Raw genomic sequence first — 144179 nt, forward strand, 5'->3', positions numbered from 1 at the left:
AAAACCTACAAAATGGGAGTTATAAAATCATTCTTCCTAGGTTTATCTCATTCAATTCAATGAGATAAGAAGGCCAAATACATCGTTTAGCACACAATTATGCTTAATATAAGCCAGCTAGTTTTTAAATGTGTCCAACAAATGCCTGTTAGGCAACAGATTGAAAGACAGGATTTTGACTATACTACTGATCTATGTTCATAATGTAGATTATAAAATACTATTGCACAGCTCTTACCTGATATACTGTATACGAAAGGTAGGCAACTGTTACATAAATGATACATGGACATCCATTTTTTGGTTCAGTGATCATTTCTTTCAGGAAGGTCCTGATGAAGTCAAATTTCTTTTGGAGTTGTAACCTTCAGCTTTTAAAAACTTAATTCTGATTGTTTTGGTTCTGACACAGGAAATAAAATAACATATGTAAGAATGAAGTTTGGCTCTTGGCACCAGGCCTAAAATAAAGATCTTGGGCAAATGAGGACAACATGAATACACTAAAATCATCAATGAACACTAGTGCAAGGCAATGTCAGAAGAGCAGGGAAAAAAGATGGGCTGAATAATGACTAAGGCCAAAGTTTACCTACTTTGAAATTTTTATAACATAAAGTAGTCTTGGGTTTGAAGAGATCTGACAATCATGTAGTCCAACCTCACACAGGTCATGATGGAGGACACATATTACTTATGTTGAAAAGGAAATTATCCACAGCAAGAATACTTTGTGTGCTTGTCAAAGTCATTCTCCAGCTGTGTGGCGATATGTAGCCTCTGCACATTTGTCCTTGTTTCAGCCTCTGGCATTGGTAGCATGATGTAAGAAAAAGAAAAACCAGAGTCTAATGATTGAGAATATAAGCACATCACTGTCTTTTATGATTCAGTTTCATAGATTTTGCAGAACCAGAGTCATCACTCAAAAGTAAAGTGGTTGGCTACCTCCCGGTTTTGACTGTCCTTAGATAAATATAAAGTCAGCCAGTAAATACTGAGTTTGAACAAGAATAAGTCCCTAGTCTTTATCTCTTCTCAGATACCTCTTCAACATCTAATAGTATCATATCCTTAGGGCCAAGTGTTTTAAGTTTTAGGAGCAACGAACACAGTGTAGGTACTGTGATGGATGATGAGGAAAGCAATGTCATCATGTCTGAATGACACAAGCTTCCATGTAAAGATCATCAGGGATCTGTTAACCACACAAAACTTAGTTTATTAAGTTGACTGAACAAGGAAAAAGAGAACATTTACCAGAGTACCTATATTTCTCATAGAAAATTTAGGGAAAGATACTGCTAGGTTTTTTGGTCAGGGAGAAGGTAGACAAAGTAGTTTTAGAGTAAAGTTAGTAAGCATGGTCTGGGCAGGTGTTGTTCAAACTTGATCAACAGGGAAATTAGTAGAATAGTCAATAGTTTTTTCTTTGAAACACATGAGTTCAGACTGAGGGTATAGCCACTTATCTATGCTTTTATCTTGGAACGTGTGGGTCTGAATAAGATGACGTTAAAACATTTTGGGCTTAAATAATTTGTGTTGTATGTCATGATTTAGTACAGTTTATACATTATGCAAATCATAGCACAGTTTGTTTTGTACATTGTCATTTCTACTTTAACTTCTCAGAATGTATGTTTTTGCCTCACTGCAGTGGTGGCTTTCTAATAAAAGAGACTGAGAAAAAATATTTTTGTATTTGAAGGGAGAAATGCAAACTTTTATGTGAAAAAGCAATGCTGTTACTGCTTCACTCATTCCATCCAAGCAGCTTACTGGGAAAAACATATCAGATACAGACCGATTGAGGGTAGTTTTCATTTCTGGAATATATCAGATATATTTTCTTTTATTTATTTATTATTATTATTATTATTTTTTTGAGACAGAGTTTCACTCTTGTTGCCCAGACTAGAGTGCAATGGCGTGATCTTGGCTCACTACAACCTCTGCCTCCCGGGTTCAAGCGATTCTCCCACCTTAGCCTACCAAGTAAAGAGGATTACAGTCATGTGCCACCACACCGGCTAATTTGTATTTTCAGTAGAGATGAGGTTTCGCCATGTTGGTCTGGGTGGTCTCGAATTCCTGACCTCAAGTGATCCACCTGCCTCAGCCTCCCAAAATGCTGGGATTACAGGTGTGAGACACTGCGCCCAGCCTCTAATACATTGTCATAAGAGATTTATTGCCAGGAACACCTGGCATTGTAAATGAGTCAGCCATAGTTTATCATTCTGTTTCTTAACAATGTCATCAATGGCTGGAAATGCTGGCCATCCTGAATCTAAGTACGGTACCATAAGCATTCCAGAATATGATAGAAGCTATGACATACACATTGAGGAACAATATAAATAGAACATTTTAGTCCTGGTGCACTGGCAGGGAGAACTTGAAATATTTCAGAAAAGAGGTAAGATAGGAAGTGGATATAACAAAGACACTGCAATACCAGGGAATCCCCGAATTCCCTAACAATAACAACAACAAAAAAGCAGGAAACACGGAGATTTAGTTTGTGATTGAATCATCATAAACATCTCTGAGGACGCTTGACTACAAAAACATGTCTATAGCTTTATAATAATAATCATATTAAAGAAAACTAATTGACCAGTCTCCCTACTCAGAAACTGTTGTTTCAGAGAGTAATTAAGTATATTTGGCCATAAGTATTTGAATAAACATACTACTTGCTGGCTTCGAATACCAGTAAAAACAAAGTACAATATTTATACAAAGCCCAACACAGAGGCAATTAGGATCATTTATGATTCCAAATCACAGCGTAAGCAAAAATCTATTACTGTAGTTTATTTCATGAAGAGTATAACTTACCACTATTTCGTGAGAATAATTGTTTTTATTTTTTTCTCTGTGGCCAAATAATGACTCAGATGCTCTTTAGAGCTTACAATGAATTATTTATTTATTTATTTATTTATTTATTTATTTGGAGACAGGGTCTCACTGTGTCACCCAGACTGAAGTACAGTGAGATGATCATAGCTCACTGCACCCTCAAACTCCTGGGCTCAAACGATCCTCTTGCCTCAGCCTTCAGAGTAGCTGGGACTACAGGTATGGACCGTCAGCCTTCCCAGATTCTTATAAATCTGATCTTTACAATAACCCTGTGAGCAGACATAATTACTTCCATTTTAATCAAGAATATTTTAATTTCAACAAACTTAACTCATACTATTTAAGAAAAAAGGGAAAATAATTAGCTTATATAACTAGGAAGTCCGCCAGTGGCAGTTGCTACAGGCATGGACAGATCCAGGGACTTAGATGAAACTCTCTTTCCTTCCCTTTACAGTGTTTTGTTTTGTGTTTTGGCTTCATGTTCGTTCTTCATTGGCCACTGAAGCAGCCATTAGCCTATGTTACAGCTTCCCTCAAAAAGTTAGAAAATCACTTTTCTCTGACCTGCTCATATCAAATCTCATAATAAGTCTCTGAATGGCCTTGCTCAGATTAATTTCTTATTTCTGAAAAGTTTCTATGGCTAAAGGGATGAAGCACCTTGATTGCCCACCCTGAGCCATGTGGTTATACCTGTAGTTGGGGGATGCAGTGGTGATATTTCACAGTTGCACCATCACCACGTGATATAGGGAAAGATTAATTCTTCAAGGAAAGCAATACTGAGCAAAGTAAGTTCAATACATCTTTCATTGTGCAAATGAGAATACTTCAGCCCAGAAAAATTAAGAAAACTAATGATGAAGACTAGATACTTTTAGCATCAAATTTAACCTCCTTTAGTCAGGTAATAATGTTTATCATGATGTAACTCCAGATTATCTCTCTCTAAATTCACCTATTGTACTCTCTTAAATATGCTCCTCAAACAATACATGTATTTTGGCTTTTCAGATCCCTTAATGTCACTTGTCTTCAGATTTTCTACCTCTTTTCCACTTGAGTGTTCATACTTATCTATCAATTTTAACTTCTATATCTCTTTGCCTTTCCTCCCTTATGGGGAGAAAACTAATCTAAAATGAAAGAACAGATACAAGGGACCAAAATAATCATGGCAGTATTTGAATCCCTAAGGTCGGGTGTTTCTAAAGACAGCTACACTCCTATCCTTCCTTTAACTTGGTTGTTTAATGTTTATTTGTATTCCATTAGTCACTAAAGTGATTTTCTTCTTTTGAATAAATCAGTGAGAGCTGGCTTTTTGTCACTTAGAACTCAACTATGACTGATGGTTGCTGAACTCATAGCTTCTAGCAGATAGAGTATGAGAGAGAGTCCTTGAAGATAAGGACTATGTGTTTTTTCTGTCTATAATCCTATCAATTAGCCACAGGCATTCAGTATACCTAAGTCAAGTCATATATGGTCATGATTATTTGTTGGGTTCACACTAAGCATATGGGACTGCGTTTATCATTAGGGAGATACCATGGCTGTCCTTATTTACTTCTTCAATCTCATCTCATAGCAACTTTAGTCTTTCTTCTTCAGCCACATTGCTAACTTCTATCTATGGAATTTGCAGAGGTTGTACTATTCATTCTGACCTTTTTACCTCTTAACTTGAGAAATCACCTCACTCCTTCAGGGAAGCCTTTCCTTACCTTCCTGATTTGATCAGGTCTCCCCTACACAAATAGATTCTCAGAGGACCATGCACCTGGTATCTTTAAATAGCATTGGTTAGAACTACACTTTGATATTTATTATGTTGATTATTTGCTTAATTTCTTTTTCCTCCAGTAGTTTAAAAGTTTAAAGAGTATAAAGTTTCTGTTTATTTTCACACACCGTTACATCTCCAATGCCTAATAAAAATGCTTGGAACAGTAGACGTCCAATATATATTGCTGGATGTTGTGAATAAGATTGGGTCCTACTTTAAAGAGCTTATAATCAAGTTAGGAAGTTGAGCTATACATGTTTTTTAAATGCCAGCATTGAGTCCTCTATTTTTATTTGCTAAATCTGGAAACTATAGATGAGTCACAGAAACACTTAGAGGAAGCTTTATGAAGGAGACAGTACAAGAACTAAATGTTATTGAAAGGGTATCAACAAGTGTGTTAATCTTCTTTTGTTGCAATAATAAATGTTTCTATTATCTCAGTGTTTTATAAGAGCCAACATTTATTTCTTACTCATATTACATGAAGGCTACGATATGGCTGTAGCTCCAATGAGTTCAATGCTGCTTGGCTAGGCTTGGCTCAGTTCAGCTCCACTTGTTTTCTCATTCTGGAATGCAAGCAAGAGGAATAACCAATATCTAGGATATGTACAGACAAAGTGAAATTATTATTACAGTCAAGCAAATTGACATATCCATCACACTCCCTAGATAGCCTTTTCGTTGTTGTTTTTTGCTATTTATTTACTTATTTCTTACTGATTGATTGATTTGTGGATAGGGGTGTAGCTGTCTTTAGAAAGACCTGGCCTTAGGGATTCAAATACTGCCAGCATTATTTTGGTCCCTTGAATCTGTTCTGTCATTTTAGATTAGTTTTCTCCCCATAAGGGAGGAAAGGCATAGAGACATACAGCCATGGAGACCTAAAATATATTCTCTGTTTTAATGGTGGCTCTTGTGGGGCTAAGCTACATCATGCTTGCAAACTCTTCTCAATTCCATTAGTCAAGACTAGTCATGAGGCAAGTCAATAGGAAAGGAAACATACTCATCTACCATACAAAAACCATTCATTAACTTTTTCCCCCCTCAAAATTGCTTTGGTTATTTGGTGTCTTCCTTAGTTCCATTTACATTTTATGATTTTTTTTCCTGTTTCTTTGAAGAATATCATTGATATTTTTATAGAAATTGCATTTAATCTGTAGATCAATTTTGGCAGTATGGTCATTTTCACAATATTATTTCTTTCAATCCACAAGATATCTTCCATTTTTGTGACCTTTTCAATTTCTTGCATCAGCATTTTATAGTTTTTCATGTAAAGGTCTTTCACCGCCTTAGTTAAATTTATTTCTAGGTATTTTATTATTTTGTAGATTCTATAAATAGAATTCCTTTCTTGATTTCTTTTTCTGCTTCTCTGTGTTTGGTATGTTACCAATTTTTATGTTAATTTTGTGTCCTGCAACTTTACTGAATTTGTTTATTAGTTCTAAAAGATTTTTGATGGGCCTTTCAGGATTTTCTATATAAAAGTATTATGTCATCTGCAAAAAGGGATAATCAGACTTCCTCCTTTCCAATTTGGATGTCCATTATTTATTTCTCTTGACTAATTGTTCTGGTGAGGACTTCTAGTACTATGTTGAATAAGAGTGATTAGAGTGGGCATTCTTGTCTTGTTCCAGTTCTTAGGTAAAAATCTTTCAGTTTTTCCCCATTTGGCATAATACTAGCTGCTGGTTTGCTATATGTGGCTTTTACTGTATTGAGGCACACTCCTTCTATACCTAGTTTGTTGATGGTTTTTATCATGAAGTGATGTTGAATTTTTTCAAATGCTTTTTTGCATCTATTGAGATGATCAGCTAAACCTCTTATGTCTCACTGTACATAAAAATAAAATCAAGATGCATTAAAGACTTGACTTCAGTGAAGACCTGAAACTCTGAAACTACTAGAAGGAAATATTGGGGAAACACTTCATGTCATTGATCTGGGCAAAAGTTTTTTAGAAAAGACTTCAGGGCTGGGCGCAGTGGCTCACGTCTATAATCCCAGCACTTTGGGAGGCCGAGGCGGGCGGATCACGAGGTCAGGAGTTCGAGACCATCCTAGCTAACATGGTGAAACCCTGTCTCTACTAAAAATACAAAAAAATTAGCCGGGTGTGGCGGCGTGTGCCTGTAATCCCAGCTACTTGGGAGGCTGAGGCAAGAGAATGGTGGGAACCCAGGAGGCTGAGCTTGCAGTGAGCCGAGATTGTTCCACTGCACTCCAGCCTGGGAGACAGAGCAAGACTCCATCTCAAAAAAAGAAAAGAAAAGAAAAGACTTCAAAAGCACAGGCAACAAAAACAAAAATAGACAAACAGACAAATGCTATTACATTAAGCTAAAAAGTTTCTATGCAAGAAAAAATAAACAATCAACAGAGTGAAGAAACAACCTATAGAATGGAAGAAAATACTTGCAAATGTTCCATCCAACAAGGGATTAATAACAAAAATATATAAGGAACTCTAACACTCAATAGCAAAAAAAAAAAAAAAATCCAGTTACAAAATTAGTAAATAATCTGAGTAGACATATCTCAAAAGAAGACACACATGTGGCCAACTGGCATATGGAAAATTACTCAACATCACTAATCATTAGGAAAATGCAAATGAAACACACAGTAAGACATCATTTACCCCAGTTAAAATGGCTATTACCAAAAGGAGAAAAAAATAACAGATGCCGATGAGGCTGTGGAGAAAGGGGAACTCTAGTATCCTACCAGTGGAAATGTAAATTAGTACAACCACTATGGAAAATGGTATGGAGGTGCCTCAGAAAACTAAAATAAATCTACCATGTGATCCAGTAATCTCACTGCTGTGTATATATATACAAACAAAAGGAAATTAGTATATTGAGGAGAAATGTGCATGCTGATGTTGATTGAGCACTATTCATAATAGCAAAGATGTGGAATCAGCCTAAGTGTCTATCAACGCATAAACAAATTATTTTTAAATGATAGAGAGAGAGAGAGAAGGGAAAACAAAGAGAGGTTGGTTAAAGCAAAACAGAAAGAATGAGTTCTGGTGTTCGATAGCACACTAGGGTAACTAACTACAGTTAACAATCATTTATTGTATATTTAAGAATAGCTAGAAAAGAAGATTTTAAATGTTCCCAACACTAAGAAGTAATAAATATTTGAGGTATGAATATTCTAATTACCCTGATTTGAGCATTACACATGCTATGCATGTATCAAAATAGCACATGCACCCTATAAATATGTACAATTATTATGTATCCATAAACAAAAGATCATGGAAAGGGGAATTGTAAACAGTAACAAGGACAAAAATACAAATGCAAGAATGTTCTTGTTAAAAACATGCTTGGGGACTTCAACTTATTTTTTATTAAACTTTCTATTCCATAGTTTGTTGGGATATCCTTATATTTTACCCATTGTCTGTTCCCCGTGACCAGGATCTTATCTAGGATATCATATATTTAGTCACTATGTCTCCTTAGGCTCCTTTAGGTTATGACAGTTTTTTCAGATTTTTCTTATTTTTGATGACCTTGTTTTTTAAAAGTTATTTTTCTTGTGTAACAAACCTGCACTTATACCCCTGAACTTAAAAATAAAAGTTAAATAAATAGAACTTATTTTTCTTATTTTTTCTTATTTTTGATAACCTTGACTGTTTGGAGGTATACTGGTCAGGTATTTGTATAATGTCCCTCAACTCAGGTTTTACTGATTTTTTAAAAACCATAATTAGAATAAAATTATGGTTTTTTTTGGAAGAATGACCAAAGGCATGAAGTGCCATTTTCATCAGAGTACATCAAGGATACACATGACCAAGGTGACTAATAACCATTCATATTTACCTTAATCTCTTCACTGAAATACTGTTTGTCATACTCGCCATTATAAAGTTAATCTTTCCACCTCTTTCCATACTGTGTTCCCTGAGAAAATGTCACTATGAACAGTCCACACTTAAGATGACAGTTATTCTCTATCTTTTTAAGGATGGAATATCTACATAATTATTTAGAATTCTTCTGCAGGGGAGAGTTGTCTCTTCTCCATCATTAATTTGTTTTTTAAATAATTTGTGTCAATATGGACTCTGCTTTTTTTTATTTAAAAATGTTTTAATTAAAAAATGTTTTAACATAAAAAATGTTTTATGAAGTTAAACTCTCAAATTTGGTGCCAACTCAGATTATTTGGAATAAAAATACAAGTAAATAAATAAATACACGTATACTTACATGCATGCATAACATAAAGTTTCTAGATATGCTAAGCTCTTGTTTTGTTTATTTTCCTATATATTTGCAAGGAAGGCTTCTCTAATAGCATATGAGCCTTTCTCCCCCATATATTGCTACTTTATTTTTTAATAAAAATTGTATACAGTCATGGTGTATATATATACACACACACACACATATATATGATTTTTACAGTCAAGTAAAGAATATATTAATGTCTTCACATAGTTACCTTTTTGTGTGTTGTGTTGTTAGAGTACCTGAAATCTACTCTCAGCAAATTTCCAGTATACAATACAGTATTATTAACTTCAACCATCATGCTGTACATTAGATTTCTAGACTTATTCACTCTTTGACCAGAATATTCCCATTTCCCCTACCTCCTCTCCCCTAGTAACCATTTTCCCCTGCTTCTATTTACTCATTTTTTTAGATTCCCCATGTTCATGAGATGGTGCAGTATTTTTCCTTCTGTATCTGGCTTATTTCAATTGGCATAATGTCCTCCAGGTTTATCCGTGTTGTCATAAATAGCAGGATCACCCTTCTTTGGAGGTTGAATAATATTTGTGTGGAACACCACTCTCCAAAGTTGTCTTCCTTCAGTGACTTCACATGACACTTTAAAGCTCTTGGAGTTGGAAATTCACTCTTGGGAATTCTTTCTCTCTCTCTCTCTCTTTCTCTCTCTCCCGCCCCCCTCAACAACCCCCCCCCCCCCCCCGCCCCGGCCTTTTAAACAGAGTCTCACTCTGTTGCTCAGGCTGGAGTGCAGTGGTGCAGTCTCAGCTCACTGCAACTACTGCTTTCCTGGCTCAGGCAATCCTCATGCCTCAGCCTTCCAAGTAACTGAGATTACAAGTGTGTGCCACCATATCCAGCTAATTTTTGTATTTTTAGTGGAGACAGGGTTCCGCCATGTTGGCCAGCTAGTCTTGAACTCCTAGCCTCATGTGATCTGCCCGCCGCAGCCTCCCAAATTTCTGGGATTACAGGCGTAAGCCACCATGTCCGCCCTGTCTTAGGAATTCTCTATGTCTTCTTCTATATTCATATTATCTTCCATTACCTACCCCCCCCCACACACACACACACATCATAAGGAAAACATAAAGAATAGAGAAATAAAGGAAAGATCGTTTCTTCAAATATCCAATAAATTGTCATATAGAAAAGGCATTAAAGCCTGTATCAAAATATCTCATGTACCTCATAAGGATATATACATCTACTATGTACGCCAAAAAATTAAGAATAATTTTTTTAAATAACAAATAAAAATGTGAATAGCTAAAAAGAAAAGAAAAGGCATCAAAGCCACTATCTTTTGCTCCATAGAACTGAGATAGAACTGGTAGATACAATTTCGAAGTCAAATTTGGCATAACATAAAAATAAAAAAATAAAAATCCTTAAACATTTACTCAATGCATTCTTTAAATAAATATTTATTAAACAACTATTACATGTTAACCATTCTTTCTGAAGTGGGAATATAACACTAAACAAGATGGAAAAGTTCCCTCCATATAGATTTTGTATTTTCAAAAAAAGAATTGAACAATTAAACTAAAGGAAGTTTATTTCAGAGACCAGTAAGTGTTTTAAAGAGAATAAACAGACTTTTATAATAAAGTATATTGATGGAGAGGGCAGAAAGATCATTCTAGAAATGAAAACTTCTAAAACTAGTAAGAATCACCTAATCAGATAGTGAGCACTCTGCCACCGTAGACATTCATACTCTATAGTATCACTGACATTAATCGAGAACATCTATCTGCTCAGTGTTCTCCTAAGTGCTTCACAATTCATTTAATCTTCAAAAACAAGATAAAACAATACAAATTTAAGGAAAACTATCTTGTGGATACAACTATGGTTCTGATTTTACACATGAAAAAATAAAAGAGTAGAAAAGTTAATGAACTCACCCAGTGTTACAAACTGGGAAGCAACTGAGCCAAACTGAACTCATATGGTCAGATTCCAGAGCAAGTGCTCTTTTTCATGACACTCAGAGGCCACTAGGTTTGTTGACCATAAGTATGGATGCTGTTCATTCATTCGACATTCAACATTCCTATCCAGTGCCTGCTTTATGTCATCTGCAGAGCGCAACACTGGAAACAGAGCCCTGAACAAAGCCGCCGTTAGTCCCAGCTCTCACAAAGCTCACAGTGTATGCTTTCAGGATGTCACTCGTTGGGTTCTCTGGGAAGATGACACTGAAGCAGAATCATAAGGGAAAAGGTTCCTAAAGGAATGAGACCTGTGTGAGGAAAAGGGAAAAAACATACTATAAAACAAATGGAAAACATCAGATTAAGCCTTGAGAGACAGACTAGAACCCTTCAGAAAGAAGCAACTCTTGCCAATAAATGAGATTTTAATAAAACTTAATGTGCCTTATGTTGTATTTGATTTGCTGAACACTTTGATTTCTTAGAGACGCTGAATTTACTTTTATAATCATATTGTTCTCCTTTCAGTAAGGGTAAGGTTGAAAGAATCACTACTTCAGATTTGAACAACAACAACAAAAAGCCAGTGTTAAGATTCTCAATTCAAACAACTTAGTGCAGGTTGGTGAGAGGAAATATCAACTCTTTCCAAATCAAAATATAAATACAATATTCCAAAAATCACAATTTATAAGTAATATTTGTGTAATGGAATTCATTTTATTGTGATCTTGTTCTACCCAAATGCAGAGGCTGGAAATGGAATGAAAATTCTCTTTGAAACCACTACTGGTCAAGAACACGATCCTGTGTTTCCAGAGCTTAGGAATTTCCTGGGAAGCTTAGAGGAAGCTACTCAGACAGTGCAGGGCTACTAAACAAATTTCATGGCACAGGTAAGCAGTATTTCTGCTGGAAGTTCCTCACACATGGAGAGGCAAGTGATGATGGTTTGTTCTGTCCGATGGTGCTGAGAACAGCCAACATGTACCCTTGACAGAGGTTATGTGTGGAAATGCCTATGTAAATAGCCACACTAGGGCTACAGGCCTTATTGTGGCATCCATATGGCTTCCTGGCAGTTATGACTGATAGGTACTTTGCAGTCTCTTGATGATAATTCTGCTTCTGTCCTCATACCATGTCCCCTTCCCCTGTGCTCCTTCTTCTTAAGCCCCTATGACTTCTTCCATGCTAAGTTTCTATCCAGATCTACCTGCTCTACTCCAACTTTCCACTTAGGAATTTCATCTGGTCTCCCCCAGGAGTGGGGCTAGTCTGAGACTTATCATAAAAGAAAGAGCTAAGGTCATACGGTACAAACTTTCAGTTATAAGATGAACAATTTCTGGGGATGTAATGGACAGCATAGAGACTGTAGTTATTAATACTGTATCATATACTTTATATTTGCTAAGAGAGTAGATCTTAAGTGGTTTTACCACAAAGCAAAAAATGGTAACTACGTGAGGTGATGGATATGTTAATTAACTTGACTGTGGTCACCATTTCACAATATATATATATGTCAAATTATCATGTATACCTTAAATATATATAATTTTTACTTGTCAATTGTACCTCATTAAAGCTGGGTAGGGGGGAAGAGAGCTAAACTAATGAGTTTGGCCCACTGTCCATCAGAATTTGGCTTTACTAAGAAACACTTTGGTTGTTACATATCTGCCTGTAGATAAGTTTCACTCAGATGGGTCTCCTATTCAAATGTCCCACGGGCTCATTCTTTTGCTAAGAGATGGTGGGGAAAGTAAGCAGTGTAAGTGATAACCTAGAAGAGCTACTTCACTATAAACTTTGTAAATTATTGAGACACAAACATAAATGTCATATGCTTGTGGGGAATACGGCCAAGGTAAAATTGGGAAAGAGATATTCTTCCCACTTCTCCATGAAGAAATGCAGCTCAATTTCAGCCATTGGCTGAAGACCATAGTGAGATTAGTTGGGTGTCTCCAGGACTCTCACATATAAGGGGTACCTGTACTCAGTAGTGAGTGCCAGTTATACCCAGCATATCCAGGAACAGAGAGCTGGAGCATTTGGGAAGAGGAAAAAGACTTGAATAGAGGAAATGAAGCAGTTGACCAAATACAATTTTGCAATAGAACAATGGTGGGGACTTTATTGGGAGATAGGCTGATGACAGGAGGTGAGGACAAAGGTGAAACACAGACTGCAGACAGGTGAATAGGAGAGATGAGCAAAAGATAATGTAATGAATCTTAAAATTGCAGATGTCTGAGACAATAACCAACAAACAGAACGCAAGTAGACATTCAATCACAGGGTAAATCTGGCCAAAATAGTCATATCGAGGGGTGATGTGGGATTAAGAAAATAATAAGTCTGAGTTTGATTGCTTGTGCTTGGCTACTGTTAAGATATGCCTTTTGCAGAATGAACTTGCCAAAGATAAGATGAAACAACATAAAATTTAGTTTTCTGGCATGTACTGCCAACAGGAAGAAATAGAGGTGCTTTTAGGATGCTATCTTGATAACTTATGTTCCTGCTTGAGCTTGAACAGTGAAAACACAAAGGCAACAGCTTTGCCCATGAAGATGTACCTATTACAGAAGTGAAGCACAGGACATTGGAAGGCCAGGCGCAACCTCAATTCTCCAGGAAATGTGTATTCACTGCAAAACAACTATTATGGGATGTAGTATGTTCAAAGGGCAAGGATGTCTGCATGCATCATAGGAAGCTGAGTGTTTGGGATTTAAACGTGGACTTTGACTTGAGTTCTGATGATTCTACTTCCTGACTGTAAAAAGGGAAAAGTGTTCATCATTGTTTCCATGAGATGTGTCGTTAAAGTTCCTCTTTATTGACTGTGAGCTTGACATCTATTTGTAAGATTGCCTGGGGCTCCCAAAGTTAAAAATATTACTCTTAGTACTTTTTATTTTTGTGGCTCTTGAAGTGGTAGTGAAAATAAATTCTTAGAAGCCTCTTTTCATTAAAAACAAATAATGGTAGAAGGAGAGAGGAAAGATTGCAACTACAGAAAAGAAAGAAGCTGTTAATCTAACCTCTTGTGATGGTCGAGAGTGTTTTGCTTATGTATCACATGTTTTGAGAGCACATAAGGATACCAGAAAATAGCAGAAGGCTATCTAGTGGCCAGGGAATTCTTGGAAGGCAGGAGGTGCAGAGATGAGACAATAAGCAACAAGAAGACAAGTAGAGGAGAGATCTCATCATGGGTACCAGGAAGATGACTTCAGTGGTTCTAACAAGGAAAAAAACATGACGGGCATGGTGGCACATGCTTTTAGTTCCAGCTACTTAGGAGGCTGAGATGAGAGAATTCGATTGCTTGTGCCCAGGAGTTCAAGGCTGCAGTGAATTATGATTGTATCACTGCACTCAAGCCTGGGCAACAGAATGAGATCCTGTCTCTTAAACAAATAAACAAACAATCCTATGCTGAAAAGCCTCTTTCTGTTCTGGTACTCCCAAGTAAGTTAACTCACAAAAAGCCAGGGACATCACAGCAAGGTTGTAGAGTCAGGGAAAAAATTAGGGGAGGGTATACATCAACTTTCCATATAATCCTCTGTGTTAATCGTAAAATGCATGGTTTTTGTTGATACATGCTGATCTTCCTCTGTTCCTATAGTACCTTATATATGTGTTGTATAAGAATGCTGCCTAATTTATGCACTGCACATACACTACTAAAACACTTGCCCAAAGTGAGATTATTTTTAAAATATGCTTTCTACAACTTTCAAAGTCATACAATGTGAGATAGAAGTTGCAAGCACAATTAAAATAGTCCCTCTGTACACTTTGGAAATTTGTGACAAGGAGCTAATATCTTACCCAAATTACTAGGTAAAATAAACTTTATTCAGTATGTAGATATGTAACCAAACAAATGTATCCATGGGATGCTACAGGATTAGTTCGCTAGGAAGCAGATTCTGAGAAGCAGTTTAGCTTGCAAGATGTTTATTAAGGAGTGCCCATGGAGTCCACATCTGTTGAAGGAATGGGAAGGAAGCAGGAAGCAGCAGGGAGAAGGTAATGCGCAAAGTAATCTCAACAGCAGCCTCCACCAACCCTATGGGGAACTCTGAAGCTATCAGGGCACTTCAGTGTTGTCCAGACTTGGGCCACTTGGCCAGGCCCTCAATATGGAGCCGTCATTTAATGCAGGCCACCCCTCTGGAGGGTATGTGCTTGGTTATGGCAGCTGTGTAGCTGGGGCAACCTCTGAAGGGGCTGACAACATTCTCACCTCTTAGAGCACCAAGTCCTTCATCATTGGAGGATCTGGGAAGCATATCAAGTGTCCACCCCATGGAATGTCTGTGTGTCCAGGACTACACCAGATGATATGGAGAAGATAAATAAGTAATGTATCTAAGATACAGTTATCTCTCTCAAGTGAAAGAGAAAGAGAAACCGTGTGTCACACACATTCAAGAGGAAGAAGAGCATATTTAATAGCATCAATTCTGACACTTGCAAGTTGTGTGAGCTTAACTCTTGTATGGCTCCAATTTTTGTTTGGAAGTTATAGATAATAACTTTACTAAATTTACTTATCAGTTCTAGTAGCTTATTGGTGTAGTCTTTAGGTTTTTTCAACTATAAGATCATATTATCTGCCAACAAGGATAATTTGACCTCTTCCTTTCTAATTTTGATGCCCTTTATTTCTTTCTCTTTTCTGATTCCTTAGCTAAGACTTTCAGTACTATGTTTAATAACAGTGGTGAAAGTGGACATCCTTGTCATGTTCCAGATCTCAGAGAAAAGGCTTTCAGTCTTTCCCCATTCAGTATGCAACTACCTAAGGTTCTGTTGGATATGTCTTTTATTATATTGAGGTATGTCCCTTCTATAGCCAGTTTTTTGTTAAAGACACATCAAAAAAATAAAAAAGAAAACTACAGGACAGTATCTCTGATAAATATTGATGCAAAAACCTTCAGTAAAATACTAGCAAATTGAATTCAACAACACATTAAAGAAATCATTCATCATGACCAAGTGGGATTTATCCCAGAAATAAAAACTGCATTAGTTTTCTATTGCTGCTATAACAAGTTACTACAAATTGAGCAGCTTAAAAACCACAAATTTGGCAGTGTGCATTGGCTCACACCTGAAATCCCAGCACTTTGGTAGGCCGAGGTGGGCAGATCACCTGAGGTCAGGAGATTGAGACCAGCCTGGCTAACATGATGAAACCCCATTTCTACTAAAAACACAAAAATTAGCTGGGTGTGGCGGTGCACGCCTGTAATCCCAGCTCCATGGGAGGCTGAGGCAGGAGAATCACTTGAACCCAGGAGGCAGAGGTTGCAGTGAGCTGAGATTGTGCCATTGCATTCCAGCTTGGGCAACAAGAGCAAAACACTGTCTCAAAACAAACAACCAACCCACAAATTTATTTTCTCACAGTTTAGATCCATAGATCAAAAGTCTTCGCTTGTTTGCTTTGGGCCCCACAAGGCTGAAATCAAAGTGTCATCAGGGCCGTATTCCTATCTGGAGGCTCTAGAGGAGAATCCATTTCCTTGATCATTTGGGATATTGGCAGAATTCAGTTTCTTGAAGTTGTAGGGTTGAGCTCCCCATTTCTTTGCTGGCTGTCATTTGAGGGCCAATCCTAGCTTCTAGAGGCCACCTACATTCCTTTGCTTATTGCCCCTTCATTCATCTTCAAAGTCAGTTACAGTGGGTCCGGGCCTTCTCGTGCTTTGGATCTCTCCTGCATCTTCTTCTGTCACGTCTCAGATAAACAGTTCTACTTTCCTCTTCCACTTTTAAGGGTGCATGTGAATAGACTGAACCCACTCAGATAACCCAGGATAAGCTGTGTATTTTAATGTACATCACCTTAATTTGTACATTTTTTTGTCATGTTACATATCTACAGATTTCAGGGATTAGGGTGTGAACATCTTTGGGAGCCATTATTCTGCCTACCACAACAACTTCCAGAGTTATGTGAGGAGATGTGAAATGCCTATGTGGCTGGCATGGAGTAAACTCTCAATAAACAAAATTCATGTCTGGGGTTTGGAAAAATACATTGACTAATAAGTGCTGGAGTCATCCGTAGGGCTTCATGGAAAAGAAGGGCTGAGTCTTGAAGGAAGGAAAGGACTCAGATAAAGGAAAGGACAGAAAAGAGACTACTATGTCATGCAAATAATATAAACAAAAGAACAAATGCTTCAAGTTGTAGCAGCAAGACACAGGGCCTTGATGAAAAATTGAACTGAATTCAAATGCTCACTCTACTTGTTATGAGGTTTGTTATCTTAAACATTTAAATATAGCTCTCTGGGTCTCAGTTTTCCTGTTTTTATTTTTTATTTTTTTTTCTTATCCATTAAATGTCTATATTCTAGAAGAAAAGCAAGGCATTTTCATATCCTCTTTCTGGCCCTTCAGTTTGACTAGTTACTGTAAACTCACATTGACTTCACAACCATATCCCTAGTTATTCCAGGAGGCTAAGCAGATTCATCTGTAATCTGCTCATGTCTTTCTAAAATGTTGAAGTGAATAGTTCTGCAAGGTTCATGGGCATATGAAGAGAAGGTCCAGAGCAGCAGTCTCCAAACTTCTTTGATGCTTCACCCATCAGAGAAAATTTTGGAAAATGTATTTCTGATACATGAATAATGAATATGTGTTAATCTATTATAGTAAATGTTATACTGCATTAAATTATTCTTATATAAAAATGTTAATGTTAATATTTGTATTTTACATTGTAATTTATTGCTTTGCTTATATAGTCTCTAAAGTGATTTTGGAAGAGCAGTCTTCCTAAATCCAGTTCCGAATGCCAGTCTGTACTTTCTGACAAATCTGTCTCTATCACACTTGCTCTTTGTTCATAACCTGATATATAATCCTTTCTTTTTTATTTGATTAAAGAACTATTCCAACATGGACCTAAAAGGGGTATGTTTGGTTTTATGGTAAAATACTGAACTGAGGTGCCTTCTACTTAATGGTGCATAAAGAAATATGCAGGTCAAGAGAACTTTTGAAACAGCCCAAAGCTGCTTCTGATCAAAAATTCAGTGAAACTTGTTCAGGAAGCCCTGGAGATTAGAAAGGAAAGCAGAGTAAGATCAGCTCAGTGTGCATTTTCCCTGAGGCAACCCCATCTGGCTGAAGCAGCTGGGTCTCAGTCCCCAGAAACTGCCAGGTGGCCTGCCAATGTAGAGAAGAGAGTCCTTGGGAAGTTCCACCTGTGCCTTTTTCTTCTAAGAGAGTCGTTCTACAGGTTCAAGCTTCTTTTCTGAGGACAAGACTGCATCCTGCCTCCATTGCTTCTTGTCCCCCTTTGTCATCATGCAGTATGCCTCTGACTTTAATATTAGGATTGGATCCTTTCCTGAATCTCCCTCAAAGAACACTTACTCCTCCAATTTAAAATCTTAAACTTGCCCTATGCATACCTTCCCTCCCTCATTACAATACTAGTTCATAGAGTTTGATTTTGTAGAGCTTCGTTAAAGAAGTTTAGATTTAATACTTTTTAAATGAGTCATTGATTATTTTGTTCTGATAAATCAATATTTTAAGGTGATGTTCTTGTTCATGGATTGAACAAGCATGAAAATTGTGGCTGGAATTGATTGGGAGTAGAGAGAAGGACTCAGAGTTGTATTAGCCAATAATCCAGCCATGGTGTAATGAGATATTCACATGGCTCCCCTACCTATGTCATTTTTTGGAATGAGAAAAGAAAAAGTTGTATCAGTGGTTTACAATATTTATGGTGGCTATCAGCAATGCACATTGAATGAGCAAACTTCTAGATGCTATTCTTCATTCAATGTGCTTGCTTAAGCAAATAATAAGAAAAATATATTTGAAAAGGGAAGACAAAGTTTGATCACATATATATTCTTTCTGAATTTCTGTTTCTGGTCATGTAATTCACTTTGGGAATTACAAAAGAGAAGTGAAAGTAGAGTTAAATTATTAAGTAATGCGTTATTAAGGAAGTCAGATGTGTCAGGTTGGGGACGTTCTGGCACAAAGTTAAAAAATAACTTATGTCCTGGCCCTGGTGCTGGTACCAATTGACTGTGTGATATTTGGCAAAACACTTAGGTCTATAATTTTTTCAGCTATAAAAAAAGATATTCAATAATATAAACTTTAAGATTCTTTCTTGTTCTAAAATTCTATGATTGTAAAATACATAAATAATGGCTGAATTTAGAGATAATTCATTCTTTCCTCTTGTATTCAAGCATTATGCATCATTCTTCAACTATTGTCAATTTTTCATGTGTTCTTATATTTTATTAATCTATTGCATATGTGAGCCTATCTCAAAGTCTGTTTAAGAGGAAGCAGCATATGAATAAATAGTTACTATATGGTATTTAACTGTAATACACAATAAAATCAAATTTAATAATAATCATTCTTTCTTAATAAAATGCATATGATCAAACTTACATTTTTTTTCTGGAATTGTAATATTACAATGTTTTGAAAGCAATAAGATATTTTCAAACTAAAGAAGCCAAGTTCAGTGGTTTGTTGATAATTTGAGGAAGTGCACATATAAGGCACATATAGAAGGCACAATTGTCTGCTATGGTGGAGAAAGACATTAGTATGGGGAATTAGAAAACAATTACACTGTATCTTACTCTGAATGGAGCTTACAAAATTATGCTTAAACATGTCAGTGTTTAGTGTCTTAAGGACTAACAATACTTCAGATTAAATAATGGGATTTCAATACTGGAACAGAAAGTGTCTAGTTTCACATGCAACCAAAGCTCTGAAGACAATGAAAATTATCACCTCTAATTACAAGCAAAACTGACTTGCTTATTTCTTCAAGTTTACTTTCTCTAAGCAATCAATATTTTCATTTAAATAATACTTTTTGTGGATTAGAGTAAGGTTGGTGTCACAGACCTGTGTTTAAATTCTGACATCTTCTTTTGCTAGCCATGAGACATTGAACAAGGCCATAAATACTTTGAACCTCAATATCATCATTTGGGATGTAAAATTTATAATGGAGTGATAACTATCCTATGTTCTTCAAAGGGGTATGGCTAAGATATAACAAAATTGTTAGTGTGGAAATTATTTTGAAAACTAACTTTATAATCACTTACCAGGGATAAAATAAAACAAAATATAACAATACAAAGAAACAAATGACATTTACTTAATTAATTAACTTTATATTAAATGCAAATGCTATGAAGTAAACTGAATTAAGCAAAACAAAACATGACTTTACCTTCAAAGATGACATGATCTGCCTTTGAAAACATATAGGCAAGAACACCTAATATTCTTCAACTAACACCATAAAAGTTTGCATAAATCTCTAAAACTCTCTGGAGCTCAGTTTTCCTTCATTATAACAGTAGGTATTGGTTTGGTAGTCCCTATGTTTTCTGGAAGTGCTTAACATATGATCTGAGGAGATGATTTGGAAGAAACCTGACATTTTAAAAAAGATTTGGCATTAATATAAGAAAACGTAGTAGTGTACCTTAATTGCAGAAACAAGAATTGAAAAGAATAGTATCTTTAAATCATGTCAATCTCTAAGAATAGTGAGTAGATTGATCGACTAAATAACCTGCAAATGGATAACACTTGAGAGTGACTTAAATGTTTATGATAACCATGACAACAAAACACCATGTTGCTAACCTATTAAGACTTTCTTTAAAAATGTAAAGTACCGTGAGACATCATGAAAAACTGCTAGGTTTTCAATTAGACTCTCAACTTTGGCATGTGTGCTTCGTAAGACCATAAAATGGGTACTGTACTTTGCACGGTGCCATGTGATACTGTTTTCAGTAACCAGAGCACTAAAATTCTGCAAGTAACGTCAGCCCTAGGCTGTCAGGCAGAACAAGGCATGGGTGCTGAATCTTGAGGGAGTGGAACCCTGCATTTTCAAATCAAGCCTGTAATAAAAATGATCCCTTAGACCGTATAGTGCTAAATATATATATTCTCATGTGATGCTGCCAAGTAGGTACAATAGGTGGAATTCTCCAGTTGTAGAGATGAGGGAAAAAAACACATGTGACTGAGGTTACATAGCAAATAAATGATAGAGCCAGAACTAGACCTTGCATTTTTTAACCTACAGTCTAATCTTGTGTTTTGTATGCTTGTTTGTTTTCCTGCTCCAGACTTGTCAACAATAATTATGGCTATTATTTTCCGAGCACTTAACTACGTGTCAGGCATAATGCCAAGTTTTTCAGATACTCCCTTTCATGTAATCAATTTTTTGTCTTTGCTGCCCCCTCTGTCAGAAAGAATAAAAAACTCATTATTTGCATTTAATAGGCAAGGAAACTGAAACTTGGGTAGAAGAAACACAGCACCTTGCTGATGGTCACATAGCTACTAAGAGGTAGAGCCAGGACCCACAGTCATGTCTGCCTGGCTTCAGCTTTTCCTAACCCCTCACTTAGGCAGCTTGTATGTCTCTGGCAGCTGCCATCTCAGAAGTTTCTTCCTCAAGGGGTTTTGTTTCCTTGAAACAAAAAAGCAATTTGACTTAGAAATATCAAGATAGTGCAGTGAAAGACCTTGCACTATTGCTCTTTTAGGGTCTGTGATATCTAAGATTTGAATGTGATATTATTTTATGTAACCTATACATGCCCAGTTTAAATACCATGCCAATTATTTTGGAGCCAAGCTCTCTATAAGGCAGTTTTTTCTCAACTTCTACCCTACTAAACATACTCAGTAACTATGGATAGGGTTCTATGCATACCTACCTTGGGTCTTCCTCTTGTTTCACATGCTTAGAAGAATGTTTCTCCTGGACATTGACAAATATTATTTTAAAACTTTCACATAATTCAGGATGCTCAAATATATTTTTCATTGTATTTGAGCATCTAAGAAACTAAGATACTCTTGAAAAACATTAATTCCATCTTCCACTACAAGCGCTTATTCTGCCCCTTCTTTCTTTTTTCCTTCCTAACGTCTTTCCTCCCTCCTACCATTCCTTTCTTCATTCCTGCCTTCCATTCTTCCATGTAATAATAATTTAGTGTGGCTGCTAATCATGAATGTGACCTTTGAGAACTCACTGTCTAGCTGAGGCAAGAGCCCATACAGGTGTTAAACAACTAACATATAACAGTAACAATGTGTCACACAGCATACATAATGTATATTTTATGTCAACTCACAGAGATCATAAAGAATTGTTCCCGGCTGGGCGCGGTGGCTCAAGCCTGTAATCCCAGCACTTTGGGAGGCCGAGACGGGCGGATCATGAAGTCAGGAGATCGAGACCATCCTGGCTAACACGGTGAAACTCCGTCTCTACTAAAAAATACAAAAAACTAGCCAGGTGAGGTGGCGGGCGCCTGTAGTCCCCGCTACTCGGGAGGCTGAGGCAGGAGAATGGCGTAAACCCAGGAGGCGGAGCTTGCAGTGAGCTGAGATCCGGCCACTGTACTCCAGCCTGGGCCACAGAGCGAGACTCTGTCTCAAAAAAAAAAAAAAGAATTGTTCCCTAAGAAACACCTGAACTGACTCGAGTAGAACCAAAATACGTAAAGAAGGAAAAGGAGAGGAGAAAAATTTGTAAATTTCAAAGAGAAATAAATAGATTAATATTAATTCAGTCTCACCTCCCAGCAAATCATTCCACTACCTTACTAAGCAGTAAGCACAGACCATATGCACTTCTCCTGTTTAATATGTAGTCTCAAACCTCTTTTTCTTTGCCTCTGCTGCCCCCTCTGCCAGGAACAGACTCCCAACCTCTCATGCAAACCCTCCTGACTATTTTTGAAGGTCAGCTCAAGGGTAAGTCTATACCATCCTCTGTGAAGCCCGGCTGCCTTCCTCTAGCCTCCCGCTGTGTGTTGCACATAACTCCACTGTAACAGTCACCACTTTGCTGTGTAAATGCTTGTTCCTGCTCTCGCTGTGCCACACTGTGTTATCTGTTGTCTCAATCCCAGAACATCAACAGTGTGGAGCATTTAGTAAATACCTCAAGATATGTTTCAGGATTAAATAGTTCCATAAAAGCATGTATCAACTTGTTCTATATAATAATTTGGGTGTTAGGATAGTGCCTCTAAGTGTTAAAGGCTCCATGTAATTCAGACTGTTCTCAAAAATATTTACTCTGTGGTTTGACTCTGAGTAAAATAATGACAAAGAAAATGGCTGAGAATACAAGAACCCACACTACAGAAGGAACTACATGCAATGAAAATAGTTAACTGAAACATAAATATGCACAGAAAGAGATAAATGAGGCATTCATACAACAACAGTGTCTGAGTCTACCACAAGTGGGTTATGATTGCAGGACGCTATGGAGCAGCATGAATAAAAGATTAAGTGGTGTGTATTTTAGGTAGGTGGGTGGGTGAACATTGCAGAGAACTGGTTTTAAAAAAAGCAAGAATATTCAGATTAGGTATTCAGAAATACCTAATATAAATAATTCATTTTCCTCTGAGAGTGAAACCCCAAAATGACAGTCACTAAAAGTATATTTACATGACACCTTAAACAAATTTTGTGTAATGTTTTTATAATTAAAAAAAGAAGCAGTCTCTAGATGGAAAAGGTATTTCACACAACATGTACCACCAATATACAGAGACTGTGTAGAAGTGAGAATGACCATAAAAGTTTCCCCACTTCATGATAGGTCAAAACCTAGCAGAGACTGTGTTTAGAATAAAATAGAATATGCAATAGGTACTCATCATTCTCACTTACGCTGACTTTCCAAATCATCCCTGGGAGTGAAGACCTCTGGCTACTTTCCAAGAAATTAGCAAAAGAAGGGAATAGAATCACCAGATGTTAGAGCTTGAAGGTTTTGAGGTTCTTTTGCCACCTTTATTTTCAGATGAGGATATCTTTCACAGCCCAGAAAGGTAAAGAAATCTACCAGGTGGTCAAATATTTTTAAATGAGATAATTAGAGCTAAAATCCAGGATTCCTGATTCCCAGTTCAGTGCTCTTTCTTACACACTAAGCTATGCCAAAATCCACTCTAAAATAAAACCCTAAAGCTACTAGTCTTAACATTTATAAGGTGTTTCTACAAGGACATAGGTTTTGCTCCATGCCTCATGTCAGGTCTTTGTTTCTTTCTTAAAGAAAGAGTTACCTGGACAACAGTCTCATAGTGACATCTGGTGACTAAGTCAGGGTAATACAAAACATAAGAAGAAGAAAAATAAAGTATCAATGTGCTTTTGTTTGTTAAGATTTAGGTAGGACGATTAAATCCAAAACTTAGAGGACACATTGTAATACCTTAAGATTGTATTTCATGGTTTCCTTCTTCTTTAATATGTCTACAAACAGGTGATGTTTTATATTGATTATCTTTTTGTAATAACAGTGAATTATTGCCGATCCTGTGGCATCTGAGTCTACATAAGCTATTCAACAAAGATTTATGAGAACCTACTATGTGACAGAAGCAGTTGTAGCTCCTGGGGACACAAAGCCTAGCTGTGGAATTAACCCAATACAGCGAACTATGAAATAATTTGATAAGAGCTGGAGTTAAGATATACATAAAATATGCTGAGGAAAGAGTGACTGACTGGTAAGTCAGAAATGCTTTAGAAAAAATGAGACCTTTTTAACTTCACATTTAAAAGTTATTAGGAGTCCACCTGATTTGGAAAAACAAAATTTCTCAATTCATTCTCTCAAATATAACAAAAAGCATCCAAAATAAAAATATATTTTTATTTAAATTCATTCCATCAATGTGATTGTCACTGACATTGCTTCATTATTGATTAGCTTAGTCCTTGTAAAGAAAAAGTTTATGTTGCTGTTTCTGGTCAATAACACAGGTAGAGAATACTTAGTATCCTCAATCTCTTCTATTTCCTATTTCAATTTCTGGTACAGAGGTCTGGGGAAGAAACCCTGGAGTTACCTGCCTTTAAGTATTCAATTGTTACTTATATAAGGTCTTCTATATATCAGGTTCTCCTCATGGTGCTGGAAATGAAACAGTAAACAAAATCCATGCCTTTATAGTACATATACTCTAGAGGGGAAAACAGTCAATACATAGATACGTCACATATGTAGTAAGTCAGATGGCTATAAATAGGAAGAGAACTGTGCAGGGGTGCGGTTAGATAATGTTGGGGGAGGAAAGTGTAATCTTAGATATGGTTGCCAGGGAAAACCTCCCTGAGAAATTGACATTTGAGGAAAGGACTGAAGGATGTGATGGAAGAAGATAAGCAGATATTTTGCAGATATTTAAGGAAGAGATCTCCAAGCAGGGGGACAATCAGAACAAAAGCCCTGTGCTGGGAATGTGCTGAGAGTGGAAGCACACCAAGGAGGACAGTGTGGCTAATGAGTGAGGCCTGAAAAAAGTAGAAGAAATTAAGTCTAAAAAGAAGTGGGGACCAGATCATGTAGGGCCTTGTTAGCCTTGATAAGGAGGGTGCTGGGAATCACTGTAGACTTTGGGACTCAGAAGTGACATGACCTGGTCTGACCCAGATGCTATGTTCAGAATGGATAATAAGGAAGCAAGTGCTGAATCAGAAATAGCAAAAGTAAAGCATTGTATTTATCCAGGAGATAGCGGATGGTCATTTGAAGAAAAGTTAGCAGTGGAAGAGGAGTAATTAGATTCTTGACACATTTAAAAGGCATAATTTAACACGATTGATGTATCAAATATGCATGGGGAAGTGAGAAAAGTCACTTCAAGAGTGACTCTGAATTGCTTAAGCAGTGGGAAGAAATAGACATTTAATGAGATAGAAAATGTGTAAGAGGACCAGGTTTGGAGGAGCAGGACATCAAGAGTCCAACTTAGGATATATTAAATTTGATATGTCTATTAATTGTACAGGTAAGGATGCCTAGTAGGAGTTGAATAGAATCTCGAGTTCAGGGGAAATAACATTTGACCATCATCAACATTCAGATACTATTCAAAGGCTGTGTGGTATCACCTTGTGAGTGAGTGTTGATAGAGAAAGGATCTAAAGACTGAACCCTGGTGAACTCCAGTGGAGGGATGAGATAAACAAGTAAAGAGAGCTTGGGGAACATCTAAAGTGAATTGGAAAACTGAGAGTAGCTCTCAGAAGTCAAGTGAAGAAAGTATTTCAAGAAGGAGATAATTACCTACTGAATCAAAGATACTGAGAGGCTGATTAAGACAAAGACTAAATTTATCACTAAATTTAGCACTATGGAAATCATAGGTAATCTTGAAAAGAGTTCTTTTTCTTAGTGTGGTAAACCTTTTGAAGTAGATTCAAATGAGAATGGGAAAAGAGAAAAGGGGGAGAAGCAACATAAGAAATCTCTTTTAAGGAATTTTGTGTGTAGAGAAACAGAGGAATCAGGTGATAGTTGGAAATTATTTTAAAGAAAATGGGTTATTTTAAAGAAAAAAGATATTACAACATGTTTGCCCTATTGTGGGAATAATCCAGTTGAGACAGAAAATTATTTTTTAAGGAAGAGTCTAATTGCTTAAGTGAAAGAGAATGAGACCCTGTGCATAAGTGTGATCAGGTAGGATCATGTACAGCTCAAGTAAGAACAGGAAGGAAGAGACAATAAACATGTACAGATAGGATGGGCTGGTCGATATGGTGGTGAACAAGCATGTGAGTTATCTACTGATTAGTTCTATTTCCTCAGTGAAATAGGAAGCCAGGTTCATAAACCAAAATGAAGAGGAGCGAGGCAGTATTGGAGGTTCAGGAAAAGTAATAGGTGTAAAAATACATAAAGTAGAATTGCCAGGGAGTGTGAAGACACATTTCCAATTAAGGATGAAGAATGTAAGGTGAGGCCAGCCAACACCCCTGCTTTGCTTCAGCTACATCAGCTGCATAGAATCAGGCACAGAATACATGGAAAATTGCATTTAAGTAGGGCCTGGATTTTACAAAAGTAACACAATGAAGAAGAGAGGTGCAAGGCTATTTGAGGGTGTTTTGGGAGAGTGAGATTGTAACATATTAGCTAAGTAAGAAGAGGACTGAGAATTTTGGAGTATAAAGGAATGAGGAAAAGTGTAAATATAGTGGGGTCAGAGAATGTTTGAAGCCAAGGCACTAAAGGCAATGAGCTGAAAATTTAGGTGATTATCAGTTAGTGACATGGTTTAAATTTTAAATGAAAAGAATAGAAGGGGACAATCATCCATCATGAAAAGTTCTAGGTTACAGCCAAGATCTGAGTAGCTGAAATAGAATGAAAGTAGAATGGACAACCTTTCCACATCTAGGTTGAGTGACAGAAGAGGGATAGGTGACAAATTATCAACTACTTGAGATAACATATCCCCTAAGTTTGTTATTGCTGTTTTTCTTTCAGCACATATTTGTTGGAATGCCAACTATATTCAGTTCAATTAATATGGACTTCTTAAATAAGGACTCCAGCACTGGATAATCCTGCCATTTATTTTGATAAATTCTATCCTGCTGCTCAGATCTATTGGCATCTACAGCATGTCTTTTGAGAAGATGGGCATTCACATCCCTATGTCCTAGCAAATTTCCAACTCAGAAAATCACATTAGGCTTCTCTGTATATCTTCCAACTATTTCAATGGAAAATACAATTCTCTGATTTCTTCCTACGGTATTTACCAGTGAGAATGTTGCCTACCAGTTCTAGGGTGGGGGAACCCAATACAAATCACCAACCTTTAGGTGACACCCTGTCTTTAAAGTGCTTTCAAAGTCTGCAGAGAAAAAGTTCCCAGTGGCTATAAGACCTAGGAGTTAAATCACGCATTCTAAGTAGCAGATCACTCGAATACAATTGGCTAGTGAGTTCATTTTACTCTTCTCTTCTTGGTCACATGTTACCGCCCTTGTACCCTGCATGTTCCCTTTCCCAGACTTACAAAGCGTGTTTTCTTGAATTTGTTCTCTTTTTAAATTCACACAGTCCTAATGATTCTTCTTAGACAAGAGTCTTTCACTCTTACAATTCAATTCAAGTCATCCACATGCTTATTATGAGCAAGGGTCTGGGACCTAGGGGGAAAGGGAATAAAAAGATGAATGAAATTTGATCCCTGCAGTCCAAGAGCTTGCTGTGAAGAAGGAAGTTTGGCTTACATTGCCTCCCTAATCCCTTGGCTAGGCAAGAACAGAATATTGTCTAAAACCTCCTCACGTCAGCAGTCTTCTAGGGTGGTGACTGGAAGTAGAATTTAAACAAAAATATAATTGACACACAATAATTGCGCATATTTATGGGGTACAACCTGATGTTTCAATAAGTGTTTAAATGTGTGCATTGTGTAATGATCAAATTGAGGTAATTTATCCACAACCTTGAAGAGAGATTTTTGAATATTCTTATTACAAAGAAGTAGGAATTTTTAACAGACAACTGAGATGATTCTTGTGCACACTAAGTCATTCTGATGATGGATTTACATTTCTTGTTTTGTTTTATGTGTGTGTGTGTTTGAGACAGAGTCTTACTCTGTCGCCCAGGCTGAAGTGCAGTGGCACAATCTCGGCTCACTTCAACCACCACCTCCAGGGTTCAAACGATTCTCCTGCCTCAGCCTCCTGAGTAGCTGGGATTACAAGTGCGTGCCACCACACCTGGCTAATTTTTATATTTTTAGTACGGATGGGATTTCACCCTGTTGGCCTTGCTGGTATCAAATTCCTGGCCTCAAGCGATCTGCCTGCCGTGGCCTCCCAAAGTGCAGGGATTACAGGTGTGAGCCACCAAGCCTGGTACATTTACATTTCTTATCTGTATTTTTCCTTCAGTAAGTGCTTAGGAATCCTACTTCCCCCAATATTTTTTCCTATTTCAATTTTTTAGCATGTATATCATGTTACTACTCTGCAGACATTTGATTTTCCCCTTTGTTTACCATAAAGTATATTTTTATAGTCTTTGATTAGTAATGGAAGTATTCTAAAATCTTCCTACAACCTCTCTTTCTGACTCTACATTTTAGGGAATAATTCTCTGCTATGGAATGAAAAAAAAAACAACAACAGAGCCTGTGGAGTCAGAGACCTCATTTCAAGTTATAGTTATCCCTAGGAATAAATCTGAGTGACAGGTGGTATGGTGTAATAACAAGTACAAAGCTATGATTAAGCAAAGCTCAACAACCTTATGTGTAAATTGAGATGACAACAGCCTACCTCAAAAAATGTGAAGGTAAACGAGATAATGTAAGGCTGACACTTAGTAAGCATTTTAAAAAAACCCCAAAAAACTCATTGCCATGATTACTCTAGTTATTCTATTTCTCTATGCTCCAGGCAGATGGACTACTAATGACCCAGGGTTCCTTCCCCATTCTCTTCTTCACAAGGAAATGTTCTCTCTCTGTGCTTTTTATTCAAATCTACTGCCCCTTTTAGACTGAGCTCAAGTGCTCTCCCTTAGAAGCCTTTCCAGATCATCCCATGGCCAAGAATGATCGCTGCTTCCTCTTCTTTACATACAGATGTTTCTCTCCTTCTTGACAATTATTTTTGTGCAATTATTTTCTTTTTACTTGTGTTTTAATGTACCCCCACCCCACCATTTTCCAGACTGTTTGCTCCATGAGAGAGGAGACCATCATCTCTGTGCTTACCGTTGTATGACCAGTATCCTGAGGAGTGGCTGTTACATAATTACATCAGGCACTCAATAAATATTGATGAATAAACACTGGATTTTAAGGCAGGTATCATATCTTACATAGTATATCATATCTTGCATTTTATGTCCCTCACACAAATACCACAGAGTGAAGCATATGACAGGTAAGGTCATTTCTCTTGATGAGTACATAGTCCAGTCTGAAACAGATATGCAAAACAAACAAACAAACAAACAAAAAAACTGGAGTAAACAGGTGAATTGCTTTAATAAAGGCACTGTATTAGTTTCCTAGGACTGCCAGAATAAATCACCTCAAACTTAGTGGCTGAAAACAACAAAAATTTATTGTCTTACAGTTATAGATGCTGGAAGTATAAAATTAAGGTGTCAGTAGGATTGGTTCCTTCTGGGGGCTGTGGAGGAGAATCTGTCCTAGGCCTTGCTCCTTAACTTGTGGATGGCCATCTTCTCTTTACATCTCTTTACATTATCCTCACTCTAAATGTCTCCAAAGTTTCCCCTTTGTATGAAAACACCAGTCATATTGGATGAATGCCTATACTAGTGACCTCATTTTAACTTGATTATCTATGTAAAGATCCTATGTCTAAATAACTTCACATTGTCAAGTAGAGTACTGGAGGGATAGGACTTCAGCTTGTTCTATCTCAGATAGAGAGGAGCCATTTCTTGTGAATTGGGAAGAGGGATATACTGAATCCATAATAAGCACATAAAGAGTTGGCTGATTCATAGGAGAAGTGACATGTTTCCAGCTCTAGTAAAAAACAAATTGAAGTGACATATAAAAAGGTACAGAGCATGACAGAATGAAAAATAAATGAACAAGAATACAGAGAGGATGTGGTAAATTATTATGTTTCCCTAATATGTTATTGGACACTAAATAGTACTAGAATTATTAATCAACAATAATTCTAAACTGTTGCAATTGAAAGAATATATTAAGTGGTGTTATATGAGAAGTGCCAGGGCATCCTCATTTCTGTCCAATGGGAGAAACATTTTCATTTGAGACCTCCATGAATAATACAATCTTTTAGTTAGGAGAGCTGCATTTTGAGTGGTGCAGGCAGAATGGTGATCTCTCACACACAAACACTAAGAGAGAGAGAGAGACACAGAGACAGAGACAGAGACAGCAGAGAGAGACAGAGAAAGGAAGTGCAGGTACTCACATAGAGATAAGCTATTTCTTGACATTAAGAAATAAAGTAGAATCCAATGAAATAAAACCATGTCAGGAACATAGTTAATTCACATACACATGCAGGTAAACACACACTGCTTGATACTTACTGTGGACTTTGAAAATTATGAGTGTGTGTGTGTACATTTGGCTCTCTGTATCCACGGATTTTGCATTCATAGATTCAACCAACCATGAATTAAAAACATTTGGAAATAACAAATATTAAAAAATAACAATGCAACAATAAAAAATAATACAAATAAAAAATATAGTATAACAACTATTTACCTAGCATGTATGTTGTATTAAGTAGTATAAGTAATCTAGAGATAACTTAATGTATACTAGAGGATGCATAGGCTATATGCAAATACTATGCCACTTTAAACTGATAAGAACAGATACTAAACTTCATCTTGCCAAAAGTCAGAGAAACGATATAACTATGCCATTTCTATAAGGGACTTGAGCTGAGCATTGTACGGATTTCAGTATCTTTGGGGTTCCTGGAAACAATTCCTTGTTTTATATATATATATAAATATATATGTGATAGCTACTGAGTGACAGGTGATATCATACCATACCACCTGTCACTCAGTAGCTATCCTATATATATGCATATATATGTGTGTGTATATATATACGTATATGTGTGTATATATACATGTGCGTGTGTATATATTTCACCTAAAATAATGATCTCCAGTTCCATTCATGTTGTTGCAAATTTCTTCCATGTGTCTTTATCTTCTGTTCTGGTACCATACCCATCTGTGTTCAAATTTTTTTTGTACTGAAAAGTACACAGGGAATTAGAGATATATATACACACACACACACACACACACATATATGCTGTCTGTCCTCGCTATCACAGGGAATTGGAGAGATATATATGTATATATGTCTACATATACACGCATATGTGTATATATGTATATATGTAGACATATATGCATGTATATATGTACTTTTCAGTACAAAACAAATTTGAACACAGATGGGTATGGTATCAGAACAGAAGATAAAGACACATGGAAGAAATTTGCAGCAGCATGAATGGAATTGGAGATAATTATTTTAGGTGAAATAATCCAGGCACAGGAAGACAAACATTATTTTATTTCAGGTGAAAGACAAACATTTTATTTTAGGTGAAATAATCCAGGCACAGAAAGACAAATATTACATGTTCTCATTTATTTGTGGGATCTAAAAATCAAAACAATTGAACGCATGGAGATAGAGAGCAGAAGGATAGTTACCAAAGGCTGCAAAGGGTAGTGTAGGCTATGAGGGTGAGGTGGGGATAGTTACTGGGTACAAAAAATAGTTAGAAAGAATAAATAATACCTAGTATTTAAAAGCACAACAGGGTGACTATAGTCAAAATAATATAATTGTACACTTTAAATATGAAATTAAATATATATACCATACTAGGACACCAAGTTGAATTACCCCAGCATGCAAAACCCACATTGATCACCATGCTTGCCCCAAGGGAAGCTGTACAATGTCTGGCTCATCCAGCTCCCCATCATTTCTCACTAGCAATCCATTGTCCATTATCATGTTTGAATGAATAGCATTTTAAAAGTATAAAGATTTTATTTTTAAAAAGCAAATAATTATTTAATTTGCCTTTTATAAACTTTTTGAAAACTTTAAAAAAAAACTTTTTTAAAGTCCTGAGGAGTATTTTCTTTAAAGTGCTGAGTTATAAAACTCCATATATTGGGCTACGATAGCCTTACCTGATTCTTGCTAAGAATCTAGTACCCAGAAAATGCAAATACAAAGTAAGCAACTCAAAAATAAACAAATAAATTGGAGCTATGCTACCTGTTGAAATATGACCTAGCGCAAACACCTATGGCACTTGCTTGTGAATCACACAAGTTTTTGGTGTCCTGAGTTTTGATTGAATGAGCGAGTTTACGCTGGACCACAAGGGGGCCCCTCTGTCAATAGCATACTCTATTTATGTATTAAGTCAATAATGAAGAGAAAAGAAACATCGATGACCCCAAGTCTCTTTAACTGAATGGAGGTAAAAGGGAAACAATGAATGAGAAAAGTACTCTGCCCTTTTAAGAATCTTGGATTCACATTCCTGATGAAGTTATTTTTCCTTCTTTCACTGATTCCCATTTCACTCTATTATATAGCACCATGTTCCCCAGAAGCTCCTGAATGAAGGGCATCACTCAGCTGTGTTAAGTATCTGCAACAATAAATATATTAGTTTCAATGTCTAGGCTATGGATATTCCTTTTTACTGAAGGTAAGACATATAGCTGCCCAGGTTGGACAAAATTAATAATAATAATAATTAATAATGGCAAATTTTTATTCTAGCGAGTTACTTGGCTTGACTTGTAGAAATAGCAACATTCATCTGAAATGCCCCCTCCTACACTTATGTCTAAGGGCAAAGCATACCAATGATCCCACATACACCACAGATAACTTCATTTTACATATTTTATTCTGTTACCAAACTAAATTTTTATCACGTAGATCTACCTTCATACTTTGTTGCTCACTGAACACTTCAGTAATTCTCAGCATCCCATGTAAAGCATTAAGCACAGTCCCAATGCAGAGCAAGTAAGCAATAACTGTTAGTTATTATAACTTTATTATGTCTTTTCGGTGCATTAAACCACTGCTCTGATTCCTAGCCCAACATTCTATTAAACCACAAAATCCAGTTGAATAATATATGATAATATAATAACACGGCGATAAGTGCTAAATACTCAGTAACACAGATGGAATCAGACAGCTTTCCCATGAAATAGAGAAAATAGTAGATAGGAGATACAGGCCTGAGCACTCTAAGCAGAAGCTAAGTTATCACAGGATATCCTGGCAATCTGTGGCACATGAACCCTTTTCTTCTGGAATCTGGAACTATGTTGCAACTCTCACTTTCTCCCTTGCTAGAGACCCAGTTTGTTCCCTTGTGATTATCAGCAGTTGAGAAATCCTTAGACCATCCGAAAGGACTACTTTTTATATGTATAATGAACAGAGTGTAAAGTGTAAAGGATTATTTCGAAGAGAAACTCCTGGTTCCCACTTAAAATCCTTTCTTGTTTCTGAGTTTTTCAAATGGAGCCCTCTTTACCAGCTTGACCCCTCAGAGATAAGCTGTTCCCCTACCTATTCAGATCTGAGATTTGAAAACATTCCTTTTCCTGTGAATTCAGCTAGGACAAAGCTGGAGCTTTTTGAAAAAATTTGAAATACACAATTTTTAAAGACGAAAATTTTTAAAGAAAATTTTTAAAAATTGAAAAAAAAAAACATTTATAGAAAGAGACTTCTAATCCAAATTTAACTTCTCAAAATATGTTTTGACCGGTTAGCACAATGTTTCAGTCTTTCCGGAGAATGCCCTTTGAAACTGTTTTCTTCTACACAACTTCCTCCTTTCCTCTGACTTTCCTGCTCTAGAAGGGAAGAACTGGAGCAGGACAAATCAAATTACTCACGAGGAAGGACAAGAAATAAGGAACTGAATTATCAACAATTGGAGAAAGAAAGCTGATGTCAGTATCATTTCATATATGATTATGTCAGAGTCAGGTGGATAAGCCAATCCTGTTGAATAGCATACTTTTCCTGCTACTCCTAAAGGGTAAAGAGGTCTTTCTCTTACAAAGCCGTCCTAGCTAGTAATCTTACAGGACACAAAGAGTTTATTTTCATGTTATTTCTTAGTAACTCAAAATACCTCTAAAGTTTTGCATATTATGAAAGTACCATAGTCACAGTGCTGAGAAAAGGAGTAAATAAGATAATATATATAAAAACACTTGGCTCAGTCCCTGGCTCTGTGGTTGATAAATATTAAATTAGTATTAATTATTATTATAATATCCAAAGAGTCCATTGCAAGATATAGAAGAATGGAGGCAGCCATAACACTAAGAGAAAAGTCCATTTTCTCCAACTATTTATCCTGTAGCCCAACATAATTGCCATTAGGAAGAAAGAGCAACTTTAACAAAAATTTTAAGTTGCAGTAGATGTTCAACTTTAAATCCATCCCACAAACATTTCCAACCAAAGAAACATAGAAGATTTAATCTTATTTTCTAGGTAGTGTAGACTTAATTGTGAGAACAAAATAAAAACTTCGGGAAATGTTAGGGAAGAGAAATAAGAGGTGTGAAGAGCTGATTATTACAATTCCTTCTTTCCCTTCTTGACTTTTATTGCTGTTGGGTAATAAAATAACGCAAAGAATGTGCTGAGAAATAACCTAAACAAATAGCCAGTATACCACAAAGATCATTTAAAATTTAAACAATTAAAATAAGATATCATCTGCTAAAATAATAACTGGCAGGGCTAGCACAGTTTCTTCTTTCATGTATTTCTTCCTTCATTTGAAGAATAGACATACAACTGTGTGTCACATGGTGTAGTATACTTGAGTCATTCAGAATTAATTGGGCATCATTCCTGCCTTTGAGTCAGTCTAATGAGGAAGAAAATCTTTCAATAATGATTTCATGTCCTTCATGTCATTACAGATGGGTAGATACAGTACTATGACAGCACAAAAGATAAAATAAAAATACCTTCCTGCAAAAGGTCCAAATAAGTCCAATGCAAAGGTGATATTTGAGATGAGCCCTAATGTATGCCTAAAACATTTCCAGAAAGTTAAGTGGCAGTTAATATCACAGGCAAATGAGACAGAATTTTTTAAATCCTAATGCCTCAAAATAGCCAACAATATTCTAGAAACCATTTGAAGTTTGATGTATCCAGTTTTCATATGTGATGGCAGGAGGGAATAGGGGAGTACTAGTGAATTAGAAATGAGGCTGGAAAGCTTAATCATCCAGGATTCTATATAATAGGTAAAATAAACCAATTCCAGTTGTCTTAAGCAAAAAAGAGAGGGATTAAGGGTGGTAGGGGCTATTATAAAGACACAATAATGTCTCACAGAAGCCAAAGGTAGAAATGACAATGGGTCTCAGAAAACGCAGGAATTAAGGTCTTGGAGATTATAAATTGAAGGAGTGCTCCATTTCTAATATTGTTTCTGCTAAGCTCTGGGCCCTTGCTTTATTCTGCTTTCTACTTAATCTTGATTTCTTTGTTATTCAATTCATATGGGAGGTAGAAGCTGGCTGGCCACTCAGGTAATGCTTCCAGTCACTTTAAATTTTAATTCAACACCTTAGTGCAAATATTCTCCAAAGCTGAATCAGATATCTACTCTTCACCCATTTCACTGTGACCAGGGGCATGAGGTTTCCAAGGTAAAAGTTCATCACGAGACTAGATTTGTATGAGATTCTGAAAAGATTTGTACATCTCGATGAAAAGTTTAAACTTTGTTTGGCAGAGAAAAATAAAGAATAAAGGCAAAGGTTTACAAGGAAAATATGACTTTTTTTTTCCTTTTAGGACAAAGTAGAGGTAGCTGTTGGTGATGAGTAAAATAGTCAAGAGTGTTGGGATTTTAGCCTGAACTGCAGTGAAGAGTGGTGTCATCATTTATCCAGGTAGGACAGCGAGGGAAGTCTGGCAATAGACTGAGTTGGTATTGGGGAGGCACAAAGTAAATTTGTTGGACAGTGGGTTGTAGAGCAACTTATCTTTCACTGTGTGAAGTTTGAGCTGTCTAATATACTTCCAGTTGGAGACTTCAATTAAGCAATTACATATTTAATGCTGAATCTCAAGGGAGAAGTCTAGGTTGACAACAAATATGAAAAATGCGGATCTCAATCAAGATCAGAAGTGTTTAGTGCACCAGCTTCTGTATCAAATCAACCCATTCGGTTAAAAAAATAATGTATTCTTTTATTGCCATAAAGTTTATTTGGGTGTTATTGATCGCGCCTAGCAATGATTCAGTAATCTGGGCTATTTCTGTCTGTGGCTGTATCATTCTCCAGGGCCTCTGAATCCTCTGCTGGAGCCTCTGTTCCAGAAACCATTAAGGTAAACAAAGAGAGGGAAAAATTGTATAGGAGGTTTTGGAGGGGGGATAAGCTTGGAAGGGGCATATATCACTTCCTGTCATACTTTATTAGCTCTTACACAATAATGAGGACACCTCTACCTTTTTTTTTTTTTTTTTTTTTTTTTTTTTTTTGAGACGGAGTCTCGCTTTGTCGCCCAGGCTGGAGTGCAGTGGCCAGATCTCAGCTCACTGCAAGCTCCGCCTCCCGGGTTTACGCCATTCTCCTGCCTCAGCCTCCCGAGTAGCTGGGACTACAGGCGCCCGCCACCTCGCCCGGCTAGTTTTTTGTATTTTTTTAGTAGAGACGGGGTTTCACCATATTAGCCAGGATGGTCTCGATCTCCTGACCTCGTGATCCGCCCGTCTCGGCCTCCCAAAGTGCTGGGATTACAGGCTTGAGCCACTGCGCCCGGCCGACACCTCTACTTTTAAGGGAGACTGACATGCAGCCTCGCTGTATTCCCAGAACAACAGGGAAACGTGGTTGGTGAACCTCTAGCCAGTGGCAGTCAGATACAGATGGTACTTAACTTTCTAGAAGCTAAGTCATGATTATAGGCAAGTATGCTATAGTTATAGATTACAGGCAAGTATGCTGGAAGTTAAGTCATTATAATAATAATAATTAATACTAACTTAATATTTATCAACCACAGAGCCAGGGACTGAGCCAAGTGTTTTTATATACATTGTCTTATTTACTCCTTTTCTCAGCACTGTGACTATGGTACTTTCATAATATGTAAAACTTTAGAGGAAGTTAGTCATGAGTTTGAAATCACCTCAAGAGACACTAAAGAATGAAAAGAGTAGGGCCAAAGAGAGAGCCCTGGGACACTCCAACATTTAAAGGTCTGGTTAAAAAAAAAAAAAAAAAGGTGGGCTGGCAAAGGAGACTGAAAAGGGACGCCAGTCAGTTTCAGAGGACAACGGTGTCATACAGTCTAGAAGAGAAAGAGTTAATGAGGGAATTAACAATTAACTTTGTTAAAGTCTCTGAGTGTCTGCACTGACTTTTTTTTATATCCTTGAGGACAGATTTATATATAGAAAACTCTTCAGAGTTTTACTTTAATTTTTATAATCAATATTTAACTGATTGAACCTAGATTTTAAAAAACTCTGTTCTTTAGCTTCTTTATGTTCAACATACATATCTACTCTATTTAGAAATCTAATACATTTTAACAATAACTTGCAGGATATTTCATAGTCTTCGTCTTATTTTACATAGTTAATTAAATACTGTTAAGCATTTTAAGCAACATTTATAAATGTATTCTATTAATTTTTAAGTAGTTCAATGGTCTGTCCAGCAAACATTTCTAAGTACTTAAAATTAATTCTTGTAAGTCTAATATATTTAATTTATAATTATGAGTAATCTTAACTTATTTTTTCTTTTCTTTCTTTTTCATTTTTTATTATTTTTTTTGAAACAGGGTCTCACTCTGTCACCCAGGCTGGAGTGCAGTGGCTTGCACTCAGGCTTACTGCAGCCGCAACCTCCCAGGTGCGAGCTATCCTCTCATCTCAGCCTCCGCAGTAGCTGGGACTATAGGTGCAAGCCGCCACGCATGGATAATGTTTCCATTTTTTGTAGAGACAGGGTCTCACCATGTTGCCCAGGCTGGTCTGGAACTCCTGAGCTCAATCAATCTGCCCACCTCAGCCTCCCAAAATGCTGGGATTGTAGGAGTGAGCCACTGTGCCTGGCCCAATTTTAACCTCTTTTCCATATTCCAGTCACAGTGCATATAAATACAGTAAGTACTTTAAATTTAAAACCCAAAAGGTGGCTGGGCGCGGTGGCTCACGCCTGTAATCCCAGCACTTTGGGAGGCTGAGGCGGGCAGATCACGAGGTCAGGAGATCAAGACCATTCTGGCTAACACAGTGAAACTCCGTCTCTACTAAAAATGCAAAAAATTATCTGGTCGTGACAGCGGGCGCCTGTAGTCCCAGCTACTTAGGAGGCTGAGGCAGGAGAATGGTGTGAACCTGGGAGGCGGAGCTTGCAGTGAGCCGAGATCGTGCCACTGCACTCCAGCCTGGGCGACAGAGCGAGACTCCGTCTCAAAAAAAATAAATAAATAAAACCCAAAAGTTGAGCTCAACTACTCAATTTATACAGCTTACATTAGAAACAAATTTCATTGAATAGTCAATATTCTTCTGAACAGTACACATCATATTTTTGAAATACTAAATATGCTTAAACTTATTTTAACTAATGGGCTTAATTACCCAAATATTTCTATGTTTACTTTAAATATTTTAATGGTAAAAGTAGGCTTTCCCACAAAGGAAACAACAGTGTTATCACAGAGTCTTTAAGGATACTCCCTTAGATAGTTGGAATATGCATATTTGCCTAAGATACTGACCAGTGACTCTGGTATCTGTTATTGTGATAGAACAAACTCAGTCTTATCTGTAGTCACCATTATCAACTCACTCAATGGTCTTGCAGATCTTATAGCCCAGGTACATTACATGCTTCAGTTTGGATTTCACCTGTAATATTTTTTCCCACAGAACTCTGCGAACTCACCCGGTGGTTACATCACTGGATTTAATTTTCTTTGGCTTTTATATTATTTAAAATATCATATTTCATAGGTCAAAATACCTCTGATCTTGATGGAAACCTACACCTTTGTCATGTTTTTCGTATTTGGTAAGAATATATGTTCCTATGAGTCTAAATAATTCTTATGGCTATACCATGTCACATGATTCAGTCATTCCACTGACACACAAACACACAAACACACACACACACAAAAGAACAGAATCAAAGAGAACTGATCACTGCCTTTGACAAGACGTAGACCATTGGTGTAAAGGTAAACTGAGGCTGGAGACAAACCAGGAATGAAAACACAAGGCAAATGGCAGTGAGAATAGCCTTTATTAGGACTCGCGGGTGAGGTTCCTTGGTCCAAAGGTGTGGGCCGAGGAAGTTGCGCTGAGGGAGAAGGGTAGGGGCTTTTTTATAGCCCCAGAGGTAGGGAAGCTGGTTGTACAAACAGGGCCTGGGGGTCTTGAAACTACTAGGGCAGAAGTCGAGTAAGGGTCATGAGGAAGGGGTCTTTGGAAACTGTTAACTGAAACTGCTGTTTACGAATTTGTGGAATGCAGGTGAGCTGCCGGTCATGGGGGAGTGTGGCTGCCCACTGCAGCTGGAACCTCTGACGTACGCAAGTCTGCGGATGTGTTCAAAGAGGAAGGGAAATCTCGAACAAAGGGCCTGCTACTACGGGTGGCACCGCCATGTCGGGTCTAGATCCCTGCCTAACAATTGGTAACTTTGAGAGGAGCCATTTCTGGGAACGGTAAAGATTACAGATGAGATAAAATTGAGCAATTTGCCTATATTTGCATATATGAGTTACTGACATAAATTTAAAATCAGGTATGTATGATTTCATATACCTTACCCATTGAACATTATAACTTAACCTCACCTAATGTAAATATCCCCGAATACTTACATTAGCCTGCAGTCGAACAGAATCATCTAATACAAAGCCTATTTTATAATAAAGTGTTGAATATCTCATGTAATGTATTGCATACTGTACAAAAAGTGAAAAAGCAAAATGATTGTATGAGTTCTCGAAGTATGGTTTTTGCTGAATGTGTATCACTTATGCACCACCATAAAGTTGGAAAATCCTAAGTCAAATCATCATAACTCAGGGAGCATCTATTAAATTCTTATGTGAATCAGGTATACATAAAAAAAATTTGTTTTAAGTACTCATGTGATATTACCAAGAAAGTGAAAAGACAACTACAATATCAGAGGAAATGTTTGAAAATCACATATTTGATAAGAATTTTGATATGAATAACATGAAATACCCCATTTTTATGTCTATTCTTTGAAATATTATAAATATAATATTCTATAAATATTACAAAGTGACAAAATGAAAAGCTAGATCTTTTATATACTCATGTAAAATTCTGCCTTATGGAATAAAATAAATTACAAAATTAGAGTCATAATATATACAAAAACTCCTACAAATCAAAAAGAAAAAGGCAGAACACCCAAGAGAAAATGGGACAAAACACCTGGTCAGTGCAAAAAAAGAAGAGTACAAATTAGCAGCAACCACAGAAAAAGCTGCTCCATTTTAGTTGTCATCAGTAAAATACCAGTTGGTTGGCAAGAACAGAGAGAAACTGGAATTCCACATACTCCTCTGGTATGAGTAGTACATAAAAGCCTTAGAAAACTCTAAAATTTTCTGCTAAAGCTGAACATATACATACCTATGACCTCATATAAATACCCACAAAAATAAATACATATGACCTCCAAAAGATATGCACAAGAAAGTTCACTGAAGTACAATTTCTATTAGCCTAGAAGTGGAGAAAAATCTAAAAATCCATCGAGGAGAGAATAGATAAATAAACTGCAAAATTTATACAATTGATGAATCCACAGCACTGAAAATGAGTGAACTATTGCTACATGGAAAGACATGGAGTGTCCCGTGGTGTGCTGAAGCCTGCTTCTGCCAGCTTACAAAAGGCAATTGTGGCCATCCCTTTCAGACTGCACATTCAGTAACTTCTTGTTGTTTCCTTGAAATCTGCCATGGTGGGAATATTTGCATCATATAAATCAGTAAAAGCTGCAAACCAAGGCTTTTCCCTTTCTTTAGAGCTGATTTACTAGCACACTACTAATGTATTTCACAAGCATAATTCCTAGGGAAACAAGCCAAACACAGAAATGTAAATACTGCATGATTCACAGCCAACAGACACATGAAAAAATGCTCATCATCACTGGCCATCAGAGAAATACAAATCAAAACCACAATGAGATACCATCTCACACCAGTTAGAATGGCGATCATTAAAAAGTCAGGAAACAACAGGTGCTGGAGAGGATGTGGAGAAATAGGAACACTTTTACACTGCACTGTTGGTGGGACTGTAAACTAGTTCAACCATTGTGGAAGACAGTGTGGCGATTCCTCAACGATCTAGAACTAGAAATATCATTTGACCCAGCCTTCCCATTATTGGGTATATACCCAAGGATTATAAATCATGTTGCTATAAAGACACATGCACACATATGTTTATTGCGGTACTATTCACAATAGCAAAGACTTGGAACCAACCCAAATGTCCATCAATGATAGAGTGGATTAAGAAAATGTGGCCCATATACAGAATGGAATACTATGCAGCCATAAAAAAGGATGAGTTCCTGTCCTTTGTAGGGACATGAATGAAGCTGGAAACCATCATTCTGAGCAAACTATCACAAGGATAGAAAACCAAACACCACATGTTTTCACTCATAGTTGGGAACTGAACAATGAGAACATTTGGACACAGAATGGGGAATATTGCATACCAGGACCTGTCGTGGGGTGGGGGGGAGGGGGAATGGATAGCATTAGCAGATGTACCTAATGCAAATGACGAGTTAATAGGTGCAGCACACCAACATGGCACATGTATACATATGTAACAAACCTGCACATTGTGCACATGTACCCTAGAATTTAAAGTATAATAATAATAAATATGAATAAATAAAAATAAAGTACAAGCAAAATAAATAAATACTGCCTGATTCCAATTACAGAAATTTCAAAACAGGCAAAACTAAACATTAGTGTTAGAAATTAGAATAGGAGAATAGTGGATATTCATCAGCATGAAAGATAGTGATGTAAAGGGGATGTGACTGGGGCTTGTGGAGTTCTGGTGTTACTGTATCTCTTGATCTTGATGCTAAATGACCAGTGTGTTCATTTCGTAAAATCTCATCAAGCTGTACACTTAAAACTTGTACATTTTATGTATGTATATGTTAATTAAAAGTTTTCTTAAAAATAAAGGCATAGCATGATTTCATTTTTCATTTGAAGTATTGTGTGTATTTGAAGAAAAATGTCTCAAATAATCACTACCAAAATGTTGATGGTATTCACATCTGAATGGTGATATGTTAAGGGAAAGGACAGAGGGGTATAAAATGGTACTTTATCAGGAGAACCCGCTCCCGATGTTTAACATGGGTTCTTTTCTATTTCCTAAGTGTCTTGGCTGGGTTGAGAAATAAAGGGAAAGAGCACAAGAGAGAAATTTAAAGCTGGGTGTCCCGGGGAGACATCACATGTTGGCAGCATCCGTGATGTTCCCTGAGCCCTAAAACCAGCAAGTTTTTATTAGCGATTTTCAAAAGGGGAGGGAGTGCACGAATAGGGTGTGGGTCACAGAGATCACATACTTCACAAGGTAATAAAATATCACAAAGCAAATGGAGGCAGGGAGAGATCACAGGACCACCGGATGAGGTGAAATTAAAATTGCTAATGAAGTTTCCGGCACACATTGTCATTGATAACATCTTATCAGGAAACAGGGTTTGAGAGCAGATAACCTGTCTGACCAAAATTTATTAGGTGGGAATTTTTGTCCACCTGATAAGCCTGGGAGCACTAGAGGAGACCCGGGCTTATTTCATCCCTTCATCCCATCGGCTTCGACCATAAAAGATGGGACACCTGAAAAGGGGCCATCTATAGGCCTACCTTCTGGGCATATTCTCTTTCTCAGGGATGTTCCTTACTGAGAAAAAGAATTCAGTGATATTTCTCCTATTTGCTTATGAAAGAGGAGGAATATAGCTCTGATCTCTCCGGCTCACCAGCGGCCAGTTCAAAGTTACCTCTCTTGTTCCCTGAACATGGCTGTTGTCCTGTTCTTTTTTAAAGATGCCCAGATTTCATATTCAAACACACATGCTCTACAATTTGTGCAGTTGACACAGTCACAGGGTCTTGAGGCGACATTCATCCTCCTCAGCTTGCAAAGAAGATGACGGGATTAAGAGTTTAAAGTAGAGACAGACATAGGAAATCACAAGGATATTCATTGGGAAAGTGATAAGTGTCCATGAAATCTTCACAATTTATGTTCAGAGATTACAGTAAAGACAGGTGTAAGGAATTATAAAAGTATTAATTTAGGGAACTAACAAACGTCCATGAAATCTTCACAATTTATGTTTCTCACCGCGGCTTCACCCGGTCCCTGCGTTGGGGGTCCCTGACTTCCCGCAGCAGTACTTGAGCTTCTTACTTTTTATACTTCTGTATACATCAAAAAATAAGTGTTTTGGCCAGGCACGGTGGCTCACGCCTATAATCCCAGCACTTTCTGAGGCCGAGACAGGCAGATCACGAGGTCAAGGAGATCAAGACCATCCTGGCTAACATGGTGAAACCCTGCCTCTACTAAAAATACAAAAATTAGCTGGGTGTGGTGGCACACACCTGTAGTCCCAGCTACTCAGGAGGCTGAAGCAGGAGAATCCCTTGAACCGGGGAGGCGGAGGTTGCAGTGAGCGGAGATCATGCCACTGCACTCCAGCCTGGGCAACAGAGCAAGACTCCATCTCAAAAAAAGAAAAAAAAAAGGCCGGGCACGGTGGCGCAAGCCTGTAATCCCGGCACGTTGGGAGGCTGAGACGGGCGGATCATGAGGTCAGAAGATCGAGACCATCCTGGCTAACACGGTGAAACCCCGTCTCTACTAAAAAAAAAAAAAAATACAAAAAAACTAGCCGGGCATGGTGGCAGGAGCCTGTAGTCCCAGCTACTCGGGAGGCTGAGGCAGGAGAATGGCATAAACCTGGGAGGTGGAGCTTGCAGTGAACTGAGATCCGGCCACTGCACTCCAGCCTGGGCGACAGAACAAGACTCCATCTCAAAAAAAAAAAAAAAGAAAAAGAAGCATTTTGTTTTAGTAATAAAAATTAACAGAGGAAAAAAATACATTTTATTTAAATATTACAAGCATTTTTTCTAAAATATGTTGTTATTACTCCACTTCATCATTAAATTGAAAACAGTATTACTACATTTTCTATTTTTCAAAATTCCAAAGCAAAGAAATTTTTCTACAGAGTTCCCTCTGCAAATATTCCCCTACTTTAGGTAAAGTTAGCATAAGGAGAATGATAATTAATTACTTTGAAACAATGGAATTCAGATGAACCATTAGGGAACATTCTTATTTATCTATGGCCCTATCTTTTTGTTCAAATCAATTTTAAAATTTATACTGTATATACAATAAAGTGCACATATTTGTAACATATGGCAAAAGTAATTCAACAAATATAAATGCCTATGTAACCACTCCCAATTTAAAAAGATTGAAATTTTTAAAACTGAAATTACTTGGAGAAATAAGTTAGAATTTTTGTCGTCCAGAGCTGTGTTATTTAGCATGCAGTTTAGAGTTCAAGAATGCTATGTTTACAGATTACAAAGTAGCCAAGGAGGCTGGGTATAGTGGCTCATGTATTTATTCCCAGGGCTTAGGGAGGCTGAGACAAGAGGATTGCTTGTGACCAGTTCATGATCAGCCTGGGCAACACGGCAAGACCCTGTCTCTACAAAAAATTTTTTTAAATGAGTAAGGCATGGTGGCTGGTGTTTGTAGCTTCTGCTACTTGGCAGGCTGAGGTGGGAGGATTGCTTGAGCCCAGGAGTTTGAGGTGACAAAGCCAGATTTTGACTAATAATTTATTTATTAAATAATAAATTTTTAAAATTTACTATTTAATAATTTATTTAATAAATAAAGAAAGCAGCCAGTGATTTTTCTTGACTAAGTATTTTTCAAAGGCAAATATGCATAAAAGGCTGGAAATAAGAGGAATTAAAAATATTTTAATTTTTTTCTAGAACACACCTCATAGATGAATATAATACTTTGATTTAATTCATGTTTGTTTCTACAAATTCTGACATGAAGAGTCATCTTCAATCTTTTTCCAATAGTTAAAGAAGGAAGTGTAGTATGGCCTAATGCTTATCAGGGGGATTTAGAAAACAAACATCTGCCAATTGTTTTCTTGAGAAAGTTGTCATGGTCTACAACTGTGTGAGGTTGGCATGCAGATAGTGAAAGAATTTTATCTTAATACCAAGACAGTAATGAGTTTAGAAAGGCGTATTTATTCAGAGAAAAGGGGAGACACATTGCAAGGGGGCAACTGGCCAGACTGCAGAGGAAGGCTGTCTGCAAAGAGGCAGGGACTGGAGTGGAGTTTTATAAGGGTGCACCTTAGGCTGAAAGCTTGCAGACAGGATGCTTGGGTACAGATGGGCTGTGAGCTGGGTGCTTGTAACAGGATGCTTGGGTGCTAAGTGAGCCATTTGCAGTTGACCCTATTCTTGGAACATTCATTCCCGTCTACGTCTACCCCTGTTTCTGTTTCTGACAGCTAAACCCATTTTTCACTATTCTTTTAACTCCTTAGCACTCCACAAAAGTTAATCAATTTCTCTAAACCTCAGTTTTCTTATCTGTAAAAGGTAAATAACAATACAGGGTGCAACAGAAAAATCTAGTGTGGTTTACATAATCATGCGTTACAGATTTTAAATTATTTCAGGATAAGTCATGAGAATTAAATGGAGTAATGCATATAAAACACATAGTATAGTGTCTACCATATAGAAAATATTCAGTATATTGGTTATTAACTACCTGTTGAAGGTTTATCTTTTCCGCTAAACTGTAAGTTCCACAAGGCTTACGATATGTGACAGATGTTCATTCGATGTCTGAATTCTTCAAATACATCCTCTTCACTATAGCATCTTATTAATTCAATTATTAATTGAAGAAATTCTATTGTTCAAAAATCACTTTTATATTTAACTGAAATTTGCTCACTTATAATTACATCCAACTTTCAAAGAAAACACATTAACCAAATGTACTGGGTAATGTTACTGGGTGATCCCACATTTTACAAATGAGGAGATATATTCTGGTAAGTTGAATACTTAGCACCCAAGGGTACACAGCTTGGACAGGACCAGGTCCAACGTCTGTTAAGAGTCTTCTGGCTCCAAACCCAGTGCTCCCTCCAATGCCACAAGCAGACTCCATAAAGGTATCATGTGCTGAATAGAGGCTGTAGAGTGGTACAAAATAAGACAGACATAATATTAAGTTTTAGCTTTGTGACTTGGAATGATTTACCTAATCTTGCTAAACTTCAGTTTTACCAAGTGTAAATCGGGAAGAGTAATAGGACAAACCTTGCAGGGTACCAATGGTGACTAAATGAGGTGACATACATAGCATGCATCACTCATAATAAGTGCTCTTTAAATATTAGTCACTCTTATTAGCTATCTCCGATGAGATTTGACAATAGGAACATTAGGAAAGATATAGTACATTCAGGATTTTGTTAGAAAGAGATGAAGAAATTCCCTTCTTTCCTGCTCTAGGTCATCTAGGAGTTGTCATGGTTCATTGTTGACAAATTAATTTTCCCAAATTTTTCACTTTGCTCAGAAAGTCTTCATCGAAGGACCCAAGACTGTACAATCTACCCCATCTTTTTCCACTTAACTCATACTGTGCTCTCCCTTTCTCAAAGCAAACTGTTTGCTATTCTTTGAATATACCTTGAGTTTTCTTCCTTTGCCTACTCAGCTGGCCCCCCGCCCCTAGTGTTTCTTCTCATCTCCACTGGGTCAAATTCTACCTGTATCTCATGGTTCTGTTAAAGCAGAGATTCCATAAAGTACTCCTGGTCAATTCACGGATTCTCTCACGGATTATAAGAACACAGTTTATTTTAAAAAGCATGTAGTTATTCTCTCCTTCGAAATATCATTATTATTATTAAGAATTTATAGCAGGGATAGAATTTTATATGATTGATTCATCTGGTTTATTCAACCAAGATTGATTTTATGTCTATTACGTAAGACAGTAGCCAGACATAACTGGGATATGAAAATAAAGTTCCTTCCCTCCCTTCCTTCCTTCCTTCCTTCCTTCCTTCCTTCCTTCCTTCCTTCCTTCCTTCCTCCCTCCCTCCCTCCCTCCCTCCCTTCCTTCCTCCCTCCCTCCCTCCCTTTCTTTCTTTCTTTCTTTTTCTTTTTTTTTTTTTTAACAGAGTCTCACTCTGTCTCCAGGCTGGAGTGCAGTGGTGCCATCTCGGCTCACTTGCAACCTCCGCCTCCCGGGTTCAAGCGATTCTTCTGTCTTAGCATCCTGAGCAGCTGGGACTACAGGCGCCCGCCATCACTTCCAGCTAATTTTCGCATTTTTAGTAGAGACGGGGTTTCACCATGTTGACCAGGATGGTCTCGATCTCTTGACCTCGTGATCTGCCCGTCTCGGCCTCCCAAAGTGCTGGGATTACAGGTGAGCCACCACGCCCAGCCTATTTCTTTAAAAAATTGTTTTGTAATGTAAGTGGAGGATAGTACCCTACATGTTTATTAATAACAATAATATTCATTGGGAAAGGGCGTGGTGGTGATTTACGCTGATGACAACCATTCCTCACTATGGAAAAAAGCGAAGCTCTCTCTGCTCTACTTTTATTCAGTAGCGTATTGTAAAGATTTTACAGAATGTCAGAGCTGGATAAAAGTTCCTCATAATTATAGGAGTGGAGAGAGGAGAGTCTCTCTTCCTCCTCTCATTTTTAAGTAAGAGCTGTACATTTTCCAAGAAACTTTTTTTTTTTTTTTTTTTTTTTTTTTAAGGCGCCTCTCAAAAGGGGCCGGGTTTCCTTCTCCTGAAGGCAGATGTTGCCTCTCGCGCGCTCGGATTGGTTCAGCGCACTCTAGAAACACTGCTACCGGGGAGAAACTGGACCCCAGGGTCGGGAGCGAATTCCAGCCTCCAGGGCTGATAAGCGAGGCATTAGTGTGAGAGAGACTTTACCCCGCCGTGGTGGGCGGAGGGCGCGCAGTGGAGCAGCAACACAGGCGCAGGTCCCGGGAGGCCGGCTCTGCTCGCGCTAAGATGTGGAATCTCCTGCACGAAACCGACTCGGCTGTGGCCACCGCGCGCCGCCCGCGCTGGCTGTGCGCTGGGGCACTGGTGCTGGCGGGTGGCTTCTTTCTCCTCGGCTTCCTCTTCGGTAGGGGCGCGCCTCGCCGAGCAAACCTCGGAGTCTTCTCGGTGGTGCTGCGGCGCCGGGACTCGCCGTTCGGCTGCGGAGTGGGGTCCCGTTGCTGGTCTTCCCCAGGGGCGGCGATTAAGGTCGGGGTAATGTGGTGTGAGCACCCCTCGAGTTAGGAGGAGGGTAGCTGGGAACGGTGCAGGGCTGAGTTCTCCACAAGCTGCCTGTAGGACAGTCACTCAGGTTGATGGTAGGACAGAGAGAACCTGAAACTGGGCGTAGGAAGGTTCCACGTGCAGGAGCCCTGCAAGATAAGGCACTTTTAAGGGTTTAGGACGAGCGCCAACCCCTGAGGGCTGTTGAACCAGGCCGCCCAGGGAGCTGTGCACCAAGACTTGTTTAAGGTTTTTATCGGGTCGTACTGTTTCAGGTGTACGGTGGAATTCAGGACATTGCTGCAAAAGGAAGTTTTTTATTTTTTTCTCTCTCAGTACATTCTTTCTTCCTTGGAAGTAACAGAGGCAAGTTTGGGAACTGTGTGAACCAGGTCAGCGATCCGGACAGATCTCTACCAGCAGGTCTTTTGCGGTTTTTCCTGTGTACTGATTTGCAGACTTAATCCTACTTTCTTAAAAAAAAAAAGCAGAACAGCACAGGCGAACTCAGACTCTTATTAAATTCCAATTTTGACTTTGCCACTTTTTAGTGGCCTTGAACAAGTTACCGAGTCCCTCTCAGCGTTAGTTTCCCTCTTTTATGATGAGGATAATATTATCTGCAAATTATTGATAATAGTAAAGAATATAGCATGTAAATCTCCTAGCACAGTACTGGGATTTTCTCCACTTTATTTCTTCTTTTACCAAGATGCTCCTCATTGGACTTTAATGCACAGGACTAGTCTAAGGTATCACCAGGTAGTTCACTCCTGCTCGGAATTCTTGACCCTCTTTTGGGATTTAGAAGAACAGGGCATGGACCAGATGGGTTTAAACAAATTCAGTCTCTTCCACTAGCTTCACCTTGGGGTTGTTAAAAGATTTTTGAACCACACACTGTGCTCATAACATTCTTCATCTCTTAAAAGGATTTTACTCTTCCTGGTATTGCCCTCACTTCCGTCCCTGTATTCCCTGCTCAGTGGCTGACACAGAAGAGTTCTTTATTGATGCCCGCCCCGCACCCCCTAGGGTTCTCTGCTCTCCCCTCCCGCTACAGGCCTCCATCCTCTTTATCGTGTTCATTTTTCAGATCTCAGTTCAAGCATCTCATCCTCAGTGTGTTGTTTCTTGATCCCTCACTCTAATCCAAGTCTTTTTGTTTCATGCACAGGTGGAATCTTATTTCCGTTTGCGTCCAATCATGTATTTTAATGTGCATGTATATATGTATGTCCGTTTGTATGCATGCGATTAAGAACTAGCATAATTATAATTGGAAAGCTCCATGAAAGCTGGTTGGGTGCTAATTTTGTAACTATTTTATTCCCAGATCCTGTAATTTCTCTAAATAAATCCTGGAATATTGCCTTATCTCCTTCAGGTCAAAAGCCAACTGTAAGGTCTAATGATTGCAGGATCTAGCTATCCATTGCTTCTGGCTGCTTATGCATGCACTGGATGTCTGGCAGAGAGGTTGGGTAAATTGCAGTTTCATTGTAGCTGTCTGAACTTGGATTTCTCAAGCCTACTTCACTGGAAACACAAATTCTCACAGCAGTTTGTTGTAGTTTCAGAAACAGAGAAAATTAGAAGTCTGAATTGCCTTCAACACTTGGAAATAATTTATATGTTTGAAATATGTTCATGGTTAATTCATCATAAAAATGTATTAAATGCTTATTCTGAGTCAGCAGAGGAAGATAGAAGCTTTATGAAGGTAGAAGGTGGATCTCCTTTTTGCCTTCATTTTCAGAAGATCTTGTTCATACCCATTAGTTGAAACATTAATGTCATTTTATTGTGGTACTCATTATCTCATAAAACATTTCTTAGAATAACAGCAATACCTATCATTGATGTTAGATAAAAAATATTTTTCATTTGGTTTGTAACTTAAAAACCTGTTTGCATGATTTTTTTTTCAGTGAAAGTAAGCAAGAGAAATTAAACTTCAGGAAAATCTCAATGTCAGAAGTAATGTTGATAATTTGTGTTTTACAAATGATACATACAACAATAATGAATAATAAATCCTATCTATAGGCTCATATCTCATGCCTATTTTTGGATGTATTTTTCAGGATGGTTTATAAAATCCTCCAGTGAAGCTACTAACATTACTCCAAAGCATAATATGAAAGCATTTTTGGATGAACTGAAAGCTGAGAACATCAAGAAGTTCTTACAGTAAGCACTTTCTCAAAAGTTTATACGGACAAGTTGTTAGAAAAATTTATCATTCTGTTTTGGTCTAATATTTTATATATAGGAACTGGCCTTTTTTCCTTAAAGTTTTATTTATTAAAGATCTTGTATCACATTTCATCTGAGGAGGACTATACTTTCAGCTAAAGTTTGTCATTACAGAGGTTTAGAGCAGGAGTCAGCAAACTTTTTCTGTAAAAGGGCCAGCCTTTGTAGGCCAGCTGATCTGTGTCACAGCTAGTCAGTTCTACTATTGCAGCACAAAAGAAGTCATAGAAAATACATAAACAGTCTGTCAGTTCTGATAAAACTTTTCTTATGGGCACTGAAATTTGGATTTCATATAATTGATGTGTCAAAAATATTATTATTTTTAAAACCGATTTAAAATATAAAAACTATTCTTAGCTTGTGGACTATACAGAAACAGTTAGTGGGCCAGATTTGGCCAGTGGAACCTAGTTTGCTGATTCATGCTTTAGAGAAAGATAGTGCATTTCAGTTTAAAAAAAAAAAAAGGACTTTGAGTTAGAATTGAGTTTGAATTCTATCTTTGCCTATTAATACTTTAGATGAATACTTAAACTTTCTGAGCTCTCTTTTCCACATCTGTAAAATGGGAATAATGATCTTATTATGATATGAATGAAGTCAAAGAGCATATATTTGGCATATTTTAAAAACTAGTTCCCTACTTCCTGAAATAGCTGTTTCCAGTGTAGAACAAAAGAGATAAATAAGTAAATTGAAAAAGCAACTGAAAAGAAAATACTTATATAGAATTACTATATATAATTGATTAGAATACTTTTCTTTCTTTCTTTCTTTCTTTCTTTCTTTCTTTCTTTCTTTCTTTCTTTCTTTCTTTCTTTCTTTCTTTCTTTCTTTCTTTCTTTCTTTTGTTTCTCTTTCTCTCTTTCTTTCTCTCTCTCTTTCTCTCTTCTTTCTTTCTTGATGGAGTTTTGCACTTGTTGCCCAGGCTGGAGTGCAATGGCGTGATCTCGGCAAACTGCAACCTCTGTCTCCCAGATTCAAGCAATTCTCCTGCCTCAGCCTCCTGAGTAGTTGGGATTACAGGCATGTCCCACCACACCCAGCTAATTTTGTATTTTTAGTAGAGACGGGGTTTCTCCATGTTGGTCAAGCTGGTCTCAAACTCTCAACCTCAGGTGATCTGCCCGCCTCGGCTTCCCAAAGTGCTGGGATTACCAGTGTGAGCCCCTGCACCCAGCCCAGAATACTTGTTTTTTTCAAAGCGTGAGATCCTTTTGTGAATTTTTACAAATTGACTTAGCTCATGTGTCAAAAAATACTTGAAGTCCTTCTAATGATTGCAGGATTCCCTGGTGAATAAAGGTTGTAATTCTAAAAGACCATTTTACACACACATAGGTGTGCATAGATGTGCACACATATAATCATACAAGCACATATGTATTTGTATTAATTACAGCAGAATTAAAAGTATAAATAAAAATTGATAGGATAACTTTGAGGTCTTTGAAAGGACCTTTTAAATGTGAGACTCTGAAGCTCGAACTTCTTTATCTTTGTGGAAACTCCTCTTCTGCGCTTTTTCTACTATAATAATATATAGTAGGTATAATAAAAGTGGAGGTCTGGCAAGGTATGGTCTTTACTCCTGGACGGAGCTGCCGTTCCAGCTTTCTTCCTTTCCTAATGTTAGTGGTGGAAGAGATGCAAGTTACTCCAATTTACTGGTAGCCTATCCATAAAGTCAGTAGCAACTTCAGTCCTTGCTTCTTCAGAAGAAGGAATTCAACTCGGGGCAAAAGCAGAAAAAGAGACGGAGGCAAGTTCCAGAGCAGGAATGGAAGTTTATTTTGAAAGGCCTTGTAACAGGAAAGAAAGGAAGGTACGCTTGGAAGAGAGCCAAGCAGGCACATGAAGGTGAGAGGCCAAGTGCCCCACTTAACTGTGATCCTAGGACTTTTTTAAGCTTGCCTCTTTCCCATGATTCTTCCCTTAGGTTGGGCTGCCCTCATGTGCAGAGCCCTGCTAACCTTTGGGAAGTGAGCGCCCGCAATGTGTGTAGGAAAGTATACAAAGGCCCATCTGAGGCGCTCTTCCTTTTTCTGGTGGAGTGTACCCGGAAGATTATACCATTTTTGTCTCTAACACGCATGCCCAGGAAGTTGCTTCTCCCGGGAGTCTGCATTCAGTTAACAGTTTGGTATTAGCAGGTGGGGACGATCAAGAACTGGCCTCTCCCTAGCACTGCCGAATCATTTTTAGAGACAGTGCGATAATTACTGAGCCGAACAACACAATGCGATAATTGCTGAACCAAACAATCACCCGACATTCTAGTGGGTCCGGGGGAGAGACCTCTCCTGCCTTGCTCCTGTCTAACTACCTGTAACACTAACTTGTGACATAGATTGACCAACAAAGAAGAAAAATAAATGCCTTTCTTTATTTCTCTTTTTGGACCGTCAAGCAAGATTAAGCACTCAGCTTCTTGTTGATTCTCCATGTGCCTAACCAAGCTCCTCTACCCGGAGGATATTCAGCATAAACACACAAAATAAAGAAATGGAAAGAATTCCCTCTCATTCCTCCAAGGACCACAGAATCTCCAGAAGCCTCCTAAGCTCTCTAGATTTCCAATTTGCCATTTGTCCATCAGAGAGCTTTTAATTAAAATACACCCATGCGTGAGGGACTATTAAAGCCTCTGACCTTCCATCTTGTCCCTCTTTTTAATCCTTTGTTCTGCTCGTAAAAGCCCTCACTGTCTCTGAAATATCTGCCTCAGTAGTGAATGGGAGGATTAATTAGGAGCAGTTTTTTTTTTTTTTTTCATTCTGCCTTGAGGTACAGGGTTGTATGTGTTTTCCCTTCTTTGAAAACACCCAGTTGAATTCACAGATCTGTTTACCATTTTGCATCTCTAGAGGGGTTTTTCCTTTTCCACCTTGTTTTGCAAGATAAGATTGTTTTAAAAGGTGTTTTAGACTTTTGGTCTCAGAATTTTACTGGTCTATATTTGAATACAGATATATAGGCCCAATGAAATCACATATTAAACTATACTTCTCAATTTTTTCATCACTTGAGATGTATGTCACAAGTCTTTTATTGATACTAGAATATCAAATTGTGTTTAAAAAAAAGGTAAGAATAAGAATTTACACATTTTCCAGAATAGCAAAAATCCATTCGTAGATCCCTGTCAGACTGGTTTAAATATGTTCCAAGTATTGTCTTGTCACATTATCTCAATTATTATTATTATTATTGTTATTATTTTTCAGACAGGGTCTCACTCTGTTGCCAGGCTGGAGTACAGTGGCACAATCATAGCTCACTGCAGCTTGGAGCTCCAGCCTACCCATCAGGTAGCACTACAGGCACATGCCACCATGCTCAGCTAATTCCACCTTTTACTAAATGCCTTCAAGTCGTCTTTAACTCTTGGAAACATTGCCAAATTATTTGTAAACGAGATGAAATGTACTAAAACAGAAATAACAGTAGCTCTCTTTAAGAACTGAGAAAATGTAGTCGAGCATAGTGGCTCACCCATGTAATCCCAGCCCTTTGGGAGGGCAAGGCAGGCAGATTCCTTAAGTTCAGGAGTTTGAGACCAGCCTGGGCAACATAGCTAGACTCTGTCTCTACAAAATATTTTTAAAAATTATCTGGACATGGTGGCATATGCCTGTAGTCCTATCTACTCAGGAGGCTGGAGTTCCAGGTTTTAGTGAGCTATGATTCCACCACTGTATTCCAGCCTGGCAACAGAATGAGACTCTGTCTCACAAAAAAAAAAAAAAAAGCAAAAAAAAATTGAGATAATGTGACAATACTAGAAACACATTTAAACCCAGCCCTACAGGGATATATAAACAGAATTTGGCTATTTGGGAAAATTTGTAAATTCACATTTTTTTATTATTATTCTTATTTATTTATTTTTTGCAAAATTTGATATTCTAGTAGGTTCAACAACTTGTGACACAACATCTCAAGTGATTAAAATCATTGAGAAGTGCTATTTAATACACAATCTAATTGAGCCTCAAGTCTTTGTGAAGTAACGAGATAGTGATGTTCTCCCCATGTACAGATGAGAAATTCAAGACACAGCTGGGGTTACATACTGAGTTAATGATAACACCTGTATTATACCACTTACAGAATTTATGCTAATTATTTTATTTAGTATTTGCAATGGATCTTTTTTTCGTACTAATCTTTTCCAGGATGTGTTTTGTTCAAATGAGTGAGTGCCAACCCTGATAACAGCAAAATGTTGTTTCCTAGTTGGTAGTGACAAGACTGTTACAGGAAAATTCACTTATAGTAGCATAGCCTTATAGTAGCATGCTTTTTTATGAGTAAGTTCAAGATTCTCCATAGTAATTCCTTTTGCTTGTAGGGACAGAGGTATCGCTGGCACTTGGGGAAATCTGCATCCTACATTAGTTACATTGCAGTTTGTGATCTTTGTAATATTCAAGAAAATAGTGACATGTTGGCTGGTTTTCTGTTTTCCCTGCAGGTGCTCACTGATAAAGGATAGAGACTCCTTAGCTGCTCTTACGTTTGTGCTCTTTTTGTTACAATATTTTCCATATTAGAAATTCTGTGTAAGATAGTTTGCCCCTAAACATTTACCAAATGAGGATTTTAATACTATTTTTATAAATACAATTTAAATAACTTTAATATAATTATTAAAAGTAAACAAGTTACAGGAAATTCCAGTTTTAAAAAATTGAGTTACTTTAATTCGTTGTTGATTCACCAAATGAAAAAAATTAAAACACATGGTAGAATGAAACTTGAAACTGGGATTATCATAGCCGTGTTGGTTATTAGTTTTTTTTTTTTTTAAGTCATCATAAAGATGGAATTATGTTGATTTTATAAAACTACATATTTAAAACTAGAAATTTATGAAGTTCCAAAAGTTTATGAACTATATATATACACACATATTTTCATGCTACATAATATCTTGTCATATATTTAAGGGCAGGGCTTAAGTTAAAAATACTAACCAATGAGCTCTTCAGGGAAACAAGAAATTTCCCAGGAGGGAGAAATTTAAAACAATCAAAAGCACCAGAATCTAAATATATTAAATGAGAAATTAGTCTACTGAAAATATTCCTGGTAGCCAAATTTTGGCCACATAATTTCTTTGTTAAAGATATTATTCTTCAGACTAATTACTGTCATTGATTTTAAGTGTGTTACTCTGTATTATAGATGAAGTGCAAGAGATTCATTCTGAACTTGTGTCAGTATGTTCAGATTATTCTTTGATGAAGATATTTTATAAATGGTTGCTAGTCAAACAGTTTATCGCTTGTGTATAATTCTCACTATTTAAATAAGTGTAATTATTAGTAATTCTTGCCATGTCACACCTTGGTCTTTGGGATAAAATGTTTTTATCTGTTTCAATAATTTACACAGTGATATAGACAGATAATTCCATGTAAGTTCCAAGAAGTATAGGTCTTAAGAAAGAATATGACACTTTATTAATCTACCATATGAGGCTATAGTCATAGGATTACACATAATGATACAAAGATCAATTTCTCCAATTTTTCTCTTGATTTAGTACAAATTAGAACATAAAGATTTCAAAGCAGACTGAAAATCTATTTCATGCAATAATAGTACCACTTTAATGTTTTAACATATCACATTTCAAAGTATTTTTGTGTAACTCTGCTTTATTTTGTTGATTTGGAATAAAAGTTGATTAAACATTAATATCTAACCAGTTTCAATTTTTGTTCACCAGTAATTTTACGCAGATACCACATTTAGCAGGAACAGAACAAAACTTTCAACTTGCAAAGCAAATTCAATCCCAGTGGAAAGAATTTGGCCTGGATTCTGTTGAGCTAACTCATTATGATGTCCTGTTGTCCTACCCAAATAAGACTCATCCCAACTACATCTCAATAATTAATGAAGATGGAAATGAGGTAATAAATAAACAAATAAATAAATAAAAGAAACATTGCCCCCATTTATTCTTTTTCAAATACTTCTATGAAATAATGTTCTATCCCATCTCTAAATATTAATAGAAATCAGTATTATTGGATCTTGTGAATACCTTTAATATCTCATTATCCATGTCAACTAATTTCCTATGATGTTTGAGTTTTATGTGTTTTAGAAAGATTCTGAGAAATTAATGCTTGATAAGAGTTGCTGTTTTCTTGTTTTTAGTACTACACACTAATATCAAATATGATATACTTGTGAACTTACAAGCATAAAAAGAGACACTTTATAAAAGAGATTCTTTTTTTTTTTTCAGATTGAGTTTCACTCCTGTCGGGCAGGCTGGAGTGCAGTGGTGCCATCTCGGCTTACTGCAGCCTCCACCTCCCATGTTCAAGTGATTCTCCTTCCTCAGCCTCCTGAGTAGCTGGGATTACAGGTGTGCACCACCATGCCCAGCTAATTTTTGTATTTTTAGTAGAGATGGGGTTTTGCCATGTTGGCCAGGGTGGTCTTGAACTCCTGACCTCAGGTATCCACCTGCCTCAGCCTCCCAAAGTACTGGAATTACAGGCATGAGCCACCACGCCTGGCCAACAGATACATTTTTGATATGTTTAATTTATAAAGACACTGCACAGATTTGGAGTTGCTGAGAAATTCAGGGATCCAGTATGCAGTTTGACCCAGCAAGTTTTTATTGGTACTTAATGATTATGTCTCAATTGATCAGGTTGAGCTCCGTGCGAAGAATTTGTGTGTGGACATTTGGAGAGGACAAGTTTGGAGGCAAGGTCTTTAGCATGGTATTTAAAGAATTTGCAATCTTGTTTGCAAGTTGGGGCATATACTTAAGAAACAGAAGACAATGCAGATAAATTGATATATTTATTATCATGATATGTTCAATATGAAAGATCACAAAATATAACATACATTCATCCCTACTTAACATACCTGAGTTTTAGAGCTACCGTATGTAGAAGAGTCCATTTCAATTTAGGTAACTTCCTTTAGTCCTTTTATTACTGGGCACTCTTAATTACACATAGCTTGAAATATGTCCAGTTTAAACAGTGAACTGAAAATGTCATGTGATGTAAGTACATATTTAATTTTTTTTCATTATAGGTCAATAACCTCCTTTTATTGACTAATGAATCAGTCTCTTCTTAATGATAAATATGTTGTTATGTTTTACAGTCAGTGATATGATTCCATACTAAATTTCCTAATGTGATTGGAGCTTTTCATATTAACTGCTGTTGTCAATCATAGTAGTTAACAATATAACTTTAAAAAATATTATTAAGCCAGGCGTGGTGGCATGTTCCCCTAATCTCAGCTACTTGGGAGGCAGAGATAGGATAATAGCTTGAGCCAGGAGTTTCAGACCAGCTTGAACAACATAACAAGACTCCGCTTTAAAAGAAAAGAAAAGAAAAAAAGAAAAACAAAAAACTCTAAAATATATTATATTTAAAATGGAATACCATTACACATCATAGAGCCTCAGGTTGTTAAATAAGGGGTGGCATATCTATACTGTTAAATACCAAGGAGTCTTTAAAATATGTTCAGAAAAATTATTTGAAGATATAAAATATTGACAATGTTAAAAAGTATACATATGCTTAAACCTCTGTTTTGATCTGTCAAATTTGGGAATTGTCTAGGTACAAGGCGGAAAAGAGCAAACATATAATATATTTTAGTTTATTTTTTTAAGGTGGAGTCTTGCTAATGTTGTCATTTTTTCTTCTTTTTTCCTTCCTCCTCACTTTCCAGTTTTGATTGTATCATTGATTATTTTATTTCATTACTTATTTTTGTATTATGAGCATTCATAATGTTACCAAAGCCTTTTAGAGAATACAAAATGAATCATGTAAAAGTTTCATTTGGGAAATTTTCCCATAGTGTTAGATGCCTAGTTTCTTAATTTTTTAAAATTACATCATTAGTTCTTTTTATTTTTATCCAAGTTATATATGTACATAATCTCACAATGTACATATATATATACTCATATATGTACACAATTCTCCTGAGTGCCTTGATTTTTCTCTGTTTTCCTCTTTCCAGAGGCAATCATTATTCAACTATAAGTTCATTCTTTTGATATTTACATCTATTTCTGTAAACTACATGCTTATATGCTTTTATTTCAGATGCAGGCATTATCTATTGACATTGTGACAAGTCAACTCCCTGTTCATCCCTTGGCCCCAACCACCATGTTCGCTTACTATCTGCCATCTCCCAGTATAATTTAATTGGTATGAATAAAAATTCACAGCTGAGCTATGTGGTAAACTGTGATTCCTTTTATACCCCTACACGAAACAGACAAGTTCTCCATCCTATAGGCAATAAATATGGTTAGTATTTTTTTTTTTTTTTTTTTTTTTTTTTTTTTTTTTTGAGACGGAGTCTCGCTCTGTCGCCCAGGCTGGAGTGCAGTGGTGCGATCTCGCTTCACTGCAAGCTTCGCCTCCCAGGTTCACGCCATTCTCCTGCTTCAGCCTCCCCAGCAGCTGGGACTACAGGCGCCCGCCGCCACGCCTGGCTAATTTTTTGTATTTTTAGTAGAAACAGGGTTTTACCGTGTTAGCCAGGATGGTCTCGATCTCCTGACCTGGTGATTTGCCCTCCTTGACCTCCTGAAGTGCTGGGATTACAGGCGTGAGCCACTACTCCCAGCCAAATATGGTTAGTATTTTGTGGATCCTATCAGAATTTTTTATTTTTTATTTTAATTAATTAATTAATTAATTTATTTATTTATTTATTTATTTATTTTTATTTTTTTATTTTTTTTTGAGACGGAGTCTCGCGCTCTTGCCCAGGCTGGAGTGCAGTGGCCGGATCTCAGCTCACTACAAGCTCCGCCTCCCGGGTTTACGCCATTCTCCCGCCTCAGCCTTCCGAGCAGCTGGGACTACAGGCGCCCGCCACCTCGCCCGGCTAGTTTTTTGTATTTTTTTAGTAGAGATGGGGTTTCATCGTGTTAGCCAGGATGGTCTCGATCTCCTGACCTCGTGATCCGCCCATCTCGGCCTCCCAAAGTGCTGGGATTACAGGCTTGAGCCACCGCGCCCGGCCTATTTATTTATTTTTGAGACGCTGTCTCGCTTTGTCGTCCAGGCTGGAGTGCAGTGGCGCGATCTCGGCTCACTGCAAGCTCCGCTTCCCGGGTTCACGCCATTCTTCTGCCTCAGCCTCCCCAGTAGCTGGGACTACAGGCGCCCGCCACCGCGCCTGGCTAATTTTTTTGTATTTTTAGTAGAGACGGGATTTCACTGTGTTAGCCAGGATGGTCTCGATCTCCTGACCTCGTGATCCGCCCGCCTCGGCCTCCCCAGAAATATTTTTAATGTATACAGAGACATTGTTTCACCTTTGATTATGCAGAAATAACATACCATAAAGATTGAACTAGGTACTGACTTTATGTCACAAAATGTAAACAGAAATCGTAAATTAATATTGTTTTAGTTATACTTAGAATATATAATTTGAGGCTACTAGTGCATTTTGAAAAGTAAAAAATACTCTAAGACTGAAATATAATCTATCTTTGATAAAGTCAGCCAAAAAGTCATTTCCTTGACATTAAAAAACTTTTCTTCTTAGAATAGCTCATAAACTTGCTTTAAAATTCAGTGTGGCATAGTGGTGCTGCAAAATTGATTACCATAAAGGCAAATCAAGTGAGACAAGTTTGAATATTCCCTTGCCTGAAAGACATGCTTATATAACGACTTTGTTCCTTTATTGATTTTTATTGCTCCTCAGCATAATTTTTCTTTTAATCTTACCTAGTGATTCAGATGAGTTCATATGTGAATAACAGAAAAAACATGAGAAATTCAGAAGATGTGGGGATTTGGCAAGTAGTAGTTGATATGGTTTCATTTTAGCTTCTATCAGTCACAGAAAAGGGAAATAACTACTGCTCTAGTTAGTACAATGTAAAATCTGCCCAGATCCATTCCTCATCTCCAAATCCCTCCCATTTGTATTACTGCACTGAGCAAGACCTATACAGTATAATGTTGAAAAGAAGTTTTGATACCAGATATCCTTAACTTTCTTCTGGTCTTGAAGGAAATACCTTTAATTCTTTTTCACCATTAATTATGATATTTACTGTTTTATTTTTCTGGTTATCTTAATGTACATCCTTTCCACATATACTAAAATTTTTTGCTATATGGATTTATATTAAACACATTTTTCTTTGAGATCAGCATGCAATTTTTCTTTCTGGATCTGAAGATGACATTCAGTGATATTCTAATGTTAGAATAATCTTACATTTTTTGAACTTGTAATATTAGCATTAGAGTTTTAAATTCATATATTGATATATATTCTGTTTATACTCATAGCATGTTTAGTCTGTGTGTTTGCAATCTGTTTGTTGGGCTATAATTTCAATATTATACTTGCCTTCTAAAATGAGTTGGGTTTTTAATATTTTCTGAAATAGGTTTTGTTGTAATTAAATTATCTTTTCCTTTAACCTTTCCAACTCAAGGAAAACCAGTTGGCCTTGACTCTGTTGTGGAAAATTTTAAAATACTGGTTTAATTTCTTTATTGGTTGTTATATGACTATTTTATGTTATATAATAATTTTTATTGTTTGTTAAATGGCTTTATTGTTTGTCATATGATAATTTTGTGTCATATAACAATTTTTATTGTTTGATATATGACTTTATTGTTATATGGCTAGACAACTATACTATTTTTTTTTTTTTGACTGAATCTCACTCTATCACCCAGGCTGGAGTGTAATGGCATGGTCTTGGCTCACTGCAATCTCTGCCTCCCCAGTTCAAGTGATTCTCCTGCCTCAGCCTCCCGAGTAGCTGGGACTACAGGCACGTGCCACCACACCAGGCAAATTTTTATATTTTTAGTCGAGACATGAGTTCACTATGTTGGCCAGGCTGGTCTTGAACTCCTGACCTCATAATCCACCTGCTTCGGCCTCCCAAAGTTCTGGGATTACAGGCGTGAGCCACCGTGCCTGGCCGATTTTCTAAAAAATGTATTCTTATTTCAGTTTTTGTAAGTTTTATTTAAAATGCAATTTCCATTTCATGTAAGCTTTCAAATTTATAGTATAGTTGTTCCTGGTATTTTCTTATCTTTTTTAATCTGTTCGGCATCTGTAGATGTGCCTCTTTTTGATAATTGATATTATTTATTTGTACTTTTGCTATATTATTTTCTTATTGCTCCTGAGAGGGATATGTCGAATTTAGTAGTGTATCCAAAGAATAAAATTTGGCTTTGGCAATCTTTTCTCATCTATCTTTGCTTTATATTTTATTAATTCTGTTCTTGTTTTATAATTACCTCTTTTATCTTCTTTGTGTTTACATTGCTGTTCTTTGTAAAATCCTCAATAGAATGCTTAATTTACTGATGTTGAGTCTCTTCATTTCTAATATGAGTATGTAGAGCCATAAATTTTCCCTTTATCTTCCCTTTCCACTTCAACTACATCTCATAAATTTGGATTAGGAGTAGTTTAGTTATGATTAGCATCTAAATATTTTTTAATTTCTGTATTTTCTTCTTTGATCCTGGAACTATTTACAAGTCTTTTTTTAAATTCTGAATGTAAACATTGTTCTTGTTGTTTGTTTGATCTGATCTCTAAATTGAATATATTGAGATCAAATAATGTGGTTTTTAGGACACTAATCCTTTGACAATTGTTGAGGCTTCCTTTGGAGCCTAACATGTGCTCAATTTTTATAAATGTTCTGTGTTTCTTTGGGAAAAACAGGTAATTTGATGGTTGTTTGGGATAATATTTTATATTTGTACATTAGTTTGAGTTTGTTTATTATTTGACTGAAATCTCCATTATCCTTAATGTGCTCTCATTTTGTCTGCTTCCTTTATTAATTAGAAATAAATGTTAAATTATCTCACCTCACTATAGTGGTGTCTATGTTATATTATATATATAATTTATAATTTCATAAATTTATGTTATCTATAATTTGGGGACCTATTGTCGTATGTAAACAAAATTAGAATTGTTGATGAAATGACAGACTTACACTTATGTAGTAGCCTTCCTTATCTCTTTGTAATGTTATTTGACTTTGCCCTAAAATTTTTTTTAAAGCTAATATTTGTTTGGTATTTCTTTTTCAGTTTTGTTACTTTTAAACTTGCCTAGGTTTATTTCACTCCTTGTCAACTGGTACACAGCTAATTTTATTTAGTCTGACATACTATGCTTTTTAATTATTCTTTTTTCCATTTTCATTTTTTATAATTCTGATATACAATATTTAGGTCACTTTTACCTTCCTCTAGTATGAATTTTACTCTTCCTTTTTTCCCCTAAAGCTTTGATGTCACAATTCAATCAATGTTTCTACAATATATCAACCTTAGAATACTTTCACTTTCATTATATATTACCAATTTATATGCATAATTTTAATTCAATCTTGTTTCATAAACTTGAAAAATATGTTTGTTATTATGATAGTAATACATTATTATTATCATATACAGTCCTCATTTAATTTTTACCACACATTTGCAATATCTTTCCTTTCTGATTCTCTTGCATCATTTTAGAGATTCTTTTAGCGGCTTCATTTGTTGTATGGTATTGTTTTGTTTATTGAACAATATTGTTTACAAATGTTCTTTGTTTTAAGTGAACACCTGTCGACCCAAAACTGTTAAAATTTGGTGGAAAAATGTTTTTCATATTCATTCTCAAAGGAAGAATGATTTTGTAGGACACAAATTTGCAGTTTGACAGTAATTGTTGCTCAAAACCAGGGAGACAATATTCTACTGAATTATGGATTCCATTGCTACTGGTTTTTTTTTTTTGTTTTTTTTGTTTTTTTGTTTTCTTTTTGAGACAGAGTCTCTCTCTGTCACCCAAGCTGGAATGAAGTGGTGTAATCTCGGCTAACTGCAACCTCTGCCTCCCAGGTTCAAGTGATTCTCCTGCCTCAGCTTCCCAAGTAGCTGGGACTAAAGGTGTGTGCCACCACACCTGGCTAATTTTTGCATTTTTGGAGAGGAGGTTTTGGTAGAGAGGAGGTTTTGCTCTGGAACTCCTGACCTCAAGTGATCTACCTGCCTCAGCCTCCAAAAAGTGTTGGCATTACAAGCATGAGCTACCACACCTGGCCTTAACTTTTTTTTTTTTTTTTTGAGATGAAGTTTCGCTGTTGTTGCCCAGGCTGGACTGCAATGGCGCGATCTTGGCTCACTGCAACCTCCACCTCCCAGGTTCAAGTGATTCTCCTGCCTCAGCCACCCAAGTATCTGGGACTACAGGTGCACCATGTCCCACTAATTTTGCAATTTTAGTAGAGACAGGGTTTCCCCAGGTTGGCCAGGCTGGTCTTGAACTCCCGACCTCAGGAGATTCACCTGCCTTGGCCTCCCAAAGTGCCAATATTACAGGCATGAGCCACCGTGCCCAGCCTGGCTTTAATTTTTATTTAAATTTTAATTCAATATCATGTGTATGATACATACCATAAATACAGTCTTTGCAGCTGTAATTTTGCTCTGTTCTTTCTGTTGGCTCTTTTCCATAGTACTTTGGAGGTGTTTGGTGATTTTGTGGCTCTGAGTTCTTCTCCCTTAGAATTTGGGAATTCTTTAAAGCTAAGTTGAAGACTGATTCCTCCTGATCATTTCTCTTAGACCCCAGGGAGCACTACAAACCTGGCACTGCTTTAAAATAAATATTTTAGTTTGAGGCATACTGTACAAAAATAGTGAGTGGAAATTTGCAGGGTTATGAATTATCTGGAACCCTTTTTTCCTGCTTTACCCTAAGCCATTACTTTCCATGGAGCAAGTTTATTTTGAATTTATCCTTAACCCTGAAGGATTTTATTATTATTATTATTATTATTATTATTATTATTATTATTATTAGTCACCCAGGCTGGAGTGCAGTGGCGGCAATCTCTGCTCACTGCAAACTTGCCTGGCAGGTTCAAGTGATTCTCCTGTCTCAGCCTCCTGAGTAGCTAGGATTACAGGCACATGCCACCAAGCCCAGCTAGTTTTGTATTTTTAGTAGAGATCGGGTTTCACCATGTTGGTCAGGCTGGTCTCAAACCCCTGACCTTGTGATCTGCCCACCTTGGGATCCCAGTCTCCCAAAGTGCTGGGATTACAGGCGTGAGCCACTGCGCCCGGCCAGGATATTGTTGTACTTAGACCAGCTTTATGCACAGTCTTCTGCTAGATTCCATTATGTGAACCAGTTTTAGACTAACTCCTGAATCCTTTTCATGGGGCCATAGGCTTTGATAGATCCACCTAAGGCAAAGCCAACTTCCATGCTGCCTCTGAGGATTCTTGCTTTCATTTTATTTTTTTGCTTCTGAATATTCCTTACTATTTTTTCCAATTTAATTATAAACTTAAGAAGACATATATTTGGTTCAGTGTTTTTCATTCTTTTCAGTGCATATGCTGTTCAGAGAATCTAGCTATGGCCAGTTGTGGGTTCCCTAATCATGTACTTTTTTTAAGTAAATTTAATATTTACTTTGTTCCTAGCTAATTATCTAAGCACTATTATAATGATTGAGATTACCAAACAAAGTTACTTTTTATTTGAGGATTAAAATTTTTCTCCAAAATCAAAAGCTAGTCCTTCCAAGTTCTCTCAAGAAATTCATGAGGTTAATTTACTTCTAACCTTCTGTGAAGCAGGCTTTTATTTACACTAGGTTGGTATGTATGCCACTTACAAAAAATCAATTTCTAATTCTTCCTTCTATCAGTATACAGGTTACAGTACACAATATGCCTTTCAGAAGAGTATCTTTTTACCTCTTCTGAGCTTTTCTTTCTATAGTACTTACTCATTTTATGATTGTTGTTTTTTGTTTGGTTGATTTTTAGTTATTGGTGGAGGTTTTTAGCTTTGTTACCTTGAATAGATCTTACCATTTTGAGGACAAAATCTGTGATGTATTCATCTCATGAATTCCTCACAACTTCTACCACAGTGCTGGGTATCTGATATTATCATCAAAATCCTGAAGGATTCATTCACCCTCTACTGACGTAAAAGATAATATGCATTTGTTTATGTTTGATTATAGTAATCAAACTTTAACTGATTTACTTTTGATTATAATATTTTGTTTCTCTAGATTTTCAACACATCATTATTTGAACCACCTCCTGCAGGATATGAAAATGTTTCGGATATTGTACCACCTTTCAGTGCTTTCTCTCCTCAAGGAATGCCAGAGGTAAAAACATAGTGCAACAAAATAAAAATGACAAAAAGAAGCCTTCACTTCATACGTTCAGCCAATAATTAAAGGGTCATAAAGGGACTTTTGATGTAATCCAATTAATTTTTTCCACATTTAAGTAATGAGAATGTCTTAGTAAGAAGGAGGAATATTGATTATATTTTATTCATAGTATTTTTAAAGATACAATTTACTGCAATGAGATGCACAAATCCCAAATACACATTTATTGATTTTTGACAAATGCCTACATCTGGATGATCCGTACCCCATCAATGTACAGAATATTACTTTTACATCAGAAAATTCCCTTATGCTTCTTCTTAATCAGCTCTACACACTCCAGAGGATATGTTTCTTTGACGTTTTTGCCACTATAAATTAGTTTTGCCCATTCTAATTTTTCATTTTTTTGTTCAGTCTATCTGTGTTTTCCTTTGTTGAAAAGAGATTCTTAATTTTGATATTGTCAAATTACTTTCCTTATGTTTTTGCACTTTGGGCTTTATTAATATTCTCCTTTATTATTTACAGTGATATAACTGCATCACTTATGTATACAAAATTAACAATAAATTTTTATTTAAAAATAGTATTAATATTACCAGATTGAAGCTAAACAGAAATGACCAAATAGTATATGATAGCAGAAAGTATAATGAATCAATTTAATTTAAAATAGCTAAAAAATATAAATTATACTTTAAAAATCTTAAATGAATGTGATCTCTTGAAGAAGTTGAAGTGTGAAGTGTGAAATTGAAGAACACTGAAATGTATTGAGCAGTGAAAAGATTATGTATTAAAAAACAGGTTGACCCGGTGCGGAGGCAGGCAGATCACCTGAGGTCAGGAGTTTGAGATCAGCCTGGCCAACATGGTGAAACCCCATCTCTATGAAAAATACAAAAAAAAAATTAGCCAGATGCAGTGGCACACACCTGTAGTCCCAGCTACTCCGGAGGCTGAGACGGGAATGGCTTGAACCCGGGAGGCGGAGCTTGCAGTGAGCCGAGATCGCACCACTGGATTCCAGCCTGGGCAACAGAGGGAGACTCCATCTCAGAAAAACAAAACCAAACAAAAAACAGTTAAACCGTTTATGTTTCTGGATGAGAAAACATCATGTTATAAAGAGAAGATTACACCTAAATTAGTTTGTAGGTTTACTACATACCCAATTTAAATCTTCCAAATAATTTTTGGACTTTGACATTACTCTTAATCATAAGAAAGAGTTATAAAGATCATTGTCTCTTATTTCCTTCAAATAGACTTAAAATCTTCCAGATCAATGGCTAAATAGAAAGAGCACACATGTTGTATGGGTTTGCTGTTTATGTTCAAATATCAGATGAGTTTGCTGATCGGTGTTCCTCACTGGATCATCTGTAACCCAGTGGAGTGTTAATTCTTTCAAAACTATGTGTGTCCGTATGTGTGTTTAAAACATTTCATGGGCCGGGCGCGGTGGCTCACACCTGCAATCCCAGCGCTCTGGGATTGTGGCGGGCGGATCACGAGGTCAGTAGATCGAGACCATTCTGGCTAACACGGTGAAACCCTGTCTCTACTAAAAATACAAAAAAGTTAGCCAGGCGTGGTGGCGGGTGACTGTAGTCCCAGCTACTCGGGAGGCTGAGGCAGGAGAATGACGTGAACTCGGGAGGTGTAGCTTGCAGTGGGCCGAGATCGTAACTCCTGACCTCAGGTGATCCGCCTGCCTCCGCATCAGGCCCACCTGTTTTTTTATACATAATTTTTCACTGCTCAATACATTTCAGTGTTCTTCAGTTTCACACTTCACACTTCAACGTTTTCAGTAGATAACATTCATTTAAGATTTTTAAAGTACATTTCATGTTTTTTAGCTATTTTAAATCATTATTTAAATTTATGCCCTTCAGCCTGGGCGACAGAGCTAGATTCCGTCTGAAAAAAAAAAAAAAAAAAAAAAAAAAAATCACGATTTCACGATCAGTAATCTTTGAATTTACGTCTGAATCCTGTGGAATAGGAAATATGGGATTCTGCTTTATGATGTTTAAAATTAGCAATTTGCAGTGTTAATAAAATATAGCCTATTCTAGTGGTTCTCAAGTTTTAGTGTCTGTCACAATAATCTGGATGGCTTGTAAAACACAGATTCTGGTTTCCACTTCCTAAGTTTAATGAGGTGGAGCCTTAGAGTTTGTGCTTGTAACAAGTGTGATATTGTTTCTGAGGGTTCAAGGACCATCTTTGAGAATCACTGATTTTGCCTCCCAATTCTATCTCTATAAATAAGAGTTAGGGAGATGGAAGCTTAAGGAAACAAAGAAAATTCCAGGCTAAGAGTGCAAGATTCTATTTATTCACAGTCATAGAACAATGGATGGTACAGTGTAAATTGTACAAGAAGGTCTTTGTTTAAAAACAAAGCTCTTTTCTAACTCACAGTGACGACTTGCATTTGAGAAGTGCTGAGAGGGAATATCTGTCACACTTGTTTTCATTTTCAAAGTTTACTCTCATTTTTAAGCTAATATCTTTTTCAGTTTTCTCTCACAATTTGTTTTGTGAGGATTGCTGATATATCAAAGGACAACCATATTTAGAGACATTTAAAGGTATAGTCCCCTCAAAGTTATATTAAGGGTGAATTACATGTAGGATACTTACACTAAAAAAAGTATTTTGCTGAAATCAAATTGGTTAATGACTTTGTAGCCACAGTTAAAATAGAATAAGAGTGTGCTCCAGAGAGGGCTAACAATGATAAATCAGAAATACAGTGTTATGATTAATAGTGCATTAATATTACATTGGTCTTAGGAAGAAATACAAGAGCTAAATGTAATCCTTTTACATTTAGGCAAAGATTCAAATGTCAGTTTCCCAATTAGATTCACATTTTATTTAATATTACACCCACTTAAGCTCCAGTTCACCATTTGTATACTCTATTTAAATGCTTTTTATTTTTTTCTATACTACTTATCACCTTTTAATATAATGTATGCTTTGCTTAGTTATTAAATTTAATGCTCATTATCGTATTATTCCATCCACATTACAGGAAATCCCCAACTTAAGATGGCTACTTAAAATTTTTTGACTTTATGATGGTGCAATAGCCATACTCATTCAATCCACTTCTCTACTTACCATGAGGTTATGTCTGGATAAACCCATTATAAATTGAAAATATCCTAAGTCAAAAACACACTTTAGACATATAATTATTTTCAACTTAGGTGAGTTTAATAAGACTTAATCCCATTGTGACTGAAGGAGGACCTGCAGTGTAAGTGCCTTCAAGGGCAGAGATTTGTTGCATTACATAGGGCACTGCCTAACACATGATAGATCTTCACCAATTTGTCAAATGAATCCTAGAATCAGCTTGGAGACAATTCTATTTTAATATCTCATATATATTTGTTGTGTACATGCTATGAAAAATGTAGTCAAAAAGGGAAACAACAGCCAAAATAAAATGATAGGATTTTGGAAATCATCTGGGACAGGGTTTTCAAACTGGGGTGTGTAAAGACTTTCCAAAGGCAAGCATGACAAGGTTTTAAAGAGATCAGTTTCCAGATCATCAATTACCCTGTGTACTTTTTCATGGTATTGAAAGTTAGCCTGTCATGTGGTTCTGCTCCCTATTTACAAGCATTTTCATCTTATTTTACAAATGAAAAACATCTCCCACCCATTCTAAGTCAATATGAAGCATTTCTCTGTGTTGTAAAAATCTCTGGGGCTCCAAAAAAAGAAACAATTAGAAATACTGTTTTCAATGTTAAGATAACGAATGATTCTAACAGCTGGGTAACAAATTCTTAGCAATTCAAAGTTTACAATTGAGCAAAATTAAAGGTAAATTCAATTGAGTTTCCAGCTAATATCATTAAAATACACTTGTATGAAAGATCAATTTGTGATTTTCAGATTATAACTTGAAAGAAGTTTAAATAAGTTAGTGACAATTCCGTAACAAATCTTTCATTCCTATCCAAGTTTTCTCAGAACTTACTGTAAAAACAAGAAATGTAAATTGAACTGTTGTTGCTGATCCATCTCATTCTAGCAATAATTTGTTCACTTACTGAACAAATGTGTTAAGATAATGCTTCACTGTCCCACTCATTGCATTAAGATATATTTCTAATCAAGTATTATGGTTATGCATTATTTATAAGAATTGCAATGATGTTGTTAGATTTAATTTGATACTACTAGTAATTACAATTATAACTTTATCTTTTTTTTTTTTTTTTTTTGAGACCAAGTCTTTCTCTGTCGCCCAGACTGGAGTGCATTAGTATGTTCTCAGCTAACTGCAACCTCCATCTCCCGTGTTCAAGCAATTCTCGTGACTCAGCCCCCAAGTAGCTGGGATTACAGGCGCTTGCCACCACGCCCAGCTGCTTTTTATGTTTTTAGTAGAGATGGGTTTTCACTATGTTGGCCAGGCTGGTCTTGAACTCCCAACCTCAAGTGATCCGCCTGCCCCAGCCTCCTAAAGTGCTGGGATTACAGGCATGAGCCACCATGCCTGGCCTATAATTATAACTTACTCCTGAAGCTGTTTCTTAACACAATCTGTCACAAAAATAAATACTTCTTTTAAAAAATTGACTTATATAGATAAACTGATTCAAGGAAATTTGACAGTGATTAATAAAAGACTTTCAAGCATACCCATATTTAAGGTAATAGATTCTGGAATGAAATTTAGAATGCTAGTTGATAATTATGGAGTGTTCTCTTGGGATCAACATCTGTGAGAAGGAGAGCTGGATTAGGCAGAGGGAGAAGTCACCCTGCAATGCCAGCTCAAGGATAGCCTTGGCTAAGCCTATAAGGAGGTCTGGAATAGTTTCTCAGAATTGTCCCTATTTTAGACTGAGATGTCCAGGTCTCTATACCCTCACATCAATCAGTCACTGAATGTGTGGCATTCTAGGAAGGGACATGACCTTGAGCAAAGGGGCTGTCTACAGCTGAGGCAATCCTTGAAGGGGCTGACAGATGAAGGTTGTCTGCAGAGAGCCTTCCCTGCAGCTGGAGCAAAAAGTCCCTCATTGGCCATGAACCTGGACAGCTCATCCTAGTGCCCAGTACAAATATATTTTACTTTACAGTAAAATTCTGTGAGGGAAGGTGGACAATATACAAGTTCAAGAAAAAAAAAAAAGATGACAGAATTTTGACTGTAAAGAAGAGCATGTTCATGTATTTTTTAAAATTGATGATGTTGAATAGTAAATAAATACAGTATTTAAATTCCTTTGGATTGATATAAAAGTTATATACAATTTCATCTAAAAATGTTAATATTTATAGTAAGCTAGATATTGCATGCTTTGCAGCTACTTAAAGGTATGATAAAATATTTAAAATTTTAGATGAAGGGGTACATTGCCAACATTAATTTACGGAACAGGTGAGCAAAAAAATCTTGGAAGGTCACTGATTTAATCTAGCAGGTCATTTAGCAAATGAGAATATTGAGACTCAAATATGATATAAGATTTGCACATCATCACATTAATGATTGAAATTAGACCTATGAACCAGTGATGTTACCTGTCTATTTTTCTTTACTTGGTACTTGTTAAGAACCATTAAACTGCTCCCTGTGAACACACTCTGAAGAAAGGAAAGATCTCATTAAGGGCTTCTTAGCCTAGGGTATCTGGAACCCTTCATGTTGCGTGCCGCAATGTGTATATGTATAATACTTTTCTGTGGGAGAGTGCTTCTGTAGCTTCAGCTTCATAGCCACTAAATGTGGGACAAATACAAACAAATATTACTTAATTCATATGCTTCTAGCCCATCTAATTCCATTCTCAATTTAAATTCATTTTTCCCTTGAATCTCCTCTTCGGAGCTCATGCATTTCTGACCTTCTTGTGTGCTCTAACCTCCTCCTCCTTTCAAAAATGTCCAACAGTCCCCGTGCAGAAAAACCTCCTTGTTTTACATCTGACTTACATGAAGTCATTCCTGATCTCAACAGGGCGATCTAGTGTATGTTAACTATGCACGAACTGAAGACTTCTTTACATTGGAACGGGACATGAAAATCAATTGCTCTGGGAAAATTGTAATTGCCAGATATGGGAAAGTTTTCAGAGGAAATAAGGTAAAAAATCATCTTTTTTTCCTCTCCCTCATAGTGGGTTTTACATGTGTAGAATCATTTTCTTAAAACTTTATGAATACGATGATTTTCTTGTATTCTGTGATGTGCCCATGTTACAGAAAGGTCGGCATAAAGCTTACATTTACTAGGTTATATCCCAGGGTTAAATTTGATCATTGGAATTTGGCCAGTGCAGATGGTTAGGGTGAACAGAACAAATTTTTCTGTGCTTACAGGTTATGCCTGGGGCCTACAAAGAAACATACACTGGGTTTATTATTAAGTTTCAGTATTTTTGTTTTAAATATTTTCTACAAAAATATTTACTAAATTAAATTGTAGTATGAATTGTTATGAATAATGAGGGAAACAATTTACACATAGCAAATTTAAATATTACTCTCATTTTATTTGTTAATAAATATATTTTTCTTTTTAGTGGGAAATTAAATTTTAAAAAATTCCCTTCCGACTACAGAACAAATAGGAATTTGGCCTGTGGGATCTACTTGCTTATTATATGTCTAAGCTAGAGGAAGGAAAAAGCAAATACTCACTACCACTAGTAAGAACATTACCAAATCTGACGCTCTGAGGATTTCTGGAGCTTATAGTAGCAAAAAGAAAAGGGAAATTCTCTCTGAGATATCCTTTGTTGTAGGCCTAATGACAAAAGTTTGAAGATAAAGTTCTACTACTTATTTAGGTGTAATATTGAAAACTGATGTTACCGAATCTGGAACAACCAGTTTAAAATAAGGAAAGAAAGATACTGTGTTTTCTAGGTTAAAAACGCCCAGCTGGCAGGGGCCAAAGGAGTCATTCTCTACTCAGACCCTGCTGACTACTTTGCTCCTGGGGTGAAGTCTTATCCAGATGGCTGGAATCTTCCTGGAGGTGGTGTCCAGCGTGGAAATATCCTAAATCTGAATGGTGCAGGAGACCCTCTCACACCAGGTTACCCAGCAAATGGTGAGTGATCAATCCTTGAATATAACAGGAAACTTAACATTTGAAAGAGACTTTATTATAGAATTTCCTTTGGCACAATGGACTAAGCATGTCTTTTTTTATTCTCTTTGCATTTAAGAATGAAAGAATTTTGAACTCTAAAATGATTGGTTCAGGTCCCTTACCCCCTTATTTGGAAACTTAGGCCTGGTGGGTTTTCGAATTCAGACTTTTTCAGATATTTAAAAAATATTACAGTGTTCGACATATACCATAACTTGCATAACAGTGACATGGGGGGCTGGGACAGAATATGAGGAAAAAGCATATAAATATTTTTGCTGCAGAGTGTATGAATACTTACACTAAGTAGTAAGTGGGGGGTGGGAAATAAGGAATATAAATAGGCTTATGTCTGCTCAAGTTGAATTTTGCTTTCAAATGAGTTCAGCTCAGATCAGGTTTTGCTGTTAAATAAATTCCCCCCAGATTTACAGATTTCACAGTGTTTTTGGATTTCACAGTTGTGGGTAAGGAACAGGAGAGCAGAAGTTCCATAAACTTGTTAAATAGCCAATTTAGGATATAGAGCCCAGGAAATGCATATTGCTTCATTGCTATAAGATAACAGAGATAACTTCAAAAGAGTGTTTCCTAAATGGCAGCATTTTACTTGCATTAACAACCCTAAAGCTAGGGGATGTTATTATCTCTTATTTGACAGGGGAGGAAAGTGAGACTAGAAGTCAGCCCAAGATCACCCCTCCTCTAAATGAGCAGTTGGATTCAAATTCAGACAGTCTGGCTCAGAGTCCACATACTAGTCCTATGCTGAAAGACTCCCCTGTAAAACATTAACAAAGGGAGCTGATTTATTTTGAATGTGCTCGACTATTTGATGATGTTTACAAAAATCTGTGATCATTAAGTTTGTGTGGTTTAAAGCTAACTAAATTTTTAAAACTTGTGTGAAATACTTTACCAAGTTATCTGTGACGTTTATGTTTTCATCTGGTTTTACTCTTAAATCATAGACTCCTGTAAAGATTATATATGGTTTTTTTTTTTTGGCTTTGTAAATCTTAGAATGTAATATATTGTCAGAATTTTTTTTTCTTTTTTAAAAAATGATACATATTACCCTATAGCAAAATTACATAAATATACCTGAACTTTATTTACTCCACCTTTTATTTCCAAGTTTTAAAAAATGCAGCTTAGCCTAAGCTTCATTAGTTATGCAAAGTCAAAATAATGAAAATAAAATGAGATTAACTGGAATGTTTCTGTTGATTTTCTTCAGATTTGAATGATGGTATTTCAGGGAGAAAATTATGTTATTTCTACGAGACTAATGTTTATTGAATTATTTTTTGGGGGCCCTATACATTTTTATTTTCCTTCTAATTTTACTTTTTATTATGGCATAATTCTAACATATATGAAAGTAGAGACAGTTATCAACATGTTGTCAATCTTGTTTTATTTATCATTCCAATTTTTTACTATTATTCTAGAGAATTTGAAAACAAATCCCACACAACATATTATTATGTCATTTTATGCACAAAAAGAATACGGATTTGCAGTTACCTAAGTTTCTTATTAGATTGTTTTAAAAACACACAGAAAAAAAAAGGAAAAACAGCTCTAATTTTTCTTAAATCTGAAGAAATTATAGAATGTGTGTGCTTATTTTGAGGTAGAGTTTACATGCAATGAAATACATAGATCTTAAGAGTTCAGTTCAATAAATTTTGCGAATTGCATGTGTTTATGTCACTAAAAATAGGATATAAGGGCATTTCCATCACTCTGGAAAGTTCTTTTGTACCCCTTTCAGGTCAATTTTCTCTGTGTCCCCTAGAAGCAATCACTTTCTAATATCTAGCATCGTGTATTAGTTTGCCTGGGTTTGAACTTCAAGTAAATGGAATCAAACAGTAGATTTTTTTTTAAAGCTTTGTTTATTTCAGTGTAGTAATTTGAGATTTTCCATCACATTGTATGTATTAGTTTTTTTCTTTCAATGATTGAGTAGCATTCCATTGTGGGATTATACTATGGATTGTTTATTCATTCTTCTGTTAGAAACCTGGACTTTGTCTAATATTTGGCTAATATAAATGTGACTGTTATGAACAATTTTGTACACGTCTTCTTGTGGGCATGTGCTCATCTTTCTAGAGTAAATACTCAGGATTGGAATTGCTGTGCCGTAGTGTACATTTCTGCTTGACATTGCTTTTCAAAAGAGTTATCTTAAGTGATTGTATAATTTTAGACTAGACTCACACAAGCAATGTATGGGGATTTCAGTTGCTCTGCATTCTCGCTAACATTTGAACTGTTAATCTGTTTTACTTTAACAATTCTAGCAAATGTGACATTAGAATGTATTTAATGTGATTTACAGAGAACCATTTGAATGAAACTCAGTTTTTACTGGAAATATGGCAATTTTTTTTTTTTCTCAGAATATGCTTATAGGCGTGGAATTGCAGAGGCTGTTGGTCTTCCAAGTATTCCCGTTCATCCAATTGGATACTATGATGCACAGAAGCTCCTAGAGTAAGTTCGTAAGAAACAATGGATGGCTGTTTGGGTAATTTTCATTATTGATAGTTTTCAAATGTTAGCCTTTTATCTCCATTTTTTAGTACTTAAATTTTCCAACATGGGTGCTGCTTGTAATTTTATCACTATAAAATAGAATAGTGGTTCTGTTCTGGAATTTAGTATATACGTGAGTATCTAGTGTATGACAGCCATGAAAATGAGCCTTTCAGATATGTAACTGTAGAGAGCCTAATTGATCAATTGCTCCAGATGCTGTGCTTTAAAACCCCACTCTATTTGTGTCAAGACCGTGCTTCCTGTAGTTCTTCTCAGGCAATGACTGAGTGTGGCAAGGATACTACTACAGGCCTATTTCTGGAAGGCATGGGACTCCTCTGATGCAAAAGTTTAACCCAGGGACTCCCTGATAGCCTGGCTCAAATAGATGCTGCACCCCACACTCCTCTTTCTTTTCCTCCTCCCTTTTTCCTTTATTCAATATTAGACCTACCTTGCAGTCTAAGGATTTTCTCGGGGTTTCCTAGCTCTCTCCTCATTTTCCACACATGCTTTTCCCTAGTAAATCTCTTACTCATGTGTTCCTCTGACTAAGTCTGAGAGGACCCAGAATTACACACTATGAGAGCCACTTCCATTTTGTTTATATCTCTATTCTTCTTCTCCTTCTGCTTTCATTATCGAAATTTTCTGCTTTCAGTATCAAAACTTTCCCAGATTTGTTCCACTTAACCTGGCATTGGAACTGTTTCCTCTTTCCTGTGCTTCTTTCTCCCATTGCCATGTCCTTTTTTTTTTTTTTTTTTTTTTTTTTTTGAGACAGAGTCTCACTCTGTTGCCCAGGCTGCAGTACAGTGGTACAATCTTGGCTCACTGCAACCCCCACCTCCTGGGTTCAAGCAATTCTCCTGCCTCAGCCTCCTGAGTAGCTTGGATTACAGGTGCCCACCACTATGCCCGACTGATTTTTGTATTTTTAGTAGAGATGGGGTTTCACCATGCTGGTCAGGCTGGTCTTGAACTCCTGATCTCAGGTGATCTGCCCACCTCAGCCTCCCAAAGTGCTGGGATTACAGGCGTGAGTCACCATGCCCAGCCAGCATTATTCTTTAGAGGTGAGAGAACACTGACTTTTCTAAAAGTGAAATTGATAGATACCAAAGCATCTGGCCAGTTAGTCCCTTTTCTTCTTTGAGTTCAAGCATTTCTTAATCATTTTATTCCAATATTTATGAGGAAGCACTTTTTGACCTAGGACAAGGCAGTCAGTTTCAGAGGTGAGGAGCCAGACATCTAGGGAGTAGGATGCATCTGTTCAATTTAAGGGCAGATTGAGAAAGTACCCTGGTCTTTCTTCCTTGGGGCTATAAACTTTACTACATTGTTTAAGATTCAGGACACAGGCACAACTTTTGATAGCACCATAGACTATGCATTTGCCTAAAAATACGTTTAAATAAAGACTAAGTATTCATGATATTTAAAAGATAAAACTCATTTTAGCATTACTTGTAATAGTGGAAAACTGTAGACAACATAGATCTTCAACAATTGATATGTACTCAAATATTAATGACTATGATAGTAAATGAAGTGATTAAAAGATATTATATGTTGTACCAGAATAATTAATAATATAGAAAAATGCTTATGATATACTATTGAATGAAGAAAAGCAAATTTCAAAACTCTCTCTCTATATATAGTATTATCTTAGTTATATAAAAATTTAAAACATGGGGCTGGGCGCTGTGGCTCATGCTTGTAATCCCAGCACTTTGGGAGGCCGAGGCGAGTGGATCATGAGGTGAAGAGATGGAGACCATCCTGGCCAACATGGTGAAAGCCCGTCTGTACTAAAAATACAAAACTTAGCTGGACATGGTGGTGATTGCCTGTAGCCCCAGCTACTCGGGAGGCTGAGGCAGGAGAATCACTTGAACCTCGGAGGCAGAGGTTGCAGTGAGCCGAGATCACGCCACTGCACTCCAGCCTGGGCAACAGAGTGAGACTCAGTCTCAAAAAAAAAACAAAAAAAGTAAAACATGAACCTGTATTATCTTTGTAATTAGAAAAAAAGGATGCATAATATCATGGAATTAGATATGAGATTTATTTAAATGTTTACAATTTGGTCTGGTTTACTAGGTCAATATCACCTGTGCTCTGATTGTGTAATGGAATTACCTGATTGAAAAATTACAAATGTAATTCATCTGACATTACTGTGTCAGCCTCTATAAGCCATTTTACAAATACAATCACCATTAATAACATAACTTTCATGGAAAAGTGCATTTTACATTCAAAATTTCATAATTAAAAATAGGCATTTCTATTTATCCACTTTCTAAGCCATAATGAAATAGTCCATATAAGTGTAATTTAGTTTTTAGAAATTGTTTAAAAGAACATATGGTTTGCTTATGAATTTCACTGTGAAAATTTACTCTCTTTGCACATGTACCTTGGGAGTGTGCCAAGCTACTCAACTCTCAGGTTCTCTCAAGTGGGTAGCAGTTTAGCATTGTGCATTGAATAGAAAAGACAGTGTTTTACAAATGGAATATATCATGAAATAAAAGTTTATTAATACATGTGTGAGAAAATGAGGAGAGATATAAAGTTATATAATGGTCCAAGAATGCTGAGAACTTAAATAAAAAATTGATGAAATGTGAGTGATGGTAAAAACTTTATGTTGACTTGAGTGGGAGAGAAAGGAGACACCATGTATGTTTTTTCCTATTTTTCTTTACATATATACTGAACACAGTGTGATTATGCGGTTTTAATTTGTCTTCTAGAGTAACTTCTAGGATGATAATTATAGTGCCAACAGTAACAGTAATAGCAGGTATCCTGCATGGAGTGCTAATTATGCTTTAGCACTTACTGTTGTGCTAAATGCTTTACATACATCTCCTTAATTAACCTATAAAACAACTATATGAGTTACTATTGTGATACTCATTTTAACCAATGTTCAGAGAGTAAGTGAGAGAGCCGGGACCCAAATTCATGTCTGATGCAAAAGATACTTTGGTAAACACTATTTACTCTCTACTCAACTAAACAAGCATTTAGTAGCCACCTCTATTGATTATAGTGTTGTCTCATTCTTATGTCTCTGCTCAGGAGACCTTTAATGCCTTCTCACAGCCCACTCACTCAAGGAACATTTATAGAATGACTTTTATATTTCAGCCACTGCGGTAAAGGTAAGAATTAGGTAAAGATAGTAGTAATATACTCTCCTGTATTCTTGATTTTAGTAATTACAGTCTTCCCTTTTTAACTTGGTCAGTCTAACTAATGGTTTGCTAATTTTGTTGATCTTTTTTTAATTTTTTATTATTATACTTTAAGTTCTAGGGTATATGTGCACAATGTGCAGGTTTGTTACATATGTATACATGTGCCATGTTGGTGTGCTGCACCCATTAACTCATCATTTACATTAGGTATATTTCCTAATGCTATCCCTCCCCCCACCCCCCTCCTCACAATAGGCCCCAGTGTGTGATGTTCCCCTTCCTGTGTCCAAGTGATCTCATTGTTCAATTCCCACCTATGAGTGAGAACATACGGTATTTGGTTTTCTGTTCTTGCGATAGTTTGCTGAGAATGATGGTTTCCAGCTGCATCCATATCCCTACAAAGGACACAAACTCATCCTTTTTTATGGCTGCATAGTATTCCATGGTGTATATGTGCCACATTTTCTTAATCCAGTCTGTCACTGATGGACATTTGGGTTGATTCCAAGTCTTTGCTATTGTGAATAGTGCCGCAATGAACATACGTGTGCATGTATCTTTATAGCAGCATGACTTATAATCCTTTGGGTATATCCCCAGTTATGGTATGGCTGGGTCAAATGGTATTTCTAGTTCTAGATCCTTGAGGAATCGCCACACTGTTTTGCACAATGGTTGAGCTAGTTTACAGTCCCACCAACAGTGTAAAAGTGTTCCTATTTCTCCACATCCTCTCCAGCACCTGTTGTTTCCTGATTTTTTAATGATTGCCATTCTAACTGGTGTGAGATGGTATCTCATTGTGGTTTTGATTTGTATTTCTCTGATGGCCAGTGATGATGAGCATTTTTTCCTGTGTCTGTTGGCTGCATAAATGTCTTCTTTTGAGAAGTGTCTGTTCATATCCTTTGCCCACTTTTTGATGGGGTTTTTTTTTTCTTGTAAATTTGTTTGAGTTCTTTGTAGGTTCTGGATATTAGCCCTTTGTCAGATGAGTAGATTGCAAAAACTTTCTCCCATTCAGTAGGTTACCTGTTCACTCTGATGGTAGTTTCTTTTGCTGTGCAGAAGCTCTTTAGTTTAATGAGATCCCATTTGTCAATTTTGGCTTTTGTTGCCATTGCTTTTGGTGTTTTAGACATGAAGTCCTTGCCCATGCCTATGTCCTAAATACCTAGGTTTTCTTCTAGGGTTTTTATGGTTTTAGGTCTAACATTTAAGTCTCTAATCTGTCTTTTTAAAGAATCACCCTTTGTTTCATTGATTTTCTCTATTCTCTATTTTATTATTTCTCTTTCAATCTTTGTAATTTTCTTTCTTATGCTTTCTGAATTTAGTTTAGTTTTCTTTGTCCAGTTTATTAAGGTGAAAGCTTAGCTTACTGATTTGAGATCGTTCTATATAGGTGTTTACAGCTATGCATTTTCCTTTAAGCACTGCTTTTGCTGCATCTCATAAGTATTGGTACATTGTGTCTTCATTTTCATTCATCTCAAAGCATTTTTAAATTGTATTTCACAGAATTTTTCTTTGACCCATTGGTTATTTAGGAGTTAGTTGTTTAATTTCCATGTATTTGTGAATTTCCTAAATTTACTTTTGTTATTGATTGCTAAATTCCTTTTATTGTGGTTGGATTAGTAAAAGAAGTATATGAGTAATAAAATGATTGTATAATTTCAACCTTTTAAATTTATCCAGACTCATTTTACAGCCATGATTTATTATGAAAAGTGCTCCATGTGCACTTGAGTTACACTGTTTTTCAATTTCTTTCTCAAGGAAAGTTAGCCATTTTATATCCCAGCCAGAATAGTCACCATGCCTTACACTTGCTCTTTGCTTGCCCGCCTCTGTGCCTGGAATGCTCTTCACCCTCATTTTTCCATGCCCAGCCCTTATTCATCCTTTAAAATCCAGATCAAGTGAAACCTTCTTTAGAAAGTAATTCCTGATCTCACAAGCTGAATCAAGCTTTCTTTTGTCCACATTTTTTAGAACTTTACCTTTGATCTGTCATGTTCTGTTTTGTATTATGATTGGTTTTATATGTATTTTCTTCTGAGTGATTTATAAACTCTTTGGTGGAAAGACTGAGTCTTGTATATATTTATATTTTTTAGTGAATAAAACACAGTGCCTTAAACATAGTAGACAACAAATCTTCTCCAAATGGTCAAAATTGATATACTACAAGATACAGAATTATAAACTCAATACTGTCTATACATTAATTACTGGGCATCTACAGTCTACCAAATATGTTCAGAGATATTTTCCAACGTTTATTTGTACTTTCTAATATTTTTGTGGTTTGAAATTTTAATATTCAACTTTTAAATATTTGTGGAATTTATTTTTTATTTATAAAGTGAGAAAAGGACCTAAAGAGATTTATACCTCAGTAACATTTTTCAACTGAAACTTCTATTCTCCACGTATGTGTATTATTTTTTCATTGGTATATTAGATTCTTATATATAACTATTATTATGTTCTCTTCTAGTCATTTGTTTACCTCTCCTTGTGGGGACACTACAATCATGGCTTTATATTATATTGTTTTATGGGAATATGGACTATTAATTTTTATTTTGAAAAGGAAATACATTTACAAAGTTCACAATTCAAAGGGATTTATAGTAAAGTTTTCCTCTCATCCATTTACACCCCCAAAGCAACTGATGTTATTAGTTTATAGTATATTAGCATAGCTCTCTGCTGCAGAGAGAGGTCCTGGAAAAAAGTGTGTTGCTGGTCCACTGCAAAATGCAGAGGGTTTTATAGATGAGATGGTGAAGAGGTGATGTCTGATTTATATAAGTCATGGAAAAACTGGTTAGACCAGGTGTGCCATTTGCATAGGGTGTGAATTTCTGGTAGCCCCACCCTAATCTTTTTTTATTCAGGTAAGCTTTCTGCCTGAGCTGCGCCATGTTGCTCATTTCTCTGTTACTGTGCATGTGGTAACAAAAACAGGGAAGATGGACCCTCCATATGTACATACCTGGCCCCCAGGTAATAGCCTTTTTTTTTTTTTTTTTTTTTGTGAGATAGAATTTTGCTCTTGTTGCCCAGGCTGGAGTGCAATGACATTATCTCGCCTCACCGCAGTCTCTGCCTCCCGGGTTCAAGTGATTCTCCTGCCTCAGCCTCCTGAGTAGCTGGGATTACAGGCATGTGCCGCTACCACACCCAGCTAATTTTTTTTTTTTTTTTTTTTTTTTTTTTTTCTTTTAGTAGAGACGGGGTTTCTCCATGTTGGTCAGGCTGATCTCGAACTCCCGACCTCAGGTGATCCGCCCTCCTCGGCCTCCCAAAGTGCTGGGATTACAAGCGTGAACCACCGCACCTGATCGCAGGTAGCCCTTTTCTATTGGCACAGCTGCCGGCATTCCCCTGCACTTTTCAGCTTGCTAATCTATGTTTGCAGCTACATTTTTCAGGCTGCTTTTTGTTAGAAAAAATAGTAATAATTTATTGGGCTACTTTTTGTTAGAAGGGAAGCTCTGCCAAGGACTCTATTGCCCCCATTGTCTGGAATATTCATTTAACGGGAGCAAAATGCCCGTGGTAGGCCCAAAGAAGTCTGTTTTTGCCTTACAGCTGAATTTTTATAAAAATGTAGTTACAATTAAGGTAGAGATTATTCAGTTTGAACAGTCTTTTAAGTTTGTCTGGAAACACATTCGTCTCTCAGTAGCTATTTAGTAAAAGTATATTGTTTTACATGCCCCAATCAAGAATAAGTTAATCCATCATCTTAATACAGTAAAGGCAGATATGCTGAAGTGAAACTACAAGAACCCCACCATTTCATAAACATTACCATGTTTTCTTTCTCAGTAATCTGCTGAAAGATAACCAGGGACCATGGCATGTACTGAATGGTCTGCCTGAATCTTTATTTCTTAATTTTAAAAAATAGCGTTGAAGTTTTTAGGGGCTTCTGAAATGAAATCCTTTCAAAAGAAAGGATCCTCCTGTCTTCTTAGTAGATGTGTATGAAAGTACTTTGTAAAAAATTACTATATACCAGTGAGACAAATAACAATGGAAAATTTCAGAGAGTTAGACATCAAGCTCTTTCTTCAGCACATGCTCTGGAAAGCACTTTTAGATTTACTACTAGATACTGGTAACACAGATCAAATTCTTATCAATAATTTGAATCTTAATTATACCATTTACTAGTTGCATGACTTTGGGCATGTTATCTAATCTCTAAGCCTCCTGTGCCCCATCTGTGAAGTGGAGGAAGCTATTCCTCAGAATTGTGGTAAGGTTTAAATGACATATTTTATTCAAAGCACTTTGTACTCATTAAAGATATTATGAGCAGATTCTCAATAAAGTGAATCCATTAACATTTTAATGTGTTACTTCAGGTTTTTTTTTGTGGCTAATCATGTTTTTTTGTGTCCAACAGAAAAATGGGTGGCTCCTCACCACCAGATGGCAGCTGGAGAGGAAGTCTCAAAGTGCCCTACAATGTTGGACCTGGCTTTACTGGAAACTTTTCTACACAGTTAAGAGACTATTTTAATTTTAACTCTTTTAAGGGGGAGCCTTAAAGAAAAAAATACTAGGCCAGGCGCGGTGGCTGACGCCTGTAATATGAGCACTTTGGGAGGCCGAGGTGGGAGGATCACGAGGTCAGGAGATTGAGACCATCCTGGCTAACACGGTGAAACCCCTTCTCTACTAAAAATAGAAAAAAATAGCCGGGCGTGGTGGCGGGCGCCTGTAGTCCCAGCTACTCGGGAGGCTGAGGCAGGAGAATGGCGCTAACCCGGGAGGCGGAGCTTGCAGTGAGCTGAGATCGCGCCACTGCACTCCAGCCTGGGCGACAGAGCCAGACTCCATCTCAAGAAAAAAAAAGAAAGAAAAGAAAAAATACTATAGAGGATGACAGAAAAAGTAAAGTTTATGTAATACCAGCAGGAAACAAAACTGCAAGTTAGAACCAGTGTAATTTTTGCCTGTGAACAATTAGACATCTTTAAACAAGATTGAAGATTTAAAAATTATGGGTGTTGTTGGAACTCAGAAAATGGATAACCCAAAGTATGGTGTTCTGGCATGCTGAGCACTTTGAACTAAAGGATAAAAGTCCTTAGATGCAGCTTCAGAATCAATAGTTCTGACCTCCTACTTCACCCTACAAGAGCAGAGTGGAAGTTTCTCTCTGAAGTTCCCTTATCTGAAGCTCCTGTAGAAGGAAGACAATGACTTTCTTTCCCCTCCCTGAAATTTTATTGACCAGGGAAGATTGAACTCATATAATAGGAAGGAAGACTGAGGCATATCACTTTACACAGGCCTTGTCACAAGCTGTTGACTGTTCTCTAGTTCCATTCAAATTCCAAAGAGAATTATTTACAAACTATTGCCTGCTCTTCGGGTCCATTTAACTCTCTTGAAAATCGTTTACCATCCCTCAAAACCACCTGCAGTCCCCCACTTCCCCCTCCCCTGTGAAGAGGGTGCCAGTTAAACTTCAGCCATTTGGCCTTTGTTTGAGTCTCACATTTTGTTTGGCTCCTGTATACACTGGTGTGTTAATAAGTTTGTATGCTTTTTCTCCTGTTAATCGATTTTCAGTTTATTTTACCAGATTTGAACCTTCAAAGGCAGAGGGGAAAATTCCCTTAACCCTTATAGTGTTAATCTGTTAACCAGTTTTGTTTTTTTTTTAAAGAATGTCTTTTATCTTTGCATTAGAAAAGTCAAGATGCACATCCACTCTACCAGTGAAGTGACAAGAATTTACAATGTGATAGGTACTCTCAGAGGAGCAGTGGAACCAGGTAAAGGAATCATTTGCTTAGCAAATATTGATCAAGTAACTGTTATGTGCTGGATACTGTCAACCTCTGGGAGTGCAAAGTGAATCAAAACAAACAAACAAACGAACAAAGAAAACCAGTGGAACTCACCTAAAAACAAAATAAATAAATATGAAATAATTTTGTATTGTGGTACAGGTGGTGAAGAAAAGTGAATGTTTGGTGCTAGGCTGGGCAAATGACCAAGGCGAATGATAAACTGGGCAGGCCTCAATTAAAGGATCAAGGGAAGCAGGGTAGGGAAAGATGCGTTTTTTTCTGAGTTTTCTGAATTTTTTTTTTTTACTATATATTTTGCATAGGGAAATATCTTCATGATAACTATAAACATCTATATAAAATATCACACGCTTAGAAAATTAAGATAATCTTGTATTAATGAATCCTTTGCATAGTTTTATTTTCCACAACTAAAGCCACTGATAAAATATATGGACATATGATTTCCATAGAAGTTCGGATGATCTACTAATTAATGCATTTTATACATAGTCTTAGTTCATGAAGTCTCAGTTTCTTATGAACTATTTGGTTCCATATTTCTTACCAAAACAGATACTATTAAATGTATATTAAACATATTAATTGCATGTTTCTTATGAGCAGTGATTTATTTTAGATCAAGAATATTGATATCCTTGTTGTTTGCATATTCTAATGAGTACTAAGCAATATATAAGTGGCTATTATTGAATAATACTGAGTACCTATTTTGTGCCAACTCTGTGATAAGCATTGGAGATGGGGAGACAAAAGAAGACACAGACCCGAGACAAAGAGCTCACAGTTTGTGAAGGGAGCCATATACTTAAGGGTGATCAGTGCTTTATTACTCCTGAGAGCTGGGTAGGCAGAGAAATTCCCTCTTCTATAGAAAATAAAAAAGGTTCATAGAGGGAGAACATATTTGAACTGTACCTTAAAAACTGAATAGAAAGAATAGGAATTGGAGAACTTCCTAGGTGGCCACTATGTTCTCTTATTTTGAATGAATTAGAAAGTGGTAAGTTAGGTAAGAGAGGAGTAATAGAGAATTACAAAAAATGTGAATAAGGATAACATTAAGCTTTCTTAATTACTTATATGTAGTACTTATAATTATAGTAATACATTGAAATATATATTTGCTTTATCACATTTATGCTTTCTCAGATAGCAGAAACACATATTAAAATCAGAAATAACATATTTTCACAAATCTTAGGGAACCTAGCCTTTTTTTTTTTTTTTTTTTTTTTGAGTAATGAGCGCTTTGTATTTAGATGCTATTGAGTTGTTTGCAGTTTTCTCTTTTATTGACCCAGAATGACAAATAGTCTTGTATCGATGCTTTCTAGACAGATACGTCATTCTGGGAGGTCACCGGGACTCATGGGTGTTTGGTGGTATTGACCCTCAGAGTGGAGCAGCTGTTGTTCATGAAATTGTGAGGAGCTTTGGAATGCTGAAAAAGGAAGGTAATACAAACCAACAGCAAAAATGCCAACCTATCTGACTCTCAGTTTAGTCTTCAGTAAAGGGAGTATAAAAATACTACTTCAACCATTACATGTGTTTGGTAAAAATACCAATACAATTTTTAATATTGGTTGGTTAATTATATTATTTATTTTATTTTTTATTTATTTATTTATTTATTTTGAGACGGAGTCACGCTCTGTCGCCCAGGCTGGAGTGCAGTGGCTGGATCTCGGCTCACTGCAAGTTCCGCCTCCCAGGTTTATGCCATTCTCCTGCTTCAACCTCCCGAGTAGCTGGGACTACACGCGCCCGCCACCTCACCCGGCTAGTGTTTTTGTGTTTTTTTAGTAGAGACGAGTTTCACCGTGTTAGCCAGGATGGTCTCGATCTCCTGACCTCGTGATCCGCCTGTCTCAGCCTCCCAAAGTGCTGGGATTACAGGCTTAAGCCACCGCGCCCGGCCAATTATATTATTTATTTTTGCATTTATTTATATAACATTTATATTATTGATATTTATGTATTAAGTGATAATCTGAAATAAAGGAATTATACTGTTGATGGTTGTTCTTTGCAACTAAGAAGATGCAGATGGGTTACATCACTAGAGAAAACACACTGAAATTAGATTATAAGCCAAAGCTTCCTAGTTAGAGACTGTAAGCAGACGTTCCTCAGTCTCTTCTAACCCCAGACCTCAGGTTAAATGTATGGAGTAATTAAGGAGATAGATGTTCTGTTCAGAGAAATACTGGTCTTAGGTCTAATGGGATTCTGTCAAAAGTTTGGAATCTGTATTCTCATACCCTGAGCACGGGTGTGCTCTCACAAAAATTAGGTTTATACTCATAACATCATCACTTTGGCCATTTTAGAATCTTCATATGATAGTCAAAGTAAAATTTAGTTCAAATGTTTGCTCTTTAACATAATAATTGCACATTGAGAGCAAGAAGTTCATTCTGTTTATTGACCCTGCAAACAAGGTGTCTGGGGGCTGTAAAATATAACCTATACATTTGTAGCAACAATAAAAACAATAATATATGTTGTTTGCATAGTATTTACTTTTTTTGAGAAACTGTTTTTATATGTCCTATGTACTTTGAAGTCATAGCAACTAGGGAGAAGACATATTTATTTATCTTCTTATGTAACAGATAAGTTAACCAAGGTTTAGAGAATTCGAGAGTTTCCCCAGGATTACGTAGCTAGCATGTGGCAGAATAAGAGAATCAGGGTTTAAACTCAAATTTCTGACTACCAGTCCACAAAACCATGATGTCTCTATTTAAAATAAAATGTAAGGGTGCTCAGTTCTTTTTTCTACACAGCTATCTTATATTTGAAAAAAACAAAACAATGGAGACCTAAATTTACATAATTCACGAAGTAGGTAGTGTTTAATTTTGTTACAAAAATGTTTCATAATTTTGCTAGGAAATCCCTCTGGTAACTATACAAAACATCACTGTGACAATTATAAAATATGCCAAAGAAATGGAATGCTGATGAATAATAATAGGAAATTTGAATAATACTATTGACAAAAACAAAGGACTAGAGTCAACAGCTATAGTGTATACATTCTTAAGCACACATGAATATTTACTAAGATGATGAGTACTCACAATTTTTGGGGCACCTACTCAGTGCTTTCTAAACATTATTCCATTTAATCCTCCTACAATCAAGTGGTGTCTTCATCTTTACTCTCTTGTTCCTGGTATACAGATGAAGAAATGGAAGTTTAGTAGGTTTGAATAACTTTCCCTTAGTCATGCTGCTAGTGAGAGAACTAGGGTTTGAAACAAGATCTTGCCTTAACACCAAGGTCAGTGTTTATAACCTCCAAGACACATCACCCCTCTATTGAATTATGTGGTTTTCAGCAACAGCAAACATTGCTGTTGCTAACTGAGCCCTTATTGATTAATTCTGGCAGAGAATGGAGTGAAATCATATGACCAGCTGATATTGAACAATTGTTTATTTGATATCAGAACAATAGGAAAGAGTTTCAAAGGATTTTCTTTCAGTTGTATCTGCTTTCAGAAGACCGAACACATCTAGAAATTTCTTTCTTTGTTCTAGGCAGTTGCAGACCATCAATGACTTCCTATGCATAGCCAATTATTATAAACCTATTAGATTGTTTTATGATCTTGCAAGATCTTCACTGTCACATTTCCCCCCTTTTCTATGTAATTGTACTATTTTGTATTGACAACATTTTAAAATCTTACAAAAGAAAACTACATAAGTAAAGATTTTTACCACAATTCGCCCTTCCCAAATAATCAATGACTGCTTTTTTGTTTTGTTTTGTTTTGTTTTGTTTCCATCTGGGCTTGGTAGTATCCTGGGTACATTATGAATTTTTTTCTAACATTTATATATACACATATATTTTAGGGTGGAGACCTAGAAGAACAATTTTGTTTGCAAGCTGGGATGCAGAAGAATTTGGTCTTCTTGGTTCTACTGAATGGGCAGAGGTTAGTTGATAATTTGCTATAATATAAATTTTTATAAAATAAATTAGCCGGGACTTATTTGCCAAGCACATAAAAATATGAAATGAATATAATAAGAAAATATTCAAAGATTTTTTTTTCCCCAAAACCTGAAGCAACATATTCTTGTTCAAAAATCAACAATAAAAATCTCTGTTGCTAAAGAACTAAGTTTTGTTTGAACTTTTAAGAGCCACTGAATGTCAATTGTCAAAATTATCTTTATTTCCTGGGAGTATGAGAGTAAATAAGCAGATATGCTAGAAACCAAACATCAAAACGAGTCAGTTTCTTAACAATAAACATGAACGACCTAACAGACTTTTCCGTGAATATCTTCCCATAAACATGACATTTAAAGGGAGATTCTTCTCTGATTTGAAGGGAATGAAGCTATTTCAAATTTATGAAAAATATGAGGTTAAATTGTCTCTATTTCCTGACCATGAAGTCAAATTCTCCTGTATCATGTTTGATTTCTGTCATGATTCTATTACGCTTTCCAAAATATCTCCTAAAGCTAAATACATTTTTTTCTTTTTTTGAGATGGAGTCTCACTCTTGCCCAGGCTGGAGTACAGTGACGTGATTTCTGCTCACTGCAATTTCAGCATCCCTGGTTCAAGCGATTCTCCTGCCCCAGCCTCCCGAGTAGCTGGGATTACAGACCACCACACCTGGCTAAATTTTGTATGTTTAGTAAGACAGGGTTTTGCCATGTTGGCCAGGCTGGCCTTGAACTCCTGAGCTTAAGTGATCTGCCTGCCTCGGCCTCCGAAAGTGCTAGAATTACAGGCGTGTGCCACCACGCCTGGCTGTAAGGTATCCTTTTCGTTTATCTTTCTTAATTCATAATGACCCTCTCTATATTAAATTATGTTAAAAGTAAGGCAGAAATTTCCACCACCGAATATTTACTAAGCCCTTTGAAAAGTAATTTTAACTGCATGTATTGTTGGCTTTATATAACAGAAATATTAGCTATAAGGTAAATATATGCAAAGTCAATATTTATTCCATTAATTGCCAGTCATGCTGTAAATACTTATTGGCTCCTTTCATGCTCCAGATACTATACGAAGCCCAGTAAACTTTAATTTTCTTTGAAAAAGTAAATGATGCTCTTGTAGACCTAGTCAAAGTTTTATAAGAAAGAATTACGCCAATATCTGGAAGAACCTAAATATTTTGATAGTGTGATTTGTGTCTTTCAAATTGTTTTTTTCACTTACATGCATTTTTTTCATTTTTTATCTTGTAGTCAGAATGCTTAGGAAATTACATATTTTAGAGACTCAGAATCCACATTGATATCTCAAAAAAACTTTGCTATGTGTTATTCTAAAAATGTGCAATTATCAATATTGACCAGGAGATGGTGCCATCCTACAGGAGAATCTGACTTCATGGTCAGGCGATGACTTAAGTTCACTTATTTTTCATAATATAAAATTTAACTTGAAATTTCATAAACTTAAAATACCTTCATTCCATATGAACCAGACAAGATTTTCTGCTTAAATAATGAGATGTTTATAGGAAGATCTTCACTGAAAAGTCTCAGGTCATTCATGTTTGCTAAGAAAATTTTTTGAAGGATAAACTACAGTTTGGTTAAGAAATTAACTCCTTTTCTACTTACCGTAAGTATATGGACAGTTTCATCTTAAATATTAGCTTTTAACAAGTTTTGCTTGTTGTTTCCTACCAGTAATCTTTATTCAAATTCTTTCAAAGCAGCTCTTTTATGAGAATTTCTTATGTCAAATTTGTCATTAATATGGATCAGCTCAATTAGAAGTCTACATACATTAAATCGTTAAATGTAGATGTGCATTTTGTGGGGGAGGGGGAGTGGGTTATAACTTTATATTTATGGTTTTCCTTTTTATTATAGGAGAATTCAAGACTCCTTCAAGAGCGTGGCGTGGCTTATATTAATGCTGATTCGTCTATAGAAGGTGAATATTGTTGGTCTCATAAGAAAAGATGTGATTAAACTAGGAACAGCAGTCTAGTTAAAAAATTATGCCCTAACAAGGAAGGCTATGTATTAACATGTGGTTGGGGAGTCTACTGCAACCTCTGACAGAAAGCAGTGTGTGAACCCTAGTTGAGAGTTGGGTGAGGCCAAGGTGAGCAAGTTTTTCTTTTCTTCTTTCCTTTCCTTTTCTTTTTGTTTTCTTTTCTTACTTTTTTTTTTTTTTTTTTTTTTTTTTTTGCTTTGAAGTATAGAGTACTAATTCAGAAAAGCAGCATTCTTTGATTAGCTTCATCTGGCAGATTTCTTTTTATATATGGCAGGAATTTAGTAAGTATCTGTTGAATGATTAAGTCAGGGACCTAAAGGTTCTATAATTTAGAATGATGTAGGAAAAAAGTATCATTTGTGGGGTGCGGTGGCTCACACCTGTAATTGCAGTACTTTGGGAGGCTGAAGTGGGTGGATCACTTCAGGTCAGGATATCGAAACCAGCCTGGCCAACATGGTAAAACCCTATAGCTATTACAAATGCAAAAATTAGCTGGGCGTGGTGGCACACTCAGTATAGATAATATACAAAATCAATCTTGAATTATAATTATATGCAGGTACTTTAGAAAGGGTAGGATCAAACCACTCTGGGAGTTCAGAGGAGAGAATAATAGAAACTTCAGGAAAGGCTTGAAAAATGGGATAGGCATTTGAGGCTGACTTTGAAGAATGGAAATACTTTTAATAAGCGAAGGACCAAACTAAAGGAAATCTCAGATTGATTTCCATGAAAATGAAAGAGTCCATTGTCACTACAATCCAGCTCCGCTAATATGTCTGTATCTTGACCATATGCAACATCCCAGCCATTTCACTCCTATTCTCTACACTCAGATTGCTCTTCAACACCTCTTTATCTGTTTAATCCTTATCCTTAGACCTTCCTTTGAAATGTTACTTTTTCAGGGAAGACATGTCTTTGTGGCACTCATCACTGTCATTATTAATTATTTGTTTTACAAGTAATAGACTGTATTCTTTAACAAGGAACAGACAGTATCTTGCTTATTCACTCCTGGATTCCTAATGTCTTATTAAATAAATATTTGTGGCACGGTTGCAAAAAATAAAGGACTAAATGAATGAAGGGGGGATTTTTTAGAATATTTTCTTTAGTGTATTAGTAAATTTGCCATGTCAACAGTTGGAACATGAGACCTTGATAGAGTTACATTGGCATTTACATTTTCTTTTTCTTTTTTTGTTTTTTTCTTTGTTTGCTGGCTTGTTTTGAGTCAGGATCTCACTCTGCAGTCCAGGCTGGAGTGCCTGGAGCAATCATGGCTCACTAGTCTTGACCTCCCAGACTCAAGTGATCCTTCAACCTCAGTCTCCTTAGTAGCTGGGACTACAGGCAAGTGCCAAATGTCCAGCTAATCTTTGTATTTTTTTAAAATTTGTATTATTATACTTTAAATTCTAGAGTACATGTGCACAACGTGCAGATTTGTTACATATGTATACTTGTGCCATGTTGGTGTGCTGCACCCATCAACTCGTTAGCACCCGTCAACTCATCATTTACATCAGGTATAACTCCCAATGCAATCCCTCCCCCCTTCCCCCTCCCCCCTCCCCATAATAGGCCCCAGTGTATGATGTTCCCCTTCCCGAGTCCAAGTGATTTCGTTGTTCAGTTCCCACCTATGAGTGAGAATATGCGGTGTTTGGTTTTCTGTTCTTGCGATAGTTTGCTGAGAATGCTGGTTTCCAGCTGCATCCATGTCCCTACAAAGGACACTAACTCATCCTTTTTTATGGCTGCATAGTATTCCATGGTGTATATGTGCCACATTTTCTTAATCCAGTCTGTCACTGATGGACATTTGGGTTGATTCCAAGTCTTTGCTAGTGTGAATAGTGCCGCAATGAACATACGTGTGCATGTGTCTTTATGGCACCATGATTTATAATCCTTTGGGTATATACCCAGTAATGGGATGGCTGGGTCATATGGTACTTCTAGTTCTAGATCCTTGAGGAATCGCCATACTGTTTTCCATAATGGTTGAACTAGTTTGCAATCCCACCAACAGTGTAAAAGTGTTCCTATTTCTCCACATCCTCTCCAGCACCTAACACCATAAAAACCCTAGAAGAAAACCTAGGTAATACCATTCAGGACATAGGCATGGGCAAGGACTTCATGTCTAAAACACCAAAAGCAATGGCAACAAAAGCCAAAATTGACAAATGGGATCTAATTAAACTAAAGAGCTTCTGCACAGCAAAAGAAACTACCATCAGAGTGAACAGGCAACCTACAGAATGGGAGAAAATTTTTGCAATCTACTCATCTGACAAAGGGCTAATATCCAGAATCTATAAATAACTCAATCAAATTTACAAGAAAAAAAACCAGCAACCCCATCAGAAAGTGGGCAAAGGATATGAACAGACATTTCTCAAAAGAAGACATGCATACGCCAACAGACACAGGAAAAAATGCTCGTCATCACTGGCCATCAGAGAAATGCAAATCAAAACCACAATGAGATACCATCTCACACCAGTTAGAATGGCAATCATTAAAAAGTCAGGAAACAACAGGTAATCTTTGTATTTTTATTGGAGATGAGGTTTCACCATATTACCCAGGTTGGCCTCAAACTCCTGGGCTCAAGCTATCTAACCATGTTGGTCTCCCAAAATGCTAGGATTACGGGTCTGAGACACAGCTCCCAACCTTCATTTTCTTCTTTGTCAATGCCTCTGAGCTACACTGTTCTGAAAGTTAGCTTACACAGTGCATATAGTTATTCTTTTCTCCTTCTCTTAGGGTAGTGGCTAAGTGCCTGACCTTTGGCGTCAGATGCCTGGATTCATTCCTGGCCATGCAACTTCCTATTTGTGTGAACCAAGCTACTTACTTTTTGTGCCTCAGTTTTCTCACTTCTAAATATAACTTCTAAGAGCCCCTATCTCAAAGGCTCCTGTAAGGGCAAAAAAAAAAAAAAAAATTCATTTGCAAATCTCCCAGACCTGTGTCTTGCACAGAGTAAACATCAAAAAATGTTAACTTTGATTAATATCATTATACCTACTTAAAACACATAATAAGGTCAAATATACATATATATTTGCCCACCAAGAATAAATACTCCAAATATATTTTCTTGAAATGTAGAATAACATTCTCTTTATTGATAGTTTTTTTCTGTTTTTTGTTTGTTTTTTTTCTTTTTTGTTCTTGTTGTTTTGAAATGAGATCTTGTAGTATTGCCCAGAGTGGTTTCAAACTCCTGAACTCAATTGATCCTCCCGCCTCCCAAGTAGCTGGGACAACAGGTGTGTGGCACCATACTTGGCCATAGTTTTTTAAGATTTGATATTTTAATGTATTTTAAAAACTCATTAAGCTTTGCTACTTATGTCATCCCTGGCTTGACATTGCTTCATTGTGTCTCTATAATTTTCAAAGTTGAGAACAAAGGGCAGCAGGTACTATATGATTGGGACACCATTCATCTCACTTTGTTTTATATTTTTACATTGTATTAATGTTTCTTTCTCAAATAATACCAAAAATCATATATTCTGAAATTTCTACTATTAAAATGTAAAATTTACAAATAAAGCAAAACTCCCCAATGCAAACTACTCTCAAACTTAGTCCTCTCTCCAAAGGTACTACTGTACTCAGTTTTGGGCATTTCCATCATGTTGGCATTAATATATAGCATTTAGCTCCACAAAGCACCAAGAGTGTAGTGGGTGCTATCTCAGGTGCTTTACATGTAAAAAAATTATTCAGTACTCACCATAACCCTCTGAGATAAGTAGGTAAATGCTTTTATTATCTCTTTTGTATAAAAGAAGAAACTGACACTCAGAGAGGTTAAGTAACTTTCCCAGGGTCACACAGCTAGTGAAGGGTTGAGCTTAGACTCAAATCAGACTGGTCTGTTCCAACTTTACCCTTCTAACTACTACACTCTTTTGTCTCTCACCACCTTATACAGGTATTTGGTATCATATTACAGCTAAATGGTTCTACAACTTGCCTTTTTCATTCAGCAACACATTATGAAAAGCTTTCCATATCAGCACATATCTCTGTTTCGCTTAAAAAACAAACACTACCACCAGACAAGAAAAATCTACATTGTATTCAATAGGACAAATTCTGTATCAATTCTCTAGCTGCTGGACAGATTGTTTCAGTTTGTTGTAGTTAATATGCTTTTATTTGCATGTTTTTCTGTATGATGTGAGGAGAGGGTAGAGAGCTACAAGTATATTTATTTGGTTCTAGGATATGTGCATTTAAATTGTTATAAATGTTGCCAAACTATTCTCCTCCCCATTTCCACTCTTATAAGCACTTCTGTTTTAAAAATTACATTGGCTGTTTGTAGATATTTATTCTTCCAGATGAATTTTAGAATTCTAATATCAAATTTTTAAGTTGCATAAACAAGTCTGCTGAGGTGTCACTATTTTAAAAGCCTCTACTTTTACTGTTCTCAAGCATGGATCTTAGGCTTTGGGATAAAAGCGAGTTGCCATCCTCCGAGTGTTTCATGTGCTTTTACATTTCTGGGCATTTGCACAGGCTATGCCCTTAGCTGCAAATACCATTCCCCCTGCCCCCACCCCCAACTGTGTCCCGGTTCTAGAAAACCCAGTTCAAGAGTCCCCTCTCCAAGTTTGTGAAGTTGTCTTGACTTCCCTCCCCCAAAACTCCTCCTGAGTCGCACCCCCTCCCTGTGCTGAATTGGCTTCCCAAGAACACCTCTCCTGGGTGCTTCACTTGATTGTCACAACCACCAGCCCTTGACCTCCTGACGAATGGGGACTGAAACTCTAAGAAGAGCACCTGGTTCACAAATTCATTGTCCCAACAAATACTGATTGGATAAATGCTAAATTCTAGGATTGTTCTAAGCACTGGAGTATGGCAGCAAACAAAAGAGTGCACCTTCTCCCAGGGGACTTATCGTCTAGTTGGAGGGCCAATAAAAAAAAGACAAGTACTTAATATGTTTTATGTTAAATAGATGAGTAATATGGAGAAACATGAGCCAAGGTTAAAAGAAAGAGTGGCTAAAATTAGGGGGTAAGAGAGTGCTATTTTAGGTAGGGTGATAGGGGAAATCTCTCAGAAAAACATGACATTAGACCAGAGGAGGAGTAAGGCATGCAGATATAATGCAGAATACTGTTCCAGGCTGAAAGGACAGTGTGTGCAAAGATGCTGAGGGAGTATTCTTGGGCAGAATGTAAAATGCAGATTTCGAGAGGTGACCTGGGGTTTCATGTATGGCACTGTGGGCTTTGGTGAGGATGATGGAATTTACAGAGTTAGATGGGAAGCCATTGGAGAGTTATAGTTGAAATCGGGTTTTAAAACAACATTCTTGCTAGGAAGTTAGCAGTGGTCTTTGAAGAAAATAATAACAGAAAGAAATTAAATTTTAAAATCTATTCTTTTCTTATTTTTCAGGAAACTACACTCTGAGAGTTGATTGTACACCACTGATGTACAGCTTGGTATACAACCTAACAAAAGAGGTATATAAGTTCTACGAGTGATGTTTTCTTGAGGTATTATTCTGTTAAACATTGGTGTTGTTTTATAACTTCTTGTCTTCTTTTCATATAACAAATATGACATCCCATCTCCACAGACCATCACATCTAGTAAACTGTTTATACAGATTGCTTCATTTCTCACCACACCGCTGTGAGGTAGCCCATGAGTAGCATCATGTCTACCATCTCCATTCTTAAAACAGTGAAACTGAGCTCAAAGAACACTGGCCACCAAAGTCACACATAACTTGTACAGTAGCTGAACCAAGACTTGGTCCTATGGCTTAACTCCTTAATTTAAAAACTTCTTCATACTCTTCAGTATAGTGATACCAATTAATTCAGGACACAGGAATCATTAAATGTTCTAATTGATTGAGAAAGAAGATTCATAAGAATACCAGGTGCTGGCTTCCAGGAACAGAGGCTAGATGAGACCACAATTACATTTTTTCAGATAGGGATTATAAATAAAATTTAAATGCCATTAAGCTTTGGTTTCAAAAGAATGGAATGGAGGAGTGACCAAGATGACTGAATAGAAGCAACTATGGTGTGTGGCTCTCACAAAGAGAAAGGGAAAGGGCAAGTAAATACAGCACCTTCAACTGAAACAAACAGGTACTCTCATTGGGACTAATCAAGGAAACAACCCAACCAAAGGAGAATGGAGAAAAGCAAGGCAGGATGACAGCCCACCTGGAAATGACACAGAGTCAAGGGAACCTCCCCCATCCAGGAAAATGATGAGTGAATGTGCAACCCCAAGAAATCATGCTTTTTCCATGGATCTTTGCAGCCCTTAGGTCAGCAGATACCCTTGTGAACCCACCCCACCAGGGCCTTCAGTCTGACACACAGCTGCATGGAGTCTTAGCAGAACAGCCACTCAGGCATGCATGGAGACACAGGAGCTTTAGATACTCCAGCTTTCCAGGCTTCATGGCAAAAGTAGCTGCAACTCCAGCAAAGCAGGAGGTTAGACACTCATACATACCCATAAAAAAGAGGCTGAATTCAGGAGCCTGAGCCACAATGCTCTGCAGGCCCCACTTCTACAGAATCTCACAGGATAAGACCTATGGGCTTGGATTTCCAGCCAGCCACTGGTAGCAGTGTTGCGTCTACCTGGGAAAGAGCTCTTGGGTGGTAGAGGGAGCGGGGAGTAGGGATAGAGGGGTGGGCTGCCATCTTTGCTGTTTGGGTGGCTTAACCATTCCAACCTTTAGGGTTTGGAGAGCCCAAGATGACTAGGGGTGGAAGCAGTTCCCCAGCACAGCACAGAGGCCCCACAAAAATGTGGCCAGACTGCTTTATAAAGCAGGTACCCAACTGTGTTCCTCATCAACGGGTGGAGCCTCCCAACCAGGGTTTCTGGCTACCCCTGCTGGTGTTCTCTGGCTGAGAGAGGTTTTAGGACAGCCTGGGATGGAGCTCCCAGGAGGAGCAGACCACCATCTTTGCTATTTGGATGACTTAGCCATTCCAGGTTTCAGACTTCAGAGTGTCCAAGACAACCAAGGTGGACCTATGCTGAAGTGGACCCCTAACACAGCATAGTTGCTCTACAAAAACGTGGCTAGACTCCTTTTTTAACTGGGTCCCTGATCCTTTTCCTCCTGTCTGGGTAAGACCTCCCAATGGGGTCTCCAGCAACCTCCTACAGGTCTGTTTAGGCCAGCAACATGTCTATGACTCCCTGGGATGGAGGTCCCAGAGTAAGAAGCAGGCTGCATTCTTTGCTGTTTCACAGCCTTTACTGATGATTCCTCCAGGTACTGTAAAATCTAAGGCAACTAGGGATTGGAGTCAAACCCCCAGCACAACACAGCAGCCCTGCAGAAAAGTGGCTAGACTGTTTAAAAAAGAAAAGAAAAGAAAAAGCTCCATCCAAAGGTCACCAACCTCAAAGATTGAAGGCAGATGAGCCCACAGAGATGAGAAAGGATCAGTCCAATAACACTGAAAACTCAAAAGGCCAGAGTGCCCTCTTTCCTACAAATGACTGCATCACTTCTCCAGCAAGGGTTCAGAACCAGGTTGAGGTGCCTGAAATGACAGAAATAGAATTCAGAATATAGATAGGAACAAAGTTTACTGAGCTAAAGGAGTGTGTTATAACCCAATTCGAGGAAGTTAAAATTCATGTTAAAATATTGCAGGAACTGACAGTAAAAAAAAAGCCAGTATAGAGAAGAATAGAGCTGAAAAACACACTACAGCAACTTCACAATGCAATCACAAGTATTAATAGCAGTGTAGACCAAGTGAAGGAAAGAATCTTAGAGTTTGAAGACTGTTTTTCTGAAATAATACAGGCAGGCAAGAATAGAGAAAAAGCAATGAACAAAACTTCCAAGGAATGTATGATTATGTAAAGAGACCGAATCTGTGACTGATTGATGTACATGAAAGAGATGGGAAGAATGGAACCAGCTTGGAAAACATATTTCAGGACATAATCCATGAGAACTTTCCCAACATAGCTAGACAGGCCAACACTCAAATTCAGGAAATGCAGAGAACATCAGTAAGATACTCCTTGAGAAGATCATCCCCAAGACACACAATCATCAGATTCTCCAAGGACAAAATGAAAGAAAAAATGTTAAAGGCAGCTAGAGGGAAAGGTCAGGTCACCAACAAAGGGAAGTCCATCAGACTAACAGTGGACCTCTCAGCTGAAACCCTACAAGCCAGAAGAGATTGGGGGCCAATGTTCAACATTCTTAGAAAAAAGAAATTCCAATCCAGAAATTCATATCCGACCACATTAAGCTTTATAAGTAGAGGAGAAGTAAGATTCTTTTAGGAAAAGCAAACGCTGAGAGGATTTGTTACCACCAGACCTGTCTTACAAGAGTTCTTGACAGAAGCACTAAATATGGAAAGGAAAGACTGTTGCCAGTCACAACAAAAACACACCGAAGTACACAGACCAGTGAGACTATAAAGCAATCACATAAGTCTGCAAAATAACCAGCTAACATCATGATGACAGGTTCGAATCCAAACATATCAATGCTAATCTTATATGTAAATGGGCTAAATACACCAGTTAAAAGACACAGAGTGGCAAGCTGGATAAAGAACCAGGACCGATTGGTATCCTGTCTTCAAGAGACCCATCTCACATGCAATGACACACATAGATCAAAATAAATAGATGAAGGAAAATCTACCAAGCAAATAGAAAACAGAAAAGTGCAGGGGTTGCAATTCTAGTTTCTGACAAAACAGACTTTAAACCAACAAAAATGAAAAAGGACAAAGAAGGGCATTACATAATGGTAAAGGCTTCAATTCAACAAGAAGAGCTAACTGTCCTAAATATATATGCACATAACACAGGAGCACCTAGATTCATAAGGCAAGTTCTTAGAGACCTTCAAAGAAACTTAGACTCCCACACGATAATAGTGGTAGACATTAATGGCCTATTGAAAATAGTAATTAATTTTCAAGACATAAAATTAACAAAGATATTCAGGACCAGAACTGAGTACTTGATCAAATGGACCTGATAGATATCTACAAAGTTCTCCACCCAGAAACAACAGAATATACATTCTTCTCATCAGCCCATGGCACTTACTCTAAAATTGATCACATAATTGGAAGTAAAACACTCCTCAGCAAAAGCAAAAGAACGGAAATTAAAAACATCTCTTGTACCGCCATGCAATCAAATTCAAAATCAAGAGTAAGAAATTCATTCAAAACTATGCAATTCCATGGAAATTGGATAACCTGCTCCTGAATGACTTGTGGGTATATAATGAGATAAAAGCAGGAATCAAGAAGTTCTTTGAAACTAATGAGAACAAAGATATGACATACCAGAATTTCTGGGACACAGCTAAGGCAGAATTAAAAGGGAAATGTATAGCACTAGATGACCACATTAAAAGTTAGAAGTATCTGGTCAGGCGCGGTGGCTCACGCCTGTAATCCCAGCACTTTGGGAGACCGAGGAGGGCGGATCACAAGGTCAGGAGATCGAGACCATCCCGACTAACATGGTGAAACCTCCTCTCTACTAAAAATACAAAAAACTAGCCAAATGTGGTGTGGTGGCATGTGCCTGTAGTCCCAGCTACTCGGGAGGCTGAGGCAGGAGAATCATTTGAACCTGGGAGGTGGAGGTTGCAGTGAGCTAAGATCATGCCACTGCACTCCAGCCTGGGCAACAGAGCAAGACTATGTCTCAAAAAAAAAAAAAAAAAAGTTAGAAAGATCTCAAGTTAACAACCTAATATCAAAACTAAGTGTACTAGAGAACAAAAGCAAACAAACCCCAAAGCTAGCAGAAGACAAGAAATAACCAAGACCACAGCTGAACTGAAGGTGATAAAGACATGAAAAACCCTTCAAAATATTAATGAATCCAGGAGCTGATTTTCTGAGAAAAAATTAATAAAATAGAGTGATAGCTAAACTAATAAAGAAGAAAAGAGATAAGATTCAAATAAACACACTCAGAAATGATAAGGGGGAATATTCCCACTGACCCCACAGAAATACAAACATCAGAGAATGTTATAAACACCTCTATGCACATAAACTAAAAAATCTAGAAGAAATAGAAATTAGCTGAGTGTGGTGGTAGGTACCCGTAATCCCAGCTAGTAGGGAGGCTGAGGCAGGAGACTTGGGTGAACCCGGGAGGCAGAGGTTGCAATGAGCCAAGATGGCGCCATTGCGCTATAGCCCAGGCGACAGTGCAAGACTCCGTCTCAAAAACAAAAAAAAGAAAAAGAAAAAAAGGGATAAATTTCTGGACACATACACCCTCCCAAGGCTGAACCAGAAAGAAATTGAATCCCTGAACAAACCAATCATGAGTTCTGAAACTGAGGCAGTAATAAATAGCCTTCCAACCAAAAAAAGCCGAGGACCAGATGGATTCACAGCTGAATTCTACCAGAGGTACAAAGAACGGCTGGTACTATTTCTATTGAAACTATTTCAAAATAATTAGGAGGAGAGACTCCTCCCTAACTAATTCTATGAGACCAGCATCATCCCAAAACCAAAACTTGGCACATACAAAAACAACAAAAAAAATTGAGGCCAATATCTTTGATGAACACTGATGCAAAAATCCTCAACAAAATACTGGCAAACTGAATCCAGCAGCACATTAAAAAGCTTATCCACCACAATCAAGTAGGTTTCATCCCAGGGATGCAAGGTTGATTCAACATATGCAAATCAATAAATGTGATTAATCACATAGGCAGAACTAGAAACAAAAACCACGTGATTATCTCAATAAACTCAATCAAACTATACTATGAGGCTACAGTAACCAAAACACTATGGTACTGGTACAAGAACAGACATTGCAGTTTATTATATGTTGTTGAATAACTTTGGCAACTCTACTGGCAGGAAACAATATTAAATTGAATACTTTCCCTTAACCAGCTTGCTTCTTTTTATTTTCTTTGTTGTGAGAGGATAAATTGTTTTGATTGTAGTATCTTTTGATTCAAAGAAATAGACAAAAAGATCATACACTATGCCATTCGTCTAAAGACAGTGGCTTGGTATGAATTTGGTGTAGCATGTTTATGCTATGCACTTCATACATTTATTTTTATAATATAGTTCACCTATATATAATAACATGAGTATTTTCCCATTTCTCAGAAACTTACAATTCTTGATGACTGGTAATGTATGGATAGCATCCCTTGTTTTTGCTGAATTGTGGCTTATTCACTTCTGGTTAATGGACATCTAGTTTTTAAAATATCTGATTTATAAGTATTCCCTTTTTTTCCTTTTAATTTGTGTAGCTGGAAAGCCCTGATGAAGGCTTTGAAGGCAAATCTCTTTATGAAAGTTGGACGAAAAAAAGTCCTTCCCCCGAGTTCAGTGGCATGCCCAGGTAAACAAATGAATGAAATTTCCACTGAATTCAGTGTGGGATTGTTTTGAAAATAAAAGCGTGTTTTCTTTCAATTATTAAGTGCAAAAATTAACTTTAAAAATGGTCTAAAATCTGATAAAGGAAAAGCATTCCTTTGGTTCACGAATAAAAGATTACTGTGTGCTTTGTAGTTAAATGTTCAGGACATCAAAACGTGATTTCTCTTTAGAATATGTAATATATACATATGGAACATTTCAACAGATTATATAGTTTGGTCATTTTTTATATGAAATGTGTGGGATGAGAAGTATTTTGGACTTTGGATTTTTTTTAAAGATTTTGGAATATTTGCATTATACCTACTGGTTGAACATCCCTAATCTGAGAATTCGTAATCTGAAATGCTTCAGTTAGCATTTCCTTTCAGTGTCATGTAGGTGCTTAAAAACTTTTGGATTTTGCAGCATTTTAAAAAATTTTCTTATCTTTAATTTTTGTGAGTATGTAGTAGGTGTATTTATTTTGGGGGTGCATGAGATATTTTGATACAGATTTTGGATTTTTGGATAAGGGATGCTCAACCCCTGATAAAGATAATGGTGAAAAGTAATTCTCATTTTTTTCTGTCACCTCATCACCTTGTAATTATTCTTTTTCTGAATATCGTATAGTTAACAAATATTTTTCTTACTGTAATAAAAATGCAAGCATCACTTCAACATTGGTTGTATCTTCACAAGCAAGGGAAGATGAATAAATATCTCAGTACTTTGAGTTTATTGATGTCAACAGCACAAATCATTTATATTATAAAGGACAAAATTTATGTCCAAACTATCTGAAAAATATTTGCTTTTCACTCTATTATGTACAACAGATAAAGATGATAAATGGAATGAAATAATCTTGAGGAAAACATTTTCCAGCTTCAGAAACCTTTAACAAAATGTGACATAAAATAGTCATTCCTACACAAAATAGTCTCATAGAAGGAGATATTTTGTGATGAAAATTAACATTCTTTTCATGTTTTTGCTGCATGTCTAAATCTGTATGTTTAAAATTACATTTATAATAGAATGGAGTTTAGTTTAATGAACATGTAATCTGTACTTAATGAACAAATTACTTTGAAATAATTCTGGTGTTTTATCTCTAAAAGGATAAGCAAATTGGGATCCGGAAATGATTTTGAGGTGTTCTTCCAACGACTTGGAATTGCCTCAGGCAGAGCACGGTATACTAAAAATTGGGTAAGTGAATCTAAATTATTCAAGATTATTTATGAATATGTTTTAACTAAACAAATAATTCTGACTCCAAAAAGTGACTCAAACGTTAGTTGAAAGCAGAGAGAAGTCTCAGTGGTTGACAGTATCGCTACTACATAGGATAACTCCTGTATCTGGTATTCCTACCCTAAATTCAAGTGTCAGTTGGTATCAATACTCATGTCTGCAAATGCGAACTTCCATTTACTCCCTTAAACATATTTTCTGTTTCATTTGGTGGCACTGCATTCACTCAGTCATTTAAGTTGAAAATGTAGGAATTGTCTTTGATTTCACCCTCCTCTTTATTCAAAATTAATCAGTATCTCCCCATTATAATTCAAAATTAATCACTGTATTTGAATTTCCATCTCTTACTATATCTCTAATTATTAAACAAATAACATCATTAAACAAATGAAAAATTTGTTTAATAAAGAACAGACTATATATATTAGTCTGTTCTCCTGCTCCTAATAAAGACATACCCAAGACTGGGTCATTTACAAGGGAAATATGTTTAATTGACTCACAGTTTCATATGGCTGGGGAGGCCTCACAATCGTGGCTGAAGGCGAATGAGGAGCAAAGTTACATGTTACATGGCAACACACAAGAGAGCAGGTGCAGGGGAACTTCCCTTTATAAAACCATTAGATCACATGAGACTTATTCACTGTCAGGAGAACAGGGCAGGAAAATGTGTCCCCCATGATTCAGTTACCTCCCACCAGGTCTCTCCCATGACACGTGGGGATTATCATAATTCAAGATGAGATTTGGGTGGGGACACAGAGCCAAACCATATCAGTATAATACACTTTGAACGTGTAAAAGTCATGATTCCTTTTCTTCTGTTGTAGATTTTATATATATATATACACACACACACACACACATATATATGGTTTTCATTTTCTTCAAAGTAAAATGGGTACATAGTATATAAAATGTCAAGTAGTTTTATAAGAACACTGGTTTATAATAAAAAACAGTTGTTTCTTATTTCCATTTCATATTCATACCATCCCTGATTTCTGTTCATCAGATGAAACCTTTGTCAGCTTTTATGATACATCCATGTTTATAAGTAAGATTTTAATCCTGATATGTCTTCATTTTTAAATTTTATGTTATAAAGAAAAATCATTCTCACACTTATAAAAATGGTAAGGAAGAGTTCGTTCAAAACTGTTCCAATAAGAATATTGCAATAATAAGAGATTTAGCTCAATTCCAAATACAGAAAAGACATTTGGCGATTTAGAGTTGACATTAAGTTTCTGTAAGTGTTTCCTCACAGGCTATTCTTCCCAGATGGGAAATCTTCAATCTCCTGTCTGTGAGGTAGGAAGTTAGGCAGAGTTATATGGGAGCTGATAGTGAGGATAAATATTAATATTGTCTACATTTTACTATGAAAAAAATTACAACAAATAAAATCAAATGACCACCTAAAGTTTTTGGTAGTAAGTCCTGAAGCCTAGATTCAAACCCTGGCAGGGAAATTCCAGAATCCCAGTCTCTTCAACACATCAGTACATAAAATGTCCTTTTATATTAATAATAAAAAATAAGCATCTTAATGGTCAAAAGTGATAAACTAGCAATTCACAGTTTGAAAAGTCCTTCCTTCTACCTATACTTTTGGTTTTCCTGACACTTGTCTGGGCCTCCCTTCTCTCTCCTCAGTGAGACTTTAGATCCACTACTGCACCCCTCACCACTCAGACTCTTCAGCCTTCAGCACACTGTTTGTCAGATAATCATTTATCCAAGGAATTTTAGTGATTAAACAATTTGGTGTCTTCTCCTATATAATATTGTGTAATACTTATTTACTTGCCTTTAACAATTCTGTCTTCTTATTTTTACCCAAATGCAAGATTGTCTTGTCTTGTTTTTTCAGATTCTTAAAACATGAATCTAAGAATGCAATCTTCTGCATTCTTAGAGGCAAGCCTGTTTGGTCCCTTTGAAATACTTTTTAAATAATATTTGTTATATCATATACACATATTTTAATTGGTACAAACTTGGAGTGTGTTTACGTATCATAATATTAGCTGTTTAAGAAGTAACTTATTGAGATGCTTAAGTACTTTCCTTGATCCATCACTGACCAATCTTACTAATACTAATAGTAAATATGGTGCTAATCATTTTATTGTAAGCTATCCTATAAGTGATATGTTTTGTTATTTTTTCCATAGGAAACAAACAAATTCAGCAGCTATCCACTGTATCACAGTGTCTATGAAACATATGAGTTGGTGGAAAAGTTTTATGATCCAATGTTTAAATATCACCTCACTGTGGCCCAGGTTCGAGGAGGGATGGTGTTTGAACTAGCCAATTCCGTAGTGCTCCCTTTTGATTGTCGAGATTATGCTGTAGTTTTAAGAAAGTACGCTGACAAAATCTACAATATTTCTATGAAACATCCACAGGAAATGAAGACATACAGTGTATCATTTGGTATGTTACCCTTCCTTTTTCAAATTCCTCATCTGTATGGTTCTATTAATCTCCAAAATATAATGGGCTATCTTAGGTCATTTATTATTGATTGCTGTTTCAAGTGATCCAGTATTCTGTTTATGTCTATAAACGTATTTTTCATTTTATGGATGCTCATATCTTATAATATAAAAATATAAATACCTTGTAAAACACAAAAGATGATGGCTTCTATATTGTTCGTTTTCTTGAACTTTGGACCAATACCATTAGAAATTATGTTCTTTAAGCATTTGATGATCCCAATTTCTATTTCAGATTCACTTTTTTCTGCAGTAAAGAATTTTACAGAAATTGCTTCCAAGTTCAGTGAGAGACTCCAGGACTTTGACAAAAGCAAGTATGTTCTATATCTATATCTATCTATATCTGTGTCTATATCTACACACACATATATATACTTAAAAGGAAAGTAACATCGCTGTTGCTTTGGGAATTTCTTGCTGTTTTCTTTTTTTTAAATTTGTTTTACTTTAAGTTCTGGGATACATGTGCAGAACGTGCAGCTTGTTACATAGGTAGACAAGTGCCATTTCCTGCTGCTTTCTGTCTTTCCACTCTAGCACATCCTATGTAGGGCTGCCCTATCTCAAAGACTTGCTTTCGACATTTGGAGTGGCAATTGTGCTGCTGAGAAATGTCGGTCCCTCCCTCCTGCCATTTGATCAGTTACAACATACTCTGCTTAACAATGAAAGGCCTTCACTGTGTGACCCCAGCTGTTTCCAGTTTTATTTCTTGTTTTTTCAGTATCTGTACATCATAACTCAGCCAGACTCTTTAATTTTCAAAGCGTTATTTCTTTCTGCCTCTTTTTTTTATTTCATTACCTCCACATAGAGCTCCTTATTTCCACTTCCATCCAGCAAAATTCTATTTATCCAGAATAGCAAATACTGTGAAGTCATTAATTTTGGAAATGTTAAACATTTAGGATTAATTCTGTGTAGGATTACACAAGTACAACACAATTTGAACAAAATTTTAAGATGGAAGGAAAAAAACTTGGTGAGAATACTAAGGTAATTTTTTTAAAGTAGAATTTTGAGGGCACAGATATGTGTATTAAATATAGTATCATGAGGTAAGTATCAAATCCCTAGGAGCTGATGTAAGGACACATAAAAAGATCAGAGTAAATGATGTAGAAATAGGCTCAGTGATATATAAGGAAGTATTAGTAATAAACGATACAGCAAAAATCAATTGGGAAAGATTAGTCAATCATAACATTGTATAAACTATGTTAGTACCTGCTATAAAATTAAATTCAGAATCACACTTCACACTGTATGCTCACATAAACAACAGCTGTAAATAATTTTTTAGTAAAAATGAAAATTTCTTGAAAGACAGATGCCAAGTTTAGAAGCAGTGGGGAAATGATGCAATCCTATTTGAGACCACTAAAATGGTTCAGAATATGAAAATTAATATTCAAAAGAAAAATTAAAGTTGAAAACTTATTTTCTGGCAAAAATGGAGAGTAATATATACATTATAAAAATATTTTTCGAAAATTAATTTAAATAGTCCAAAAGAACAAACTGAAAATATCGGTAAGAAACAAGACAAATAATTATAAAAATGTTGTCAAGATACACCTGTAAAGAAACATAGCAAAATATTGCAGTTCCACTAATGCATAATTCAGAAATACAAATGAAAGTAATGTGACATTATTTTTATAACACATTAATAACAATTTAAACCTTGGTTGTGCCCACTGCTGTAGCTGGTACACTGAAGCATATGGTCTCCATGCTTTTCTGATAGCATTATGAATTATTTTAGCTTTTTTGAAAAAGATAGATACATATTGCTAATGCGTTCAAGAGCTGTCACAGAGTCCTGTGCTTTGACATAGGTATTCCATTTCTTGAATTATTTCTTAGGAAAAAGTCTCTGTTTTGGAAAAGAAAGACTGCCCGGAGAAAGATTTGAAGTATAAAATTATAATAGCAAGTAATTGAAAATAACCCAATGCCTAAGAGAAGAGAAATTACTAAAAAAATTGATATTCACCAATGTGAACATTTTATAATCCTTAAAATGGATGGCCGGGCGCGGTGGCTCAAGCCTGTAATCCCAGCACTTTGGGAGGCCGAGACGGGCGGATCACGAGGTCAGGAGATCAAGACCATCCTGGCTAACCCGGTGAAACCCCGTCTCTACTAAAAAAATACAAAAAACTAGCCGGGCGAGGTGGCGGGCGCCTGTAGTCCCAGCTACTTAGGAGGCTGAGGCAGGAGAATGGCGTGAACCCGGGAGGCGGAGCTTGCAGTGAGCTGAGATCCGGCCACTGCACTCCAGCCTGGGCGACAGAGCGAGACTCCGTCTCAAAAAAAAAAAAAAAAAAAAAAAAAAGAATAAAATATGAAGTAAGCAAAAAGCTTATAAAATTGTAAATATAGTTTGATTAATTTTTATTTAACAAATACAGGAAAAACTTAAAGGGAGTTAATGAATTATTTTAATAATTGTGTTATCCTCAGGGAATATTGGAAGAATTGTTTTCCTGTTCTTTTCAATTCTTTATAATTTTTATATGTGGGTAAAAAAGTCAACAATGAGAAATACATTTTAAGGAGATCCCAAACACCATGTATTCTATAAAACTGGTTTTCTTTTTGTATTTAAAAGAAAAAATATTTTCTCCCTCTGACAAAATGCCTTATGGTTTGAATTCTGGTTTGTTTAGGACACTTATTGTTTAGCACACTCAGCTTCCCCTTCCTTTAGTATTTCTACAGTTGTTTTATTTTCTCTAAATGATAGTAAAGATCCATTCTGTTCCCTATATATTTACAAATTCTGAAACACCTGCACAGTGCATTGCACATAATAATAGTAAATTCTAACTAAGCAAATTAAACTGAATGTTGAATTTCTCAACGAAAACTTTGAAATCTAAGGAAGAGACATGTCTTCATCCTGCTTTTCTTGTATTACTTCTTGCCCCATCAAAGAATATAAGATGTTGACACAAGATACAGAGAAAGAGAAGTGTGTGTGTGTGCGCGCGCGCGCACATGCGTGCATTTACATGTGTGTAGCCACATGAGTTTTTGTACTTGTAGTAATGCTTTGTGAATTTGATTCCGAAATCCATAGCATCTTATTGAAATTATCCTTCATTCGATTGTCTCAACTGTTTATGGGAGCTGCTAACAGGTATTCTGTGTTTAATTTACCTTTATACTATCACAGAATCTGAATTCATGATGCTAAATACATAAGTATTAAAAATAGCTCAAATCCAAATTATGGGAATTTAAGTTGTTCCTGTTTTCCTTTTGTCAGCAAGGTGCAGTTGAAAGAACAATACCGACCTCCTATTTCACTCTAAAACTTTCTAGTGTGAATTTAGGCAAGTTATTTAACTCATGATCCTTTGTTATCTCATCTACAAAATGGGGCTATTACCCTGCCCACCTTGCAGAATCGCTCTGAAAATTAAAAATCACATTTTGTATAGACATTCAGAACAGTAATTGGCACATAGGAAATGATCACTAAATGCTAATTGTTAGTAAAACAAAATTATAAAAAGCAAGAGGTAAATTAATGAATAAGATGATTTATGCTTTCTTATTGTAATGATTTTTTCTCATTAGTTAATTAAATTGTGAAAGAATTGGTATATTCAATTCAGTAACTCATTGTTGAAGTATTCAGGGCTTGCTGATAAGCTTTCAATTATATTGAATCATTCTTACTACAATAACAACCTCAATACTCATTTTGGAATGTAAGTTCTGTAAAAGCAGGGAGTGTTTGATATATAGGAGGTATCCAAATATTGTTAAAAGACTGAAGTAATCATCATCTCTTGTGTTCATAATAGGTTTAGCTTTAAAAATGAAAGGAATATTGTTAATTATCACTTGGTAAATAATTCTAATTTGCCAGGCATCTTACTAAACATTAGCAGGTCATCATATTTTAATATTGATATTACTTCAGTGAGTAGATTACTAGGATACCTAAGGTGAAGAAAATCTTGCCTTATTATACCAATGTAAATAAAAATCACTATTATTTTTTCCATTGGCACATACAGCTGTTTCTGTGCTTTTATAAGCCTGAGCAGTATAGTATTTTATAGGATTTTAAAAATGTGATAGCTATGTATTTTATTTTTCTTAATTTGCATATTACAGAATGTTAAAATTTGCAATTTACATTTGAACAACAGTGATTTGAACTGCACAGGTCCACTTATACATGAATTCTTTTTTCCATTAATACAATGAGCCCTCTCTATCCATAGATTTCATATTAGCAAGCAAACGCAGATGGAAAATTCAGTATTATTCACTGTAATCCCAGGTACTCAGGAAGCTGAGGCAGGGGGATTGCTTGAGCCCAGGAGTTTGAGACTATAGTGAGCTATGATCAAACCACTGCACTCCAGCCTGGGCAACAGAACAAGACTCCATCTCTTAAGAAAACAAAATAAAATACAGTATTGATGGACTAAAACCCACATATATGGAGGGCCGATTATTCTTGTTATTTTTAAATATGGAAAACTTTTTATTTTGCCAAATTAAATCTTTTATTTTCAAACTTACATTTGAAAATATTAGCATTGCATACAGAAAATGATTTTGTTAAATATCTAAAAGTAGGATGGATATGAATCTAGAACAAAAGTATTTTAGATAAGTAAATTCATTTATATGGAAAAAAATCTCAACAATCATCTTTCTTTTAGCTTTGATATATTAGAACTTTTATCACCGAATGATGCTCACTCTGCAGGCTTGAATCTGAGAACCTCAGATGTAGCTAATGAGAAACTAATGAAAAATATAAAGAGAATTATAGAAACTTAAAAAATAACTGTTACATTCTGTTTGAACTACTAGCCATGTGTTCCATAAACATTTTCTATTTTATATAATTGCTTATGTCATTGTCTTAACAATATGAAGACTAAGATGTCAAAGAGGGATTAAGCATGTGGTAAGAGTTCTACTGGCGGCAGCTAACCCAAGGGAGATCAGATGTGGCTTCAGATTCCACATACCCAGCTACATTTCCTCATTGAAGCAGAACAAGTTAATCCAGAAAGTCATATCAGACTCCAAGAATGCTGTACTTAAACCATTCTGAAAATCACTTGAAATGATACAATTTTAAGTAACTTTTAGACTTAAATCTGAATCATTATACCAAGGCATCAATTTAATTTGTTTGATAGTTTGTTAATTCTCACCCTGTTAATTCCACAGAGGAGGAGGGCTAACTTGCAGGACTTGAGTATGCACAAATTTTGGTGTAGGGGGTGGTCCTAGAAGCAATTCCTGGAGATAACTAAATTCAGTTTTGTTCTGAAATTTTTATTGTCTGCATAGAAATATATTTTCATGAAGTTATAATTATATTCATTTTCTTTCCCAGCCCAATATTATTAAGAATGATGAATGATCAACTCATGTTTCTGGAAAGAGCATTTATTGATCCATTAGGGTTACCAGACAGACCTTTTTATAGGTGAGAAAAGAAAATATGACTCTTTTCTATAATATCACTGTTTCTTGTAATTATTTTTATTTTTTTCATTGTGGAAAAATATTGTAGTTGATTTCTTGCAAGCAAATGGAAAATTTCAAAATATATGTAGGAAGTTATAGTGGTATTGTTTCTTCATATAATGTAATATGATTTTTGCATATCTTTGAGTATCTTTGTTCTGATTATAACAGAATATATGTTTATTTTAGAAAATATAGAAGATTCAGAAAGCCACGGCAGAAAATAAAAATCTCCCCAATTTTATCAGAAAAATATAAAATCATGGTTATATTCTTGTGTGTATTTTAGCTCCTTTCCTATTTTAAATACATTTTTGCTTATGTATACACACAACCCAAACATCTCTCTATATATAATATATACAATAAGTTTATATTTATTTATTCTTTTCCCTAATGTTGATATTTAGAGATTTTATTTCCTCCTAAATCCTGACAGTTGAATTTTTTCCTGCCAAACATTGACTGTCCCCAGGTTGATTTTCTAAATATTACAGAATGAGATAGACCACTGGACAGCCAGAAATGGCCCTAACTTTCTTTCTAGGGATTATAAAAGGTTCTGGTTTGGTATTAAGAGCATCTTCAAACAGGTTGACTGGATCGCCAATGGCAGTATATTTTTATCCATCCCCCACACCCCTTTTTTTCCCTAAGAGACAGGGTCTCACTGTGTCTCCCAGGCTAGAGTTCAGTTGTGCAGTTGTAGTTCACTGCAGCCTCAGACTTTTGGGCTCAAGCAATCTTCCCACAGCAGCTTCCCAGGAAGCTAGGACAACAGACACATGCCACCATGTCCAGCTAATATATGTACTTTGGTTTGTAGAGACAGGGTGTCCCTATGTTGCACAGGCTTGTCTAGAACTCCTGGCCTCAAGCAATCCTCCCACCTCGGCCTCCCTAATATATGGGATTACAGACATGAGCTACTGCTTCTGGCCTTATCTACCTCTTTACTTTGGAGTTTGTCCTTCTCTTCTATGGGCTATTACATGAAATGTCTTAGTCTATTCTATAAAACATTTTCTGCCTTGGTCATGTGGAACATTACAAAATTGTTTTTGATGATTCCTCAAACTCTATGTTAAGTATTCTAACATGATAGTGTGGATTTTTAAAAAATGACAAACACAATATAGGGTTGGCTGATCACAAACAAGACTGTAATGATCACAATTGTGCTATAATGTAGGAGGTAGCATGATATATTAAAAAATCAGCACTTGTCATGTGTTTTGAGACAAATCATCTAGTTACTTGATCTCTCAGACCTCAGTTTCCTCCTCTGTGAAATACTAATATCAACTGTGTAGAGTTTATTTCTAAACATTAGAAAAATTGTAAGTAAACATTAAATACCAATACCAAGCATGATTACTGTGGTTACTATCATCATTGTAACTTTTGTAGCACTGAACCACTTTAAGTTATTTGTTTGAAATAAAAATATAATTAATTACTATAGATTTCACATAGTCTTCAGAGATGATTGAACTTGGAAGTTCAGTTGACAAGTGGCTTGTTCAAATTGTTATAGGAATATGCAATCCAGGAATTGCAGAGTGCTCTTGTGTTTCTCTTGTATGTCATTTGGGCACCTGATAAACAGCAAACGATTTTATCAACAGGCATATCATCTATGCTCCAAGCAGCCACAACAAGTATGCAGGGGAGTCATTCCCAGGAATTTATGATGCTCTGTTTGATATTGAAAGCAAAGTGGACCCTTCACAGGCCTGGGGAGAAGTGAAGAGACAAATTTCTATTGCAGCCTTCACAGTGCAAGCAGCTGCAGAGACTTTGAGTGAAGTGGCCTAAGAGGATTCTTTAGAGAATCCATACTGAATTTGTGTGGTATGTCATTCAGAAAGAATCATAATGGGTATATTGATAAATTTTAAAATTGGTATATTTGAAATAAAGTTGAATATTATATATAGTTATGTGGGTGTTTATATATGTGTGTTTATATTGTTTCTTTTATCTTGTCCCTATGGATTAAAAATTAAAAATTGAATTTCATAATTATAAGAGGTTATTCTGAAGTGGAAAAATTTAGCTCAGTATTAAATCTAAGGAGAATGGCATAATACAGTAAAACTCTTATCTGGCATTATCAGGGAATCAAGTCTAATCTGTTCATGTCACTTCATACATAAGAAAACATCAGTATGTCATAGAGCACACTGGGGAATATGCACAGACTATTCCAAGCCAGAGCCCTCACGGCCTGACTGGTCACCCAAGGCTGAGAGGATCACTATCTCAGCACACTAGTTGGGAAATGGATCAAATTACACTTTTAGTAAATGTAATCACTCTATAGTATAAGAAATAATTATTTTTTTAATTTATATAAAAGGCTATAGTATAATGTATATGTATAGTAATTAAATGAACATTTGTGAACCTAATAGCCATATGAAGAAAATAACATTTCCAATATCTTTGGATGCCCCATGTACTAATGACAGTTATGTTTTTCCATTTTCTTGAATTTTATGTTTATTTATCTTTCCTCCGCTATTTATAATTGTACCACACATGGCTGTATTCTTTACATGTTTTGGCATTATGTATTTTTGAACTTTTATAAAGACAGTCATACCATGTGTATTTCTCAGGTACTTGGTTTTTTTCATTGGCTTTTAAGGGTTCAAATATATTATCACTGTGGCTGTAGTTTGCCATATTTTGCTGATATAAAACATTCATTCACATGAGAGTAAGATCCAGGGTCCATCAAGACAGAGAAAACATACAGTAATGTGAATAGGGAAAGTTAATGTAAAGAATTATTAATTGTTACAGCATTACAGCAATGAAATATTGTCTAGTAATATGTAAAGAGAGGTCTCAAGAATATGTGATGAGCAGATATAAGGAACTGCTCTTATCTCCATGGTGAATTTGGAGCAGCCAATGAAGAGTCCCCTCACACTGTGGCCTCGCTCAATGTTAAGAAGTTGCTGTGGTGTTGCCCTTGAACCTGCTTCAAATTGATACTTCAGAACTCCCCAGAAACTTGTCTTCTGGGCCACTGTGTAAAGCTGTTTATGAAGAAATGTCAAGCCAGAGGGGCTTTGCTACAAATTTGGCAAAGGATAGTTTCAGGAGAAGCTCTTGGCCGCTGGGTTCTCCTGGCCACCATGAACTTCAGGAATTGGGCGCCAAAGCAGTAGCCACAGAATCTGGGCACTGGTGTCGCCCTGTATGCCCTCCGTGTCAGATGCTGGAGATGTCATTTACATTGCCAGAGTTTGCCAGGGGTGCACACAGAGAGCAGATTGGAAACCACCTTCTCGGAACATCTCTCCAATGCCTTCTACTCACGAAGTTTAACATCATAACACATGACAAAGAAAAACTATTTAATGGGCCCAGATCTATTTATGAAGACAATCAAGAGTGAGTTTGGAGTGGGTAACTCAAATTTGGATAACTGGTGAATAATAAAATGTATTTATTCATTTTCTGCTGGTATATATTTGGAATGTTTTATGTGTTTTGCATCTGTGAACATGTATCCTAATGCAAATATTCAAGAGATTCTCTTTCCTGACAGTATCTACCTATAGGTTGAATATCTGTGTTGTAAAGTTTGTGCATCTTCAATTTTACAATGCCAAGCTGTTTCAAAGTGATTTTATTTATTTATATTCCCACTGGCAAAGTAATCATGTTATTCAAGATAAAAAACAAGTACGGAAGATTGTGGCATGTTAAAGAAATACAACTACTCAGTGTTACTAGAATCCAAGGGATTTGTGGGAAGAACAATCCATACATCGGGCACCAAATACAACACATAAGGCTTAGAAGACATTCAGAGGAGTGTAACTACTTTCCTGTAGTTTATCAAAAGCCCATAATAAGGTTAAGCAGGATAGGGATACGGGCATATTTGCATTTCAGAAAGCATTCTGGCCTAGATGGATTAGAAGATAAAGATAAGATAAGCAAAAGATAAGAACTTTGTTTTTTTGTTTTGTTGTTGTTGTTGTTGTTGTTTGTTTTTTTTTAATACAGGGTCTCACTCTGTCACCCAGGCTGGAGTCAATGGCACAATCCCAGCTCAGTGTAACCTCTGCTTCCTCGGCTCAGGCGATCCTTCAGCCTCAGACTCCCAAATAGCTGAGATTACAGGTGTACACCACCATGCCTGGCTAATTTTTGTATTTTTTGTAGAGATGGGGTTTTGCCAAGTATCCCAGGCTGGTCAAGAACTCCCTGGCTCAAAGTATCAACCTTCTTTGGCCTCCCAAAGTGGTGGGATTACAGGCAGGAGTCACCATGCCAGGTCCCAAAATATTTTCTTATGACAACAGTTGCCATGTAGACTTTATCCCCAGAAAAGATAAGACTACCCTCGTCCTTCAGGTCTCAGCTTACGTGTCATCTCTTCTAGGAATACTTCCAGAATGACTGCCCCTTCCCTTATATTCCTTACTAGACCATAAGCTCCTCAGAGACTGAGTCTCGTTTTTTATTTTGGCTTCAATCTCTATCAGTATGGAGAGTCCACAGATGGCAGTCATTCTGTGAGTAATCAGAGTAGCGTGCATATGAGACTTTCTGAGACATTTTGTGCTTTGAAAATAAAAGCTACACTGCACACTAAGATTTCCACAATACCTTAGTTACAGGGTTTGGCTGAGCATGCTAACAGGCTTTTTGTCATGTCATTGTTAGAGAGTTGGACAATATTGTAGATGTAGGATAAGGTGAATAAAACTATTCTTAAAAATGGACCGAAACCTACATAATACTTGAAAGCTTTGTCAACTTTCAACCGATTCTGCAAGCATGCAATAAGCATCCCCCCAAATTATTATATGTAATTCGGTGGCTTAGGAACATACTTTGGCAACATATTTCATGTCACTGTCATTCATAAGAGGTATTGCAATGATAGGAACACAATTGTTTTTGTTTTTGTTTTTGTTTTGAGACAGGGTCTCTCTGTCACCCAGGCTGGAGTGCATTGGCGCGATCTAGGCTCACTGCAACCTCTGCCTCCTGGGTTCAAGTGATTCTTCTCCCTCAGCCTCCTGAGTAACTGGAATTATAGGCACCCACAGCCATGCCCAGATAATTTTTTTGTATTTTTAATAGAGACAGGTTTTCACTAGATTGGCCAGGCTGATCTCGAACTCCTGATCTCAGGTGATCCAACTGCGTCCACCTCCCAAAGTGCTGGGATTACAGGTGGGAGTCACCTCGCCTGACCAGGAATAGAGTTTTTAGAGACAGACTGCCTGGGGTCCAACCCTAGTTCTCCCACTTACTTACAGTATGGCTATGGGCAAATTATTAAAGCTTTCTGTTATTAAGAAAGTCAATGGTAGCTTGATGGAGATAGCATTGAATCTGTACGTTACTTTGGGCAGTATGACCTTTTTCACAATATTGAATCTTCCTATCGATGAACATGGGATGTTTTTCCATTTGTTTGTGTCCTCTCTTATTACCTTGAGCAGTGGTTTGTAGTTTCCCTCGAAGAGGTCCTTCACATCCCTTGTAAGTTGCATTCCCAGGTATTTTTTTCTCTTTGTAGCAATTGTGAATGGGAGTTTACTCATGATTTGGCTCTCTGTTTGTCTATTATTGGTGTATAGGAATGTTAGTGATTTTTGCACATTGATTTTGTATCCTGAGACTTTGCTGAAGTTGCTTATCAGCTTAAGGAGATTTGGGGCTGAGACGATGGGGTTTTCTAACTATATAATCACTTCATCTGCAAACAGGGACAATTTTACTTCCTGTCTTCCTATTTGAATGTCCTTTATTTCTTTCTTTTGTCTGATTGCCCTGGCCAGAATTTCTAATACTATGATGAATTAGAGGAATGAGAGAGGGCATCCTTGTGCCGGTTTTCAAAGGGAATGCTTCAAGTTTTGCCCATTCAGTAAGATATTGTCTGTGGGTTTGTCATAAATAGCTCTTATTATTTTGAGATATCTTCCATCAATACCTAGTTTATTGGGTGTTTTTAGCATGAAGAAGTGTTGAATTTTATCAAAAGCCTTTTCTGCATCTATTGAGATAATCATGTAATTTTTGTCATTGGTTCTGTATATGTGATGTATTATGTTTATTGATTTGTGTGTATTGAACCAGACTTGGATCCCAGGGATGAAACCAACTTGATCATGGTGGATAAGCCTTTTAATGTGCTGCTGGATTTGGTTTGCCAGTATTTTATTGAGGATTTTCACATTGATGTTCACGTTCATGTTTGGCCTGAAATTTTCTTTGTGTGTGTGTGTGTGTGTGTGTCTGCCAGGTTTTGGTATCAAGATGATGTTGACCTCATAAAATGAGTTAGGGAGGAGTCCCCCTTTTTCTATTGTTTGGAATAGTTTTAGAAGGAATGGTAACAACTCCTCTTTGTACCTCTGGTAGAATTCAGACGTGAATCTATCTGGTCCTGGGCTTTTTTTTTTTTTGGTTGGTAGGCTATTAATTACTGCTTCAATTTCAGAACTTTTTATGGGTCTATTCAGGGATTCCACTTCTTCCTGATTTAGTCTTGGGAGGGTGTATGTGTCCAGGAATTTATCAATTTCTTCTAGATTTTCTAGTTTATTTGCATAGAGGTGTTTACAGTATTCTCTGATGGTAGTTTGTATTTCTGTGGGATCAGTGGTGATATCCCCTTTATCATTTTTTATTGTGTCTATTTGATTCTTCTCTCTTTTCTTCTTTATTAGTCTGGCTAGCAGTCTATCTACTTTGTTAATCTTTTCAAAAAACAGCTCTTGGATTCATTGATTTTTCTGAAGCGTTTTTCATGTCTCGATCTCCTTTAGTTCTGCTCTGATCTTAGTTATTTCTTGTCTTCTGCTAGCTTTTGAATTTGTTTGCTCTTGCTTCTCTAGGTATTTTAATTGTGATGTTAGGGTATCGATCGATTTTGGATCTTTTCCACTTTCTCATATGGCCAATTAGTGCTATAAATTTCCCTCTAAACACTGCTTTAGCTGTGTCCCAGAGATTCTGGTACGTTGTGCCTTTTTTCTCCCTGGTTTCAAAGAACTTATTTATTTCTGTCTTAATTTTGTTATTTACCCAGTAGTCATTCAGGAGCAAGTTGTTCAGTTTCCATGTAGTTGTGCAGTTTTGAGTGAGTTTCTTAATCCTGAGTTCTAATTTGATTGCACTGTGGTCTGAGACACAGTTTGTCATGATTTCCATTCCTCTGCATTTGCTGAGGAGTGTTTTACTTCCAATTACGTGGTCAATTTGGAATAAGTGTGATGTAGTACTGAGAAGAATGTATATTCTGTTGATTTGGGGTGGAGAGTTCTGTAGATGTCTTTTAGGTCCACTTGGTCCAGAATGGAGTTCAAGTCCTGAATATCCTTGTTAATTTCCTATCTCATTAATCTGTCTAATATTGATAGTAGGGTGTTACAGTCTTCGATTATTTTTGTGGAGGAGTCTAAGTCTCTTTTTAGGTCTCTAAGAACTTGCTTTATGAATCTGGGTTCTCCTATATGGGGTGTATATATATTTAGGGTAGTTAGCTTTTTGTGTTGCATTGATCCCTTTACCATTATGTAATGCCCTTCTTTGTCTTTTTTGATCTTGTTAGCTTAAACTCTGTTTCATCAGAGACTAAGATTGCAACCCTTGTTATTTTTTGCTTTCCATTTGCTTGGTAAATCTTTCTCCATCCCTTTATTTGGAGCCTATATGTGTCTTTGCACCTAAGATGGGTTTCCTGAATACAGCACACCAATGGGTCTTGACTCATTATCCAATTTGCCAGTCTGTGTCTTTTAATTGAGGTATTTAGGCCGTTTACATTTAAAGTTAATATTGTTACATGTAAATTTGATCCTGTCATTATGATGCTAGCTAGTTATTTTGCCCATTAGTTGATGCAGTTTCTTCATATTGTTGATGGTCTTTACAATTTGGTATGTTTTGTAGTGGCTGACACTGGTTTTTCCTTTCCATATTTAGTGCTTCCTTCAGGAGCTCTTTGAAAGGCAGACCTGGTGGTCAAAAAATCCCTCAGCATTTGCTGGTCTGTATAGGATTTTATTTCTCCTTCACTTATGAAGCTTAGTTTGGCTGGATATGAAATTCTGGGTTGAAAATTCTTTTCTTTAAGAATGTTGAATATTGGCCCCCACTCTCTTCTGGCTTGCAGGGTTTCTGCAGAGAGATCCACTGTTAGTCTGATGGGCTTCTTTTGTGGGTAATCCGATCTTTCTCTCTGCTGCCCTTAACATTTTTTCCTTCATTTCAACCTTGGTGTATCTGATGATTATGTGTCTTGGGTCTGCTCTTCTTGAGGAATATCTTTGTGGTATTCTCTGTATTTCCTGAATTTGAATGTTGGCCTGTCTTGCTAGGTTGGGGAAGTTCTCCTGAATAATATCCTGAAGTGTGTTTTCCAAATTGGTTATATTCTCCCCATTACTTTCAGGTACACCAATCAAACATATGTTTGCTCTTTTCACATAGTCTCATATTTATTGGAGGCTTTGTTCATTCCCTTTTATTCTTTTTTCTCTAATCTTATCTTCACACTTTATTTCATTATGTTGATCTTCAGTCTCTGATATGCTTGATTGATTCAGCTATTGATACTTCCGTATGCTTCACAAAGTTCTCATGCTGTGCATTCAGCTCCATCAGGTCATTTATGTCCTTCTCTAAACTGGTTATTCTAGTTAGCAGTTCCTCTAACCTTTTATCAAGGTTCTTAGCTTCCTTCCATTAGGTTAGAACATGCTCCTTTAGCAAGATAATTTCCTGAAATGGAAAGTAAAAGTACAAGAGAAATCCAGATGGTTCCTAGGTTTTTTGACATTTAGAAAAAGGTAAGCAGGTTTTGTCAGGGAGTTGGGAGTTCTGATTTTTGAAATGCCCATTACCTATCCCAGTGCATATAAGAATCTGGAGCCCAAGTAATAGTTTACTACTCCATAATATGTATTACATTTGTTTGGTTCTGTTAAAAAGCCAAAATGATAACCATTAACTTAAAGATACTAATTGGCTTTATCTGTGATTCCGGAAGTTGGCAACACTTTATTTCATAAAATAGAGCAAGTGTTCTTGTGAGCTGAGAAGAGCTTGGTTTTATATACAGAGCTGAAGAAAGCAGAAATAACGAACAGAAAACAGGCTGGTCACTTCAAAGTTATGTTGCTTGTAAGGCAGGGACAGGGAGAAAGAGTATAGAAAAATAACTAATTGGTTAATATCGGAATACTTCAGGTTACCTTTTTAGTAAACATTAAAACAGAGAGAACCTCAATACCATGCTGACTGAAACTACCCTGTTTGGGAATTTACTTCTCATCATCTCTATCTTCTGATTTATATTAATAGGACAGTCAGAAATCAACCCAACAACCAAAATTTAGTTTTGGTTTGATGATGTAGAACTTCACTATGGGAAACTTCATTCTGGTTTTTAGGCTGCTCTGTTGGGGCCTAGCACAGGAGTTTAGTACAAAGCAAGGACCCCTATAATTTTTATTGAACAGTTTAGAATCTAGAACAATGCCTTGCACTCACATTTAGTGAGTAAATATTGAATAGATGAATACATCAGTGAAGTATAACTTTGGGTAATGTTATCAGGTATTAATTAAAGCACCAGACTATATGACACTAATTTTGAGCATAATCAAGGAGGGAAAGGTAGCAAAACTGAGCACTTTGACAGTCTAATAGTTGGATATGAAACAGAGAAGAAGGAGGCTTCCAAAAAGTCTGCTAAAGGATGTCCTCTGAGGTAGGAGGGAAGTCAGATGAATGTCAATTTTGTCTGAGAATCTAATAAAAATGAGTGTTTTCAGAATATGAAGCTATAAGAATAAAATGAAATCAAGAAGAAGTAAGTAACCAACAGTATTATTGAAAAGAGAGTGATTAAAAGGAGGTTAGAGATAGGGTATTGTACGTAACAACGTTGAAGTGGATGGTGACTTAAACAATCAAATGGAGTAGACATGATGTAAGGCTGTAGAGTTGGTTGTAGAAGGAAAGGTAAGAAAATTTAAGGGTTAATTTAGAAATATTTTATCAAAGGGGCTATTTCATGAACTGTTTTTAGTAAAAGTAGATTTTTAAGGGCTGCTCATTTTAAATAATGTAATCCACAGACATTTATAAGAGTTTATTTAAATTTCCAGGCACTGATTCAGACATACATAAATTGATCACTATCTGTGTGGTGGAATCATTCATACCCCAAATCTCAGCATCATGCAATATACCCACGTAAAGAACCTGCACATTTACTCCTTGAATCTGAAATAAAAGTTGGAATTATAAAAACTAAAAATTAAAAAAAGAACAAATCATATATACACAAAATCATGATGAATCTCTAAAATATATTAAATGACACAAAGGAGTATATATTGAATGATTACATGCATAATATTTATTAAAAGTCGAAACCCTATAGACAGGTCAGGTGGGGTGCCTCACACCTGTAATCCCAGCAGTTTGGCAGGCCAAGGCAGGAGGATCACTTAAGCCCAAGAGTGTGAGACCAGCTTCGGATACAGAGTGAGACCCTGTCTCTACAAAAAATTTAAAACTAGCTGGGTGTGGTAGTGTTTGCTTGAAGTACAAGCTATGCAGAAAGATGAGGAGGGAAAATTGCTTGAACCCAGGAGGTTGAGGCTACAGTGAGCTGTGATAGTGCCACTGCACACCAGCATGGGCAACATAGCGAGACTCTTCTTTAGAAAGCAACGACAAAAATAGCAACAACAAAAACAAAAATCTTACAGACAAGAAGCAGAGCAGTGGTGCCTTGAAGACAGGGATGTGAGTAGAGATTGACTATAAAAGGGGAGAAGAGATGTCTTTGGAAGATCAAAAGTGTTCTAAAAGTGGATATGGTGATCGTGCATAAAATGAATTTAATAGCAATTTATTAACGTCATTAAACTGTATACATTAACTAAATTTTATGGTACAGAAATTATACCTCAGTTAAGCTGATAAAATAATTGAGAGTCTCCACAAGATTTTGTTGATGTGAGTTTTTTAATGTCAAGATTGCCATATTAGAAATTAAAGCTGAAAACAATAAATATCTATTTATTAATAATTTAAAGTAACAATTATAAAACCATAATTGGTAACATAATATTTCTGTAAAAAATAAGTATACTTTCCAAAACCATAAAAATCAAATAAAAGAGAAGAGTGGCTTTGATTGCATGTTTACAAATCCCTTTAATGTCCGGCTTAATAGAAGTCATCTGGATTCTCACATCTGCTTCTCTATTCAATCTTTTGTGATATTACAGGTCATGTAGCCCCTGGGAAAATCTCCTGTATACTCACGTGATAATAAAATTTCAAAGGGCAATTCTTCATGCACCCTAAAAGGATTCACAGTCACACATTGTGAACCCCTGTAGTAAGGGCACATTTCCTGATCATGTACTAGTTGTAAGGTTGGGGTAAGGAAGGGAACTGTCGAAAACTAGGGCTGCCTGGGACCCTGGACATTGGGTCTATATCTTGTTCCTTGAGCTCCTAGACCCTGAGAAGCAAGAGTCCTGCGCTGTAGCCTTCTCACAGTGCCGTGGTTGTATGGGCAAAAGGGGATGCATTTCCTACCATTCTTTTCACCCACCACAAACCACAAGAAGCTACAGTGGCAAGTTTACATCCTGGACTTCTATTTTTGTGCTTTCCAAATAGATTTCTAAAAATTGTCCATCCTTGTACGACCTAAACATGTCATCTTTTATGAATATTGGGCTAAATCAGAGATTCTCGAAGTATGGTTCAGGGACCAGCAGCAGCCTCTTACAAGTTGCCTAATACTCAAACTCTCTGGCCCCAGCCCAGACCTACTAAATGAAGAACACCCACGGGTAAGCCCCAGCAATCTGTGGCCTCAGAAGGTTTTCAGGTGATACTGATGCACTAACTAGGCTAACTCATCAGCCTGGCTGTTAATCTAAGAAGGATCCCTTCTCAGAGAGGAAACAAAGCACAGCTGGTAATGAAGACTTTAGCCCTCTTCCATCTCCTCCTCTTCCTGGATCTGGACAGGGCGGGCAGCTACAAAGCATCAGTTCTGAGTGGTGGGGCAGGCAGGATAAGACAACGGAGGTTCCTTGAGGAGAAGCAACAACTGGAAGGTGAGAAAAGTGAGCTGCATGAACTAGGCTACCTGGCTTCTGGTTACTGTTTGCTTTTCTTTCTCCGTAGTTTTCGAGGAGGCTTTAATAAAGCCTTTAACCAAAGGTCCAGTCGCATCTCTTCCCTATGTTTCAGAATAAATTGAAGCTGAATTCAACAAGCATATTAATGTTGAAAAGCCTCATTTGTGGTCACCTTGATGGTGGCAGTGGTTATCCAGAAAGCTTTTAAAGGAATAGAACTGGAATGAGAACCATTCTCTGCACCTGGAACCACCTCTCCTGAGTGCCTTAACACGTTCTGGACTTTTTATGTTAAAAAGTTTTGTTATTGCTAATTCAAAAGCCTCTAGATATTGTACCGATACCTGTTTACTTTTATTCTCCCAATTCAACTGTGCACATATACTTTTGCTACTTGCAAAAAACTTTCAAAATGAAAAATAGCATAAAAAATAAATGGCATTAAATTACTTTAATCCATGATACATAACTAGTCTTTGTCACTATTATGTTAATATTCATTAACATAGTTGGTATAAATTATTTTAAATGTTGTGTTTCAGTGGGAGAAACATTAAGAAAATTAAACAAAATATCGTCAAATTCACTGCAAAGAGTGCTTTTATGTGTATTGAGAGAGGCAGAGACTGAAAAAGAGATCTGGTATGAAATCACTTTCACTTTTAATATAGTGCTTGGGGAAAATGCATGGTGAGCAAAGCTTCTAGGAATTAAAAGATGTTTTAAAATGTAGTTTTTCTTATTCAACGTTTAAGTTCAGGAGTACATATGCAGGATGTGCAGGTTTGTTACATAGGTATACATGTGCCATGGTGGTTTGCTGCACTGATTACCATCACCTAGGCATTAAGCCCAGCATTTATTAGCTATTCTTCCTGATGCTCTTCCTCCTTCCACCCCCTACCCTTGACAGACCTCAGTGTGTGTTGTCCCCCACCATGTGTTCATGTGCTTTCATCACTCAGCTTCCACTTACAAGTGAGAACATGTGGTGTTTGGTTTTCTGTATCCTGCAGTTTGCTGAGGATAATGACTTTCAACTTCACCCATGTCCCTGTGAAGGACAGTGTCTCGTTCCTTTTCATGGCTGCATAGTATTCCACGGTGTATATGTACCATATTTTCTTGATCCAGTCTATCATTGATGGATATTTAGGTTGATTTCATGTGTTTGCTGCCATTTTTCTCTCCCAGCCAGAACCACAAGAAAGGAAAATTTCTCTTGCTTCTTCCTGGTTTTCCCTGTGAGAGCCTCTTGGCATTTCTGTTGGAAAGGCCTGCCCCTTGGGTGAGGATTCTTCTCTGTCTGTGACCCTAAGGGTCTTTGCACACTCATTCTAGCCCAGCTTTGGGTTTTAGCAGTAAATTAAAACCATTTGGTTTATCTTCTGTTTTTATGGCCTTTTGGTAGAATCTGCCCCAGATAAACATATGCATGGGTCCTATTTTTCTCAGTGCTGTACCTGTCTCTATCCAGAATTGATTAAGTCGTCTTGTTACCTCTGCTCTCTAATGGTTTACAAAACAAACAAACAAACTAAACCTCATTAATCTTTAGTTTCCCTTGCACTTTTTTTCTTGCAGGGAGGCGGCAATAGTATTTTCATCCTTCTCCATTTCTGAGCTGCAACCATAAGACCCTATTAGGTTTTATGATATCCCTGAATATCCTCATAATGTCCTAATTGGCTGTTACTTTTTTCAAACCAGGTACAAATCGATGATATTATAATTGCATCATAGTTAATTTTTATATTTCTTTTAGTTATCTTTGCTATATAGCTGTTTCCAAACATTTTCTCCTTAGAAATTAAAATTATTTTAATAGGCCAGCCATATTTTCTGCATAGTGTTTTTCAAATGCATTTATCTAATTTCCTCCCACGGTTACATGCTGGTAAAATGTTTTTGGCAAAAATACTACAGATGTGTTTTGTGTCCTTAGTCATCTACCTCTGTTTGTATACATTAAATTATACACTTTCACTTATCTATTATGCCTCAGTAACCCTGTGGATAGAGCTGGCATGTGGGGTAGAACTTTGATGATATGTAAATAGGCTCTTTCACAAAATCTATGATTTAGTTATTTTATTATCCACTAATGATTCTTGCCTGATTCTGTTATTTTTATGGCATCTGTAAAATGATGATTGTCCACCATTCCTTCTATTGCGTTAGTTGGCCTCTCCAGAATTATGTAATTAGTGTTCTATTGTATTATTAAAGATGCAGGTTCTTTCTGCCTTTCTGTTTTCCTTAGAGTATTGACTTTTGTCTTAGATTAGTTTACTATGAGTCCACAAAATGGTTACACAAGCAAATATTGCATCCAAGTAATGTTCAGAGACAGAAAAAGCAATTGTTTCTTCCATGTGTCTCTTCTGTAGCAAGAATACCTTTTACAGAATTCTCCTACCAAGTCTACTTTCTTGTTCTTTTGGCCAGAATTGGAGTACATGTCTTATGATGACCAACCAGAGAGAGAGGGAAAAAAGGGGGAAATCTTGATAGCGTTGGACAAAATAATGACCCACTGCCTGTGGCTACAGATGATCCCAGGACCTGTGATTTTTATGTTTTTGTAGAAGAGATAACAGACAGAAAAAATATTGGATTTCTATTAGGGAACTGGAAAATAGGGCTATAGGCCAAGGTTGTCAAGAAAGAGGGCATGTGATCAATCTGTTGCACTGTTTGTGCCTCTCCATCCTATTTCAGTCATTCAGAAAACATGGCCTGTTCTACTACACACCATACACAAATTAGTAAAAAAAAGGTCTTAAGCTCATTTCGTATGCCTTGGGGGAAAGAATGACACTTTCCTTTTATTTTCTCAGAAACATGGCTTCTGCTATCACGCAGTGTTCTACCAGTGAGCTCACCTGCTCGATCTGCACAGACTATTTGACAGACCCTGTCACCATTTGCTGTGGGCACAGATTTTGTAATCCCTGTCTCTGCCTCTTGTGGGAAGATGCACTAACTCCTAATTGCTGCCCTGTGTGCAAGGAAATATCACAGCAAATGTACTTCAAACGCATTATTTTTGCTGAGAAACAAGCTATTCCTACAGGAGAATCAGTCTCCTGCCAGTTATCAAGCTCTGCCATGCTGATCTGTGGGAGACACCAGGAAATCAAGAACCTCATCTGTGAAACTGACAGGAGCCTGCTGTGTTTTCTCTGCTCTCAATCCCCAAGGCATGCTACTCACAAACACTTTATGACAAAGGAGGCTGATGAATACTATAGGGTAAGTAAATGCTACTGATTGCACTTTGAAATATGAAGAACCCTGAATCCCACAGGTAATAAGGAAAGATACGCTTATCATTATTATTAATAATCATAATTTTATGCAATAAACAGAATTATTGATGAGCATAAATTAGACACTGTTCTAGACACTAAGATAAAACACTGAAGAAACCAAACATCCCTGCTCACCTGAAATTTAAATTTTCTTGGGCTGAGGGAGAAGAATGATGATAAAGTTGATGAGCATTAGGGTTCTGGTATTTCAGTGTAAGGAGCTCTATATTAATCACTAGTTTCGATGATAGTCATTGGCTAACACAGTCATGATTGCAATGAATCTATTATAGAAAATTCTAATAAATATTGGTCAGTATGCTCCAACAGTACTGTAGAGAAGTTGAGGGCTAGCATTTTAAAATTAAATATAAAATAATAATTACTTCTGAAAATTGACGAGGTTGTATCAGTTTCAGTGCCAGACTTCTAAGATGATGGGTATTGTTTTCCAAATTTGGGAATTCTACCTTTGATTTCATTGGCCTCTAAGACTTGACAATCAGTGCCCTCAAGAAAAGCCCCTGCATGTCTGCATTCTGCACTCTTTATTTGTCCCATGTCTATACCTCTTTTGAAAGTATCTGAGATATGCTATATTTTCTTTTCTAGTGCTCAGATTTATAGTTTTGTTTTTCAGAATAAACTCCTGATTCAAATGAAGTCCATCTGGAAAAAAAAGCAGAAAAATCAAAGAAATCTAAACAGAGAGACCAACATAATCAGAACGTGGAAAGTAAGCAGTAAGCTCATTTCTCTCAGAACCAGTTTGGAATAGAAAATGTGACTTGTGGGTGAGTTAACTATATATCCCCTGAATAGGATGATCAAAAAAAGGACCTACATGTGTTTCTGTACCATACAACTTAACCTTTAGAGTGAGATTTCATGTTGAATCCAATATATAACTAAAAATATCCTGATTTTTCTGAATAAAGCAGCATCTACCAATAATACATCAGCAGCGATAAGAAATGTGCTAAAAACGGCATGTAAGATCACTAGCATGAAGGTAAAAATGTGGTTCTACAGCAGTTTAGCAGACATGAAATGCTAAAAACAAAAAATAGCTTCTAGGTGAAAATCAATCTGATGCTAATGTTTTAGTAAAATTCAGAAATTTACCGATGATAATGTTGGAAGGATTTTAGGAATAAGAAAGCTGAAAGTTAGAAAAGTGGTAAAATTATTTGGACATGTGAGTAACTCCTCTTGATTCATTCATGAAAAAGAGTCAGGCGGTGATGAGAGATATGGCTGTAAATGTAATTATGGCCAGGTCTAGAATGTGAATGCTTAGCTAAGAATTTAGGATTGTAAAATCCATTCACAAATATTAATTAAGTACCTAAAACTGAATAAGTAAATTAAACAACATTTTTATTCTCAAAGATCTCAAGCACTTCCGAAGGGGTCATATAAGCAGGGACCAGTAGAGAATAATAATAATTGATACATGATACTGTGAGAATGCCAAAGGGGAACAGCAAAATCATGTTGATCATTTTAGATGGATTTTCTGAGGAGTCCTGCATTCTCATGAGGGCCTATCATGTGTTGCTCACTGCTGTAGCCCAACAAAATGATACAGATGTGGACAAAAGAAGAAATAGATTACTTACCCTAGGAGACTATAATCTAGTGGGGGAATTCAATCTACAAATTAAAATGTATATAACAAATAATGCTCATGAAGTGCTTCAGGGAAAAATAAAACAGAGAACAGGTACAAAGAATCCAGGTTTGTAGAATCTATGTTGGCCAAGAAGAACCCATTTCCAGGGATAAGAAGGTACAGAAGAAACGAATCAGTGGCTTTGTAAGAATGTATTTTTCTGAGGCAGGAGAAACAAGGTATGGTTAAAAGGAATAAGTAGAAAATAGTGTCAAATGCAGAATGAAGGTGAAGAATTCTAGGACTAAAGCATCATACTTGAATTTAGAAAAAAGAAGTTCTTGGTAAGTTGTAATGTTTGGTTCAGGAAAGAGTAGGGAATAGAGGTAAAGGGGTCATTAATCACACACACGAGCACAGCAAGTTTGATCACATTTGATCAATAAATTTAGCTTTGATAGGGATAGAAATGTTTTAGCAAGAGAAGCTAGATGAGGTAATTGGGACAAGAATATTTTAATTTTTTTCCAAAGTAATTTGCAAAATTTGCATGTTTAAACACATTTAAAGGTGGTGTGGAATTGTGAAAAATTAATTGAGGTAAGGCGCAGTGGCTCATGCTTGTAATCCCAGGACTTTGGGAGGCTGAGGTGGGCGGATCACAAGGTCAAGAGATTGAGACCATCCTGGCCAACATGGTGAAACCCTGTCTCTACTAAAAATACAAAAATTAGCTGGGCATGGTGGTGCGCACCTGTAGTCCCAGCTACTTGGGAGGCTGAGGCAGGAGAATCACTTGAATCTGGGAGGCAGAGGATGCAGTGAGTTGAGATCATGCCACTGCACTCCAGCCTGGGTGACAGAGCAAGACTCTGTCTGCAAATAAATAAATAAATAAATAAACAAACAAATAAATACATAAATAAAATGAAAATTAAAAAACAAAAAGTAATTGAGTAGCCTGGCATGGCGGCATGTGTCTGAAGTCGCAGCTACTCAAGAGGCTGAGGTTGGAGGATCTCCTGAGCCCAGGAATTCAAGGCTGCAGTGAGCCATGACTGCACCACCATACTCCAGCCTGGGTGACAGACTGAGACCTTGTCTCAATAATAATAATAATAGTATAATTGAGTGAAAGAGAGAGGGGGTAAATAAAGACACAGTGACAGAAAGACAGAGACAGAGAAAATCAAAGACAGGCCAGAGAAAGAATGAGACAGAGAAATGGAGCCAGAAAGAGAGAATAGGCAAATATCCGGGACAGAGACAGGAAGACAGAGGCAAGCAGAGGGAAAGAATGAACACTGTAAGAGAGTAGTCTAGAGAAAGGGTGGCTAGAGATGAGCAGTCTTAGGTAATAGGCAAGCATAGCCAACCACTGGTAAAAACACAGAGTGTTTTGGAAATGGAGGTAATTTAGAAAGATGCAGCAATGTCTTATGTTCTCTATTTTCCTAACGAAGTAAATTGTTATGAGTAGGAGTATTGAGAAAAATAGAACACAATTTAGATACAGTGATGAAGAGGTTAGAACATTATATAAGATAATATCAATGTGATCTTAATTTATCTTTATTTTTAGAATGAAAATATGGGGGTTTGAGGGAAAGTAGGTGGAGCAATGCAGGGAAATGGAAGGGAGGAAGGGAAGGAGGAAGAAAGGAAGATTTATGCTGTATTTGAAGAGGAAAGGCATTAAACTAGATTTAGTAGAATAGCACAAAACATGAAACAAAGCAGAATAACTGATAAGGAAAGAATAAAACCACTTAGACCCGTGATTTAATTAACCCAATGTCACTACAGGTTTTTATACATTTGCGGAGCATGATGATCAGCGCTGAATATCCTAAGGTGTGTCAATACCTCCGTGAAGAAGAGCAAAAGCATTTAGAGGGCCTGGCAAGAGAAGGCAGGATAGTTTTCGAGCAACTCAAGATAAGTCAAACTAGAATGGCTAAGATGAGTGTACTCCTGAGAGGAATGTTTGAGAAACTGAAGGAAATGAGCTGTAAAGCAGATGTGAACCTGCCTCAGGTAAAAATTGAAGGAGGTCAGGGTGCTGAACACCACCCTGCTTGGGAATCGTATCTGCTAGAGTCTATATGCTTTTTGATCTATATTACTTTTCTGGTTCTAAATATTCAGATTCTGCCTCTCCTGACCTTATGGTGGCAGGTTTCGCTCCTCTGTAGACCCAGTCTCACTCTTTCTTGTCCCATAGAGGAGAAGGAAAACTATTTGGAAAGGTTCTAGTAACAAATTCAAGAAAATTCTCTTCTAAAATTATCTTACTACACCCACTGATTCTTAGTAGTTGCAACAGAGCAGCTCGTGAATACATGATTCAATTTTGTATAAGGATGTGTCAATAAGTGAAAGTGTGAGATTTATGACATTTATTTACTCTTTTAGTTTTGAAGTCCTAGATTTGGGCCCCACACACCCTTATAAGAACTTTGTGGAGACCTCTATCAATCTTGTTGCAGATGTTTGTATAGCAGCATGTCTTCCCTTCTCCTTCCCCTTTGTTCAACCTCAGTCCATCTGACTATGTTTCATCAAGAGTGTAATTTTATAGACTATAAAATGTAGATATTAGACTGGGTTTCATATTTATTAAGAAAAAGAAAATGAAAAATGCCTTTATCCAAAGAAGGAAAGTAGAAGACATTTAAGTTTTCCAATTCAGTTCCTATCCTCAGATTGCACGGGAGTAGAGAACCCTATTGTGCTGCAAACTAAGCCATCTTCTCTCTCTTTATAGGATTTGGGAGATATAATGAAAAGGTAAGTTTACCCCTCTATCCAAGTCTTGGTAATTGTGACAATAATCAGGCTGTTTCTGCTTGGATCAACCCATACTTTTAGTGAGGAATTTCTGTCTGTATTTATTCCTTTCTTTTCAAAGGTCATCCAGGCTTTATATATTGACTACTTCAGATGAAAGTGAAGGATGGGAGCAGTTTTAATAGCCAGACCTAATGTAGAAGTTTCAATAAGACAACTATTTTTCCAGCCTCTAATTTTCTACTTCCTAATTATTTGAAAGTTATTCCAGGTTGTCAATGGGAAAGGCAAATAATCTCAGAGAGGTAGCAGATGGAAAAATGGTGAAAATAGGAGAAAGGGAACATCACTAAGAAGGAATGTAGTATCGAGCTGAGGCTCCATATGTAGCAGGTGGCATGTTCCAAAAATTTGACACCTATCAGATTTCAGAAATTAAATGAGGATTTCTGCATGGCTCACCTAGGGAAGCTGCAAAGGTGAGAACTGATATAATTATGACTGAGATGACATATTCTACTGGTATAGAGATATTAAAAGCAGCAGAGCACATCATAAAATACAGTTACAATTGCAATATGTCTTAGTTCTTGAGTTCAAGTCACACTCTTCAACCTAATTGTGAGGATTCTGATCAAACATCTTACTATGGATTGCTAATGATTCCTTTGGGACTGGTAGTAAAAAGTAGGTATTTTTCTTTGCAGGGATGAGTTTCTGAGGCTGGCCATGCCTCAGCCTGTGAACCCACAGCTCAGTGCATGGACCATCACTGGGATGTCAGAAAGGCTTAACTTCTTCAGAGGTAAGAGTATGAACTGCACTAATGTTTCCAACATAAGTTTTTTTTTTTTTTTTTTTTTTTTTGAGATGGAGTCTCGCTCTGTCGCCCGGGCGGGAGTGCAGTGGCTGGATCTCGGCTCACTGCAAGCTCCGCCTCCCGGGTTCACGCCATTCTCCTGCCTCAGCCTCCCGTGTAGCTGGGACTACAGGCGCCCGCCACTTCGCCCGGCTATTTTTTGTATTTTTTAGTAGAGACGGGGTTTCACCGTGTTAGCCAGGATGGTCTTGATCTCCTGACCTCGTGATCCGCCCGTCTCGGCCTCCCAAAGTGCTGGGATTACAGGCTTGAGCCACCGCGCCCGGCCCAACATAAGTATTTTTATATGGGTGGCCTATATTCACTTCAGTCTATATTCACTTCTCTGTCTCTATTATTATTTTCAGTGAACAAGCAGGCAAATACGGAAATCTTTTTAACCAATTTTAAAACTGTTAATAAACTTTCAGGAAAAGCTAACTGAAGTCTGGAATAAATAAACAAATAAGAAATACAGTGCATAACATGATTATTTTAAGTGAGTAAAAAAAAACAAACAATAAAAGGCCTGGAGGAATGCTATAAATAAAGCATTAATTTTTCAGTGTAGCATATAAAACTGCATATTCTTTCAAAGCATTTCAACTCTGGTTATATTTACATGATCCGATTCTTAGAAACATCTTAATGTTGTTATTCAAATATTTACCTAAAGATTGAAGTTTTAAGGAATACATTTGTAAAACCACAGGATTATCAAAAGCATAAAAACAAGTTTGTAAACAATAGGTACAACCACAAAGCAGTCTGAAGGAAAATCCCTTCACTGTGTAGAGGGTTACACAAACAAATGGAAATGGAGGGGGAGTCTGGCAGATAGAAGAGAGGCAGCCATGGGATGAGATGAAGAGAATTCTGATTTAATGATGTCCGAACCAGAAATTCTGGGAGAGAAACTACCTTTTTAAAAAGGCACATATAGATTTTTAGTTTATTTCACTTTTGCTTGCTTAAGTTGTGAAGCCCTCATTACTTCTTGGCCTTTTGGCTAAGATCAAATGTGAAGCCCTCCCATCTTAGGCAAAGTGGTCATGGTTTAGAACTAACGATAATAATATCATATCTTAAGTATAATTAATATGTTTATTATTTTTATTATGTTTATTTTATTTTGTGAAAACTGGTTAATAAGGAGGCTTAAATAAAGGGCCATTTTGATGTTTTCTTGGCATCTTATGAATAAGCTGGCAAATTTTTAGTGGTCTAGTAAAAATTAAATCAGAGCTTGACATCTTACATCTTTATGTTTTCTCTAAATTTTCTTTCATCTTAGTTGCTTGATTAAAGATTCATTTGCCGCGCAAATGGACAAGAAGCTGTTGCTGAACTGTCTCGATAATTAATCTGATATACTCTATATGCCACTTGTGATAGAGCGGTGTGCCAGAGCCAGTTAGTACTGACTCATGAGAGCTAATTGTTAAATGTTTTGAATTTTTTGATTGATTTTTAAATTGTTGGTAGCTTGAAACTGGCCTCAGTGAGATGGAAATATTCCTAATAAACAAAACAAACCAGTTGCTTTTGTTTGTTTGTTTTCAGGGATTGGTTGTTAAGTATTTGCCAGACTGCCTCTGCACCTGTACCTCCGAACTTTTAAACTGTTTTTTTTTTTGCATTCACTGTTTTATTTTGCTACAGTGTATATCACCATGGATCATAAGATATGCAGTAATCACAAGCTTCTCTTCGAAGACCTGAGGCATTTGCAATGCAGCCTTGATGATACAGACATGTCCTGCACTCCAACAAGTACACAGTATACTTCTTCATGGGGAGCTCAGATCCTCACCTCTGGCAAACATTACTGGGAGGTGGATGTGAAAGACTCTTGTAATTGGGTTATAGGACTTTGCAGAGAAGCCTGGACAAAGAGGAATGACATGCGACTTGACTCTGAGGGTATCTTTCTACTCCTGTGTCTTAAAGTGGATGACCATTTCAGCCTCTTATCTACTTCCCCACTGTTACCTCACTATATTCCAAGGCCCCAAGGCTGGCTAGGGGTGTTCCTAGATTATGAATGTGGGATAGTGAGCTTTGTTAATGTTGCCCAAAGTTCCCTCATTTGTAGTTTCCTCTCTTGCATCTTCTATTTTCCTTTGAGACCTTTCATTTGCCATGGATCTAAATAATCAGGGACAGGTCACAAACCTGACCCAGGCCTTGGTAATTCTAACAGCAGAGGAAGCTCCTATTCTGGTTACTTTCTTAATGGGGAAAATCAGGCATATCTCATTACCTTTTACTTAATTTTACCTCATGGATATATATTTATTGTATCATTTTTTAAAGTGTTAATAATGTACAGTATATACATTTGTCATTTCTATTTTATTTGAATAGATGTAATGTCTTTTATTATATTGTATAGGATGCATGCTCTTTTAACTTGTTATCAAAGCTTACTGGAGGTAAAAGAATACATGAGCATGAAAACCCAGCTGAGTCAAATTAAAGCACAGACAAGTTGCCTTCCAGATAGCCCTTGCGTAAAACTCAGTGTCAGCCTAAAATTCTCTATTCCCTGCCTTCATCTGGATAAACCCTTTCCCTTCACCAGTTCCCAGCTTTCTGAACTAGATGTGGCCTCAGATGTCAAGAACAGCTCGTACATTTCCTTTGTAAAACTCCTAATAGAATTTGGGTCTTTTTTTCAAGTTTGTAAATTACAAGAAGGGAAAGTCAATGACAGTTCTTCTCATTCATTACAGGAATAAGAAACAGTCTGATGATATGAGAGATAGTCAAGAAATAGGTAAATAATTAAATAATAAGCATGTAAAAAGTTGTTAAAATCAAAAGCTATAGAACCAACAAAAATATACTACAATATAGCTATGATTAGCAAGACAGAACAGGTTCAGAAATATCATTACATAAAGGATACATAGATGCGGTACTATGGTACGTAAGCCTTCTTGTTCAACTGAACCTTTATCATTTTGTAATGATCTTCTTAATTGTTTTTGGTTTAAAGTCTTTTTTATCTTATGTAAGAACAGATACTCCTGCATTTTGTTGTTGTTGTTGTTGTTGTTGTTTTTATTTGCATGGTAGATCTTTCTCCATCCTTTACTTTGAGCCTGTGGGTGTTATTATATGTGAGATGGATCTCTCAAGACAAATACACTTGGGTCTTGTCTTTTTATTCAGCTTGCCACTCTGTGCCTTTTCATTGTGGAGTTTAGATCATTTACATTTAGGATTTGTTTTGATATGTGAGATTTTGATCCTGTCATCTGGTTGTTTTGTAGAGTTGATTGTATAGTTGCTTTATAGTGTCTGTTAGCTATATGGTTTACTCAATATTTTGGTCTCTCTCAGTGGGAATGGAGCTTTCCGGTTGCATCTATTTGGCCATCTTCTGTTCTTTTTCAGCTGAGTGGCTTTTCATACCTTGAATACACCACATTTTATTTATCCAAACACCGGATGATGTGCATCTGAATTGCTCCCAGTTTTAGCAACTATGATTTATATTTCTATGCAAATCAGCCCACATATCTTTCATTTATTGTGGGTAGCTACTTGGGGTGAAAGTACTGAATTATTTAGTGGATTTTTTCATCATTTAAGAACTTGTCAGAATACTTCTTTTAAAAGTGACTGTACCATTTTACATTGCCACCAACATCTTGATAAGAGTTCTAATTCCTCTACATCCTCACTGACGCTTAGTATTTTCAACCTTTATTACATCGGCCTTTTTATTTTTTAGTGTGTAGTAATAGCTCATTGTGGGTTAATTTGCATATATATTACTAGTGATTAATGATGTTGAGCATCTTTTTTTTTTTTTTTTTTTTTTGAGAGAGAGAGGATCTCCCTCTGTCAACCAGGCTGGAGTGCAGTGGCAACATCATAGCTCACCTCAAACTCCTGGGCTCAAGGTATCCTACCACCTCAGCCTTCTAAGTAGCTGGGACTACAGGCACACATCACTATGTCCGGCTAATTTTTAAAATTGTCTGCAGAGATGTGGTCTTTCCATGTTGCCCAGGCTGGTCTGGAGCCACTGGCCCTAAGTTATCCTCCTGTCTTGGCCCCCCAAAGTGCCATAATTATAGACATGAGCCACCACACCTGGCCTTGAGCATCTTTTACTATCATTAGTTTCCACCCAAGTATCTTCTTTAGTGAATCATCTGCTCAAGTCTTTTAGGTCGTACAATGATTTCATTGGATAGTTTGTCTACTTGCTGAGTTGTAAGAGTTCTTTTTGATACAAATCCTTTATCACATATATGTTTTGCAAATATAATTTCTGCCAGTCTATGGCTGATATCTTAATTTTATCGTCTCCTTGGAAGAACAACATTTTTAATTTTAATAAATCCAGTTTGTCATTTTTAATGTTTCTTTTTTTGATGCCACATGTAAGAAATACTTGTCTAACACAAGGTCACTAAATTTTTTTATAAGACTACTTCTAGAAGTTTCATAATTTCAGCTTACATTTAGGTCAGTGATCTATTTTGAGTTAATTTTTATGTACAGTGTAACGTGGGTTTGAAGTTCATATTTTTTGCACCTGAATTCCAAAAGTTTAAGTACTATTTGTGGAAAATATTATCTTTGAATCTTTTGAATGATCTTAGCACCTTTGTCAAAAATCAATTGATCATATGTGTGTTATCTACTCTGGACTCTAATTCTGTTTTATTGTTGTAGATATTTATTTATCTCACCATACACCAATATACCTTCTTGATTCTTACATACTTATGGCACATTTGGATACAGATAATGTAAATCTTCTCATTTTATTCTTTTTTGAAAAGTACTTTGGCAATTTTATAACTTTTATATTCCTCAGTACTTTCAACAACTTCATTGAGATATAATCTGTATACCATAAAATTCTCCCATGTAACATTCTCCGATATGTAACATTCAATAAATTTTAGTATATTTATTGTGTTCCGCAACTGTCACCATAATTTAGTTTTTGAACATTATCATTACTCCAAAAGGGTGCCTTGTGCTGGTTTACAATTAATTTCACCTTCTACCCTAGTTTGAAGAAATCTATTACCTCTTTCTAATGTTCTGCCTCTGAATGTTCCATATCTATGAATTGTACAGTATGTAGTTTTTAGTGTGTCTTTTAATTTGGCATAATATTTCCAATATTTATCCATATTGTAGTATAAATCAGTATTTCATTATTTATTATTTGTCTGATTAGCTTGTCAATGTACGAATAGTTCACATTCTGATATTCATTGAAGAGTTGATCAAGATTTGGATTGTTTTACCTTTTTAGCTATCATAAATAATGCTATCATGTATATATGAGTTTAAGTCTTTGTATAAACATATTTTTATTTCTTTTAGGTAGATACTGAGGAAAGGGATTCCTGGATTTTCTGGTACACTTATGTTTATTTATTTATTTTTTAAGAAAGCAAACTATTTTTCAAAGTGGCTGTGTTATTTTACATGCTTACCTGGAATGCATTAAAATTCCCATTTTTTTCATAACCTTAACAACGAATATTATTGTCTGTGTTTTTTTATTATAGCTGTTGTATTGACCTTATAGTGGCATGTAATTGTGATTTTAATTAAAATATTCTCAGTGACTATGATGTTGAGTATCTTTTTTGTACTTATTAGTTATATTAGACATGTTCAATTCATGCACCATTTATAAAATAAATGTGAAAGGTCTTAACTTACCTATTAAAAGATAAAAAATACTTTCATAAGCTCAAATAAAATTCCCAGCTATGTCCTATATACAAAAAAAAGACACCTAAAGCAAAATAATTCAGAAAGACTGCAAGTAAAGAGAAGGAAAAAATTATGCTAGAAAGATGGAGACATTAAGAAAGAAGGATCTGAGAATCTAATAAGAAAGTAAGTAGAATTTAAACCAACAACTTTCAATGTGACAATTTAATGCTATCAAAATTTGCAATAATAAATTATAAATTATAAATAGCTATATACCAAATGTATAGGAACCAAAGTTGTAAAGTTAAAAGTTAAAATAGATGCTAGAAACCTTAGGTAGAAACACACTCAATATAGAAAACATTTATATAGGACTTTTAGTATCAAATAGATAAAGAAGCCATTAATATATATGGAATCTTTATATACCTATACACACACACACACACACACATAAACACACACACACACATATATATATATATTGTATAAAAGACCTTAAGATCATAATAAATATAGATCTTGTGTGTATTTTAACACTGTGGAATTTACTAATATTTTCCTTTATGGTTATGGTTATTTGGTTTACAGAATATTCTATATTATTTAAAAATTGTATTTTCTATGATCAGGTTAAATAACTACACAAATATACACACAAATACACGAAACAGTTCTGATTAAGTCTCTGTTATAGGCAGATACTGTATCTCTGCGACTTGTGAATGGGATCTTCTCAGTGATCTTGCTCTGCCTTCGGTTCTAGGTCTTAATCTAACACATATTTACGCTATTTCCCATCTTTTAGTTCCTCGTACCCATCTATGAGCTGGAACAAATTTTTAGCAGTACCTTAAGGGAAGCTATGTTTCTCGATCTTCTTACAGTGGTTTAGACTTCTGTTATAGGGTGGAGATAGGGAAGAAGAGATAGGGAAGGTCCAGGTCTTTGTGTGTGACATCATGTTTAGATACATTGAAAAGAGGTAAAGAAAAAAGTGGGGAAAAGAAGAAAAATCTTTAGATAGAATAGAACTTGTCTATTGTTAATATTTAATATTCTTCAATATTAAATATTTTTTAAGAATAAGTTTTGTCCAGATTCGTTTCTTAAAGTGATGTTTGATATTCTTTAATTTTGTTGCAAGTAGTGAGAGTTCATTCTTTTTCTTTGCTTCATAAAATTTATTTGCATGAATATATCACAATCTATTTAGGCATTCTACTAGAGATAAACTTTTTAACTTAAATTTTAGTATACTATGAACAGCAATGGTATGAAGAATGTTGTACTGTAGTACACATATTTTAATTAATACGTGAATGCAGCCTGTAATTCCAGTACTTTGGGAGGTCAAGGCAGGCAGATTGCTTGAGCTCAGGGATTTGAGACCAGCTTGGGTAACATAGTGGGACCCCGTTTGTACAAAAAAAGACAATGTATATATGTTGGATGTATATTTAGGAGTGGTCATAAGGAATACTTTATGTAGATTTCCCAAAATGTTTTCAAAGTGGTTGTATAACTTTACATTCCCCCGTGTATGACTGAAATTTCATTCGTTCAGCATCTTTGTCAACACATGGTAATAAATCTCTCAGTAAATTCTGGTCACACTTATGGGTGATTAGTGGTTCATCTTGTGATTTTAATTTGCCTTAATCTAATGATTAATAAGCACTTTTTCACATAGAATAGCAATACGATATGCATCATGAGTGATGATTTTCATAAAATGAATAAGTACTATATACAAGCACATTTTGAAAAGTATAAATAGGCCAGGTGCAGTGGCTCACACTTGTAATCCCAGCACTTTGGGAGGCCGAGGCAGGCAGATCACTCGAGGACAGGAGTTTGAGACCAGCCTGGCCAACATGTTGAAACTCTGTCTCTACTAAAAGTACAAAAAGCAATTAGTCAGACATGGTGATGCTCACCTGTAATCCCAGCTACTGGGAAGGCTGAGACCTGAAAATCACTTGAATACAGAAGGCAGAGTTCTAGTAAGCCGAGATTGTGCAACTGCACTCCAGCCTCCAACAGAGCAAGACTCTGTTTCAATAAAATAAAATAAAAGTATAAGTATGTCCAAAAATGTCCAATAGTATTATAGTAAATGTGCTTTCATTAAGCTGGAAGGAACTTAATCAGATACAAGCCATGCATCTTATGTGAGAAGACAAACACACTAGAAGGGCTCTTTCAGGTACTTCTGTTACTCCATAGATGGACAATTTCCTGATTTGTTTCTGGTCAGAAATGATTGCAGTAAAAGACAGGCCTGACAAAGAGAAAGAGTGCTATATAAAAGGGAACTGAACAATATTAACAAAGTTCACAGTTCCATTTCCTTTAACTAGAAATTCTTCTGACTGAAAGACTGTGGCACATATTGAAATAAAAGTAAGGAAGTGGTAAATAGATTGTAGTGAAAGTTCTCTTTAACAATCTAAGGAGAGAATATCTCCACATCATTTATCTCATTATTCCTATTCTTCCCTTTCTAGTCATAATTACAGACACCAAAAGCCCAATTTCAAGAGTCTCTCATCTCCAAGTAATGTCTGCCAAAAGTGAGACATTGAGAACATCTGAATTCTCATTGAAGAAAACACTTGGATCTTGGAGTTGTACATGGCAGATCTTGAGGATAACGTCCAACATTCGCACTTCGCAAATCTCCAAGTAGGAGGATATGGCTATTAGCTTTCTCAGGATACAGAGTAACATTCATTGCAAAAAGAAAAAAGATACATGCATACATATACATACATGAATAATGGGATCTTATCTCCCCAGAAAAGTGTATAAAGTGTATTTCTTCTCAAGATATTATGTAACTGAGCAGTATGAGATCAAGAGACCAATGACAATTCTGTTTAAATTATTTAATAGAGGATTACTAATACATCTGCAGAACAAACAAATCCCTAACAACAGACATTAACCATTTTCTGAAAATTCAAATAATAAAAATCAAATATAAGACTAATATCTTTGAGTTCAATTTTCATAACCAAATGCCCTATAAATTATCTGCCATTAAGTCCCTTCACCTATCAGAGATGGCTGAAAACATTTGTTAGTTCTAAATAATAATTTCCAGAAAAACATTTCTTAGTTCCAAATAACAACATCATTTACCAAGGATGCGAGGATTTGCCATTTATTCAAGTTCTTCCCTAGAAAACAAAAGAAAGTCCACTTATGTTATTTTTTGAAGTGAATATATATATATGAACATTTTAGAAGTATTATTTACAAACAATTTTCTTAAACTTCTAGTCTGTCTGATTCTCTGAATTCACACTGGGCTACCCTGAATTTTCTGACTTAACATTAGCTCTTCATACTATAAGTTAAAATGTTTTGCTTCCTTGCTTAGTTTTTATTTTAGGTTTTAAAAACAATTTTAATATTTATTCAAATTTTATATCATACAAATAATATAGGCCATTGTAAAAAGTAATATAAAGAACAGCACACCAGTAAAACAGATACCCCCAAAAATCTACCCTTAGCAGTTGAAAATTAAATATACTGAATAAATATATAATTTTATAAGTAACATTGAATAATTTACCTGAACTCTGAACATTGCACCATTTATTCATTTTTCCCTTACTTTGTCATTCTGTTTGCCTATTATGTAAGTCATCAATTGTGAGCCTGGATCTATTTAAGTTTCATACTGATTCATTCTCCATCTTGCCAATATGATTACAAGGATGTATGCAGTTACAGAGTCTGCACGGTCAAAATGATGTACTAATTTCTGAAAATAAATTCAATAGTTAAAGTAAAAAGGTTGTCCATATGATTTCACAAAAAATATTAGATTATGAGCATACTGCTAATGGGCTGTCCCTTACATAGAAAGCAGTTGCACTTTTTAATCAGTCTAGAAATCGGCCCTACTCTGAGCTCTGAGTTCACAGCCTAGGGCACTTGCAGCTATACCGCCTCACTTTTATAAGGAAAAATTTGCAGTTAACATTTATCCAGTTACAAAAAAATCACTAGTATTATGTATCTAAGATGCTTGAACAAAATCTCATTTCATTCCACAATTTGAAAACTATAATATCATCACTTTGTTTTTCCCAGATTAGTTCTTATTTGTGACTCCTAAATTTTCAAATCAAATGAAAATTCTCAGTCAGAATTGAGTCTATACGAGTAATTTTTAAAGACCCTGACTCTCGTATGTCTTGAGAATATTCAGCAATAAAATTCTAGTATACAGTTTTTACCAGACTCCACTGCAGTGCTCCCCGTGTGGAACAATGCAATTTTTTTCAAGGCTAGTAGTTTATGTTGTTTGTTTGCCAAAGTAGAGACTGTGAAATTGGTTTATAGAACTGCCCTTGGGACCACATTGTCCTCACACTTATAGGGTCTCTTTCATCTAGACTCCTCTACTTTTCTATTCCTGCACCCACTATTTCTACATTCACTAAAGTATCTGCCTCTGTTACACTTAAAAAACTTAGCACCTTCACATATGCATAGGATTTTTAGAACTAAAAAATTAACCTGGAATAGATTAGTAGAATTTTGCTTTTGCAGTTTTTTTTTGTTTTTTTTTTGTTTTTGTTTTTGTTTTTTTTTTTTTTTTTTGGCAACTTTTCTTTTAAACCATGCCAAATAAAATTACTGAATACTGGAAACATTTCTACATCAGAGGAAGGGAAAAAATAGATTCACAAAAAATTGAGTTAACATTTTAATAATGTATGAGCTCATTTCAGTAGCTCTTGTGAAAACTCTGAAAGCGCGTCTGCTGGAATTAAGGACAGACTCAACTGCGCATTGTCTCCAAAAGCCAGTAAAGGCAAAAACAGGAGGCTTACTGGTCTTCACAGGACACCTCTTTCACTAAGTCCTGTCTAAGAACTTGAGACAATTTTGAAAAATAGTCTTTCCTCAGTTTTCTCATACTTAAGAAGTCATTGTCTATTTTCTTTACAATAGAGACTCCCAATTGAGCAGATTGACAGAGCGGAAACCTCTGAAGAAGTCTCATTTCTAAGGATCTTCTCAGAGTGAGTGGGGTGGAAGGAGATCTGAGAAGTCAATGTGCTCTGTTATAAACATGAAAGAGTTGTCCACCAATTTCCAAGTTCTCATTCTTAAATATATCTGACTCAAAGATGACTGGGATACAAATCTAGTGATAAAAGTTAAAGAGAAAATAGAGGAGGGAGGTAGTTAGTTAGAATCTCAAGCTTTCCTCATATTTCTATGACCAAAATATTAACCTAAATATTATTTTATGGATTTTCAAAAACCTAAATAAATTTTTATTCATTTAAATGGCCAGATTTCCTTTGGCCTTGTACCTTCATCAATTCGCAAAATTCATTTGTTCCAGGATAAAGTATAAGTAAGCTGCACGATTTCTAGAGAATTTTTTGAGGGGAAACAATAAAGCAGCCACAGTTATAGAAGAATGTTTTTGGAAACAAATAATGAAAGTTGGAGGGAATGTGGATTTCATCTGAGAGAAATAATTTCCATGCACGTGAATGTTCAGCACCCTTACACCCTAAATCTCCTTTCTTACCTGGAGCAACTCCATGTCTGGCTTGTGGAGCATTTTCTTTTTAAGATACCCCCTTTTGGCCAGGCGCGGTGGCTCACGCCTGTAATCCCAGCACTTTGGGAGGCCCAGGCGGGCGGATCACGAGGTCAGGAGATCGAGACCATCCTATCTAACATGGTGAAACCCCGTCTCTACTAAAAATACAAAAAATTAGCCGGGCGTGGTGGCGGGCACCTGTAGTCCCAGCTACTGGGGAGGCTGAGGCAGGAGAAT

General features: G+C 36.5%; 2 protein-coding genes across 6 annotated transcripts; both read left to right on the plus strand.

Annotated features, from left to right (window-relative positions):
• The first annotated feature begins 48424 nt into the window (after window positions 1-48424).
• On the plus strand, window positions 48425-113852 carry FOLH1 (folate hydrolase 1). 4 transcript variants are annotated; one of them, XM_008020467.3, is made up of 19 exons: window positions 48425-48732; window positions 50957-51062; window positions 56869-57055; window positions 66268-66369; window positions 72389-72514; window positions 73300-73486; window positions 75943-76036; window positions 83732-83830; window positions 85027-85112; window positions 86489-86608; window positions 89028-89110; window positions 91026-91089; window positions 96610-96677; window positions 102503-102594; window positions 103742-103832; window positions 106064-106328; window positions 106629-106710; window positions 111780-111872; window positions 113542-113852. In XM_008020467.3, exons 1-19 carry the CDS (start codon window positions 48615-48617, stop codon window positions 113729-113731), a joined length of 2253 nt encoding a protein of 750 aa, XP_008018658.3. In that variant the 5' UTR covers window positions 48425-48614; the 3' UTR covers window positions 113732-113852. The 4 variants fall into 4 exon arrangements, with proteins under 4 accessions (XP_008018658.3, XP_008018659.3, XP_008018663.3 ...); XM_008020472.3 differs by lacking the exon at window positions 48425-48732 and adding an exon at window positions 50061-50353; XM_008020468.3 differs by lacking the exon at window positions 111780-111872.
• Window positions 113853-126921: 13069 nt separating this feature from the next.
• Window positions 126922-134811, plus strand: TRIM77 (tripartite motif containing 77). 2 transcript variants are annotated; one of them, XM_008020474.3, is made up of 6 exons: window positions 126922-127332; window positions 128032-128127; window positions 130813-131043; window positions 131774-131796; window positions 132504-132601; window positions 134318-134811. In XM_008020474.3, the coding sequence occupies exons 1-6, from the start codon at window positions 126922-126924 to the stop codon at window positions 134809-134811; spliced, it is 1353 nt and encodes a 450-aa protein (XP_008018665.3). The 2 variants fall into 2 exon arrangements, with proteins under 2 accessions (XP_008018665.3, XP_037860854.2); XM_038004926.2 differs by lacking the exon at window positions 130813-131043.
• The last annotated feature ends 9368 nt before the right edge of the window (window positions 134812-144179 follow it).

The sequence above is a fragment of the Chlorocebus sabaeus genome, chromosome 1, assembly GCF_047675955.1.
Source record: "Chlorocebus sabaeus isolate Y175 chromosome 1, mChlSab1.0.hap1, whole genome shotgun sequence".
Lineage (NCBI taxonomy): Eukaryota > Metazoa > Chordata > Mammalia > Primates > Cercopithecidae > Chlorocebus > Chlorocebus sabaeus.

Excerpts from the sequence above, each read along its gene's own strand:
- FOLH1 (XM_008020467.3), top strand. The coding sequence starts at position 48,615 with ATGTGGAATCTCCTGCACGAAACCGACTCGGCTGTGGCCACCGCGCGC. Across the intron at positions 48,733-50,956 it reads TCTCCTCGGCTTCCTCTTCG|GATGGTTTATAAAATCCTCC; the intron begins GTAGGGGCGCGC and ends TGTATTTTTCAG. Across the intron at positions 76,037-83,731 it reads GATGCACAGAAGCTCCTAGA|AAAAATGGGTGGCTCCTCAC; the intron begins GTAAGTTCGTAA and ends TGTGTCCAACAG.
- TRIM77 (XM_008020474.3), top strand. The coding sequence starts at position 126,922 with ATGGCTTCTGCTATCACGCAGTGTTCTACCAGTGAGCTCACCTGCTCG. Across the intron at positions 131,044-131,773 it reads CAGATGTGAACCTGCCTCAG|GATTTGGGAGATATAATGAA; the intron begins GTAAAAATTGAA and ends CTCTCTTTATAG. Across the intron at positions 132,602-134,317 it reads AAGGCTTAACTTCTTCAGAG|TGTATATCACCATGGATCAT; the intron begins GTAAGAGTATGA and ends ATTTTGCTACAG.